Source organism: Peromyscus maniculatus, chromosome 1 (genome assembly GCF_049852395.1).
Source record: "Peromyscus maniculatus bairdii isolate BWxNUB_F1_BW_parent chromosome 1, HU_Pman_BW_mat_3.1, whole genome shotgun sequence".
Classification (NCBI taxonomy): Eukaryota; Metazoa; Chordata; class Mammalia; order Rodentia; family Cricetidae; genus Peromyscus; species Peromyscus maniculatus.
This window is the reverse complement of record NC_134852.1, coordinates 107,644,863-107,773,301: the sequence shown is the minus strand read 5'-3', so window position 1 is coordinate 107,773,301 and position 128,439 is coordinate 107,644,863. Positions and strand designations below refer to the sequence as shown.

At 40.5% G+C, this 128,439-nt stretch overlaps 1 protein-coding gene and 1 long non-coding RNA gene across 3 annotated transcripts; one reads left to right on the top strand and one right to left on the bottom strand.

Annotated features, from left to right (window-relative positions):
• Positions 1-7,459: 7,459 nt before the first annotated feature.
• LOC121830491 (uncharacterized) lies at positions 7,460-45,579 on the top strand. The gene is made up of 5 exons (XR_006073707.2): positions 7,460-7,609; positions 19,986-20,106; positions 23,338-23,423; positions 26,118-26,212; positions 45,467-45,579. It is a non-coding gene; the product is annotated as an uncharacterized LOC121830491 (long non-coding RNA).
• On the bottom strand, positions 15,101-106,162 carry Nars2 (asparaginyl-tRNA synthetase 2, mitochondrial). Of its 2 annotated transcripts, XM_006979897.4 has the most exons (14): positions 105,740-106,162; positions 101,809-101,918; positions 98,650-98,770; positions 96,471-96,611; positions 89,538-89,618; positions 69,783-69,877; positions 45,516-45,648; positions 38,919-39,017; positions 38,776-38,813; positions 35,166-35,232; positions 30,593-30,730; positions 21,950-22,047; positions 19,883-19,909; positions 15,101-16,047 (listed from the first exon to the last, which is right to left on the bottom strand). In XM_006979897.4, exons 1-14 carry the CDS (start codon positions 105,878-105,880, stop codon positions 15,903-15,905), a joined length of 1,434 nt encoding a protein of 477 aa, XP_006979959.2. In that variant the 5' UTR covers positions 105,881-106,162; the 3' UTR covers positions 15,101-15,902. The 2 variants fall into 2 exon arrangements, with proteins under 2 accessions (XP_006979959.2, XP_076403527.1); XM_076547412.1 differs by lacking the exon at positions 35,166-35,232 and having other exon boundaries at positions 38,776-38,808; positions 105,740-106,148.
• Positions 106,163-128,439: the final 22,277 nt, after the last annotated feature.

The window sequence follows — 128,439 nt, the reverse complement described above, 5'->3', positions numbered from 1 at the left end:
TGAGGAATTCCTCATCTAAATAATATCCTGATTAACATAAATTCTGGGGTAATACGTGAGTATGAACAACAACAACAACAACAAAACATCTAAATAGAAAAGAGAATCCTCGCCAGTCGGTGGTGGCGCACACCTTTAATCCCAGCACTTGGGAGGCAGAGGCAGGCGGATCTCTGTGAGTTCGAGGCCAGCCTGGTCTACAGAGAGAGTTCCAGGAAAGGTGCAAAGCTACACAGAGAAACTCTGTCTTGAACCCCCCCCCCCAAAAAAAAAGAAAAGAAAGAAAGAGAGAGAGAGAAAGAAAAGAGAATCCTCTAAGTCACGCAGTCTAGTGACCCAGAGCCTCATGCATGTTGGGCAAGCACTCTCCAACATTACATTCCCAGCCTAACCTCTCTTCCTTTAACAGTAAAAGCAGATACCCATCTTAAATTTACTTAAGCTCAAATGGGCGAATTTATCGATAAGAAATTGAATTATAATAAAAATATTTTTTTTTTAAATAAGAAGGGTTGGAGAGATGGCTCAACAGTTGAGTACTTTCTGCACTTTCGTTGGACCTAATATCCACATTGAGCAGCTCACAACTCCAGCTCCAGAGAATCTGATATCCTCTCTTGGCCTCCACAGATACCCACACACGTGTGGCCTACACTCAGATACACACATAAATAAAAACAAAAATAAATCTTTAAAAAACAAGAGCCTCCCATCTAAGTACTAACCAGGGAGAAAGCTGGAGGACTGTCCCCGCCCCTTGCTCATCTGTGCAGAGGGTCAACTAGCCAGGGCGATCCTGGAGAGCCCACCCTGGTCGTGAAGATGGGGAGAGCTGCTAGGCTGACCAACCCTGCAAGGACCCAGGCCCAACCCAGGGTTATGTGTTGGCCCACCCCAACATCTACCCCATCTGTGACCTGCTAGAGCACGGTGCGGGGTGTGTGTGTGTGTGTGTGTGTGTGTGTGTGTGTGTGTGTGTGTGTGTGTGTGTGTGTTTTGTGAGCACTGACATTTCTTTCTCTGACCCTTGAGGCACTTAAATGAGATAGGTCCATTCTGGGTAGGTGTGTCTAGCTATTCAGCAAAGGCTTCAACAATGTTTGCTAGGAACCCATTGGCTGACTGGAGAGGGTGAGATGGGGCAAAGGAAGTGTGTTTTGTTTGGCTTGGTGTTTAGAGACATAGTTTTGATGTTCCTCTCTTGCTGGGTTGTTACTACGTAGCCCAGGCTAGCCTTGAAATCATGGCGATCCTGTGCTTTACCATCCTTAGTGCTGAGATTACAAGGTGTCCAGTACCACAGCCAATTTAAAATGTTTTCTTTTTATTTCTTTTGCAATGCTGGAGATCCAACCCAGAACCTTGAGCATGCTAGGAGCTCTATTACAGAGCTATAATCCAGGCTGGAAGGATAGATTGTTACTAAGTAGATATTCTAAAGGAAAAAAGCAAACAAACAAACAAAAACAAAACTCCACTTTTTTTTTTAAGGGTTTCTTTAAAGACAGAGTCTCTTGTAACCAAGGATGATGGTAAACTACAGAGCTACAATCCAGGCTGGAAGGATAGATTGTTACTAAGTAATTCTAAAGGAAAACAAACAAAAACAAAACCAAAACTCCACACTTTTTTTTTTTTAAGGGTTTCTTTAAAGACAGAGTCTCTTGTAACCAAGTATGATGGTAAACTTCTGGTCTTCTTGTCTCTAACTCCTGAGTGCTTCTGGGATTATAGACATGTGCCACCATGTCTGGTTTTATGAGGTCCTGGGAACCAAAACAAGAATAAGTGCTCTACAACTGACCCACACCCCCAGTCCTGCTCTTTCCTTTCCCTGTACCCTCCAGAGTCTTGCTATATAGGCTCTCCTCAAATTTGTGGTTAATACTCCTGGCTCAGGGTTCTGAATATTGGGATTATAAGAATGTACCACCTCAGGCCTGAAAAATGTAATAGGTGTAAAAAGCAACTCAGTTTTTTTTTTCAGTATCTAGTTATTTATCATTTAAACCTCAAAAAAAAAACCACTTAGAAAAGCATGCACTTCTTTCAAATACAAAATATTATGCTTATATCCAAATATACATTACATAGGAATGGTTATATATGTGAATGGCATCAATTCTCATTAAGGATTTGCCGAGAAACTACCACCTCAAGTGCAGCAGAAGAACACCAAGATGAACAAAGACTAGTTTCTTGGAACTTCTAGATCCTTCTGAGGAAAGAGGTGGGCAGATCTCTGCCGCAGTATCAGAGCACTGCTCAACAAGAGGTGTGTTCAGATGAAATTAGAAGTTATTCACCACCACCATGGGGACAGAAGACATATCAACTTACATTTCAACTCATTTTTGAGTTATCAACATGGACAGGCAGAGCAGCCAATGGACATGTGTTGAATTAGATGATTTAAGTAGTAATGGCTTTAAACAGGAGGCAAGAAACTTGTCTAGAATTAGAGTGAGCTTGGAGAATCATAAGCTGAAAAGCCTCAGCAATTTCACCCCAATCCCTCTGAGTTTGCCTCTGAATTTCTTTTTGCTGGATGATACTAACTGAATACTGTATGCACAACACATTGTTACGCCCTGGGGATATAATGGTGAAGCAGTACAGATCCATTCTTGAGAAGTCACCTGCCAAGTCATTGTATTCAAGAAGCAATGCCAGGAGAGATGCCATAGAAATCACCTTTAGAAACACAGATCATAAAGACAGACTATTAGTTGAACCTCCAGATTTTTGTCCGTTTTGAGTGCTCTCAAAATGAAACCCAGGTTAACCTCACACTAGCTATTCTCTTGCCTCAGCCTCCTGAGTGCTGGGATTTCAGGCATCTACCACCAGATTTGGCCCATTACTTTTTAAAAACATTTTTTTTTTTTTTTTTTTAAATAAGAGAGCCTCATGTAGTCCAGGCAGGACTTGAACTCATTATGTAGCTGAAGATGACCTGGAACTTCTCATTCCTCTGCATCCACCTCTTAAATGATGTGATTAAAGGAATGTACTACTATACCTGGTTTATGCAGTGTTGGAGATCGAACCCAGAGTTTCAAGTATGCTAGGCAAGTACTCTACTAACTGAGCCACGCTCCTAGACCCCAATATTACTTTTGATTCCTGTGTTTGATCCTATGGTTTTTTGTTTTGTTTTGTTTTGTTTTGTTTTGGTGTGTGTATGGTCATTAACAAACAAACAGCCCATTCTGGCTTTTTAAAATACTAACTGGCACTCATTAGTACCTAGAAAAATGATAGAAGAAGTTGTTTTGAATAAAGATGACATGTCTAGGGGTGCTGGCGTGGAAAAAGGAAGGGGAAGCACCTGGACACTGATGCACTGCTAGTCTAAGAGGAACCAGAGTGTGAGAAAAACACAAACACAGAGAGGAGGAAATATGGGAGAAGCGTTGGAGGAAGAGCAATGTGGGGTGAGAGCTATGGCAAGCTGGATGCCAGGGTCCCCGGGGTATCATTCTGCAGGCTCGCTTTCCCATATTTCACATAGGTGCACAAAAACCAGCTTAAAAGTCCAGGGAACAAATACGCAAGGTTGCATATACCTCTAATTCAAGAAAGTGGGAGGCCGAGGCAGGTTGCCCCGAGTTTTGAAGCAGGCCTGGTCTGTATGTCCTGGCTGGCATGGGAAGAACAAGTCCCAAACAACAGCAATGACAGAGAATACAGAGGACAAACCCACTATTATGTTCTTTGAGTAGGACATTTGTATAGTTCAGTGTCCTTTAGTATACACACAAAGACTCAGAACGCCTGAACTTTTCTCAGTGCAGAGTTAAACTCTGGCTTACTAGTTACTTGAGATGACTGTTTAAGAAAATTACAATTATGGGCTGTTCTATCCCAGACATACTCAATCAGTATAAACAATAACCTCTGAGAAAGACTGTATGAACTGGGAGTCCCTAAGACGAGTGGGTGTGGTGATATTTTGCTTGTGCTCTCACAAAGCTTGCCTGGAGATCAGAGTGTGGAGCTAGCCACTAGTTAACCATAGAGACCAGGAAGTGGTGGCACATACCTTTAATCCTAGCACCTTGGAGGAGGAAGTAGGAAGACCAGGAGTTCCAGGCCACCCTGGGCTACATGAGATTGATCCAGTCTAAAAGAGAAACAGAGGCAGGCGGTGGAGGTTCATGCCTTTAATCCCAGCACTAGGGAGGTGGAGACAGGAAGTGATATGGCTGGGCAGAGAGAGGAATACAAGGCTGGAGGAGACAGGAGCTCACCCCTGTCAGGCTGAGGAGTTGGTGGAGCTGTGGCTTGCTCCTTTGTCTCTCTGATCTTTCAGAATTTACCCCTGTATCTGACTCTGGGATTTTATTATTAAGACCAATTAGAATTCATGCTACAAGTGTACATTCATAGTTATCTCTATCCAGAGAGTGCATTACTGGGTGTGGCCCAATGAGTGGTCAATAAAAGTTTATTGACCTGAACTGAGTACTCAGAAAGACTTTAAAGGAAAAGCCACAGAGCGCCACTGCCCTGAAATAACTGATTCTCCCTTTCATGTATACAGCATTTACCCATGAATCAAAACCTAACGTTCAAAATTTTCAACGTATTTCCTCATAACCTTACTAGGTATAAAACTTCATTTGACATGAATATATAATATGCAATACATAGATACATTAGTTAATATAGGTATGCCTTTACTTTTAATTTTGAAAGAGTTTCCATTAAGGGACCTCACATTTGGGTGGTGCTTTCAATTTATGAAACCATGCTATATAATCTCACTGTTCTCCCAACACTGTAGGAGCTTTACTCTTACTTTGTAGGTGGCTTGCAGACTTCAGATTAAATAACAAGCCGAGGGTAACACAGCCAGAAAAAAATAGACTTAAGCTAGGGTCTTCTACAACTAGGACCATTTCCTTGGCACAAATACTCAGAAAATGTTCTGGCGGGAAATTTAACCCATTTGTTTCCCAGTAATTCAGAATACAGCAGGTAGTAATTACATTTACAGAGATCACCGGCCAAACATATGCCAACTGTATGGAAACCAGGTCTTGCCTTTTATTTTTTGAGACAGGTTTTTCCTGTTTAACAGTCCTGGCTGTCCTGGAACTCATGTTTTAGACCAGGCTGGCCTTGAACTCACAGAGATCCACCTGCCTCTGCCTCCTGAGTGCTGGAATTAAAGGCGTGTGCCACCACCACCTGGCTCAGGTCTTATCTTTTAAGGTACTGCAAAGAAAATGTTATGTATTAGTGGTAATCTTCAGTGGAATAATGTGGTGTGCTTCAACTCTGTCTCATGCTGTGGGTAAATGACCTATGGCTGGCTGTATTGTTATTCAAAAGTGAAGGAGACTGGAATTGCTTCGGCTTCCTCTCAAAGTGTAGTTAAGAGTCTTTAGTAGTATTTACAGCAGACATAGCAGCCACCACAGGCTATAGGTAGACAGTGATGCACAGGTGACCTCAAAGTTCTCACATCAAGAACGTCATCATTAAGCCAGGCTTAATCCCAGCACTCGGGAGGCAGAGCCAGGTGGATCTCTGTGAGTTCGAGGCCAGCTGGTCTACAAAGCGAGATCCAGGACAGGCACCAAAACTACACAGAGAAACCCTGTCTCGAAAAACAAAAACAAAAACAAAAACAAAAAAAAGAATGTCATCACAGGACACACACTTACTTACACACTTTGGGAGGCCCTGAGTGAACAGTGGAGGGAAGCTTTCAGTTTCCAAAGAGCCACATTTGAAGGACACTTATGAGGAGTGACCTGAAGGGGGACACCACCTTGTCCATCTGAGCTCTGTATTGGAGAAGAGAAGGCTTGGGAGAAGCACGAGTATCACCGCATTTCCCATAGTAATGAACTACACACAAGTTTAGTTTCTAATAATTCTGAGGATAGAAAAAGTTCTCTTAAGGTGGTGAGTTCAGGCTAGTGCAGCAAGTGGGAGAATGTCTGGTGAGCATGTGTGAGGTCCTGGGTTCAATTGCCAGTACTGCAATCAACCAATCAAACAAACAAAACAGGAAGCAACCCATCCAACCTCCTTTTTAGGAGAGTAGAATCACGGTAGTGAGTTGTAATTAATTGAACTACTTACAAGGGCAGTTGGCAAATTACCAAGAATTGGGGAAATAAAGAGAAGGTAGTTTATATATGATAGCTGGGAAATGGGATATGATATATTTTTGTTTTGAAATTAGTATCCTAACAAAAACAGAAAACCAGCATTTCTTGTTGGGCCAGCATATGGACAGGTTGAGTCAGCCATAGTTGTAATAGCCCGAGTACTGCCAAATACAAATACACTAAGTGCTGTGTACTTATAGTTAAAAAAAAAGCCAAGCCAAATCAACAAACTGCTGTTTCTATTATCAGAGGAGTATTTTTCAAATAACAAATGTCCAACACTTTGGGAGAGTATCAGTAATTTTCAACCAAGTTCTTCCATTTTCTATGTACATTCTAAGATAATCCAAAGAAGGAAACAGGGAAAATATGATTATAAACTCATTTAAGAATTGAGGCTGGCTAGAGATGGACCTCAGTTGGTTGAGTGCTTGTCTAACCTGAAAGGAAGCCTGGATTTGATTCCCAGGACCACAAAAACCTGGCATGGTAGTGCAAACCTGTAATCCTAGCACTTGGGCGGAAGGTAGGAAGATTAGGAGTTCAAGGCCATCTTCAGCTACATATGAGTACCAGGCCAGCCTGGGCTACATAAGACCCTATCAGGAAGGAAGGAAATAAAGGTGAACCAAAGCCTAGTGGTACATGCCTGTAATCCCAGCACTTGGGAGGCTGAAGGAAGAGGACCATAGGTTTGAAGCTAGCCTAGGCTACACATTGTGACCCTGTATCCATCATCCATCCACCCTGAGGTTAATTGAGGTATAGTAAGCTAAAGAAAACTGCTTGATCTAGTGTCTGTCCTTTGCCCCATTTCCAGTTTCTTTTTATTAGAACGTATTTAAACTCAATTATGTTTCTTTGCGATTTTAATTCCCTTCTCCCTCTGTAGAACAGGGAAATTAAGAGGTCAAAGGTGTGTTTTACAACATGCTGGGGTTTAAGATGCAACAGTCTTTGGTTACTAGGAAGTTCTGGTTTTAGTTTCTTTGAAGGCTGAGAGCTTTATTGGTAGTTTCTTTCTCTTAACTAAGCTATCTTTTATTTAACCAAATAAATTTCAAGACCCCTCTGATACAACAGAACACAGTTTATATCATTTTATGAATTAAGAAAATAAGACACATGAAAACATTTTAGAAACTGTAAAGCAGTGTCCAAATGGTAGTCATAAAACTAACAACTACACAGACTTAAGGCTTTAGGAAAAAGTTACTGAAGAGTTTGCCTGAATGTCAGTTTAGGAAGCACCTGGCAGCCTTTCTCTAAAGGCTTCCAGAATCTACTCCACATGCTAATAAAAGCTGTAAAGTCACTAGACTCCAAATAGAACTCTAAATAACAGTTATTTGGAACCATAACTGATAGGGGATTCCAGGGTTCCTGGCTACCAGAGGATGTCCAGCTTCCAGAGGGCAGTGTGGACCATGACCTGAGAAAATGTTACTCACGGGAGTTCTGCTAACTCATGTTAACACAGGGTAATCGAGGATGCTTTTTGTTCATTTCTTAGTGCTTTTCCTAATTCTTAATTTGTCATGTAAAAGGGGAAGAAGTTACAATTGGATATTAATCTCACCTGTTTTCTTTGTAATTATACATAGCTTAGATTGCAGACTGAATACATATATTGATCAGAAGCCAAAATACCCCCACACATTTACCAATTAAATCAGTCTTTCAACTGTGTTTTTATGATACTTCATCCACGTATTAAAACAAATATATGAATAAATAGCAACGTAATCCAAATGAACATCTTTCATCTACAATTATCTGAAGCAAGAAGTTTAAAGATGGGTAGAGTTACTCCATGAATCTTCGATGCCTGTTCAGTCATGCTTGAATGTCTAGATTCAGTTTATACAGAAGATGAACGGAAGACACTGGAATTGTAAAGGGAAGCTTCTGTCAGAGCCTGGACACAGTCAAATAGCTCCTTGCTGACTTGTGACAGTTATGCAGTCTCTGGGACAGGTCAGACGGTGAGAGTAGAGATCTAGAATGGATTACTCACACAATTACGTTCTCCTCAGATCAAAAACCTGAACAACTGCTGCCAGCCAAGAGGATAATAAAAGGGAAATTCCAAACTTTGAAATGACAATGGGAACTATTGATAAAGAAAATATAAGCTAGGTGGTGGTGCTCACAACTTTAATCCTATCCCAGCACTCAGGAGGCAGAGGCAGGTGGATCTCTGTGAGTTTGAGGCCAGCCTGGTCTACAGAGTGTGTTTCAGGACAGCCAGGGCTACACAAGGAAACTCTGTCATGAAAAACAAACAAGAACAACAATCCACCAAACAAACAAAAACAAAAACCTCCAAACCCCCAAAACCTCTAAAGAATATACTCTTGAATTGCTGGGGTTATCATTTGGAGGCAATACTTAAAAATGCTGGAGAAATAGAATCTCATTTGTTTCTCATTGGAAATTAGTCTTTCAAGAAAAATCTAACCTAACTTAAATCAACCTTTTAATACATAAAACATTGTAAGAATACTCCTATGGGGCTAGAGAGATGCCTCAGCAGTTAGGAGTATTTGCCCAATCATGAGTACCAGAGGTTCCCCCCCCCACACACAAAAATCTCTGTAACTGCAGCTCCGAGAATCCAAAACTACCTTCCTTCATCAGAAAGATGGGGAGATATTATGTAGTGTAATTCTATGCTATTAAACTATACTTTTTTTTTCATTAAAAATTACTGGTGTAGTGCTAGGTGTTGCTTTATGATGAATCCCAGCACTCAGGAGTGCCAAGGGCCATGGGAGTATACAGCAGGTGACAACTAGTATTTAACAGGTCAACCCACCAGATGAATAACTGTTGGGGAGCTCCATTAGGCAAAGTCTGTGGGGTCATTGGCTGTGGAAAGGGGTTGTTCTCTGTCTAACTTTCTCATGTGCCACCACTTACCTTCCTAAAAAGAACAGTTATGGGGTTCTTTCCACAGCCCATTGGTAGTGTGTTTTACATCTTTGGGCACACATATAGCTGTGGATGGTCAGGAAGATGATTTCTGCTTAAGCTGTATAATTCTGATAATACTAGAATATTTTTCATAGCTGACACTGGAAAGCAACAGTATTCTCAGAGACAGCTAATTTTAGACTTCAGAACTGATTCAAAACAGACTAGCTGCCCCTGCAGAGAATACACAAACATTAAGTTCCAGGTGTTTATTGCTGAATCAAGGTCAGACTTGAAGCAACTTTGGTAGACAGAACCCCCTGCAGTAATCCTCTTTCTGCATGGACCCCAACCACTCAAGGTTCAGCCAACTGTTACTGTTAAGTCCTGAATTTCAGAGAGAATTTCATTCTCTCCCTGGGAATGCTAACCACTCAGGCTACATGGATGGCCAATTGTTACTCACAGGCCAGTCAATGTGACCTTCCTAGCCTGAAAGAAACCTGTGATTCCTTACATGTATCAGTTTGGCTCTGTCTCTGACTGTTTACTCAAGAAATGCTTTGTGACCCTGAAAAATGTAACTCATGCGTGTGCAGAGTTTGACTGTGGGAGGAGCCAGTGAGCGATGTGAAGGAACGGTGGAAAGAGCTGTGCAGTGAGTGAGTGAGTGTATGTGTGTGTGCGCGCGTGTGCGCGCTCACATACTAAAAGAGAGATGCAGCTGAGTGGGTAGGAAGACATAGAAAATGTAGTTGTATAGAGAAGAAATATGTATGTAGGAGATGTGAGGGATGTATGTGACGATATGGTGAAAGAGCTATGTAAATGATAGGTATAGCTGTAGCTGTGTGGAGATTTGTAACTGTGTGGAGACATGGAAAATGAAGCTGTATAGAAAATCGATGTGCTGGGCAGTAGTGGCGCACGCCTTTAATCTCAAGCACTCGGGAGGCTGAGCCAGGTGGATCTCTGTGAGTTTGAGGCCAGCCTGATCTACAGAGTGAGATCCAGGACAGGCACCAAAACTACTCAGAGAAACCCTGTCTCAAAACAACAACAACAACACCAAGAAGGGGAAAAAAAATCGATGTAACTGCAAAAGAGATATGTGGCTGTGTGGAGAATGTAACAATGTGGAGTGTAACTATGTGAAGACAGAGATATTCAGAGAGAAGATGCTTGATTATATATATATATATTCATTTTACATACCAACCACAGATCCACCCCTCATCCCTCCTCCTCCTGCCACCCTCTACCCCCTTCTCCCCCTTCCCCCTTTCTCCAACAGGGTAAGTTCTCCCATGGGGCGGCATGTTTTAAGACGAAGTAAAAGAGAAGGTTACCGTCAGAAAATATTTCCTTATTTACCTGTCAGATAGATAGAAACTTATTTCTAAATACCCTCAGATAAAAAGTCTAAAGCCCCACTACTCTGAGGTCCTCTGTTCATTACCCTGGAGCAGTTATGGGAGCTGGCTTCCTGGGCTGTGTTACAGGAGGCTAAAGGAGAGGATCTGTACTCTAAGGCCAGCCTTGGTAACATAGTGAGACTCTGTCTGAGCTATTTTTCTTTTGCTGTGAAGAGACACGTGACCAAGGCAACTATGTTTCTAAGAACAAGGCCAAATGTTTCTAAAAGGAAACATTTAACTGGGGGCTTGTTTACAGTTTCAGAGGGTGAGTCCATGACCTTGGCGGTTGGGAGTATGGCAGCAGGGCAGGCACTGGAGCAGCAGCTCAGAACTTACATCTTACCTGCAGGTTTGGAGGCAGAGACTGAGCCTGGAGTGGGCTTTTGAAGCCTTAAAGCTCACTTTCCATGACACACCTCCTCCAACAAGGCCATACCTCTTGATCCCTTCCAAAACAGTTCTACCAACTGAAATATGAGTCTATGGGGGCCATTTTCACTCAAACCACCACAGACCCTTTTTACACACATACTCAGGTTAATTGAGGCATAGTGAGCTTTTAAATTGCTGGGCTTCATCATGATGACATTTTCATACATGTATACAATTTATTTAGATCACATTTATATCCCTCTTTTTTCTGTTCCTTCCCACTAGTTCCCTTCCTCTTAAATAGGTTCCCCTTCTATTGTTTTTATACACACACACACACACAGAGACACACATCTATCTATCTATCTATCTATCTATCTATCTATCTATCTATCTATCTATCTATCTATCTATCTATCTAGAAGGGCATAATCCCAGAGCTGGTCTACAAATTGAGTTCTAGGGCAGCCAGGGTCACACAGTGAGACCCTGTTTCAAAACAAACAGAAATTTAGATTCTACAGGAAAGAAAAGGTGATATTTGCCTGAGTTAGGCTTGTTTTGCTTAACAGGATCTTTAATCCTCCCCATTTTCCTGCAAATGACCTAATTTCATCTGTTTAAGGTGGATGGAATACCCCGCTGTGCACATATACCACATTTTCCTTGTCCACAGACACCTAGGCTGGTCTGTATCTTGGCTACTGTGAATAGTGCAACAGTAAGGATGGGTGTGATGTATGTCTCTGGTGCGCTGCTTCTGATTCCTTTTGGTATATATCCAGGAGTGGTACAGCAGGACCATATGGTGGTTTTATTTTTAGTTGCCTTTTTAAAAAAGGAATCCCCAAATTGATTTTCATAGTGGCTGAACTTACATTCCTACCAGTAGTGTATAAAGGATTCTTTTCTCTACATCCTCACCAGCATTTGTTATTTTTCTTGATGACAGCCATTCTGACGGGTGAAATGGATTCTCAGTGCAGTTTTGATTTTCATCTCCTTTATAGCTAAGGATGTTGAGCAGTTTTTTGTATTTATTGGTCATTTGTCTTTCTTCTTTTTTAAAACTTGTATTTCTTTTGAGAATTGTCTTTTCAATGAATTTGCCCACCGACTGACTGGATTATTTGTTCTATTAATGCTAAAATCATGTTTTTATTTTCTATATGCAGACATATACAGTTATGCTGTGGGATGTTCTGTATGTCCTGTGGGAGCCCTTCTTGGGTTCTTTGTGGCGTTACCCAGCAGGTCCCTATAGAGGATGATTAGGACCATGGGCCTGAGTGCAGGTGTTTGAGATGGTCTGCACTTGGCTGTGCTGGGGGATGGTCTGTATGTCAAGTTGCTCTGATTGGTTAATAAATAAAACCTGATCGGCCGTGGCTAGGCAGGAAAGATAGGCGGGACTAACAGAGAGGAGAAATAAAAGGTCAGAAAGGCAGAAGGAGACGCTGCAGCCGCCGCCATGACCAGAGAGGCTGCAGCCGCCGCCATGACCAGCAGCATGTGAAGACGCCAGTAAGCCACCAGCCACATGGCAAGGTATAGATGTATGGAAATGGATCAATTCAAGATAAAAGCACAGTTAGCAAGATAAGGACAGTTAGCAGGAAGCCTGCCACGGCCATGCAGTTTGCAAGCAATATAAGTGTCTGTGTTTATTTGGTTGGGTCTGAGCGGCTGTGGGACTGACGGGTGACAGAGATTTGTCCTGACTGTGGGCAAGGCGAAAAAATCAAGCAACACAGTTATTTACATGTTAGCTGACAAGTGGATATTTTAAGTTGTTCCCTGTTATATTACCTGAAAGCCAGTTTTGTTTTGTTATTTTCATCACTTTTCACAAATAATATCATCACCTGACACCAGTATTTGTTTTTGTCCAACTATTGGAAAAACACAAGTACTGGGCCAAAGATGGAAATCACTAGGCACGTGACAAGTGTTTTTGGCTCCAACCAGACCCTCACTGTGTGAACAACAGTCAAGAAAAGAAGGATTAAGTATGAAGTCTTGGAAAGACACTGCTGAAGGTCTTGGCAAAAGGCACGAAACAATATACATTTGATGTTCTAAAATCTTTCAGCCCCACACCACACACTGAACATGCTGAAATCTACGTTCAACTGTCAATTCCCTGACTTCACCTTTAGAAACTCAGTGTGTACGAGGCACTGTGAATGATCTAGAGATCAAACAGTTCTTAGTGACTATGTCCAACACAGACTGAGGAACAGAAAGGTCCTGAGTTTATCTACTGCAAAGTGGATTTTGCTGATGAAATAACTGCAAACCACACAGATGACTTTGCTTGCCTGAGACTCCTCAGGTAAACTGATTGTAGAGACTGGAACAGGGAACTTTTAACCCAGTACTCTTTCCATCATGGCTATTGTGGGGTCAAGATTAGAGTTTCTTGAGAGGCATGACTCCTGGTGGCTTTGGAACTGCTAGGGCCTTAAGCTCCCTGGACTGTGGTGTGGGTAGCCCTCCTCCACCAAATTACCACCACCATGTCAATACCAGCCAGTGTTGCCCAGGTTTTCTATAGGACAGTGACTTGGCTCAGTAGGTAAAGGCTTTTCAAGCCTGATAACCTGAATTTGATCCCTGGGACCCACAAGGTGGAAGAAGAAACAGACTCTGGAAAGTTGTTTTCTGCCCCCAACACTTGCACTATGGCATGCACACCCTGTCCCCGCAAATAAATAACTGTAATAATTTAAAAATAAATCTTCTCTGCCTTTAGTCATCCAAGTGTAAAGTTAAGTATCACTGCTTTCCAAAGGTGACTTTTCTAGGAAGCTTATTATCCTTTACACAGCTTCCTATCTCACATCACTTTTGAAATAATACATTTACTTCTTATTATGTGTCTTTTCCAATAGATTATAAATTCCATGAAGTGTCACTTCTGCTTCATTCACAGCTGCTCAGCACCTAGCACAGTACTGGCATACAAAAGAAGCTCAAACAGTATTCTTTTAATACACAAATGGACTTCCCTTTCTAATCACAGCTACAGCAAGTCTTATCAAAGTCCTAATTATCCCTCTTAAACTTTCCTAAACTTAGTATGCAAACCCAGGGCTTAAAGTCCCAGGGAAGAAGACTGGAGCCGGGATTTTAGCTTAGCAAGCATTCTGATTAGAGAGATTCAGCCATGGAATGGGCATCTTTACAAGAAAAGAGCAGATGGCCCAGGTACAGAGGCGTTGTCTGAATTAGGTAGGTCAACCCTGTCAACCTCTTAGGTGTCTTTTAACAATGAGGGTCTGAGGTTCATTCTTTTCAGCTCTTGTTTTGAATTAGGTTAAAATAAGGAACATAAACAAACTGGTTATGAACTAGCCTAAGAGAGGGCCGGGTTTCATGGTGCATCTCTGCGGTCAAGGCCGGTTTGCTCTGCTTAGTAAGTTCCAGGACAGCCAGGGCTACACAGACAGACTGTTACTCCCTAACCCCTGAAAAGAGAATAAACCCAAGCGGGGCTGGAGAGATGGCTCAGCAGTTAGGAGCACTGGCTGCTTTTCCAGAGGACCAGGGTTCTAGTCTCAGCACCCACACAGCAGCTCATAATCTCCAAATTCCAGGGGATCTGATGTCCCGCTTTGGCCTCTGTCAGCACCAGGCATGCAACTGGTGCACATACATACACGTAGACAAAACAACCATATATCTATAATTAAATTAAAAACATAATTAACCTGAGAGAGCTATCTAATGAAACTTTAAAAATTAATTACTTTAGGAATGCATTTCCTCTTCTAGTTATTTGACACACATAAATTCTACTGAGTACACGACCAATAATAGGTCCATGTAAGTGAAACCCAGTGCAGGCGAAAGCACTGACTGACACAATCATCTGTAGAAGTGTGGGACACCCTGACCCCCTCTCAGCTCAGATCAAACCCAGAGCCCAAAGCATGCGAGCAAATGCTCTAACCCTGAGCCACATTTCCAGCCCAAGCATACTTTTAAACATACACACAAATGAAAGTATGCTCAATTACTGTAACAGCTCTGAAGAAAATGATGCTCCAGTTTACACAAATAAGTGGCTTTGTCCAAAGTAGGAACTGTCAGATCCTGAGCTCCCAAACCGGCACTTGTTTCATTTTACTAGGTCACACCAGGTTCCAGAATTTCCCATTGCGTAAGTTTGCCCACATTTGCATCCCCATCTTTTGGAAATTTCTTCCAAATTTCACTGGGAAAGGAATGAGAGGAATTTAAAAATAACTTCTTTCATAGGTATCAATGAAAAAAAAAACCACTTTTATTGACTATTACAGTATTTATAAATATATAATATAAATGAGCTAGAAGAGTGGACTGAAGAGTTTAAATGATTAATGATCTCTCCTTAACTTTTATCACTAAAGATCAACAGTTATGAAATGTGATTTTTTTCCACTACCTAACGAAGAATGTTACAATTCAGAACAGCAACTCCAGTAATCCATTCAGACCCCGAAAAGGAATATTTTCTTGAATAAAGTTGAGTAAAGCACTGGGAACAAGATTGGTATTTACTGCAGCTTAAATGGCAAGGGAGGAGAGAGGCAGCATCATCTTACTTTTGGCCACTGGTTGCTTTAAGGAAATACAAAGGGAAGTGAGCTTCTGATGAAAGACAGCAAGGTGAGACATTCCCACCGTCTTGGAGTCCGAGAGGAACTTGGAGGCCCTACACTTCAATGTCTTCCTCTTTTCTTTTTTGATATGCTACCCAGGCTCAAGATATTCCCCTGGGCCAGCTTCTCCTGCAGCTGGACAAGAGGCCCAGTTACTCTGTTTTATTCCCCCTTAATTGAGGTAACAGACTTGAAAGTCCAGTTGCTCTGAGTATTTCTTCTTGGGGGAGTTTATTTGTCCATGAAAAGCCTTTGACTTTTTAAGAAAATCAAGACCATTTCTATTTTTCGTATATTAAACCTCACAGCACAAGAACTGTGCACTGAAATCCACATGTCTAAAATGCAAGCACCAGTCTTCTACATGTATATTCATGTGCAGAGTCTTCTCCATATAGTTCTTTCCTTAAACAGTCTTTCAGCTACAAAAGACACGAATGAGTAAATCTTGGAAAAGGGATAACATCTTTGATATTGTCAACTCCTAGGATGCACTGTAAGTAGCGTTCGAATCCCATCCCAAAGCCTCCATGTGGCACAGATCCAAACTGACGAAGGTCCAGGTACCTGTTTTTAAAACCAGAGAATCATTACTTATAAACACTATATGAGGTCAAATGTTATGAGAGGAACTTGGTATCTTACAAGTATTTTACAGTCATTTGTTGTTTATGTCACTGTGGATGAGCACACCCATCTTCTCTTTCCACAGGGACCATGAAAACAGAGAAGTTAGAGAGCCCTAGCTATCCAAGGATACCCAAGCAAGCAGCAGTGGAGTCTGCTGTGGGCTTTGGTCATGTGACCTTTTCTCTTTTCAAGTTACTTATGTATCATTCATGTACAGAAAACTTGCCTCAAAACACTTTTTATACTAGGTTTTTTTTTTCTTTTCACTTCCTAACTCAATGATATATTTTCACTATCTTTCTTATTTATTATTTTTTTTTAATTTTATGGGAATTGGTGTTTCACTTGCATATATGTCTGTGAGAGGGTGTCAGATCCCCTGGAACTAGAGTTATAGGCCACTGTGAGCTGCCATGTGGGTGCTGGGAATTAAACCCAGGTTCTCTGGAATAACAGCCAGTGCTCCTAACCACTAAGCCATCTCTCTAGCCCTTACTTTCTTATATTATACTAGTGTTTGTTTTTTTTTCCTCCACCTCCTTGACAAGGTTTCTCTGTGTAGCCTTGCTCTGTAGACCAGGCTGGCCTTGAACTCACAGAGCTCTGCCTGCCTCTGCCTCCCAAGTACTAGAAAACATAACTCTCTTCTATTTTTTTGATATGTTAATGGCAGCATTTTCTTCCTCACTCAAATCATATTATTCACATATTATTCAATACACAGAGAGGAGTGAAGAATTTGTTGTTGATGTTGTTTGTGTGTATATCTATGTACATGTGCCTGTGTGGGTACATGTGGAGGCCACTGACCATGATTGTTCCACTCCTACTTAAAACTTCATGGTTAAAAAAGGTATAGCTATGATTGAAACTCAGATTCCAACAAACTAGCATAGAATAAAGTTATTTTAGGAGGAAAGGAAAAAGATGGCCCTGCCAATATTCTTATTACACCATTTGACTGGGAATTTCTTTTAACTTATTTTTTTTATTACATCTATTTGTGTGTGTGTGTGTGTGTGTGTGTGTGTGTGTGTGTGTGTGTGTGTGCACGCCATGACACTTGTGCAGAGGTCAGAGGACAACTTTTAGAAGTTCTATCTCTCCTTCTATCATAGCGATCACACTCAAGTTGTCAGACTTGGTGGCAGGTACTTTTACCCACTGAGCTACCTTACTGTTCCAGCCTGAAAATTCTCGAGTCATAGATATAAATTAGAGCAAATTCATAATTTCTCAAATGATTTGTGCAATCATCTCCACAGTAAGCCTTCAAAGCACCACAGCTAGTGTCTGGTTGGCTCTTCAAGCATAAAGACTGCTTAGCAACTGTTTCCTCTGTCCTAGTGCTAACACATTGACACTTTACAGTAAAGATTCTAACAAAAGATAAATAGCAACTGGATGAGCTGTGTCCAAGTGAGATCAACATGGTGATTAGTAAGAAATGATTAGTAAAAATTTAATGAATAAATGGAGTAAACACAGTCTTGGTAAGTGTAGTTTTGATGGTGGAATTCACTTTCAGTTTACAAGGCATGGAAACAAGGTACAGTTTTGACTCACTGACAATCTGAGATGAAGGCACCTCAAATCAGTTGTCATGAATACCTGCAGGACCAAAGTTGGCTTCAGAGGTTCAGTAATGGGTTTCATACATATAAATTTCTTTTTTTTTTTTTTTGGTTTTTCGAGACAGGGTTTCTCTGCGTAGCTTTGCTCCTTTCCTGGAACTCACTTGGTAGCCCAGGCTGGCCTCGAACTCACAGAGATCTGCCTGCCTCTGCCTCCTGAGTGCTGGGATTAAAGGCGTGCGCCACCATCGCCCGGCCCATACATATAAATTTCTTATGTACCAATGTCAAAACACTGGTATGAATGTTGTAAGCTGAATTAGCAGGGAGATTCAGCTTACTAGGTTTTGCCTGACTTTGCTTTGATATAGGAAAAAAAAAAATCTACTTTTTTTTAACAACAACAAAAAAGAGGGTATATTTGTGTGTGTGTGTGTGTGTGTGTGTATAGGTGGGTGGGTGGGGGGAGATAGGGTGTTACTATGTAATCCCAGTTGGCCTGGAACTCACTCTGTAGACCAGGCTGGCCTCAAACTCACAGAAATCCTCCTGCCTCTGCCTCCCAAGTGCTGGGATCACAGTTTACTACCATGTTATGCTTCAAATCTGTATTCTAGGGCAAGCAAGTGTAGTAAAGATGCCAGAAAGTATCTGGAACTGGCTACTGATTTGATTTGCATGTGGCAGCAGAAATAGGAAGTGAGTTCACTCTCAGACACCTGGATTCTCAAAGTGCAGAGGAACTTTCATAGAGATCCTGGGTGCAAAACTTTCTAAGCTTCTTTCATCTTTAACATGCTATGCCTACTCCTGAAGAGGATTCAAGTCATAAATATTTCTATTTGAAGATCCTATGTGCATTAAAGGTTTAGTTAGAAAACTAGTCTAGGAGCTGGAGAGATGACTCGGCTGGTACAGTTGCATGTAGTTAAGCCTGTTGTCCTGAGTTCTACCCTGGGACCTATGGTAGAGAGAGAGAGAGAACCAACTCCAAGGGCTGTCCTCTGACTTCCACATGCTTGCTGTGGCATGTGAGTCCTCTTTTTTCCTCCCAAAAAGAGAAGTTAAAATATTAAAAAAAGAAAATATAGACATGTTTTAATAAATATCATACTTACTTAAGCAATATATAAAATTTACTGTTATTTAAGCAAATGACTATTATGAATACTAGCTGATAGAATCAGAGGGGAATATAGTATAATTGGCTCAATAGATTTACCTACTAAATAGCAATACTTAGAAGAAAAGAAGAAAAAAGGTGTAGAAACTATCATTTACTGAACTGCTTCTACTCAATGCAAATACAATGTACTTTTTCATTTCATACAATAACTGTGAAATAGATATTATCATTTCATTTTATAATCATGAAAACCAAGAAACTAAGAGAGATCAAGATACTTAAGGATACTGCTGGGAACTACCAGGCAGTCAAAACCATCAGCTGAACTCTGAAACTCGGAAGCTATCTCCTTTGTTACCAAAGTAACAAAGGTAGAGTATAATCTGTCATGTTCTCCTAAGAACAAAATGGTTAATTACATTGCTGATATTATGAAATCAAGATCCTAAAGCAGCACTACCGTAGACATGTAAGTAATCTGTCTACATTGGCAAGTACTTGACCAGTCTGTGGAAAGAAAACCAGAACAATTTTGTGGAAGTGAATGTGAGTTCGGACAGGTGGTTGTTCTTAGGCAGCTGAGGGCTCCAGAGCTCTTGGATACCTAAGACATCACTTACCAAAGCTCCCACTGTCAAACAGGGAGACCGAAGCATGATGGGCTGAGAGCAATGCCTTATTTCAATAAGTAAACAAGAGCACAAAGACAGGTTTTGGTGTATGGAGGAGTTCTCAGCCCCATCCTAACTATGATCTTGGTTAAGTCAGTTCACATGTCTGGCCTCTTGTTTAGGGGGAGACAAAGGGATACCAGCAGCATCTACCTCTCTAAAGGTTGGGATGATTACAGGAAACAACAAACGCAAGAATGTGAACATTATTTTCTAATATAGAAGAAGTAGTAACTAAATGGTAAACATCAGTTTTACTGTTTTTCACAGACTGGGAGTAAACAATTTTCTGAGCCTCAAGTTCAGTTCTTAGCATTTGCTCACAGGGTCATGGGAATACAAGTAACAATCCTTTCCACATAACACCCAGAATGCACCCAGGACAGGGGCCACGTCCTTACCACTGGTAGGCTTTCGTAAGTCCAGATCTATAAAAAGGAAATAAGGAAAAAATCGAGACATCAATAAAACATTTATTAATCAACCACCAAACATTTACTCTAGGTTGTGAACACAGGGGCCTTTGTAAGGAAGCACACACATTGAAGCCTGTGTCCTCCCATCATGCAATGGAACTGAGGAGGTGACGTTTTCTTAAGAGAGGAGACTATCATCACCATTAACAGTAAGCAATGGGGTAAATAAAGTAAGAGGTGTCTAGAATGAAAAGAGGACTTGGAGGGATTGCTCTGACGTGAGCTTACTATCTGTGAAGGAAGGGCAGAGACACTGCTTAGTCAAGGTGCCTGGGAGGCACACACAGACAATGCACGCTTGGACACAACCTTCACTGCACAACATCTAAAATTACAGTGCAATTCTTTCATACTACTGCTGCAATTTGGTTCTTGTAGAGAGAAACGTGAGTAACATTTTAAGTGCTCAGTGGTTATTACCATTAACCTCAGCCCTTTAAAAAGGTATTTAGAACTGTATCTGGAATGACAAGAACCATCGAAGTTCTAATTTTCTAAAGTACAGAAAACATGCGCTACAGCCACAGACAGATCCACGAGTCAGTAAAAGGAACACGCACCTACTTCACTGGCAGAGACAAATTTGGATCGTGTCCGGTATTAGCTAAGGTCTCCTAGGGGAAGGAAACAACTCAAGAAAATGGATCGCCTCATCTTTCAACAGTTTCTTGCCATGTGTGATTTTTATTGTGCTTGAAAATTTTTTAGAGAAATGTCAAATTCTTTCATCTAAAGATTCTAACCTTCACCCCAATTTGACAACTTTCCCAGGACTGTCTAACAGTGAGTGGCGGCCGGGAGGAGGGAGGCCAGTCAGTAAGGGACTCGTCCACACCGTTCACTTCCTATCTTTTGGAGCCTAAGCCACTGGAGCCGCTAAGGAGAGTGGGGTTGCAACGCCAAGTCACTCGAGAGATTTACAGGCTGGGATCTGAGAAAAGTATCAACTTTCAAAGCATGTCTCCATTAGGAAAAGGTGGCCTTAAAAATAGCTAATTTAATAGAACATTTTAAAAATGTTTTTTCCAAGTATGACAAAACCTAGTATTATTGGAGAGAAGGATTAATACAGAGGAGAAAAAAATTAATGTTTGATATAGCAAAAACGGAAACCATAGAACACAGAGGCTTATAACCATGGTCAGTTTAGGAAGTCATTGTAGTTCTCTAGGGGATCATGCATACAGGCGTGATAGATAGTTCAATTAGAAATAGGATTCCTTACTTTCTATCTCCAAAATACTTTTTAAGTAATCTATGGATTCATTTTACAGATCTCAAAAAGTAAATTAAAACAAAGTTATTCAAATAGCTAAATGAGGGCTTGTGAATATCTATTATTCTCTATGAATTTAAGGAAAGGAAATCTTACAAATGCTAGCTTAGCATCTTTCTATCTTCGTTCTTTTCGTAGTTTAGCCTGTCTTTATGATCCAGTGGGATCATGACATTCATAAAACAGAGCACATAAAAAAGTACACAAGTAAGAGAAAAATGAAGAAGCTTTGAAGGGCTTGGAAATTTCTCTTGCTTTTTTTAAATTTTAAGACAGGGTCTTAAATTTTATGTAAGTGTGTCTTACTTGGAACACATATGGAGACCAGGATGTTCTAGAAACTTAAGAACGATGCTCCTGCTTCAGTCTCTGAGTGCCGGGCCTGTAAGCATGTGCCATCATGTTTTTTTGTTTGTCTTTTTTTTTTTTTTCTGTTTTTGAGAGGGTCTCCAGGCCAGCCTACAACTCATGAAATTCCATCTCTTGCCTTAGCCTCTCTCTGAGAGTATAAACATGCACTCCTATACCTTCCAATAGATCCAGTCTTCAAGAAAGATGCTTATAGATGTTAGAAACACTCCTCAGGATCCCACAGAGCCCGAGAGTGCCAGGCCTGTCAGGTGTGAGGAGCCCAAGTGCTGTGTTTTTGTTACTGTGCAGGGAGTGTCTTTGAGGATCCCCGCCCTCTGAGTGTTTCTTTTAGGTCTGACCAATACCTGGCCAGTCGCTGCTCTAGGATGTGGTACCGTTCCTCCCTGAGGCTTCCTCCAAAGAGCTCCCCGACTCCAGGAACCAGAAGATCAACAGCAGCAACCTAAAGAAGAAACCAATCAACCAACCATGAATAGCACCGTACTTCCCTGCGATTCCAACAACACTTGGATTTTCAAGCAAATGGAACATTTTCTTGAAACAATTTTAAAAGTGGCTGTTTGACTGCTTATTAGAATCTTATTTGGGGATATGTCTTCAACCAGCTACAGCAGTAGTTCTCAACCTGTGGGTTGTGACCCCTGTACCATATCAGATACTTACATTGACTCATAACAGTACTAAAATTACAGTTATGAAATAGCAACAAAATAATTTTATGATTGGGGAGTCACCACAACATGAGGAACTATATTAGGAACTGTATTAGGAAGGTTGAGAACCACTGAGCTAGAGCATATCACCAGAAGCTCCAAGTTTTGAAAATTCCCTTTGGAATATATCTGTATCTTTTAACTATGTGGCTAAAAAGCATACATATGTGTTCCTGTTTATGAGCTTCATCGTGACTACTCTGAACAACAAATGAATGGACAGGAACCCTCAGTGCTTCTCCATGATTGTCTTTTTCTTAGAAATGTATCAAATCACAGGCAAAAGTCAGCTCATGACCTTGACTTTTTGAACATTCTCTGTTTAACACTTGTTTCTACTTTAAAGAAAAAAAAAAAAAAAAGGTTCAAAGAGAACAGAATATAGGACCAGCATACATAGCACTGGTGTAGATCTGGTGGTTCTGGGAATAATCAGGTAACAGAAACTGGAACTAAACATCTCATTCAAGACTTGCCAGTTGCAGAGAAAGAAGTCGTAATCTAAAGATGACCAAGTTGGAGCCCTTTGAGCACGAATCTCCACTGTGTGTCTATGCAGCCCTGAACATTCAGGAGTGGAAGGATTTCAATTCTACCTTGTCATTCTCCTGCTAAGGGAATACCAGAGGCTACACGTACATTCTTTTGCACATTTCTCTAACTCTCCGAGCTTAAACAAAAATCGTTCCTCTCTGTACATCTTCCAGGTCTGGAATGCGCCCAGGCCCATTTTCCTCTACTGGGTATGAGTTTTGATTCTGCTTAAGTTCCACAGCTGCAGCAGCAAGCTGTCTAGAAATAGTTCATGTTGGTATTCAAGCCGAGCGAACCCTGGTTTCTATTTATGATGTTCCCTTCTGACTCTGACTCTTTGATTCCAATCAATGTACTCAAAATAAAACTTAGATTTTTCAATTAAAAAATAGGCTAAATGGGAAGAAAGCCTTTGATATATGACTTTTCTATGCTAAGATGTCCTTTCTTCTGCTACCTTTGTTACCCCTGACCTTCTGCCCCAGAAAGAAGACAGATTGGGGAAACAGCCTCTGAGGCCACAGTTGAGGGATGCAGCTGGGCCAATGGGCAGCAACGACCGAAATCACTTGTAAGTACTGAGTCAATCTCATTATGTGTGCTTGATAAACAGGCAAAGTTTTATAGCTTACGAAGACACTAATGGTTCCAAAGAATGGAATTCTCACCTTGTCTCAAAATATGTTTCCATTCCCTCAGGGCCAAGGTAATTACTGCCCTCCTCTTTTCTGCAGGGAATTCTAAATTCCAAGCTAGCCAGCAGAAATCAGCTGGGAGCTGCATAAACATACAAGTTATCTGAGTTCTTCCTTAGAGAAAGGAAAACATTCCTGTAAATACCAACTTTAGAATTACAAGTCCGACTTGTGGGAATCACCTGTGACTCATCCTTAGTCCTCTACTTTCCAGTCCAGTTCACAGACCATAGACCACCAACAGTTCTTTAGAATAGTACGTGTGTGTGTGTGTGTGTGTGTGCGCGCGCGCGCGCGCGCGCGCGCGTATGTGCGAGTGTGTGCGCACGCGTATGTGCGAGTGTGTAGGTCAGAGAATAACTAGCAGGAATCTGTTCTTCTTTCCACTCAGGCTGTCCAGCTTGGTGGAAGTAGCTTTAACCATTGAGCCATCTTGGTGGTAACTCTAATGTTTTTGCAGAGTTTAGTTTGCAGAGATAACTAAATAATTTTATAAATGTTGGTTCTGACTTTCGCAAACCATTTGCAGCGATGAAAGAACAGCATTCCCCTCTGAAGTGAACTTATTAAAATATAACATATGTATAAAAGTATACAAATAAACAGCTATCCATTGTATATACAATGTATAGCTCTATTAACTTTCATAAAATGAGCACACTATGTCACCAACCCAGATCAAGAAAGAGAACAAGATTAACACCCCCAAAAGTCCTTCTTGTGCCCTCTTTGGTTGTCACCCCTACAAAGAATTACATTTTTCTTGACTATGATCGGACAGGCTGAAGTTGCTATTTTTGAACTCCCTATAAACAGCACCACACAGCACAGAGTTCTGGGGGGTGGCCCCTTTCACTGATAGCTGTCTCTGTGGGACTCAACATGCTGACACTGCCTTCTTCACTCTATATGTTGGTCTGCTGCCCAAGTTATCATGATGGAGTTCATTAGTCTCAGCCAAAAAGATTCATTAACTACCTCTGGACTGAATTTTTATTCTCATTGTTATACCCCATCATAGAATGTCCAGTTGTGATTTGTGTCTCCCAAGGGCCTGGATGAAGGGTTAATCCACAGATGCTTCTGGAAGGAGATAAGACACCCAGTAGAGGGTCAATGGTCACAGAAACATAAGGCACTTCTCTGGTGACTGCTGTGATAGTTCTAAGAACGCCGAGAGGAGTGTGGGACAGTAGCAGGCCAGGTCCTGAGTTCTCGGGAACAAGGACTAGGGACTGGGCTAACAGGCACTTGTGCTAAATTCTGGCAAAGAATATGACTGCATTCTGCCTGTGTCCTAAGAACCTGAGTAGCTTAATTTCAAAATAACAGACTAATTTCTTTGGCGGAGGATGTTTCAAGACAGCATAGCATTCACGCTGTGGTACGGCTACTGCTCACTGGTCTTACTCAGATCTACAGTGAGGAAAAGCACAACGTGGACTGTGAACATGTGAAAAATGTGAAGTTTGGTGAGGAACGAGCAAGTCTAAAGCTGCGGACAGAGCCTCCGCAGTCTCTGGAACTGTTAGAGAAGCCTGTCTCTCTGCTGCCTTGCTCGGGGAGCAGTGTGTCCAGCCGCCTCTCCACTGCCACTACACCTGCCTCCCCACGACGCAATGTGCCCTCTCACACTATAACCCAAATGAACCCTTTCTTCTTTAAGTTGCTTTTCGTCAGGCATTGTCACAGCAGTGAGAAAGTAGGTCATATATCTTCTAAGCCTGTAAAATGGGTTGTTATGTAAATGAGATGATATAAGTAATTTCTTTACTCTGAACTACTTCTTTCTGTTGTTTTCCATAACAGCGCGGCTTTCTTTACAATCCTTTTTTACCTGAAGGCTTAGGAGGCATCTGTATTCTCTTTTATATCTATTGCTTCAACTAAACTAATTTTTTCTAAGGAAATGGAGAGAAATGAAACAGCAATAAAAGTTTAGAAATCTACCACATGTATGTTAAACTCATCTCTCTCTCTCTATTCCCCATCCCTACAATTTGAAGTACACATTTCATTATAAAGAACCTGAGAACAACCTGAGATAGGCTGCAGTGCATACTTTTATTTGATACAAATTGCCAGAACAATCATTATTCCTCACTAAGTAAAATTAGCAATCCCTTCACTATTTCTGTTGGTTCAAGGATCAAGGTCCTTTTGATGTAGGTCAGTTCACTAGGCCAGGGAAATTCACTAGATATTCTTTTGGTTGCCTGTCCAAGTCACTTCATTGTTTATACTTTATTGGATGTCCACTGATGCTTAACTTTTTCTGATGTAATACTTATACTAATATAAGTAATACTGACACATTTTTGAGAATCCTAACACTACCTGGTGGTCCTGATCTATCTCATTCAAAGTAGTTACTTTTTCCTAGTCAAATTTATAAGTTATAAATGAATATTCTGAGAAGCCAATCATATAGCTGAGTATTTTCTACTTGCATTTTGTAGACCTGGACCCAAGAGCACATGGTATTTCCATGTTTCCTTAGATTCATTATAATAGCTCTCAAATGACAAAAGTATGCTTTGTAAGTTGTATGTTATCCTTACATTTGCCAGGAAAGAAAAACAGGCGACATGAAATCGGAGACTCCTGGAGATGCACCACAGAGGTCACCTAACCTGACTCTCTGGCCTGCAAAGCCTCAAATAAGGTCATACAGATATGCTGTAAGAATGTTAGATTTCAAACCTACAGCTCTCAATCTAATGTACTTTTCACTATGGCAGGCTATATATCTTCATTTTCTTGGAGTGGGTGGCAGAAAAGAAAAGAAAATCATTACTATAGAAACATCATTTTTTAATTTATTGCTTCAGGCCAAAAGTTTTAAATACAGATTAAATATTTTTCTACCCTTATCTTTCATTTGCTTAGAGAAAATACCAGTGAAACACTCCTATTTTACTGGGGTTTTAGGAGGTGGGGTGGGGTAAGGGTGGGGATAGTGGGATAAATTTTCACTCTGTGGACTAGGCTGGTTTGTAACTCATTATGTGGTCCAGGCTAGCTTCCAACTCAGGGCAATCCTCCTGCCTTAGCCTTCCAACTACATGAGCGAGCCACCTCACATGTCTTTACATCTGTTTTACTTTTTAAAGTTTCACCGAATCTGTTCTAGTTTGCTTTCTGTTGTTGTGATAAATACCATGTTGAAAAACAACCTGGAGAGGAAAGGGTTTATTTTTTGTTTCCAGGTCATAGTCCATAATTGAGGGAAGTCAGGACAGGAACTCAAGCAGGAGCAGAGGCAGGGACCATGGCGGAAACTGCTTACTGGCTTGCTCTTTAGCCTCTGTTCAGCTGGCTTTCTTTTTCTTTGTTCTTCTTCTTCTTTTCTTTTCCCTTTGAGACAGGGCTTCACTATGTAGCCTCGTCTAGCTTAGAAGTTGCTAAGCAGACCAGGCTGGCCTTGAACTCACAGAGATTTGCTTCCCTCTGCCTCCTGTTTTAGCTTTCTTTTTAAAATTCTTATGAGTATGAGTGTTTTGCCTACATGTGTGTCTGTGTACCATGTGTGTACCTGGTACCTGTGGAGGCCAGAAAAGCGCACGAGATCCTCTAGGACTGGAGTTAGAAACAGTTGTAAGTTACCATAGGGGTGATGGGAATTGGACCCGGGTCCTCTAAAAGAACAGCTGGTGCTCTTAACTGCTGAGCCATCCCTCCAGCCCAGCTAGCTGTCTTAAATAGCCTAGGATCTCTTGCTCAGAGATGGTACTGTATAGTGGACTGGGCTTGCCTGTTTCAATCAGCAGTCAAAAAAGTTCCCACAGACATGCCTAAAGGCCAATTTGATGGAAGTAATCCCCTGATGGAGACTTCCCCAGATAACCACGGGCTGTCGAGTTGACATTTAATGCTAACTAGGAGAAATATCTTGCATAAACTTATGCAAACCTATCTCAAACCCGTAATTAGAGTCCCACAGGAAGAAAGTTTGTGCATTCACTACTGAAGATTTTTTTCTTTAGGAGTAGAAACAAGTGCTTTTTATAGGTTGGAAACACAAAACAAAACAAAAATCAACCTAGATTGCTAATATAAATGCTACTATCTATGGCTAATGTAAATACCTCTTTTTTTTTTTTTTGAGACAGGATTTCTCTGTGTAGCTCTGGCTGTCCTGTAACTCATTCTGTAGACCAGGCTGGCTTTGAACTCATAGAGATCTGCCTGCCTCTGCATCCCAAGTGCTGGGATTAAAGTTGTGAGCCACCACCGCCCGGCTAATGTAAATATCTTTGGGAAGACTGCTCAAGATAAAGCATGTACAGGGGCTTAAGCCTGGAGGCTATCCAAACTGAGACTAGGCAGAGAGTGGTACAGTCATACTTGGTCTGGTATGAGTAAAAGGAGGCCAATGACTGGTTTTAAGAAAGGAGCTAACATGACCAGAATTACATTTAAATTTTTTAAGACAGGGTCTCATTTAGCCCAGGTTAGCCCCAAACTACATAGACAAAGATAATCTTGAATTTCTGATCGTCCTAAGTGGTGGAATTACAGAATTGGGCTATCACACCCATTTAGATTTCCATTTTCTAAAAACTCATGCTGAAATGAGAACAGAGACTTGGAGGAAAAAGCATACACTGAAAGAGCAGTTAGGAGGCTACAGAAAAAATGCAGGCAAGACTCAGAGGAGATCTTACTTTAAAAGATAATGGAAATACCTTTTAAATACCACAGACATGGAAATAAGGAAATGGACCTAAGATATATTTAGTAGTGTAAAATGTCAGAATTTAGTAATGGCTTGGACACCACAGTGAGAGAAAGATTGCAGATACTGAGGTGCGGAGTCTCCACAATCACAAGGAGAGAAAAACATGAAATAAAGATCGTGGCCAGATATGGTGGCATACTCCTTTAATCCCAGCACTTGGGAGAGGCAGGTGGATCTCTCTGAGTTCTCTTTGAGCTTCAGGCCAGCCTAGTCTACACAGTGAGTTCCAGGCTAGCCAGGCTTACATATTGAGATCCTATTGAAAGGAAGGAAGGAAGATAGAAGAAGAATAGATCAAATATGATCGAGGAAAGGAAAAGAGAAGTCATGGACTCAGTTTTGGGTATTGCTTTTGAGAAGCCTTTAAGATTTTTAAATGGTAGTCAATGAGGCAGTAAGATGAGTCCCGGGCAGATGAGATAGTTCAGGGGATAAGGCTGATGGCCTGAGTTGGATCCTTGAGGTCCACATAGCAGAAGAGAACCTACTCCTGCAAGCTGTCCCCTAAACCCTCACATTAGAATGGCATGCACATGTGCCTTCCAATGAATAAATTAACATAATAATAATAATAATGATAATAATAATAGAAGTGAGTCCAGAGCTTTAAAAGATAACCTTGAGTAGACTTCTTTAAACTGAATTTCTGGGTTATTTGAGAATAACTGATAAGCTATTTGGGGCAAGAGCAAAGATGCAGGATTAGACTTAAGGAATTCCAACATCTGATAAACTGGGAGAAAAACAGTCTGTACAGAAGACTAATTAGAGGAACCAGTGAAAAGAGAGAGGAAGTGAGAAGCCATGATGCCACAGAGCCTGGGGTAAGAGGATTTTCAGAGAAGAAGCCAACAGTGCTGATCATGCAGACAGGTCAAATCAAAAAGACTTCTTCAGGTCCGTGGGCTTAACGGCATGGAGATGACCGCTGAACCCGACGGGAGCTGCTGCAGCAGATGACGGAAGGAACCATGGCAGAGGTGATGATCACGAAGCAGAAAATGCGGCTGATCTCAAAAATGAAAACAAGTAAGCAAAGTGCAATCCTGAGGAAGAGTTTAGACTGAGAAAGTTACATGGAGACTACAAAAAAAAGAAACACATTGCTGCAAAGCTTTCCCAGCTCTTCACATGCCATGCAGATCCTGAGTAAGGTGGCTCAATACGGCAGGGAAGCCCAAGTTACAGGGAAGGGGAGGCTCAGGCGGAGGGTTTACGGCAGTACAGGCTGGAGTACGGGGGTGGGGGGTGGGGGGTGGGGGGGTGTGGGGACACACCGAGGGACATGACATGGAAGAACACACAGTGCAACCGTGGGGTGGGGAGAGCAGAGCTAAGTTATCTTTGCATGATGGTCTTCACTTGTAAATAGGGAAAACAAGTTTCTTGGCAAAATTGCTCTCGGATTTCAGACAGGATGGCAGAATTTGACTAATACTGTCCTATAAGAGAAAACAGGAAACTTTCAAACAGATAGCTGTGTATTCCTAAAATGGGGGTGTTTTGTTTACTGCTGGGCTATAACCCTCATTTTCTTTCTTTCTTTCTTTTAACCCTCATTTTCTACCTGTGATAAGATACTGGATAGCAACATTTAGGTTTTTTGACCTATTTTGAGATAAATATACTTGTCTCACAGACTTATAACTAATGATATTGCATATACAGCGATTCAATAAGTATCATATAAGTCAAAAGTATATTCTTATATTACAGCTCATCTTGAAAGGAGAAAGAGAATAAAGAGAAAGTAAGTTGGGACAGTAAAATCAATTTGAAATAGAGTGGACAAAAGAATGGAGGGTGAAAGGGGCTGGAGAGATCAGAGAACCGGTCCAGGCAGATAGAGAAGACAGATGAGGCCTGTGACAGGCGATCTGCTGAGAACGCCTCAGCCCTCCATTGCCTTCCCTCACTGTTTCTATATATAGCCCAGACAAAAGAACTCTAAGCCGACTCTTCTTCTGCCTTATCACGCCAGTGGCATTATCTGTGGTCCAGCAAGTTTTCTCTCCCAGGAGTCTCCTAATCAATACTGAACCTGACATCAACCTGGTGTTGTTATTCAGTGTTCTAGGCCACTTCCTGAACTCAGTTATTCAAACAAAAGCAAAAGCAAAATGAAACTCACATTTGGTTCTGCTAAACTAAGAACCCCCTGTGAGAAGAATGAGAAGTATGTTTACAGAACACCAAGCTCAGTGGGAAGACTGATGGGTATAAAATAAGAGAATAGTCTTAAAGTTAATATAATAGAACAAGGTAGGGGCCCAGGTTTAGATGAATATTTAACACTCTTCTTACTGTGTGCTGAGGACCATCTTCATTATCCCGCATGTAGAAAGGCTTGAGAGCCAATGGATAGTTAATGACAAAGACTGGTATGTTGCCACAGTGTTTCACCAGGTACTTCTCATGTTCAGTCTGCAGATCAACACCCCACTGTAATGAGAAACGAGAAGACAAGGATAAAATATACACACAAAAACAACCTGTACCAGCTCCAAGGGCTCTCTCTCCTTGGGGCTCAGTGATGTGTGCGGCTGTCTGCCAAGGCTACACAGCTGACTAAACTCAAGGGAAATACTTGCTAATAAGAACGGCCAAAGGCCTGGAAAGATGAAAGCTGAAACCAGTAGATAAACACTATTGTTTCTGTGTCCTATCTCAGGGAATAGCACTCAGCAAGTACAGCACAAGCAGGAAAACAAAATACTTTCCAAAGGGATAAAACGGATGCAGAATTACAGTTTTTATTAATATTGCCTAGAGTTTCTCCCCTAGTTACTGTTCCTAATCTCAGGAAATTAAATGATGGGTGATGGTACTTCTAATACTAAGCCTATCTTTAGTGAGATAGCTTTTCTCAGTGAATTTCTATTTTACTAAAAGAGCCAATTCATATATGAGATGTTCTTTGATGACTATGTAATAATACTATTCTATTTATTTAGTAAATACTACTATGACTATTAATTCCAGGTGGCATATTAAGTGTTGGATATAGTAGTAAGAAAAAACAAAACAAAAGGGTATCATTCCTGACTTCATGAAGCTTGGTAGGAAATATCAAAAAAGAAATTACGCCGGGCGGTGGTGGCGCAGGCCTTTAATCCCAGCACTTGGGAGGCAGAGGCAGGTGAATCTCTATGAGTTCAAGGCCAGCCTGGTCTCCAAAGCGAGTTCCAGGAAAGGCGCAAAGCTACACAGAGAAACCCTGTCTCGAAAAAAAAACAAAACAAAACAAAGAAATTACACAATTAATTATTATAGAACCAATAAGTGCTGGCTGGTGGTGCACACCTATAATGCCGGCCATTGGGAGGTAGAGGCAAGATCAGCAGTTCAAGGTCATCCTCACTATGCAGGAAATTGGAGGGTAGCTGGACTGCAAGAGATCCTTCCTCGAGAACTAAAGCAACAGCAACAAAGAAGCTCAAGGTACTGTTAAAATTTGTAAGCACATCTAACAACTGGACATGGGACCAGTGGGAAGGGCTGTTCAAAGACAAGGGTAGCACATCATACTTCTTTACTATTCCCACGTTTGACAGTACCCTCTACCCCACAAACACTTTAAACAAGAAGTTTAAACAAGATGCTTAGTTAGGGAAAACTATTTTAGACTTATTTTCCAAAGAGGAATTTCCCCTACTTAAATAAGATTGGCCTACATGTAACAGTTATGCATAAACAAAAAATACAAAATTGCCCCTACTTTTATAATGATAGATGAAAATCATTACAATTCTCCATTCAAGGATATTTATTTGTATTGTTGGGGTTTTCTGCTGAAGTTAGGATGAGTTTGTTCTCAGTCTCTTAGATGTTTGGTCAGCCACAGAAAACACAGGGATCTCCTCAGCTACAGAATGACAAGCATAGGTCTGCACCAAATGGGCATACCAATGAGTTAACAGGAAGATAAAGCTGAATAAACAGGTCGCTAATGGAGAAAGGAAATATCATCATACAACCAGTATTTTCCCTACCCCGTCTCTCTTTGGTGTCAATCAAAAACATCTACTGGAAATTCAATTTTAAAAAAGCAACATACACCAGTTACATTATGTATAATAAAGGAATGTGGATGGTGAAAAATGAAAGAATAAGAAAACATTACTCAGTTGGGTGGTGGGAGGCAAAGGCAGGCAAATCTCTGAGTTCAAGGCCAGTCTGGTCTATGAAGTGAGTACCAGGATGACCAGGGCTACACAGAGAAACCCTGTCTCAGAAAACAAAACAAAAACGAACAAACAAAAACCAAACGAACATAAAAGGAAAACATTACTGGACTTCAGCCAGGGAAGCAGTTATGCTAGCTGAAGATCTTCACCTCTCCCAGCTCTGTAGCAAATTACCTGCGGCAGGCACCCCACCCCCATCTCCAGTGGATCACACAGATCTCCCATTCCCAACTCATTGATCTATCCAGCCTCAGCCCCACCCCCAGCCTATCTCCATTACTAAGTGTCAGCTCCCAACACCTAGGAACACATTTCATCTGAAACCCCCAGGGGCCACACCTATCAGGATTCCAGAAAAATTTCCTACCAGACAACACAGAGCCACCACACTCTTCTAAGAGCCATAGAAGGCAACAAAAACCAAGCGACAAAACACCCACACAACAAAGACAAGACCAGAGATCAGCACCTAGAATTACAATTTTCCCAAACTCAGATGCCTGCATGAAGACACAATCACTAACAGCCAGGACAATATGTCCCCCTAGAGCTCAGCAAACCCACAGCACAGCAGGCCTGGAGTATTGTAATGTAGCTGAGTCAGAAGACAAGGACCTTAAAACTGTCTTTATGAATATGATAGATGCCCTTAAAGAAGAAATGGATAAACCCCTTAAAAAAACCTATGAAAATACGAACAGCTCAAGGAAATAAAATAGTTCAAGACAAGAAAGTGGAAATAGAATCAATAAAGAAAACCCAAACTGAGGGAAATCTAGAAATGAAGAATTTAGAAATGCAAACAGGAACCTCAGAGGCAAGCCTTACCAACAGAGATGGAGGAGAGAATCTTAGACATTGAAGATACAATAGAGGAAATGGATATCTTGATCAAAGAAAATGTTAAATCTAAAAAAAGGCCTGGAACAAAATATCCAGGAAATCTGATGATGAAAACACCAAATATAAGAATAATAGGAATAAAGGAAGGAGAAGAAACCCAGGTCAAAGGCACAGATAACATTTTCAACAAATTCACAGAAGGAAATTTTCATATCCTAAAGAAAGAGATACCTACAAAGGAACAAGAAGCATACAGAACATCAAATAGATTGGACCAGGAAAAAAAAAAGTCCCCATAGCACATCATAATAACACAACATACAGAACAAGGAAAGTATTAAAATTAAAATATTAAAAGCTGCAAGAGAAAAAGACCAAGTACCATGTAAAAGCAGACCTATCAGAATAACACTGAACTTCTGAATGAGACTCTAAAAGTCAGAAGGGCCTGGACATATGTCGTGCAGATATATGAGACCACAGATGCCAGCCCAGACTACTATTCTCAGCAAAACTTTTAATCACAATAGATGAAGAAAATAAGACCATTCCACAAAACCAAAATTAAGTAATATCTATCTACAAATCCTGTAGAGAAGGTGCCAGAAGGAAAACTCCAACCTAAAGAAGGTAACCACACCTCAGAAAACACATGAAAGAAACAATCCCAGACCAGCAATCAAAATTGTCCTCCCCCCCCTCTCTCTCTCTCTCTCTCAATAAGTAAAATCACCAAAACCAAAACCAAATAAAACAGAATCAACAAATACCACTCATTGATATCTCTCAACATTAATAGTCTCAATTTCCCAATAAAAAGACAAAGATTAAGAGAATGGATATGAAAACAGGATCCATCCTTCTGCTGCATCTAAGGAACACACATTAACATCAAGGATAGATATCATATCAGGGTAAAAGGATAGAAAAAGATATTCCAAGCAAATTGACCTAAAAAGCAAGCTGGTGTAGCCATTTTTAACATCTGACAAAACAGACTTCACACCAAAAGTAATCAGAAGAGACAGGAAAGGACACTATATACTCGTCAAAGGAAAAATTTACCAAGAGGACATTAAAAGCTTTAACATTTATGCTCTAAAGACAAGGGTACCCAAGTCCATGAAAAAAGTACTATTACAGCTTAAATTACATACTGACCCTCACACACCGATACTGGAAGATTTCAGTACCCCACTCTTGCCAACAGACAAGTCCTGTAGACAAAAACTATACAGAGAAATGCCAGAGCTAACTGACATTATACACCAAATATACAATAGATGTCTACAGAACATTTCACCCAAACATAAGACTATACCTTCTTCTCTGCACTTCATGGAGCTTTCCAAAATTAATCACATACTCAGACACAAAGCAAGTCTCAACAGATAAAAGAAAACTGACATAACACTCTGTCAGACCACCGTGGATTAAAGATGGGTATCAACAACAACAGAAACAACAGAAAAGCAACTTCAAAATACTTATAACTTCTAGTGAAATAGAAGCAGTCATGAAAATTCTCCCAATCACAAAAATCCCAGGGCTAGATCGTTTTAGTGTAGAATCCTATCAGACTTTTAAAGAAGAGTTATGCTAATACTCCTCAAACTATTCCAAAAAATAGAAACAGAATTTTGTGAGTTCTAGGCCAGCTTGGTCTATATAAGGAGTTCCTGGTAAGCCAGGGCAACATAGTGAGACTGGATTCAAAATGACTAATAACCATGTCTAATAAAAACTCACAAATACTATGCACAGATCCACAAATACTTACATTACTAATGAAAGAAACAAAGTTATTTAATGAAGCTAAAGATAACAGGGACACACACATACAGTACCTTGGGGGTAAAGGTGAAATTCTGGGATGCTTGCTTTAAGATCTCAACCGCCTCTGTATAAGACATGCTGGGAGAAAACAAAGCAAAAGTAGAAAGGTTAACACAGTGGGACTGCCGTTTTAGACTAGAAATAAAGACGCCAATGGAATCTGTGAGGTCATAAATGAGTACTAAGTAATTGGAAATTTAGGCTGATCTAATCCTAGGAAAATGTGATCTGCATGAAGACAAGTGGCTGTTCAATAACTCCACTCTTGCAACATGCACAAAAGTCAAACTGGAAAGCAGTCTTCTCAATACCCATGCTACGCTAATTCTCTACTAAAAAGGTATGAAATACTGAGGCTCAAAGAACAAAAGACTTTTTTAAAAGTCGTCACTTATTATTTATTCATCGAGTAAACATATATGTCACAGCCACTAGATGCTAAGCATTATTCTAGGTACTAGAGACACTATAGACAAAAATAAAGCCTATTCCTTCCTTGAGCTAAGGTGTGTGTGTGTGTGTGTGTGTGTGTGTGAGAGAGAGAGAGAGAGAGAGAGAGAGAGAGAGAGCGAGCAAGTAAACAAGTAATAACAGTGCCAGGTAGCCATTACGAAGAAAAATACAGTAGGGAGGTGTCTGAGGTGTCTGGGTTACCATTTTAGGTAACACGTTCAGGAAAGGCCCACTTAGTTGGTGACATTTGAATGGAAACCTGCATCAGAAAATGAAGAAAATGAACCATAAAAATAACTGGGAGGAATAGACTAGACAAAAAGAATTCCAAGTACAGGGCCTTCAGTGAGGAACGGTTTGTCCCTCTGGAGGAACAAAAAGGTCAGTGTGACTGGAGCACACTGAGCAACGGGGAAAAATCCCAGGAAATGCAGCAAGACTGGTAGTCAGATCATGAGCACTTCTTCAGACCTCGGGAGAAGTCGTGCTAACGTACTCTAAGCATTCTAAGACTGCTGAGGAAAAGTCGCATTGGTTTTCTCAGTAAGGAACTCTCAAGCCTACCATGAGAAAATACCATCACATGTGTGTGCACACCTAGAGGCTGAGATGGGAGGACCGCTTGAGCCCAGGAGTTCAAGGTCAGTCTGAGCTACAAAGGGAGAGGAAGATGGTAAGAGAGGAGGAGGAAGGGAAAGAAGAAAAGAAGGAAGAAAGGGAGAGAAAGAAGGAGGGAGGAAAATAAAAGCTCATACATCTCCCACCTTGTTCCACAGTCGCTGACTTCCTTCTCTCATGTTTTTTTTTAAATGTTGTACTTGTGAGCACCTGTGTGCATGTATGCATGTATAGCACATGTGTGCCTGGTGCCCATTGAGGCCACAAGGTGTTGGATCCTCTGGAACTGGAGTTACAGAAGGTTGCTGTAACTCCATGTGCTGAGAATTGAATCTGAGTCCTTTGCGAGAATAGCAAGTGCTCTGAACTATTGTGAAATCTTCCCAGCACCTCCTCTCAAATACTGTATTCACTGTTACCACTTCCTTGTGTATCCTTTTAGAAGATTATAAGTAAATATGTGATTATTTATAACATCTATTTGAGTAAATATCAGAGCATATATCATATACACTTTTATTTTACTCAATATTATATGTTATAGATTTTTGTATTGTGATGAAGAACTTGTTTTACTAGACAAGGTCTCATGTAGCCCTGGCTAGCTTCAAATATGCTATGTAGCTGAGGGTGACCCTGAATTCCTGATCCCCCTGCCTCTGCTTCCTGAGCACTGGGATTACAAGCATCTGCCACCACATACAATTTTATGTGATGCTGAGAACTGAACATGATAGACAATCTCCATGCATGAGAGAGAAGCTCTCTATTAACTGAGCTAGTCACAGCCCAAGAACTTCATTGTCTGAATTAAAACAGAACATTCTAATTATATGTATGTATGTGTGTGTGTGTGTGTGTGTGTGTGTGTGTGTGTGTGTGTATTTACTTTAGTTACCCATTAATGGTATTTCAGATGTTTCTAATCTTTTGCTACTATAAATCATGACTGCACATCTAACGCAACTGAATAATTTTTACACACTAAGATAGGATTATTGGATCAAAACTTGGAATTTTTTATGTATTCTGAAGTATACTGATAAATTTACTGGCCTCCCTTCCAAAAGGTCATAAAAATGCACACATACCAGTAGCACATGAGCACACCAGTTTCCTTGAAAATTATAAGAAAAAATACTGCAACAGTACTTGGGATGATTAAAAAAAATCTACAAAGCTTTCTGAAGGACTCTGAGCTCAATCTACCAGTACAAACTTATGCTCTGAATTTTGTACCTATACAAACTAACAAGAAAATGTCTTTATGGTGCAAATACAGCCACATGTGCTTTGAGTGAGTGACAGATTTTGTTTTAAAATGAACATTCTCTTCAAATTTCACTCTGTGTAATTTCTAAGGAAATAGTGGTGGCATTAGGTTTTGGGAGTAATAATAATGTAAAAGTTGAGTATTCTGCAGCCGGGACTCTGAAGCTTAGGGAGAATGCTAGTGACTTGCCAGAGATCTCTCCTGTGAAGTAAGAAGCCGATCTGCTGCCTCAGCCCATGCTTCCAATTGCTAAGCTAGCATTCAGCACTTGCATTTTCATGTGCTCCATCAGAACAAAAGATAATGGCGGCTGAGTTCTGACTCTACTAGTTAGTAATGCTAATTGCTTCAACTTAATGAGAACACATGATTAATTTTTGTAATGTTATACATTCAAAATTTAAGTATTTGTACACATAAAATATTTTGTCTGAAGCTCTTTCCTTGGACGTTCTATGTTCTAGTTCATCAATTACTTCAAATGATCTACCAATTACACTGAGAAATATTAAGAAGCGGCAGTTTTTATACAGTTACTACGCTACTGTTTCATTATGAGGAAACAATAATTCTAATATTTCTTCTGGGGATAACGATCTCCTCCACTTTCCCCCCACCCCCACTCCCTCTTAATTTAAAGCATCGCTTTCAAGTTTAGATTACAGCTCTGATACTGGATATCCTTAATGGGCTTTTCAAAGTCTCTCTACTAAGTATGTTTCTTGATATGCATAAAGAATATTTCTTTGCCTTTCCAGAAACTGTTTCCCAAGTGCTTTGAGGAAAAAAAGGAAAGTCACTATAATTTACTTGAACTGTTTGGGGATCTAATCATACTATTTGTTATACTTAGTATAGTATTACGTATTAAATATTACAGGTACTCTGTGGTATGAAGGTGTGTATGGGTTATATGCAAAAAGTATGGCATTTTATATAGAGGGCCTTAACTATTCAGATTTTAGTATACACGGAGTTCAGAGAACCAACCTTCAGGGATACCAAGGGATTACTGTACAAGGTATGAATTTTAGTAATACAAATCATAATTACTATGTTCATTTATTTTGCTATAATTCATGTATTATTAATGGTACATGAGTTATTAACTATGAATTAAGTATAAGAGCAATAAAAAATAATTAGAATATGGGTCTTTCCTCAAATCTGGTTTCATAAACACAGATATATATATATATATAAACAAAAATTATAACTCCATGTGATATAATGGCCAAGTATGAGCAAAGTCCAGGAAAATTGTAATTTCTACTTACATTAGGAAGTTGTTTTTTAGCATATGTTCTAGTCTGTCCTTGATAAGACAAAAGAGAACAAAATTTAAATGTAATTATATCCATTATATATAATTAATATACTTAAAGTGCCATGAATTTGGCCTTATCCACAAATGTATTACCTTCTGGCCAGGAGCTATGAATTTGTGGCACAGTTCAACATCTTCAGGACAATTTGAGAGAACCATCTCAGTGGCAGCCTTGAAGAGTTCCTCCATGACCTAAGAGAAACGAGGCAGAACTGCCTGAACAGCAGTTTTACACAAAACCCAACCGAGCTTCAGGGCTTGAACGGCCACCCTCCAGCTTCCAGCACCTAAAGTCCATTAAGCTCCTTAACCCCTGAATGTACTAGAGCAAGTCAGATCAATACTGGTATTGAAAAGAGCTGCCAAATGAACAGCTATCATTGACTGGTGTCTCTTTACTTATTAATGGACTCACTTACAGAACTAAGACAATCACAGCACTTCGTTCACTGGATTGTTGTGAGAATTATATGAAATCATCTTGTGTATTAGGTTAGTTTCTGGTTCAGAGAAATATATATGTTATTAGATTTTGTCAAGAGAGAACTTTTTGCATAGTTGGGTCAGTCAATGGTAAATGAAAGGAAACTTGAAAGCTTGAGAAGCAACAACATGCATTGAAATGATAATTGTATACACTTTTGTATGTTAAAATATAAAAACATAAATTAGTATATAAGAACTAATTCTACCATGAATATCCCTGGAAGACTCATGGGAGATATGTTTTCCTTAGAAAGAAGCAGTAACTACAACAGAAAATACTTCTGAAATTATTTATTTATTGGTTTACTTACTAAATTTATTTCTTTTGAGACTACGTCTCACTGTGTAGCCCTGGCTGGTCTGGAACTTACTATGTAGACCAGGCTGGCCTCAAACTCACAGAAAGTGCTGGGATTATTAGTCTGCCACTACACCTAGCCAAGAGTTTGTGCTTCTAAGCCACCAATAGTGTAAACAGCAATGATGACTAATTTGGGGGTAGAAAAGCAAGTTAGAATCCCAGGATGAAATAGGAGTAAAGAAAAAGTCAGAGGGAATAGATAAAACCAAGCCAAACTTTCTGAGGGCTTTGCAGTCTCAGGAGAGGAGAGATATTTAAATATTGTAAAGATGTAAACCATTACTATAAACAGGGCTGGCTCTATGGCTTAGTGGGGAGTGCTGCCTAGCTCCCCAGCACTGCATCAACAGGAGGCGTGGCAGCGTGCCAGCAGCACAGCTGTAACTGTGGCTGATTTACTGTGCACCCCAATAGATGTATCTGGAGTCAGAGAACAGAACAGCCACTCTATTAAACATAGAGTCAGGCAGTGGTAGCACACGCCTTTAATCCTACCACTTGTGAGGCAGGGATCTGACTGGATCTCTGTGAGTTCAAGGCCACACTGGAAACAGAGCCAGGCACGGTGATACACACCTTTAATCCCAGCACTAACCATGGAGGTCTGTAGGTCTGTAAAGACAGACAGGAAGTGACAGAGCTGGGCAGGAAGAGGAAGTGATGTAGCTGGGCTGAGAGAGCAAATGAGAGAACAGACCAGAAAGGCATACAGGTGTGGGTAGACAGGAAGTAGCTTGCTTTGGAAGCTGCGGAGTTGGTGAGGTGAGGTTAGCTGTGGCTTTTCCTATTCCTCTGGTCTCTCTCAGGCTTTAACCCCAATTTCTGGCTCAGAGATTTTTTATCAGTAAGACCATTTAGTCATTCGTCTACATATAACCCTAGCCCGTGGGAAGTGGAGGCAGGATCAAGGGTTCAAGATCACTCTCTGATATATGAGATCCTGTTTCAAAAAACCAAATGCCTAAAACACCATACACCGAATGTTTAAATTCTAAAAGGAAAAGAAGGGCAGACCAATCCAAAGGAGAGAGGAGTCGTCAGAGGACTTGAAAAAGGAGGAGCAATCAGTGGCTAAAGGTCCTCCCTTCACTTCTAGCTGCTATTACCTTCCCACACAGCAGTGAGACAGCCAGACAGCCAGGTGACTGAATGGCTTACAAGGGTCCTATACCTCAGTTATTAACAAAGCCCACACGAAGTAGGAGGGCAAAGAACAGGCGGACGGGGTGGTCCTTCTGTACTGTGGAAGAACACAAGACTTGGACCACCTGGGTTGTTAAATTGCTGTCTTATGAGCAGGCAATTTGAAGATGGAAACCTCTGCTTCCTTCCTCAAGTCTGACTTTCAGACTAAGTTCTATAAATACTACATCTGATAAAACCAGAAACTATGGTGAAGGGTTGAGTATAAGATGTTTTTAAAATTTACTAAAGTAGTCTTTAGTAATTACTTATAATTCATGAAGGAAAAAAATTTTTTTTGTAACATTCCAAGTCAAAACTTAAATGCACCAAATAGAACAGAAGAAATGGTGTGTGCCACCATATCCTATGAACCGTGGGTACTTTTACATTTTTGAGATTTTTATTTTTATGGTAATTTTTGTTTTGTCTTTTTGAAGAAGCCTCATTTTGTAGTTTAGGCTAGCCTGGACCTTATAATCTTCTTGCCTCTCCCTTCTAAGTCAAGGATTGTAGCATGTGCGCTAGTTCTAAATTGGCAAATTAAAGATCACCAAAGATAAAACCTTTTTCTCTGTGTATGATATTGTTAGGAGAGGGAAAAGACAAGCCACCCACATCAGGAGAAATACTTGCAAATTATGTATCTGGAAAAGGAATTTACATTTGAAAATGAAAAAATTTCAAAGCTCAACAACAAAGGGACAGGTATGGTGGTGCACACCTTCCCAGCACTCAGGAAGTAGAAAGGGCCAGAGCTCTGAGCTCAAGGCCATCCAGGGCTACATAGTGATACCCTGTCTCAAAAACCCAAAACAATCAAAGCTCAAAAAGAAGAAAACAAACAACTTGACCAAAGACTAGAAATTGATGGCTAGTAGGCAAATGAAAAGATGTGTAACATAGAAAGCCTCAAGAGATACTGGGGAAATACAAAATGAAACCATAATATGATGCTGATGCATAGCTAACAGATTTACACATTGATTCATTCTCTGTGTGAACACACAGTGTGTGGTGTGTGTGTGTGTGTGTGTGTGTGTGTGTGTGTGTGTGTGTGTGCCTGCCTATCTGTCCGTGTCTTTCACCGACTCACGTACACAAACACCTCCCTGACTAAGTACTGGTGATGAGCAGACAAACTGGTGTTTGCATATTCCTTGTAGAAATGCAAAAGAGTAAAGTCACTTTGTAAATCAGACAGGTTCTTGAAAAAAAACTCACTCCTAGAGCCTCACCCAAGAGAGATGAAAACTATGTTCACCTGTGTGAACCTGCCCATGGAGGTTTATACCAACTTTTCTCATTGCTTTCAAAGACTCAACTATATCAAATGTTCTCCAATGCGAATGGTAAACAACTGAGCTGCATCTGCATCAGGGCACTACCCAGAAAACAGGAGAATGTGGTACACAGTATACGAAGTGGCAGGAGACAGTTAGGATACATGTACTTCACTGAAGCTCACTTGACATTCTACAAAGGGCAAATTACTTAAGAGAGACAGGGCAGACCAGCGGTTGGCCGTGGGAGGGGTTAGAATGGAAGGCAGCAGCAGTCGGGAGTTGTTTTGTAATACCAAAATTGTTCTGTATTTTGACTGCAGCCATAGTAACAGAGGTGGACACATGCCTTAAAACTTAAAGTTTAAATGAACACGATGCTAATAAAACAGACATAAATCAGCACTGTCATAGGAAGCCACTGAAAGCTTCTCAGAGCGTAAGCACGGCTGTCTCCACCCCCAGACCCACTTCATCTAAAGCAACTGGACACAGAACTGCTCATCTCTGGGGTCATCTGATCTGATTTATGGCTCCCAGACTTATTTTGAAATATATATGAAATAACACCAGTAAGAGTATCTTAGGTGGTAATGCTCTGGATAAAATGACTATACTGTTCTGGTTCACATTATTCTTGGACATTAGTACTTAAGAATCCCTCAGCAGTCTGGCTTGGTGGCTCATGCTTTTAATCTCCAAGCACTCTGGAGGCAGAGGTAGTGGATCTCTGTGGGTTCCAGGCCAACCTGGTCTACAAATCTAGTTCCAGGGCAGCCAAGGCTGTTACACAGAGAAACCCTGTCCCAAAAAACCAAAAACCAAAAACCAAAAACAAACAAACCTACACAAAACAAAACCAAAAAAAAAAAACAAAAAACCCATTAGCTAAAATATCTATAAACAACCACAATAATAGTGAATGAATGAATGAGAGAGAAAAACAGAATGGAATAATGATACATTTTAAATTTTGTTATTACAATCCTCCCAAGTGCTGGGATTAAAAGCGTGTACCACCACTCCCCGGCAATGTTATTACATTTTTAAAAATATTTATTTTTTATTTTAGATGTATAGGTGTTTTGTTTATATGTACAAGTGCACACCATTTACGTGCCTGATGCTTGTGGGGGCTAGAAGAAGGCATCAGATCCCCTGGAACTGGAGTTACAGATGGTTGTGCGCTGCCATGTGGATGCTGGGAATCAAACCCAGGTCCTTCGGAAGAGTAGCCACTGTTCTTAATCACAGAACCATCTCCAGGCCCCATTATCACATTTTTGATTAATTTTGTGATGTTATGGTATCTGTGTGAAGGTCAGCGGGAATCAGTTCTTGCCTTCCACCATGTGGGTCCCAGGGATCAAACTTTAGTTATTGGGCTTGGCAGCAAGTGCCTTTAACCACTTTATGAAAATCTGGAGCTGAATTCTGTTTACATTTCCTACAGTGGTATTTACATATCCATTTCTCAATGTTCTTATGAAAAAACCTTGAGGAAATAAAGGTATTTTGCAATCCTGTCATGTGTCAAACAATTTACATGTCATCTTCATAACCTTTCCCTCTGGCATGTTTGCTGAGGCAGTCTAAGTGCAGTGGAGGCAGATACAGAGCGGTCTGAGAGGAAGTGGTTCCTTTCCTTACGATGCTCTCAGTATCTAAGTGAAGAAAAGACACTGGGTGGTGAGCTCAAATACAACGGCTTAAGGAACACATACTGTCTTTTAAGGCTCAGTGCTTAACTCCCTATGGTCAGCATCAGGGTTATTCCAGAGGCACTATTAACATTTGAACTAGGTAATTCTTCTGGGGAGGAGAATTAATTCTGTGAGTGATAGGATGTTGAACAGCATCTCTGTCTTTAGCCATTACATACCAGCAGTAATTACTCTGCCCATCACCATCTGTAGGGATAAGCAGAAATGTCCCATGGGTGATGCTGATCTAAAACAGTCAGTGGAAGGTATTACAAATGCATGGCCCAATATGCTACCCGGCAATGTTCACTGCTGATGGACTCTTGAGGAACTGTCAGCCCAAAGGCACTGCCTTACTCAAGGTTATGTTCTTTGAGGCTAGTTAACCATGTCAAATAACTGGTTGATAGGAAAAAGCACAAACGCCCATGCCCCTGTTCTCCTGAGGGAAAGTTGTTTTTAGCTCCTAACTTCCTCATAGAAAAGGTAGAGGTCTCTCTAAACGCACCACAGTTCAACTTCCCCTCTACTCAACGCTTCTCCAATCCTTTCCTTACAGACCCTGTTCTCAAAAGCTCCTTAAAACCTCTAACAGCAGGGGCTGGAGAGATGGCTCAGCAGTGGAGAGCACTTGCCATTCTTACCTGGGTGACTCTTGGTACCCACATGGTAGCTCACAACTGTTTACAACACCAGGTTCAATAGCTCTGACACCCTATTCTGGCTTCTGCTGGCACCAGGCACATATGTGGTGCATATACATACACACAGGTAAAACACTCACACATATAAAATAAAACAAATAAATCTTAAAAACAAAAACCTGAGGTAGAGAGATGACTCAGTTGTTATTCACTGAAGATCCAAGTTCAGTGCCCAGCACCTATGATGGATGGCTTACAACTGCCTATAACTTGAGCTCCAACAGGGGGGTCCAACACCACTGGCCTATTTGAGCATTCATTCTCCCTCCCTCCCTCCCTCCCTCTCTCCCTCCCTCCCTCCCTCCCTCCCCCACATAGACGATTAAAAAAGAAAAGAACTCCACTGGCAATAAATCTGTCACAGAGTTTATTAGAAAAAGGGGCCGTATAAGGTCATGACTCTATCCTGCCTGTAGTGCCCATGCTTTAAAATGGTCATTTACAGCCGGGCGGTGGTGGTGCACACCTTTAATCCCAGCACTTGGGAGGCAGAGGCAGGTAGATCTCTGTGAGTTCAAGGCCAGCCTGGTCTACAGAATGAGTTCTAGGACAGCCAGGGCTGTTACACAGAGAAATACCTGTCTTGAAAAGCAAAAAATCTGGGTGAATAGGAGTATAAGATATACACTGAATAGAAAGTAAAGCTAACAAGAATTACTAAACTAAACATAGTTATAAATCCAAACTATGAGAGCGAATAACCAAATATCATTGACAGAGAATTTAAAATAGTAAGTTAATTATTTCTGCGTGATTACTAAGTATCACACACACACACACACACACACACACACACACACACACACACACACACTCCCTCTCCACCATCTGCCCAATTCCCAACTGTTCTGTGAAGTAGGAATTAAAGTATATTAATTAAATAGATGGTTTTTCCTCCACCCCATGAATCTCTATAATGCAGAAGGACTGTAATGTCAGAGATTCCTGAAAATGACAAACTGTATACCTACCTGCATGAGATCCTGAAGGCTTTCAACAAAAGAAATCTCTGCTTCAACCATATAAAATTCAGCCAAGTGTCTCCGGCTCTGAGAATTCTCAGCTCGGAATGTTGGGCCAAAGGTAAATACTTGGGTAAAAGCTCTGCAATTTAAGATTAAGAACATAAAAATAGAATACACATGATTAATTGTAAGTATTTAAAATACCCTTAGCTCTTAAGAAAATATGTTTGCATCTATGCTGTGCCCACAAACCCACATATATTAGCTGCTCTATTTCTCTAATGGGGGATAATAATAGTTTCATTAAAAATGTTACATTTATAGAAACATTTTATCCCAAAGGAATCTGCAACTGCTTTATAAACCCTATGGTTTTCTAAATATAGAAACAAACCACTTCTGGGTGCACTCTACGGAAGCTGCCTTAAACAGCAGGCAACTACATTTCACTGCAGTAAGAACAAAGTAAAGGAAAAGTATCCCAGCTCAAGAAACAGAATTGAGTTAGTAACGACGACGACGACGACGACGACGACGACGACGACGACAACTAGAATTTCATGTGGATAAGGTGTGCTCAACTTATTTTTTAAATACACAAAGAAAGGATGTCATAAACATGTAGCACCCCTTGGTAGACATAGGTTATTAAATGAAAATCTCAGTACCAGGCATGGGATGCCTCCCTTTGAGCTGGTGATGTAGGAGAGCCCAGAGGCCCCCAAAACAACACAGGTTATTGCCACTGCTCTTGGCTGTTCACCAAAATTAGTCTATAAGACCCTATTGTCAAAGACACAACTCATCTTAGCTGCAAGGGCACAGAGAAATCAAGCTGGAACTGAATTGAAAACTTTCTCCTTGCTAACTAGTTGTCAGAGTGCTAGATCGTGCAATGCAAGCCACTGAGGGAAAAACATCAATGGTCTTACCCAGTCCTGGACCCCGAATGTTACAATACTGACCTGCTAGGCAAGATCTGACCGACCACTGGCACAACAGTGGTATGACCACTATGGGGGTAACCAACTGCTTTCTGACTGGACCTCAGGCCTGTTCCACAGGAGTGAATTTATGCCTTGTACTATAAACCTGGCCCAAAGCCCACGGTTTGGAAGGTCATAGGCCCTAAGGGAGAACCTATTATTGTTTTGTTAAATGGACATGTTGTTAAATTACTTCATAAATATGTTTAGACCCACTGATTAGTATGCTGTTCTCAACTTTGTCCAGAGAAGCCTTTTTCTGCTGTGGGCCATAATACAGAGACCCATAACTAGTCAAAGTGCTCAGAATAATTAACGGTTGAGTGCTCATTCCTAAAGGGGACATCTGTATCAACTCCCTGCCACCAGGCTCAGGAAACATCAAAGATGTGGCAGTAGGAAGGTTAAGAGCCAGGTAACAGAAAGGCAAGGTGGACATGTGGTTTTCTGGACACGACATGATCACTGCACTTGTGAATTCACGGCAGCTGTGGTCAAGACCAGGAGGCAACACTAGCTGGACTCACTGGGTGACAGACAGACAGACAGACAGACAGACAGACAGGCGCGAGCGCATACACGCAGGGGTGGGGTGGGGTGGAGGTAAAAAGGAAGGGGTTATGTCGGGAGGTGTTCCTCAGAAGGGTTAAGTGAGAGTTGCGGTGGGTATAATCAAGACATACTGTATACATGTATGAAACTGTCAGAGAAAACATAAAAGATCATCTAAAAATCATAACAATTCACCTATTTAAAGCCTGCTTAAATCCTTTACAACCACCTGTATCTTTTGTTTGACATCAAATTTGGGGTTAGGAAAGATTTTGGAGAACTGTCTACTACCCTCTCAATTTCAGAAGCAACACAGCTCCATTATTTAAATGGGGGAGTGCCTGGGTTTTAACTTCCTCCTAGAGGTGATGCTGTGGCTTCATTCTTTGATATGTTAATATAGTTTCCCTCACATTCAACCAAGACTACAGCTGATATTAGATAAGCATATAAATTAAGAGTGAGTATTTATTAAGGATTCAATTTTAAATTTTGTTTTTGTACCAACAAAACGAAAGGTTTAAGGATCTGTGATCCTGAACTGACTTCATTTGTCACAGTCAGTACACACAGTATAGAAAATTCATGAATTAAAAAATAGATGCCATTTCCCCCCAAAGATATATTAAGAAATTAAAGGCTGAAATAACTATAATAGAAACCTATAATTTTTTTCTTTCAACGGCCTTTTCAGTTATCAGAAGCTTAGAGAACTGGGGTCAAAGGCATGCGCCACCACTGTCCAGCTTGTTAAGTTATCAGAAGCTTAGAAATTTATGTTTTGATTCTGCAATCACCTTCCTGAGACCAAAATCAGTAAACGTTTGAGAACCCTAGCATTTATTAGAAAAATAAACAGTAAAAAAAAAAAGAATCAAAATATTACTACAGTTACCTCTCTCTCCCAAGATTCAGATCCAGACCTGCCTACTGGAATGTTCCTAAGAAGGCGAAATCTACCATGTGTGGAATGAAACAATCCTCATTTTATTTTTAACATTTCCCCAGCTCTGCTAATCTACTTGCCACTAAGCTAGACCTCACTCCCCCGACTCCTTATTGCCAACAGGTCCAGCACCATTTTGATCACAAAATTCACTTGATATTTTACAAAAACACTCTCAAATCTAGTGACTCTTCTCTTATCTCACAGTGGTTGCCAGCATATACTTCTGTCTTCTGCTTGGAAAATAGTGTTTTTTTTTTTTTTTTTTTTTTTTTTTTTTTTGTTGTTGTTGTTGTTGTTTTGATGCTGTTGTTTGAGACAGGGTCGTTTATGCAGTCCAAGCTGCCACTGAACTCGCAGAAGTCTAGACACAGCCTCCCAGGGGGAGTTGAGACAGGCTTTCTCTGTGTAACAGCCCTGGCTGTCCTAGAACTCACTCTGTAGACCAGGCTAGCCTTGAACTCACAGAGATCTGCCTGTCTCTGCCTCCTGAATGCTGGGATTAAAGGCGTGCATCACTACCACCAGGTACAAATACATTTTTTGACTGGCCCTTGCTTCCTGTCTTCCTCTGATTCCAAACTACTATGAGTTCTCCAAGTCGAATCTGATTACGTCAGTCAAATTTAAAAATCTCCAATGACTGTCACCAAGAGGATAAAATTCAAACTCCTCTTCTCTCCTCATGCAGCGTTTTTCAGTAGCCCTCTGAAGACATTCTCCTTACCTAAGCATGTTCTGAGCCGTACGTTTCTGCATAGAATATCCTCTCGTCCACCCTTGCTCTTCTCTCTCTAAACACAAACTCCCACCCAACCTCCAAAATTTCCCTAAATATCATTTCATTTTTGAAATTCTATCACTCCTCCCCCAACTTATTATCCCTCCTGTACATCACTATAACATTTTATCCATATATTATTATATAAAGTGTCTTACTTTGACATATAATTAGGTTTTTAAATATCCCCCTCTCCCTCAGAAAACTATGAAATTTTCCAGAACAGGAATCATGTTTTATTCATGTTTGCATTTCCAGTGCCTAGTTAAAACAGGTGTTCACATTGAATGAGCACTAACGATGATGACAGGCTTCCTCAGCATCCACTGGGAAGACGAAGCATCCTCATACAGCAACATGACAAAGAGCAAAACACTCAGATACTTTTTCAGGCTGCTCCTTAGTACCGAAAATGGATGCTGAAATAGGTATTAAAATGGGTCAAATAATTCTGATCTGTTCCAAGCATAACTTCAAATGGTACAAGCTGAGTTTCCAGTTTAGAGCTATGCTCTCCGAGATGGGCTGCCAATAGCAGCTACTTCTTAAAAATGGTAATTCTGGTATGTCTCACAAGGATACATTGTATAAACAGAAATGCTAACAGTCAAGTGTATCTTATTGAAATTTTCAAATGAATAAACTATCAGCACAGCTAAAATTTACTTTGGAAGTTCTGAATATAAGGAAAGGTTTATTATTCAAAAGATGCATGCTGTTTGTGTTAAGGAATTAGGTACAGCCCCCCGCCCCCAAATTCAAGTCATAAGGGCAATTCTAGATAGGATGCTATGGGATAGGTAGCAATAGTTGTTTATTTATTTATTATGTAGTTGAGGATAACTCCTAACTTCTGGTCCTCCTGCCTCTACCATCCCAGTGCTGGGACAATGATAACAGGTACGCAGCACCAGGTCCAGTTTATGCAGTGCTAATGAATCAAACTCAGAGTTTTGTTCGTGGCAGACACCCATTCTACCAACTGAACTGCATCCCTGGCCTCAGAGGTTTTAGTTATAGTAAAAATCTGGCTCTGACGGAGATGATCAAGATTTAAGTAACACCCTAAGCCAGAAATGGTGACAATAGCTCTTACTTTGGACTAACAGAAAGATAAAATAAGCTAGAAGGTATATGAAAAAAAAATGCCTAATTCAGCATCCAACTTTTAGGCAGTTTAAGCCATGAAATAATGGTCACCCTACATGAGCACCCAGCATTTCCTTATAAAATAGTGACATTAATAGTAGTAATGGTGGGGGCCACTATTAGAGGGTGACCTTCATGGGTTAGGAATTAAAAGTAAAGAACCTTATAGTTATCTCCTCAGAGATGACTCATATGTATATGTATTACTGCTTGTTTGTTTATATACATATATTATTGCTTGTTTATATGTATATACATGTATATTATTGCTTGTTTATATGTGACTATATATACAGGTATATGTATTATTGCTTATTTATATGAATATGTACATGTATATGTATTATTGCTTATTTATATGTATATATGTACATGTATATGCATTATTGCTTGTTTATATGTATACATGTATTATTGCTTGTTTATATGTGACTATATATACATGTATATGTATTATTGCTTATTTATATGTATATATGTACATGTATATGTATTATTGCTTATTTATATGTATATATATATACATGTATACGCATTATTGCTTGTTTATTTGTGACTATATGTACATGTATATGTATTATTGCTTATTTATATGTATATATGTACATGTATATGTATTATTGCTTATTTATATGTATATATGTACATGTATATGTATTATTGCTTATTTATATGTATATATATGTACATTTATATGTATTACTGCTTGTTTTCCAGAACAAGAAATTGAAGTTCATAGTGGTTAAGAAGCTTTCCCACAAGTCTCAGAGTCAAGGCTAGACTCAAGTCCAGAAACACTGTTATACTACAGCCAACGATGACAATAAAACTGTGCTACTAAGTAAATATTTATAAGCTCAGAAAAATTAGAAAGAAAAATTTATAGTACATTCTCCCTTGTTAAAGATAATGAGGTAGTGGTGGTCGTACTGCCTTTATGAACAACATGTATGTTAGAACCAGAACTGATATGTTTGTCTTTCATGAAAACAACAAAAATAACATATTCTCATTACCAGTTTATAATTGTAGCAAGTGAGTCAGCCTTTCTGGTCTTCAAACTCTTACAGGTGGGGAGGCTTGGTATGGATCTGGAGTATATTTTGCAATAATTTTGTTTCTGGATCTGCATGTAAGCATTCATTTTAATTTATTCCATTTTTTTTTCTTTTTCAGTCTTCCACAGTCATGATGGCTTTTGCAACAAGGCTTAAAAACTGATTTTTGGCCTTTTGGTTAGATCAAGTGTAGTACAGCTTAAACCAACCACCATTTAAAATAAAACCAGAGAACAAGGCCATTTCTAAAATAAGACCCCAAACCAGGTAAGGTCGGGACTGCTGTGAAGAGCCCAGCAGAAAATAGTCAGCAATAAAAAACATTTTGTGTTGCCTTATGGAGAGATGAGAGCTATATAAGGAAAATCTTGAGCTTAGAGTAGGTGTTTAAGATAACAAAAGTACGTTCAATACACATCAATCAAGATAGCTACAAAAACTGGCTTTTTGGGAAAAAAAAGTGAAATTATAGAGAAGGCTCTACAGGGGTCACTTTTTCTCTCATGGAGTTTTCTGAAGCCCCAGGTTGTTAAGGAGGTTAACATAAAATGGTCACTGAATATGACCATTTATTCTTTCTGAAGAACTAAGCTTCATAGTTAGAATACAGGATTTTCTGTTCTTTAGCTAGAGAACTTAATCAGCATGACATCAGTCAGCACCCCTGGTAATCCCCCAGCCTCCTGTTACCCTCTACTGTACAGGCACTGTTAAGTGTTTTCTCTACCACTCAGAAAGCGCCTGATCTCACCCCATCTGGTTAGTGGTTGGATGGGAGAAAGGGACTGTCAGCTGCCTAACGCTTGCCTGTCACCCCAGCAAGTGTGGGAAGTTAAGGCAAGAAAGTACAAAATCAAGGCCTGCCTGAGCTACAGAGCAAGTTTAAGGGTAGCTGGGACAACTTACTGAGCCTAAAATAAAAAGTTTAAAAAGAATGCACAAGGACCCAAGTTCAATGTTCAGCAATGCAGAAAGACAGTCTATTTGCTATCTTCTGTCCAATGCATTATTAATACTGTAATGCATTTGTCATTCATTATTGACACATGTCCAAGAGTAGATTCCAGACACTTCTTTTTCAGCTTTCTCCCATTATTCTATCTTGCATTTGTAGAAAGTGTAAAATGTAGCCTTATCATTTTAATATGCCAGGTGCTTTAGGGAAAGACTGCTTTCTGGAAGCCAAAGTTCTTCTGTGCTATCACTGACATATATTCAAAGTTTTACAGGCAAGTGAGATGGTTTTGTGGGTGCAGGAACAAGCCTGACTTAAATTCCCAGGACCCACATGGCAGAAGAGAACCAACATAACCTATCCTCTAATTTTCACTCGTGCGTGTGTATACATACAGACACAAACACAATAAATAAATGTCAGGAAAAGATTCATTTTCTTTAACTCATTTTTAATGTTTTACTTGGAACAGAAATTGAGGCCCAAGCAAACTTTAATTTTAATCACATGATGAAATACAACAAACCCCTGGCAACTCCAGTCTCAAGGGCTTCAGTGCCCGATTAAAAAGGACATCCAGCAAAGGGAGCACGGGGCACTCGGGTTGTGCGACAGCAAAGAGCCTGACACGCACTAAAAGCAGGAGCAGGGTGGTGCAGGGTGACGGGGTAGGGGTGAGGTCAAGGAGGTGGCAAGCAGCCAGAACATGAAGAGCCTTCCCTGTACTCCATGATAAGGGATAAATGGGCTTCATTTGTTACTCCAGACATTCCGTCTGTTTGAAACACCTAGCACTGCATTCTCTTAGTTTTTTTCTCCTACCTACGTGGTCTCTGTCTCTTCTTTTTACATGCTACTTATTCTTCCTCTATATTAAATACTAACATTCACGGTATGTACTCCCTCACGAGTGGATATTAGCTGTAAAATAAAGGATAACCATACACAATTCACAGACCCAGAGAGACTAGGTAATAAGGAGGGTTCATGGGCAGATGCATGGATCTCCCTGGGAAGGGGAAATAGAAGAGATTTCCTGAGTGAACTGAGGGCAGGTGGGGATGGGAACATGAGCCATCAGGTTGGAGGGGTGGTGGTGGTGGAAGGGGAGAGTACTAAAAAAGACTACTAGAAAGGGGGGCATTTTGGAGACAGGTTAAAAACCTGGCACAAGGGAATCTCCCAGGAATCCACAAGGATGACCCCAGCTAAGGCTCCTAGCAATAGTGGATACATACCCCGAACTGGCCATCTCCTGTGACCAGATTGGTGCCTAACCTAATTGTCATCAGAGAGGCTTCATCCACCAACTGATGAATGATGCAGACCCACAGCCAAACAGTAGGCAGAGTTCGGGGAATCCTGCAGAAGATGGGGAGGAAGGAGTGTAGGAGCCTGAGGGGTCAAATACACCACAAGAAAACACAGAATCCACTAGCCTGGGCTCATAGGGGCTCGCAGAGACAGAACAGACAACCAGGGAGCCAGCATGGGACTGATCTAGGCACTCTGTATACATGTGACAGTTGTGTAGGTTGGTCCTCTTATGGGACTCCTAACAATAGGAACAGGGGCTGTCTTTTACATTCTTTTATAGGCTTTTGGGACCCTACTCCTGATACTGGGTCACCTTGCCCAGCCTTAAATCATGGGGAGGGGCTTAGTCTTACTGTAACTTGCTATGCCATGTTTTATTGATATCATGAGAGACCTGCCCTCTCCTAAATAGAAATGGAGGAGGAGTGCATTGGGGGTTTGGAACAGACAGGGGTTGGGGGAGGAACTGGGAGGAGAGGAGGGAGGGGAAACTGTGGCTGGGCTGTAAAATAAGTAAGTAAATACATACATGCATGCATGCATACATACATACATACATACATACATACACACACATACATACATACTAACATTCGCCAAAGCTTAGTCCTAAACCTTTGTCTTCTTTGCAGTACTGACACTAAAACTTAGCACTCCAGGCGTATTGGGTAAGTACTCACTGATGAACTTGATCCCCAGCCCTAGACTTCCTTCTTTTCTCACCCTGTCCCTACATGACCTTCCTCAGCCAACAATTCCAATGAACTATTTACAATTCACAACCCTACACTCTGTGTCTGGGTCTTTTCTCTGAGGTCCAGATGCATATATCCATCGATTTAACCAATTCTATCCCTTGTCAAAAACTGAACTCATTCCTCTCAAGACTGCAGTTTGTCTTCAATGTTCTCCAAACATCCCAGGTCAATCCTAATATGAGCTTTAGGAATACCATGAACTGCTGTTCACAGTGGCCTTTTAAAATATAAAATTTACATACAGTACAGTGATCATTTGATACTTCTATGAGATTTCAAATTTTGTGACAGATTGAATTTTTTTATTTTTAAAAATTCTATCTTACGTGCGTGGGTATTTTGCCTGAATATATATGCCTGTGTACCATGGATATGCCTGGTGCTGAGGAAATCAGAATAGAGCATTGGATTCCCTGAGACTGCCACTATGTAGGTGCTAGAAATTGAATGTGGGTCCTCTGGAAGAGCAGGCAAACGCTCTTAACCACTGAGCTATCTCCCCCTCCCACAATCTTCTGTTTTTATACTTAATAGATTTTTAAGCCTTAGTCCCTGGTTATTAGTCAAATAAACAAGATAACTTTTTATGAAATATGCTAATCTCCCTCAAGAGAATTCTGAAACAGCACTGAGATGGGATGACGGCAGGAGAGGAAGACGGTAAGCTGATTACTCAAAACTTCTTTCTGCTCCTTGCTGAAATAGCTGTTCTCAGAAGCAGGAAGGTAACAGAGTTAACGTTAAAAATCACCATCCACAGGTTGTTTCTGACTTGCCTTTTCTCCACCAGCACTTGTCTGTCATCTCCAGACAACCATTTCCTGCTCCTCACGTTTGCTCTTTTCCTTTCCCCAAACCCCTTCTTGTGGTCCTGACAGTTCATCAGGTCACCTTTGCCGTCCATTTTAAGGCACAAGAAAATGGCAGGACAAGGCTGGGGAGATGGCTCACTGTTGTGTCAGCATGAGGACCTGAGTGCTGATCTCCAGAACCCACGTAACAGCTGGCTTTGGTAGTGCACATCTGTCACCCATGGACTAAGTAAGGGGAAGGAAAAGGGACATGAAAACAGGTAGATAGCCTGGGCTGGCTGGCCACTCTAGACAATCAGCGAGTTAGGTTCAGTGAGACATCCTGTCTCAAAAGGTGGAAAGCACAGTGGAAGATGCCTGAAGTTGACTTCTGGTCTCTAGAAAAGTACACACAACCCCATACTCCCTACATACATTGGACATTGTAGTTTTCATCTATGGCCACTTTTGATTAGGCTCAGGGGTTAAGTAAAGAAGCTTCCCTTGAGACATGATTCTTTTCCTTCTTCTTTTTTTTCCCCTGCTACTTTTTAGGTTCAGGGCCATTCTAGAGCCTAAACATTTGAACCCCTCCCCCCCCAAAAAAAATCTTTATACAAGACACTAAGGATCTGAAACACTGGAAGTATAGCTGTTGTTAAACACACACACACACACACACACACACACACACACACACACACACACACACACACTGTACCTGTGTATATTTTAAAAGTTTAAATTAGTGATTATACAGTTTAAATACCCGGAAGGAGTGAGACTGAACACGTGACAAAATTACAATAAGAGTACCACCATCAGAGCCCAAAGGACCCGCCAGGCCACCACTGAGTTCCAGGAGCTTCCAACTGTCCCTTCTCCCTACTGTCAATTGAATTCAACAAATCAAGTACTTATATCCAAGGTGAGAGAAAGCTCTGAACAGAGTGTGACATCGGGGACATGTGGCGCCAAGCAGGTCTTCCTTGTTCCATATATAGCTAGCAGCCACATCGGGCTACTTCATTTAGTTACAATGAAATACAATGAACAAAAATTTAAGAGCAAATAACAGCCATGGCTAGTGGCTTCCATACTGGACAGCACAGGTCAGAACTGTCTGTCACCGCAGGATGTCTGTCTAGCATGGAAACAGACTGTAGAAATCTCAGCAATGTAAGAAGATGATCAACTCAGGAGGAAAAATATGTGTTCCGACACTTCTGACTCTGCTCCAGGGTCTAGTCAGAACTCTCTACTGTCTCCCACAGCCCCTGGTCTTCCACGCAGACCTCTGGCTTCTCCCCCTCTCCTATCTACTGCTTCACAGAACACAAACCCCACTCACTCCCTCGTGCTTGTAAGCACAGTTCTCCGACAGGATGGCTTCCTTTCCTTCAGAAAGGCACTGATGTAACCCAAGGATTACTTAGGAAAGCATGTTTGCAGCTTTTGTTAACTAAATACATGCATTTTAACATACATGTTAACTATGTACATGCATGGCTCATGTACAAACCATGAGCCACCTTGTTCATATTTCTGAAGACGACAGTGGACCCACTACTCTCCAAAGATCCCGGCTGTCTGATAAGGAACATTCAAGGGATACAGAGAAAACCTTTTGTATAATAGCCCTAAAGCAATGTCTACCAGAGTCCAGTTTTTTCCACTGCGCTTCCTGCTAATGTCCTGAAGTAGAACAAGGAGGAATGCCAAGAATAATTATTCAGCTGAAAAAGTTAAGTAAAACTAATAAATAAATGTTCCAGAAATGAGCCAGGTGGTGGTGGCACACACCTTTAATCCCAGCACTCAGGAGGCAAAGGCAAGCAGATCTCTATGAGGTGTGAGGCCAGCCTGGTCTACAGAGCTAGTTCCAGGATAGCCAAGGCTACACAAAGAAACTCTGTTTCCAAAAACAAACAAGCAAACAAAAAATGTTCCAGAAATAAAAACCAGTCTCAACAAAGGCATTTTCAAGAACAACAAAAACATTTCTATCATAATTCATGTGCTAAACCTGCCCTTTAAATGTGAAATAAGGCTCTCTGGGGTTTTGTGTACACTATAAATTGTAAAGATTTATGTAACTCTACACTTGCTTATCTATTCTATTCACCTGTTTCAAATGGCAAAACATTGTATTTTCTTCCTTTTGTTTTTTTCAGGATATAATATATCATGGGAGATATAGTAGGGGCAATTTCAAGAGAAATGAAAATAAAATTAACCAATATCTGGGCAAACTTATTTGTTATTAGTTTTTGCTCATGAGATAGAAGAAAAAAACAATGAACAAGTTTCTTTATTTTTATTTTATTTTATTTTTTTGAGGAGCAAAGATGAAGTCCCCCACTGCCCTGTTCTTAAAGATTTCTTATACCTGCATGTATGTGTACCACATTGAACCTGGTGCCCAGAGGTCAGAAGGCATTGGGATCCTCTGGAACTGGAGTTACAGAGCCACCATGTGGGTATTGGAAACAAACAGGAGTCCTCTACAAGAACAGCACATGTTCTTAGCCACTGAACCATCTCTCTAGCTCCAGTACCCTTTATTTTATATTAAAGAAAACTTACTAATACTTTCCACAGCATTTCTTCTACGGCTCATCAGGCTGTCTATGAAATAATTCCCTTAAAACAAATATAATACTAGTAAAAACAGATATTTAATGTATTCATAGTCATCTACTTTAGGATGACCATAAATCCTGGCTTGGCCAGAACCTGCTTCACATCACCTAACCTGGAATGATCACAGTGCTTCTTTTATTCCCACTCACCATTGCTAGTCACATAAAGGGGACTAGTTGCTTCAGAAAGCTGATTGGCAGTTTTTCTAAAGTTGTTTAGATACTCGATCCACCCCAATCCCTCCTTAAGTCTGTCAGGGTAGGTTTCAGCTAAATAAAAACACACAGAAACAATTTAATGAATTAAGTAATTCATGTACAGTGTACAGAAAAAATTAAGTTTTGATTAAAAAAAACACCAAAAGTTTTAAATTAACACAAATAGAAACTCATACTTATTATGTAAAAATGATAAAAATTCATTTTCATATATCAGGTATACTTAAAATATTTCAGTATATCAACAGAATAATGTTCCAAGCTTTTAAAAGATTTATTTTTCTTTCTTTTTTTTTTTTTTGTTTTCTTTCTTTCTTTTTTCTTTTTTCAAGACAGGGTCTCCTTGTGTAGCTTTTTCTGTCCTGGAACTCACTCAGTAGATCAGGCTGGTCTCAAATTCACAGAGATCTGCCTGCCTCTGCCTCCTGAGTACTTGGATTACAGGTGTGCACCACCAATGTCCAGCTATTTTTATTTTTTAATTATGTATATGTGTGTCCGTGTGTGGGTATGTGCACACGAGAGCTAGTATCTGCAGAGGCCAGCAGTATTGGATCCCCCTAGAGTTGGAGTCACAGGCAGCTCTATGAGGCACCTGACAGGGATGCTGGGAATCAAACCTGGGTCTTTTTTATGAGCAGTCCATGTTCTTAACTGCTAAGCCATCTCTCTGACCTCATATTCCAATGCCTTCCTTCCTTCCTTCCTTCCTTCCTTCCTTCCTTCCTTCCTTCCTTCCTTCCTTCCTTCCTTCCTTCCTTCCTTCCTTCCTTCCTTTTCAAGACTGGGTTTCTCTGTGTAGCCCTGGCTATCCCTGAACTCCCTCTGTAGACCAGGCTGTCCTTGAATTCTTAGAAATCCACTTGCCTCTGTCTCCTGAGTGCTGGGATCAGAGTTGTACGCCACCACTGCCTGGCCAAGTTTTTAAATATATTTTATGGTATAGATTTTCCAAGATTTTAGCTAATATTTTTCTTTCAACTAGAATACACTGATGAACTAAGCCAAGGGCACAGAAGCAATTCAAGCCTACAAATCACAGCAGCCTAGACATGGAGAGCACTGCCGAGGGCCTTGGTACCTAACAACCATCATTGTCTATGATGAAATCATATCAAGCTATTTCTTCACCCAACAAATATTTACCACAATACTCTTTACTATGAAACACACAAAAATAAATCATGCCTAGCCTTTACTATCAAAGGAGCTTATAGACAAGTAGGGCAGATCAAAGATCTAAAAAGCACAAGGTGGAATTATAAAGGTCTTTATAAAAGTTTCAGAGAAAAAAATCTTTGTAATAAAAAAATCTGCGTGTGCATGTTTGCGCGTGCGCGCGCGCACATGCACACATGCACACACACACACACACACACACACACACACACACACACACACACACACAAAGGCCATGGTGCACAGGTGGAGGTCAGTCCTTGTTTGAGACAGCTTGGATCTCTCTGTTGTTCACTGCTCGCACTGCGTACACCAGGCTAGCTGGGCCAAAGCTTCTAGAGTCTCTGGTTACCATTTCCTGTCTTCCTGGGATTACAGATGCCTGCACTACCATGCCTGTCTTTTTACAAACATGGATTTGAACTTAGGTTTATGCAGGAAGCACTTTATCTACTGAACCATCTCTCCAGTTCAATCTCTGTACTCTTTTGGATAGAATTCCAAGCACATGAATCACTCAAGAGAAAAATTGGTATGTAACAAGAAAACAAAAAACAGTCTTGGCCATCAAAATATACCACCTTAAAATTGTAAAGTAAAGGCAAACTGGGGAAAAGAGTATTCATAGCTGAGAAAGGGCTTACATACAGAGCATACAAAAACTCTCAAAACCCAAGAATAAAAAGACAAACTAACTGAAACAGGAAAAAGAACTGAAAAGATTGTTCACAAATTAAGGAATACAAATGGCCAAAAAAAAAAAAAAGAAAGAAAGAAAGAAAAAAGAAATAACATTAGTCACAGCAGATATTCAAGTTAAACTACAAGATGATATCACATTGACTTACTAGAACTGCTTAACTTTTAAATACTGCAAACATTTTTTCCCCCTAAGATGTAGAGATCTCAAGTGAAGCTCTCATTTATTGCTGCTGGGCATGCCCAAAGAATGTTCATGACTTCAGAAAATTGTCTGGAATCTTTCATAAAGTTAAGCATAAATTTATCATATTGTTCTGGGTACTTGTCAAAGAGATATAAAATTCTATTGTCATGATTTAGATAGTGTGGTGGTCTGAATGAGAAAGGCCCCCATAGGCTCATATATTGAATGCTTTGTCCTCAATTGGTGGAACTGTTTGGGAAGGATTAGGAGGTGTGGTCTTGTTGAAGGAGGTGTGTCACTGGGGGTGGGCTTGAGGTTTCAAAACCCCAGGCCAGTTCCAGGTAGCACTCTCTCTTTGCTTTGTGGTAGTCCTCTCATCGTGTAGGCTCCCAGCTACTGCTCCAGCACTATACCTGCCCACCTACTGCCATGTTCTTCTGAAACTGTAAAGAAGCCCCCATGAAGTTTTCTTTTTATAAGTTGCCTTAGTCATGGTGTCTCTTCCCAGGAATAGAAAAGTAACTAAGATAGATAGGATGTATAACACCCCAAAAGATCATGGGTTGAAGGGCTGACCCAATCACTGATGTGTGATTAGCTCTGAAGGACTATGATCTAATCATTGGATCAATCCCTTGACAGATTTATAATTTAATCTAATGATATTATTGGGAAGTAGTGGAAATTAAGGTAAGGTTGGGTTGGAAGGCACAGGGCTCAGAGCAGGGGTCCTCTACAAGTTTTTCTTGTCCTTGGCCCCTTCCTGTCTATCATGCTGGTTTCTGGCTGCCATGTGAACAAATCTGTGGGCTATTATGACACGGATCAACATATATATGTAGAATTTCCTGGGGGGTAGAGGAGACAGGCAGATAGGGGTGCCGGGGGTTGGCTCAGTCAACATAAGCCCTTGCACAGAAGCCTGGTGACCTGATTTGACCCCTGGGATGGTATAAAGGTAGGAGGAGAGAACTGACTCCACACAGCTGTCCTCTGACCACGTGTATACTGCTTTGTCTCCTACTGTTTTTTGATTAAAAAAGATGAGGGTAGAGAGAAACGGTGGTTGAAATTTCCTAAATAAGTTATGGCTGTAAACACCCAAGGAGTTAAAGAAACTCCAACTAAGATGAACTTAGACCCATGATCTAGTTGGAAGATGGTGGCTGGGGGCTGGAGTTGGCTCAGGGTTCAAGAGCACTGGCAACTTTTCCAGGGGACCTGGGTTTGGTTCCCAGCGCCTACATGGTGGCTGACAGCAATCTGTAACTCCAGTTCCAGGGGGTCCACCGCCCTCTTCTAACCTCCGAGGGTACTGCAAACATGTGGTACACTGACATAAAAGGCAGGCAAAACAAAAATAAAATCTTAAAGAGAGAGAAAGAGTTACTGGTAGAGCGAATTAGGAAACAGTGTAACTACAGATGTGTTTTGATTTACAATGAAGTTAACTTCCAACAAAACCATTATCCTTTAAAATATCTCAAAATGCAGTTAGGGCTGGGCGGTGGGGGCGCACGCCTTTAATCCCAGCACTCGGGAGGCAGAGCCAGGCAGATCTCTGTGAGTTCGAGGCCAGCCTGATCTACAGAGCGAGATCCAGGACAGGCACGAAAACTACAAGGAGAAACCCTGTCTCAACCCACCCCCCCCAAAAAAAAATGCAGTTAGGAATTGACACTGGTAAGGGCACTGGACACCAGGCTTCATGACCTGAGTATGACCTCAGGACCCACACAGTGGAAGGAGAGAACTGACTTCTCCAAGGGGTCTTATGAGCTCCCCACCACACACACCTGTTTAAAATGTTCAATGTGTGTATGTGTATGTGTTACCTCCTCAAACAAATGATACATTCAGTAAATGTTTTATATGTGGTGATAGATGTACAATATTGTAGATGTATTTGAGGTTACTGAACTGTACACCCAAAATGGTTAACATGATGAATTTTGTTATTGTTTACCATATATAAACTGCAAAAAAATCATTGCATCTGTTAACATCCTGACACAACCTGGATATGTCTGGAAAGAGGGAATCCTAATGGAGAAAATGCCTCCAGAAGACTGGCCTGCAGGCAAGTCTGTAAGGTATTTTCTTGGTTAATGATTGATGTGGAAGGGTCCCACCCACTGTGGGTGGCGCCACCTCTAGACAGGTAATCCTGGATGGTCTAAGAGAGCAGGCTGAGCAAGCTACGAGGTGGAGGCAGTATGCAGGGTTTCTCCATGGCCTCTGCTTAAGTTCAGGCTTTGAGGGTCCTGACTGAGTTCCTGCCCAGACTTCCTTAGGTGATCGGCTGTGATGTCAAAGTGGAAGATAAAATAAACCCTTTCCTTCCCAAGCTGTGTTTGGTCATGGTGTTTTCTCACTGCAATAGAAACCTTACGGAAGACAAGAAGTAACAATATATCCACTGGACAGATAATATTCAGCAAAAAAAGGAGAACTACTGGATAAATCTCAAATTATTATACAGAGTAAGAGAATATTGATTAAAAAGAGTAAAAACTATTATTTCATTTATATGAAATTCTGGAAAAAAGTCTGATCTATGGTGACTAAAAGCAGAGGCGGGGTGAGGGTGGGTGGGCGTGTGACTCTAGAGGGAAGGAAAGGACTTTTAGATAGAAAAAAAATTTGTATCTTGATTATGGTAGCAGCAGTTATAAAAGTTTATACATTTATAAAATTTATTAAGTTGTATTTTAAAATTAATTTTATTGTATAAGAAATATATTTCAATAAAACTGATCATACAAAAATGGCCTTATTAATAAATGGTTTATATTATAAAATATAAAATAAGTTCTAATTATTTACATTCTAATTGTGTTATATATTCAATTATAGAATAAACTATCAGGCAGACCTGGGAAGCCCCAGATGGGCACAGAAATGATCTTGTTTGAAGAAAAAAGAATCCAGAATACACAATACCATGGTCAACATTATTGACCACCGCCCTAGGACATTGTACTGCCTTATCTGCTCTCAATTTCCTATCTTAGTTCTGATGTGGTCTTCAGGCTTCAGAGGTATCTGAGTTCTATGCTTTAATCCAGTCCTTCATCCCAGGCACTGGTGTGGTTTCACCTGACCTGTCTTGTGAGCCCTGAATTCAGACAGACTCACTCTCTATCCCAATTTTCTTGCTTCTTGGGAGCTCCAGTCTATTCTGCTGTAAAACAACTTGAAAATCACCTGTCAGCTGTTTCTTCCTGGTCACACTACTTTAGCTAGTTCTTTGTGTCAACCTGTCCTCCAGAGAGGCCCTAACTGCCAATATTGCCACCAGCAGAGCACTTAACAAGTCAGTGCCCACACTGTGAGAAGTGCTGGGCTTTGCCTGGCATCCAACTAATTTTCACAACAGCTCTAAAAGGTAGTTGTTATAATTTGTTTTTATAGATTATAGAGGCCAGACATTAAGCTTATAACGTAAGTATGTGAAGAAGCCAGAATTCCAATTTAACTCTCTGATTGCATTTACTTCAGCTAACAGGACCAATTATTTGATTGACAGGACCAGTGCTTTTGACAGAGATAAATAACATTATCTTAGGAACCCACTCCATACTCAATCTCCTCCTTGATTCCAGCAGTTACCTACCACTTAGGTGAATATTAAAACCACTGTTGAATAAGTGGATAGCCATTGTTATTTTCAGAGGAAAACGAGTGAGGAAAAAAATTCAAAATGACAAAGACTCTTTGTTCCCAACCTAACTTAAATTCATCAAACACAACACACACAGATTTTCTTTCTCCTAAAAAAGTAATTAAAGCTGCCTGAGCAATTCAGACAAGATTACACAGTAATTGAAAGAAGTAACAATATTTGCTTTGCTTTTTATAGATCTAATCATTGTCCATACTGGCCTAATTACTAAGGATTAATTTGATGTCTGCCTAGTTAACTGATCCATCAGTAGCTGCTTCTAGACAGCACCAACAGGCATTGTAGTTCATGAACAGTAAGTTCTATGTCTACCATCCCTCAAAGGATGGACTGGAGGCTCTGTGTGTGTATATGTGTGTGTGTGTGTGTGTGTGTGCGTGCGCGCGCGCGCGCACGCGCGCAAGCATGCTAGAAGTCAACCTGTTGTCTTGAGATGACCTCTCTCTAGCCCAGAGCTCACCAGGGAGCTAGCAATGAGTCCCAAGGATCTACTTGTCTTTGCCAGCCTTGTTTTAGGATTACAAACATGCACCACTACCCCAGCTTTTACACACACAGGTTCTGTGAATTGAACCTGGGTTTTTGTGCTTGCATGGCAAATCCTTTATTGACTGAGCCATTTTCCTAGCCTACAGGGATAGGTTTCATGTGTTGAATTATGTCAATAAAGTTGTTCTTAAATATATATATATATATACATATATATAACATATATGTATATATTTAACATACATGTATATATGTGTATATGTGTGTGTGTGTGTATAGTTTACTTATCTGAACACAGTGCTCTTATAGAAGCCCATGAAGCAGATTTTAACACCTATAAAAGCACCCCTCCTCTGTCTTCCCTATTTAAATACACTTAGAATCTTCAACTACTCCTTTAGCCTACTCTAGCCTTCATTATCCTAGCAATTCTCCTAGAGACAGACAGGACACAAAGTCTTAACTCTTCTCATAGGAAGTTTTATAATTGATTCTCAGTATCTGGAAGCTGATAAAGAAATAGGACAGAGAAGCTAAGCAGTTTTCTAGCTTTTAATGATTTGGCTAAACATAATTCATTCAAAAATACATCTATTACAACAAAAGATATTCCAGAGCCAAATGGAGAAAATATGTACAGCAACCTAAAGATTATATACTATAAAAGCTCTGTAGTAATGGGGAGAAAACTAACTGAACTTCTGTGGTTTTAAGAATACAAAAGCAAAGCATTGTATCAAATATGAAAGTTATAACCATTAAATATGGACACCATTTTAAGATGTATCTTCATGTAAACACTGAGATAATATTACCTCTAAATTAAATTCAACCCAGGCAAGGTGAAATTCCCTTGACATCTGCTCTTGTGCTTAGGACTATCTCTTTAAACAATGGCTATCATACTTACAAACCCTTATTTAATGTACATGGTGCTCAAGACAGTTTATGGAGTAACAGATGTTTTGTTCATCTCTGTAGCCAGGGACCTAGATCTGTGCTTAACATACAGTTTTCAATAAACACTGAATTGACTAAACGTGTATAAATGAACGAAGTTTATAAAAGTATGAAATGGATGAAGACCAAGGAAGTCTTTTGAGCAGATGAGAAGACAGGTTCACACTCAGTTATGAGGGGAACCTTGGTTTAGTCCTGTTCCAATGCCATCAGTCTCATCACAGGAGGGCAAAGCATAGTTTAAGAGCTCAGGGTAAGACCTGCTGAAATGACCCGAGGATGATAGCTCATACCCATCACAAACAGATTCATCAAAGTTGAATGAAATCAGTGCAAGCCCAAGTTGATTTCCCCCTCAAAATGGAAACAGATTTTTCTCTGATTATAAAAATATTAAACACTATTTCTTAAAATCTTAAAAGACGGGTTGGGGATTTAGCTCAGTGGTAGAGTGCTTGCCTAGCAAGCACAAGGCCCTGGGTTTGGTCCTCAGCTCTGAAAAAAAAAAATCTTAAAAGAAGAAAGGCTAAAGGAAAGAGGTCAAGAATACCACCCGAAGGCTGGCAAGCTTGTTCAGCAGGTGAAGGGGCTTGCTGTTCAAGCCTCATTAACTGAGCTCGACCTCTAGAACCCACGCAAAGCTGGCAGGACAGAAATGACTCCACAAAGTGGCATTCTGACTTTACTCCTCTATCATGCACACACATAGACAATAATAAAAATGTAAAAGTTGCCATTCAAAATATGTATTTTAAGCATGTGAGTGAGGGAAATAAGCCTGGGAAAAGTGCCCAGTCTTGGAAACAGTAAAGAGATGTCCTGCAGTGGGTGAACAGATAAACACTACTATATATGAACAACAGAACATGGTTCAACATTAAAAAGAAGTGAGATACCAAGAAATGAAGAGACACAGAGGAGCCTTCAATGCATGTTATTAAGTGAAAGAAGCCACTTTGAAAAGGTTCCATATTGCATGACTCCAAGTACACTGAGTTATAGAAAAGGGAAAACTATGGAGACACAAAGCAGAATAATAGGAGAATTTTCACAGCAGGGCAGCTATTCTGTATACTATAGTGGTGGGTACATGTGTCAACACTAAGTGTTGTACAAACGTACAACACTAAGAATGAACTCTCGTGAACTACAGACTTCAGGTGATAATGATGTGTCAATGTAGATTTATCAAAGGGAGGGACAATGATAAAAATGGTAAACAAACCTAAAAACCAAAGGAAAAAATCTAGGACATCCTGTAGTATCAAATGATATGAAAGTACTTACAAGACCGGAAACACGTAAAAGGCACAGAAGACTCAACCTGTAACAGACTGAGTTTTCCATAATTAAAGTTGTTTATGTAATTATGGAGATAAAACAGAATCAGGTAAGTCAATAAGACAGATTTACCTGAGTTCATCCTGATGTAAATGATGGACTAAATAAAGTGAACAAACCTTCCATATAGGATTTCAGATATCCCCTCCCCAAAGGAGCTGTGGTTAATTCCATTTCCTACACCCCAAGTCCCCACCCAAGTGAGGGCAGACTTAGTGACTGCCTTATAAAGAACAGAGCGGCGAAAGGGGAACGCAGGCCAGTTTCAGTGCAGAGAGCTGACAACCACTATTCTATCTAACAGTGCAGTCAACAGCACCACACAGACGACACACACTCCCTCAGAGGATGTCACGAGAATAGCACTTCACCTTTGTGCTATTCTTTCCAAAAACCTGTATGACCCAGGTCTAATCTGGAGAAAAACATCGGACGAACTGAGGTCAGGTTACATTCTACAGGTCACACAAACAAAGACTGGGAAACAGCCAAGAAGAGACTTGGGAACAAGACAACCACATTTCAGATATCTTGAACTGAATCCTGGAAAAAGAAGATATTAATAGAGAAACTAGTAAAATCCAAATAAAGCCTGGACTCTGCTTAACAGTTATTCACTAACATTGTGTTCTTGGTTTTTGACAAATGCATCAGTCATGGAAGATTTGGGGGAATGGCAGGGGGTAGGCGGAAACTGCAGTGCATTTGTGACTTGTCTATACATCCAGAAAGTAATCCAAAACAGTATCTATTTAAAATGAAAAACCTTGAAAACAGAGTCATAAACCCATTAGACTCAAGGGGTTCTTTGGAAAATGTTAGCCTTCTAAATATAACTACATTTATGCCTTTTAACAGTCAGTCTTTTAAATAAAATTAAGCAAAATACAAAGCTAAGAGAAAAAATACTAAAAATTTCTGATTAGAGTAAATCATGAAACATGATGTACTGTATATTAATAGTTCTAGAACTGTGCATATTAAATTAGGAACATTTGCATGACTTTATTAGACACACATATTATAAATTTAAGATCTAATATTCCACCAATTAATCTTTCATCCTTTCATTGTACATTGTATTTTACAGAACACTGTACTGAGAAAGAGGCACTACATTAGTGGTCTTATAATACAGAAATTAATGTTTGGTAAACACATTCCATACACAATCCTTGAAGAGGAGATACCTTGTCTCTCCCAGTATAGGTTAAAACAATTAGTATCGTTTAGTTTGTTTTGAGGCCTCAAACTTGCTATATGGGTAAGACTGAACTACTGGTCCTTTCTCCACCTTCTAAATGCTGGGGTTATAGGCAGGTGCCTCGCCTGGAAGATTACTTATAAAGTTTATCTATTCATTGGATATAAGGTAAAAGGTAAACAGCCTTTAAAAAGAATGTCTTTTCAAAGCAATATGGGAATAAAGAGCAGTAGAAAGGTTATCACTGAAGAATGCCCTTGCTCTATTATTTCTTTACTGTGAAAGAAGTACCCTATATTACATGGAGTTACAAACCAACATGTACATTTTTGTCCTCTACAGCAACTTAATTTTTCAGTTATAAGAAATAATACCAAGCTGGGTGGTGGTGGCATATGCCTTTAATCCCAGCACTCAAGAGGCAGAGGCAGGAGGATCTCTGTGAGTTCGAGGCTAACCTGGTCTCCAAAGCGAGTTCCAGGAAAGGTGCAAAGCTATACAGAGAAACCCTGTCTCGAAATCCCCCCCCCCAAAATAACAATAATAATAATTATAATAATACCAGAAGTTAGGGTTTATTAGTCTGTAGGATAGGTTTTTTTTTGTTTTTGTTTTTTGGTTTTTTTTTTTTTTTTTTTTGAGACAGGGTTTCTCTGCGTAGCTTTGCACCTTTCCTGGAACTTGCTTTGGAGACCAGGCTGGTCTCGAACTCACAAGAGATCCTTCTGCCTCTGTCTCTTGAGTGCTGGGATTAAAGGTGTATGCCGCCCAGGCGCATGCTTTTAATCACAGCAGTTGGGAGGTATAGACAAGGGGATTTGTGACTTCAAGGCCAGCCTGTTCTACGGAGTGAGTTCCAGGACAGCCAGAGATACACAAAGAAACCTTGTCTCAAACAAAACAAAACAAAACAAAACAAAACAAAACAAAACAAAACAAAACAAAACAAAACAAAACAAAACAAAACAAAAGAAAGAAAGAAAGAAATTAGTTTCTTATTCACAGAACAAGAGACTAAGGAGGACTCTGGGCCCTAGGAATATTCAGACTTTCCAAAGGTGTGACAGTGTTAGAAATGTACTCAATTTAACTTAAAAGTTTTGCTAGTGGATTCACAGTGCCATATGTTAATTTTCTTTTTAAAAATCAACTGCCATTGGTTTGGAGAGAGAGCTGCTTTTACAGAGGACCTGAGTTCAGTTCCTAGGGTAAGAGTGCTTGCTATTCTTACAGAGGACCTGAGTTCAGTTCCCAGGGGCAGCTCACAACTGCCTGCAACTCCAGTTCTATGGGATCCAATGTCCTCTTCTGGACACAGACATGCAGGGGCGCGCGCGCGCGCGCGCACACGCACGCACACACACACACACACACACACACACACACACACACACACACACACACTAATTACTGAGCAAAAATGTTTCCTACTTTTTTGTTTTGGTTTTTGAGACAGGGTTTCTCTGTATAGCTTTGGATCCTATCCTGGAACTTGCTCTGAAGACCAGGCTGGCCTCAAACTCAGAGATCCTCCTGCCTCTGCCTCCTGAGTGCTAGGATTAAAGGCCACCACTGTCCAGCCTATTTTTCCCCCCCCAGTGAAATGAGGTAGTATTTGGTTAAGCATGAACTGTGAGCATCCATTACTTCCACGCATATGGTCATTTATATTGAAAATTTGATTACATGGTTAGGATTTAAGCAAGAATAATTAGTAATAAAAAAATTACAACTTTGAATTTTACTGTTACACTTTTTTACTAAAACCAGAAGTCTAGATGAATGTGATTTTACTTGGAAAACATTTGGATGTTTCCTTTTTTCTTTTCTTTTTAGATTTATTTATTTTATATGTAAGAGTGTTTTACCTGCTTGTGTGTATATGTACTATGTGCCTGCTTAGTACCCTCAGCGGTCAGAAGAGGATGTTTGATTCCCCTGGAACTGGACTTACACACAGTTGTGAGTCACATTGTCGGTGCTGGGAACCAAATCCAGGTCCTCTTCAAGAGCAACAAGTAGCCGGGTGGCAGCGGCGGCTCACGCCTTTGATCCCAGCACTCGGGAGGCAGAGTCAGGCGGATCTCTGTGAGTTCGAGGCCAACCTGGTCTACAGAGCGAGATCTGGGACAAACAACAAAACTACAACAGAGAAACCCTGTCTCGAAACAAAACAACAACAAAAGCAACAAGTACTCTTAACCACTGAGCCATCTCTCTAGCCCCTCACTTGGACATTTTTCAAATTGTCCATTAAATCTACTTTTGGTATACTAATGATAGGATAATTTCAGCTTTTAAGTTTGAGCACATTGTTTCCTTTGGCCCCAAATCACAATCAGCATACACAAGAAAAAAAAAGTAAAATTTTGTACCCTGACATCACTTCGAGGTGAAGTTGTCCTGAGACAGTTAAGAAAGCAGGAACATTGAAGAAGTTCTCCTCGGGCACCTTCATTTTGCTTGAAGGCTGTAAATAAAAAACACAAGCCACAAAAAGCTATTATGCATTTTGTTTGTTTATTATAACTACCATGACCCATAGCTAAAAACAACATTGCAGTTAAGCCTATCTAAGGACTATTCCTTCTCACTAAAATAAAAGGAATGCCTATATCTAAAATAGAGCATACCTATGTAGGCATTCTCACAGCACAGGAGCTTATCATGTAATTTCAAAACACAATAACCATAGAATACAGGACTTGTTCATGAATTTTCCCTAAAAAGTAATTCTGATTAAGGGTAAACAAAGGCAAGAGATGTTTTATGAATTAAAAACATTAAATATGGCAATTCACATGACCTCTTTAACTTTGACCTACAATTAAGACCTAATTTTTTCAAGGGAGTAGCCTCTGGAGCAGTGGTTCCCAACCTGTGGGTTGTGACCCCCTAGAAAGGTTGCCTAAGACCATAGGAAAACAGAACAGATACTTATGTTATGATTCATAACAATAGCAAAATTACAGTTATAAAGTAGCAACAAAAATAATTTTGTGGTTGGGAGTTACTACAACATGAGGAACTATATGGAAAATGAACTCATGTAATCATTTATAAGGTGCAGTGGCACACATCTGTTTCCAGCTACCCAAGGCTTGAGGCAAGAGGATGGCTTGTATCCATGAGTTTAGGAGACCTGGGAAATAAAGCAAAACTTGGTCTCAAGAGTGAGGAAAAAAAAAAAAAGTAATTCTGAATCTCACAAGTTCAAAAACTACAGCCCCAGGGTAATGAATTTAAGGCTTAGGATTGCAATCTTAAATTTGTAATTCTAAACAACTCTGTTACTAGTAACTAAAATACTGATAGATGAATCTGTGAACATCAAAGTTAAGGAATTTTATTCAATAAAGCAATGATAGACAAAGCTAACAGAGAAATGTTGGATTAAGAAATTTTTTTTTTGCAGCAATGCAAAATCAGTAAGTGCTAGTGGTGGAGAGATTGCTTAGTGGTTAGGACAGAAAGGATCCGCATTGGTTCCCAGACCCGGCAACAGACAGCTCAAAACCACCTGTAACTTCAACTTCCAGGGATCCAATGCCCTCTTCTGGTCTCTGTGGGCACCAGGTACACATATGGCATATATTCACACAGATTTACACACATACACATTAATGAAAAATAAAAATAAATCTTTAAAATTAGTAAGTGATTAATGGGCAGAATATATAAAGTATCTCCTGCCAAGAAAACAAGAAAGAAAATAATCTACTCCTTAAATAGTTAAGTAGATTTACAGAAAAGCATGGTTGAATGGCTAAGATATATGTGAAGAAGTTCTCAAACTGATCAAGAAATTAAAAAAAGCAAATTACAATAAGGCATGCTAACAATACATGACAAATACAAAATTGCTAAAAATAAGAAAGTTATATTTAAAAAAGTTATATCAAGTACAGGTGAAAATTCAGTGTGGCAGGCAGAACTCTAAGACATGTCCCCATGATTCCCAGATCCTGGCTCTTTTCAAGTATCAATCCAGTTACTGATGTAAACTGATTTTATAAATTCAATTAAAGTTCCATATCAAACATCTAAAAGATACATAGTTTATCTGAATATATCAAACCTAGTCACAAGAGCACTTTAAAAGTCTGAATGAAGCTTTCCCTGCTGGCTTCAGAGGTCAGATTTGTAAGACAAGGATATAAAAGGGCCATTTGCCCTCATCAGGGTCACGACCCCACAGGTTGAGAACCACGGCCACGGTAGGATTCAGGAACTGCTGCAGACCTGTGTAGGCCTTATGTATGCTGCCGCAGTCTCTTCAAGTTCATATGAGCTCTGCTTGTGCTGATTTAAAGGACCTTGCTTTCTTGGTGTCCTCCATCCCCTCCGGCTCTCATATACTCTTCTGCCTCCTCCTCTCCAGGGTTCCCTGAGCTGAGAGGGATTTGATGAAGACAACCCATTTAGGGCTGATTGTTCCAAGGTCATACACACTCTCTCTGTACTTTCTGGCTGTGGATCTCTGTATTTGTTCCCATATGCTGCAGGAGGAAGCGTCTCTGATGGTGATGGCTGAGCACTGGTCTATGAGTATAGCAGAATGTCATTAGGCGTCATTTTTATTGCTACCTTGTTTTTTTTTTTTTAGACCAGTAGTTTTTGGTTTTACACTAGGTCCTGGTCTATCTAATTTGCCTGCATGTATATATGTGTGTATATATGTGTGTGTGCGTGCACCTGGTGCCCTTGGAGGCCAAATAAGGGGTTGAGTCTCTTGGAACTGGAGTTATGGATGATGGTGAGCCTTTATGTGGTGCTGGGAACTGAATCTAGGTCCTCTGCAAGAGTCATCTCCTAATCCCCTCCACACTACTGTTATTTAGGAATTTTATACTTTGTTTTAATGTTTAGTTACGCAAGCATTGTTAATCACTGTATTCCTCATGGAGATTTTCTTTCATGTTCTTGCCACTGAAAACTAGACTTGTGTACCACCTCAAGTATAGGTACTTTTGCATAGTACCAGGTCCCACTTCAATTCATGTTTCTCCTGAATGAACATTTTTTACAGGCTGTGCTAGGTACTAGACTAAATGCTGGATACAGTGGTGAGAAAGGAACAAGGTCCCCAAGGAACCCATTTTTTTTTTTTTTTTTAATTTTATGGGTTAACTCAATCAACCGAAACGTACTTAATACAGAATTTTCAATTTAGGGCTGGGGGTGGGGTGCAGTGAGATGCTCCGCATATAAAAGCACTCGGTGCCAAGTGTGACAGCCTGAGCTCAATCCCTGGAACCCACATGGTGAGAGAAATGACTCCTGCCAGCACGGGCACACACGTAAGAAATAAATGTTAAAAAAACCAAACCAAACCAAGACCCTTAAGTAGAATTGCTTGAAAGCGAGCATGTCTGGATATTGGTGAAGTCCTTATTGAGTCACCCAGTGTTATGTTGTCTCAAAAGAATTTAAACCCCTTCCCCTAGCTCTTGCTTCTTCAAGTATACTAAGGAATTCTGGGCCACAGACTGCTGAAAATACTGTTGTCCATTTTAATAGCTCGGGGTGGGAGTGGATGAACCACTCTGTGATCTTTCTGTGATGCACAGAAAATGACTCACAGCAGGATGCTGGCCAAGCACCCTGAAAAGCCCATCAAGATCATCACATACCTAGTACAAAGGTCAAAATCCAGAACACTGACAACACTGAATGCTGGAGAAGATGGGAAACAGCAGACTCTCATTTACTATTAATGAGAAGGCAAAACGGCACAGCTACTTTGTAACACACTTAGTTTCTTACAAAACAAACATATTCACCATGAATCAGTGATCGCGTCCCTTTGTATTTACCCAAAAGAGCTGAAAACTTGACGTCCATATTAAAAAGAAAATTGTAGAGGAATGCTTACAGCAGCATTATTCATAGCTGCAAAAATCGGGAAGCAACTAAGACATCTTTCAGAAGGTACATACACTGCGGTACACTCAGCGGATGGAATACTATTCAGTGCTCAAAAGAAATGAACTGTCAATCCCAGGAGAGACTGGGACGAACCTCAAACTACTTCTACAATTAAAAGAAGGCAATCTGAAAAGGCTTCATATTGGCTGTTTCAACTAAGCCCCGTACCTAACAACCACGTTTTAGTTGACAAAGGACTGCATGTTCAATGGTAGTCCTCTGAGACTGTAGCAGGCTGGGTATGGTAGCTCACGTCTACAACCCCAGCTAAGGAAGCTAAGAAATAGGAGTGTAAGGCCAATTTTGGCTACAGAGTGAGTGTTGAGATAGCCTGAACTACAAGAGACTTGTCTTACTTCCTTTTCTACTGCTGTGCTAAGATACCATGACCAGGGAAACGCACAAAAGAAGGCATTTAACTTGGGCTCACTGTTTCAGTGGGCTAGAGTCCATAACCATCATGGTAGAAGGATTAGCACAGGAAAGGTAGCTGAGTGCTTACATCTGAGCCACAGGAAGTGGGGGAGGGGAGACACATGCAAACATGCCAATGAACAAGCTAACTAGAAGTGCAGGGGCTTTCGAAAGCTCAAAGCCCACCCCCAGTGACACACGCACCTGAAAACACGGATCCCAACAATGAAAGGCCTTCATTAGTGGGGAGTAGTAGTCATGATCTATTTACATGGAACTGTGATAAAAACAAAAACCCAAACAACAAGACACCAAAGATACCAGGCAAGTCACAAGTGTATTTCAGGAAGGACAGGCTCAAGAAGAGCCTCAGGCAGGTCCTTCAGGAGGGACCAGAAGTGGGCACTGTCATAGGAGGTGCCTCAAGACCTTCCTACTGGACTATGATAATATTTCCTAGAAAAAAAAAATTATCAATCTGTCGGAAGTTAGCCCTTTATCAAGTTCAAAGTATTCTATAAGGGAGACTTTCTCCACCATCTTCCAGGTTACTAATGTCATTCACTCATATGAATGATCAACCGTGAGATTCAGACAGAAGTTAATTAATACCTACTACTTTTTAATCAATTTTATAGATTGAGTCTCAGTGTAAGATTTTATTTGGACAAGACCTTTGGGCAAAAATATAAGAAATTGACACAACAAAGGATTTTTAAAAGTCCTTGCCATGCCACTCAGTGACCCAACCAACTTGGTCATATAAAAGTTATTAGAGTAATACAGCTTAACTTAACCTTTATTACATACAACAGGGGGAAAAACAACTTTGAGAGGTTATTCTGACACTAGAAGCTAAAAAATAATGTATAAAGAGACAGAAAACCAAAAATCACCAAACATTTTAAAGTAAGTAGAACTAGTGTTTTGTTTTCCCTTTTTTTTTTTTTTTAAATCAAGGTGTAAAACCCTCTGCTTCTTTAAGGATTTCTAAGAAAATATTAAACAAATATTTTGAATTGCCTCCCAGTTATCTGTTCTCACAGCAGAACAAATATAGCTGAGTAGCTTTAGTCTCAAGGGAATGAACTAGAGAAACCCACACAATCAGCTGTCTACATGTAAACTGCGCAGCAAGGAGACAAGCAGCAGCGAGCTGGCCCTGGAAAAGAACAGTCGGTGGTGGAGAGTTTACTTAACCTCCCCAGCCTCCCCAGCGCTCACATGCCATCTCATTTCCTCTGCGTTCCCAGTCCGTCCTCTCCTCTACTCCACCTCACCCTCACTTCTGTTTACTCAGAATCCCAGGATGGAAAAGTTGAGGGAATAAAAGGGGTAAATAAGGAGCATGCTGCAGAAACCTGGAAGGCAATGGGAAAACACTACCCGTCTGCACGCTCCACACTCGTGTGTGTGTGTGTGTGTGTGTGTGTGTGTGTGTGTGTGTGTGTGTGTGAATTTCAACTGAGGGCTTCTGAGAAGGCGAAATCTTCATGATACAGAAATAATAAAGAATCAAAAGACCTGAGCTAGCTATGACTTAGCCACCACTGCTTAAAAATGGGAACATTAAGTGTTGAGGTCAAATGTCACACACAACCAGTTTTGGGAGTGGGAGGAGGGAAGGGAAGGAGAACTGTGGTTGGTATGGAAAATGAAATAAAATAATATATACGTAAAAGAAATTGTCCTGACAAGTCCTTAGAGTGCATTGTAGAAATAAAAAAGAGACCCAGGGAAACAGGAGCAGCAAAGCAATGAACTGCATTTCACTTTGTTGGGCACGTTATTAACAAGACCTCTCACTCACTACCTGACCACTCCCAGGATGTCCAGTGTCTTTCTATGTTTTTCAGTTGCTACAAATGTGTATCCTGGTACACACTGAACTTCTACAGTAAAAATAATCTTCCTCAAAATGAGGGTCTATTTGCCTTCCAGCATGCCTTGCCATGCTCAGCCCTGTGAAAGGTTCCATCCTGGCAACAACTTGTTGTACAGGAAAGGAAGTTGTGAGTTCCGACTGTTTGTAAACTGTCTGCTTTCCCGCTGAGCATCTGAGAAAGAACAAGAAAAATAAAAGAAACAAGGGCCTGTAACCCTTAAGATCAGATGGTGAGGCTGGACCAAAAAAAAAAAAAAGTGAACTAAAAAAAGTTTTTTCCTTTTATTCCTTTTTTTTTTAAATAAAAAAATTGTATTTACTTAGAAACATTCAGAATGTCAACAAAACAGCTGCATTTTTTTTTTTTTGCAATTACAGAGTGGTATTCAGTTAACAGAACAACAATTATCTTCGTAATAAGCTGCAAAGAGCAAGAAAAAGAAGGAAGAAGAAGATGAGGAGGAGAATGAAGATGAGGAAGGAGGAAGAAGAGGAAGATGAAGATGATGATGATGATGATGAATAAGTTGGTTCTAGCGCAGTTTTTTTTCTTGTCTATAAAGCATTTAACCCCCCATGTACACAACTCACTCCTTTTTTCCTTTTTTTTTTTTTTTTAAAGGGGAAAAGCAATGTGAATGAAAAAAACAAATGTAAGGAAAGGACATGACTGCTCCTAGGTATGGTGGAGGAGAAAGTTTATTGTAGATAAAAGGGAGAGCATAGCCAGAGGCAGGGACATCTGGGAGAGTCCAGAGTGGATATGACCCTGAGCCATGTGGGGGTGGTGGGGGCCAGAGATGGGAGAGCCAGACCAAGAGGCAAGGAGGGTAAAGGGTAGACCAAAAAGACCAGGTAAGCAAAATGGTTGGATTATATAGGGAAGGGCAGCCCATCCCCCCGGCTGGAGAAGTCTAGGGTAGGGGTGGGGCATGCTAGGTACCCTGTAACAGGCAGGGACTGAGGGGTGCAGGGAGGACCTGGTGGCCAGTGCCTGGCACCTCAGCCATTTGTCCCAGGTTTGAAACCTAACACAATGTTAAACAACAAAACACAGGCTGTGGATCGTCACACCGAATATTACACTAACCAGAGCAGTACTGAATGTACTTTTCAATCTGATACTTCTTTTTTTAAAAAACAGTTTTTTTTAAGTTCTTTAAAATTAAACTAAAAACATATCAAATTAAATTTTTAAAAAAGTTAAAATTTGGTTCCATACTCTTAACAGCTGATTTGTTAAAACCCAAGCCAACAACAACTCACCCACAGATTATCTTCACGTCACTAGCAGAAATAAATAACAGTGAACTGTCAATCACAATACAAGATCCAAGTCTTTTCCACATGTAATTACTATAAGTGCAGTGATCTGAATAGGAGCAGTCCTTCATCGGCTTGTTTGAATACTTCATCCCCAGTTTGTGGTGCTGTTTGGGAAAGTTATGGAACCTTAGGAGATGTAGCCTGGCTGGAGGCAGTAGTACATCACGGGAGGGTGAGCTTTGAGGGCTCACAACCTCACCCCACCTTAGCCCTTCCCCGCTTCCTGTGTGCGGATGAAAATATGAACATCCAGCTTCCTGCGCCTGCCACCATGCCACACCTTCCCCACGATGATGGCCGCTATCCCACTGGAAATGGAAGTTAAAGCTAAGCCTTTCTTCTTTAAGTGGCTTTTTGTCAGGATATTTTCTAACAGCCACACAAAGGTAACTAATACAGTGCTATACCTATAGTCCCTTGTACAAAATAATTAGAATATGGTACTGTTCACTGAAACTTTACTGGTAACAGTAAAAGAGTGGAAACAATCAAAATTCCATCAGTAAATCATAACTCATGTGCTAAAGGGCATGTGATAATACTCTGGAAGAGGAAGCAGCCTTAAAGGAATAAGGTAGAGTCTTAGAAAGAGCAGTAAGAACTACTGATAAATGCCGGGCGTTGGTGGCGCACGCCTTTAATCCCAGCACTCGGGAGGCAGAGCCAGGCGGATCTCTGTGAGTTCGAGGCCAGCCTGGTCTACCAAGTGAGTTCCAGGAAAGGCGCAAAGCTACACAGAGAAACCCTGTCTCGGAAAATCCAAAAAAAAAAAAAAAAAAAAAAAAAAAAAAAAAAAAAAAAAAAAAAAAAAAAAAAAGAACTACTGATAAATGAAGGAAACAGATATAGTGCACTGAAAACAGTATTCTTTGGGTAGTAAACAGAAACATAAAAAAACCATACCTATCCTTGTATGAGTACAGAATCCCTCTGACTTAGCACAAGAGAAATACTTAGAATCAGCATCATTATCTTTTTCCATTGTGTGGTTCTCAAGTATGAGCTCTGTAGATGATGTCATTTCCCAGCGTCAAAATGCTAGACCCCTTTGAGGGAAGGAGAATCAGGGATCTGGGAGGTAGGTATATTTTAGGAGATGGTACAAATTTTAGAAAATGGAGTCACTGGGAGGGGTTACGTCTTTGAAGCTTATACCTGGTTCCTTCCTCCCTATTATGAGGTGAGTAGCCCCTGCCACATGCTCCCACCCCCAGGATGTTCTGCTCCTCCAAGGGCTCAGGACCAGTGGGGCCGAGAACGATGAAGTGAAGTCTCTGAAACTATGGGCTAAAATAAATTCTTCCTTTTCTTAAAATTGGCTTCTGGACCAGGCCTAGTGGCAAATACCCGTAACCCTAGCACTTGGGATGTGGAGGCAGGAGATCAAGAGTTTAGGGTCATCCTCAGCTACAGTTTAAGTCCAGCCCAGGATACATGAAACTGTGTCTTAAAACATTACACATTAAAAAAAATGTTTTCTTATGTGCTCTGGTCAGAATGAGAGTAAAGTAAATACACATATGTATAGGATCAAATTTCAAATACAGGAGAGTAAGGTTTATGTCTGAGTAACTTTATTGTGAGTCTATCTTCCTAGATCTGTCCTAGGGTCAAGTTTTGTCCCCCACACAAAAACAGGAACTCCTTGGGTGAAGCAATGGGTTAGTGATTTAGAGCACTTCCTGCTCCTGCAGAGGACTCATGTTCAGTCCCCAGCACACACCCAGGGTGGCTCACCACCACCTCTAACTCTCGTTCCAGCAGATCTAGTGTGCTCTTCTGGACTCCAAGGGCACCAGCATGCACAGAGTGGTGTGCACACACACCTGGGGAAAAAGACCTCCATAACAGAAACAGTCATCCTTTACACCAAAGTTCTAAAAGCTGAAGTCACCATTAGAAAATATGTATCAACAAAAGTATTTCAATGTTCCAGGTCCAGGATGCTGTTCTTTCTTATGGATTACTAGAGGGAGAACAAAACTGTCCAATACATTTTTCAAGAAGTGAATGTTAAAGTAAGACAAAGCAATTGAATACAACAAGTCAGGGAAGGGAAGTCTAATGCTAGGTTTTCTTCCAGAAGAAGGCTGACCTGGTTTAGCTCACTTGCCATCTATAAATTTAAAAGAAAATAGGCTAAGAGTAATTAAAAAGTAAAAGCACCAAACAGTCCTACAGAGATGGCCCAGAGGCCACAGGTTCAATTCTCAGAACCCACATGGCAGCTCACAACCATCTGTAACTCCATTTCAGGGAATCTGATGTGCTCTTCTTGACATCCTTGGGCACCAGGCATGCAAATGCTGCATAGACATACATGCAGGCCAACTACCCATATCCATAAATTAAAAAAAAAATCAACCCAAATAAGATAGGGCATAAAAATATAATCATGACACTTTATAACCACCAAAATTTCGAATGATCAATGACATCTTTTTATTCTGGAAAGTGCAGCACTTGGGAAAGCAGAATGCTACTGTCAGCCTGCTTATGCTACTTTTTGATTAAGTTTTCCTATGTGCCATTTAGTTAGTTCTTATAGCTCTAAATATGACACTATTCACCTTCTATAAACGAGAAAACTGAGATCAATATAGGGGGAAAGTGGGTAACTCTTTCCTTTCCCTTAGTTCTTGAATGACTGTGGGATGCTCTTTTGACCCATTCCTCAGTGAAACTGGTAAAAATTATTTTAAAAAAGAAAGGGAGAAAGAAAGAAAGAAAGAAAGAAAGAAAGAAAGAAAGAAAGAAAGAAAGAAAGAAAGAAAGAAGAAAGAAAGGAAAGAAGCATTAAGGTCTCTCTAGAAACAGTCCCAAGAATGTGTAGCAAACAAAGAAAGATCTATTTTAGCCGGGCGGGGGTGGCGCACACCTTTAATCCCAGCACTCGGGAGGCAGAGGCAGGCGGATCTCTGTGAGTTCGAGGCCAGCCTGGTCTCCAAAGTGAGTTCCAGGAAAGGCGCAAAGCTACACAGAGAAACCTTGTCTTGAAAAACAAAAACAAAAACAAAAAAAAAGAAAGAAAGATCTATTTAAAACAATCTACCATAAATTAGTATGAACAGAGGAGCCTATAGTGTTTGCATTGGAAATCACTCCTGTTCACCCCTCCTCACACCTTAGAATGGCAGAAACTAGTCTAGCTAGACCAGAGGTTCCCAACCTTCCTAATGCTGAGACCCTTTAATACAGTTCCTCATGGTGTGGTGACCCCCAACCATAAAATTATTTCATTGCTACTTTTTAATTGTAATTTTGCTACCATTATAAATCATAATCTAAATCTCTGATATGCGATTCCATGATCCACAGGTTGAGAACCACTGACCTAGACTGATACATCCAAAACCATATGCCTCTTTGCCCCGTAGGTCCCTCCCAGGTGGAATGTGGACTCCAGGCCAGGTGAGGCAACCCAGGACACCTGGAGCCGCTGTTCCCCTCAGAACTCAGTTGCTAAATGAGGAAGTTACTCAGAGTCATCTTTGTCTCTGCCTCTAGCACTAGAACCCTGGCTCCAAGATCTTGTCTCTGCAGAGAAGCAGGCCATAAAGCACCAGTCCAGATCTGTCCCCAAAGGCAGTGATGTGCAATAGTCTATGGCAAAGTTCACGCAGAAGAGTGCTCTCCAAAAGGGCGGCGATTGCAGTAATAGGCAACAGGAGACTGGCAGATTCACTGAGCATAAGACTAAACTGCAAATCTGTTACTGTGCTGGAAAGACACTGGGGAAGCTGGCTGGGAACAGGCCTTCTGAGGTCAGAACAAATTTACATGCTGACCGTGAGAATGATCCCCATATAGGAGCCTGAATTTGATTGAATCATTTTGTGATGCAATTTATGGCCCATGACTTGGCTGAAAATAATAAAGCACTGAGCCTGTGGTCAGGAGAAGAGGCCACCAAAAAAAATCCTGCCCAAGTCAGCAAGGGCCAAGTCTGTGTAATGTGGGCATATTCAAGGCTGTGCCCCTGAGGGTACAGTAGGTCTTCACACTGCTGGGGCAGGAGGAAGGGAGCGGGGTAGACAATCTCACATCTCTAGAATATGTAAAAGAACTCCTACAAGCCAACTGACTACAAAATGACAAATACAATTTCAAAAGGTCAAAGGGTTTATATACACAAATATTCAATACGTGCGGGAAAAGCCTCTCACCACCCTTAGTAATGGGGACGATGCAAATTAAAGCCACTATGAGCTAGCTGTGTGTCTCTCACACAGCAGGAGAACTATAACTAAAGAGACTTGAAAACAGCACGTGTCGGTAAGGACGTAGTGAAACCCGAGCCCTCTTACCAGCGCTGGGTGGCGACAGAACTGTACAGCCACCTTGGAAAACACTGTGACGGGCTTGGAAATGTTGAACAGAAAGTGACCAAATCCAAAAGATATGAAATGTTCATCCACACAAAAAATTTGCACTCATCTTCTCTTTAGTATTATTCATACTACACACAATGTAGAAAATGCCAGAAGTGTTCATCAAATGATAGACGGATAAACATAATGTAGGGACACCCACACACTCGAGTATGTACTGGATATAAAAACTGAAGTACTGATACATGCTACAACATGTATCATCATTAAGGATGAACCTCAAATACTACAACAAATAAAGAGACACTACATTTTATGAGTCCATGGACATGAAATATTGTGGGAGAAGCAAATCTATACAAAGTAGATTAGTGGGAGCTACAAGCGGGAATGGTAAAAGGCTCATGAATTCTGGATTTGTTTTTAGGGTGATAAAAATGCCCTCATACTAAAACACAGTAATTGACTGAAAAACTCAGCTAAGACACTAAAAACAATGAAAACATTTTTAAGTGAGTAAATTTAATGGTATGTGAAACATGTCTAAAGAATGCTCCAACTGTGCTTTAGAGACAGGGTCTCACGTACCTCAGTCTGTCCTCAAACTTGCTATACAGTGAGGATGACTTTAAACTGATCCTTCTGCCTCCATATGGACTGAGCCCAGGATTTCATGTTTGCTAAACAAGAACTCTCCAACTGAGCTATCTTCCTAGTCACAATGAAACCTTTTAAAAGGTACACACACACACACACACACACACACACACACACACACACACACACACACTCTGCTCCATTTCCTCATTCCTAAAGCTATCCATCTTTATCCTCTGATATTCATCAATAGGCACCTTCTCACGTGTTTACTTGGAGTCTAATAAAAGCCCCCACTCAATTCAAAAAATTCTCTAAGTCTTCTCACACTGTTCCTTTTCCCTGGAACACCTTCCTGAGGCATAGTCAAGTCACATATTCATTTGAGAACTTCCTTTAAGATTTATTTTTCTTTTATGTGTGTGTGAAGTGTACGTATACTATCTGAATGCAGAAAACCACAAGGCCAGAAAAGGGAGCTGGAGTTACAGGCAGCTGTGAGCTACCATGAAGATACTGGAACTAAACCTGGGTCTTCTGCGAGATGACTAAGGACTCTTAACTGCTAGACCATCTTTTTAGACCCTGAAGCTTTTTCTATCTTCTCAATCATCACTGATCCAATTTTGCCAGAGATTCCCTATTACCTATAATCAGTAACACTGTGACCTCAACTGTATATATAAAACAGTTGCACCTCATTTTCCGACCAACTTTGAGTATGTCATAGCCTCTAATTCATGCCTTAATCTCTGTTATCTTTTCAGAGACAAACCATAGATGCTTCTAGCCTTACAGTGGGATTGCATCCTGATAAATCCCTCATCAATTGAAAATATTAAATATTGAAAAATGCATTTAGCCAGGCAGTGGTGGCTCAGGTCTTTAATCCCAGCACTTGGGAGGCAGAGCCAGACGGATCTCTGTGAGTTCGAGGCTAACTTGGTCTACAGAGCAAGACCCAGGACAGGCACCAAAACTACACAGAGAAACCCTGTCTCAAAAAACAAAAAATAAACAAACAAAATGCATTTAATATATCTAACCCACTGAACATTATGACTTAGCAACACACCACACTGAAGTGTTGGTGTATCAAGGAGCATGGGGCTGACTGTGGCTTGCTTGCTACCACCCAACAGCATGAGAAAACATTCCTGCCACACATTATTAGCCCAGAAAAAGGTTAAATCTCAGAATATGGTTTCCAGGCTGAGGGTTCGGTGGTAGAGTGTTTCCGTTTAGTATGTTCAGGCTTTAGGTTTAATTCCTAGCAAGGCAAAAACCAAAGTTATATTTCTGTTGAATGCTTATCACTTTTTGCAGCTGAAAAATCCCAGACTGATCCATCCTAAACTGGGGACCATCCCCGGATGCTCTAGAATTGTGAAGATCAAATACAATTTTGAATTCAGCTGGGACACTGTGACCAAACAGGAAAAAGATACAAACAAATAGTGTAAAATAAATATCAAGGATGAATAAAAAGCATGCTCCTTCATCACTTCCTGCCAACTAACCAGTTTACAGGCCAGCACCCCAACTGTATCATCATATCCTTTGCAGTATTTAACACAGCATCTTGAACACAGATGGTATCAAATGTGTGCTGAATAACAAATGAGTGCCTTGAATACAACTTCTTACATATGTATGTAATAGTCCCTAAATCTTAACAAATATCCAAAGTCTTAAAACTTTCATATAGAAAATAGAGATGACAGAAAGAAAACTAAACTAAAACAACAGAGCATGTACTCATTTCTCAATAAGTACTGGAAGTGCATATTCTTACTTTGATTTTTCAAGGTGACTCAATGCTGCCCTCAAACCCGTGTGTACTATCTATTATTTTTAAATGCTTAGAGATATTTCAATACTGTCAAGGGCAGCAGGGGCAGGGGCAGGGCACTTATTTTTTTAAAAAAGCAAGAATTTAAATACCAAAGTCTACTCCCTTTAAAAAGTAGATGCCAAGATTTGCACCATAAGCTTGAACAAGCAGCTAGGAGGAGATTAACAACGAATCCTGGAAGGACAGGGTGATGTAAGGTGAGTCTGGGGAGTTCTTCCAAACAATAGAGGGTTTGCAGGTTACATCTTAGTAGCTGAACTTCTGCAAGTAATGGAGACAGCAAGTCATATCTAGCACATGACTACGGACTGATGAAATCTGGCCTACTGGACGGAGGGTATATAACATCAGTGAACTCAAGAGCATGCCTTTAGAGTACTCTATAGTCAAGTCTAATTCCACTATGTAAAATTCCTGTGTCTGGTCCTGAAATAACATATATGAGCACAGAACACTTCTCATTTGTTTAGCTTTAGGAATGTATTTTTCTCTTCTTAGTCATACTCATCTGGTAACTTACCTTCCTGAGTTATTTACAGGTCAGAAGACACATGATGTCATCTACCAGATCTGCTTAAGGATTTTCATGGTAGCAAGTCAGTTATCTCCAAATGTAACATTAAAGTTCAAGAAAGACAGTTTTTAATTTGTCTGAGTTCCTTTAAAAATTCCCTTTTTATCTGTAACAATTCTTTTAATCCTCACCCTTGTAAACTATTAAGTGGGTTTAGATTGAGGGACTATGATGTGTATTTAAGGTGGATAATTTTTCTTCAGTTCACATTCAGAATACTAAGAAGGAAAGGAAAAGAACAACCAGAAGACTATTTTTAAGAATACCATTATTTTTTTGAGGGGGTTGGGGATTTAGCTCAGTGGTAGAGTGCTTGCCTAGCAAGCGCAAGGCCCTAGGCTTGATCCTTAGCTCCAGAAAAAAAAAAAAAAAGAATACCATTAATTTTTTTTTATTTACTGCTTTCGCTGAATTGATACATACAGATGCTAACACTTCCATTTCCACTTCAAATGTTCAACAAGTTTTTGGGTTTTTTTTCTTTCTGTTTTTATTTTTATTTTTTAAAGTACTGGCATTATAGGAACACTATACCTCCCTTGGCTCTCAAGTCATTTTTATTTTGCTTTTTCCAAAAAGCTAATTATAGCTGCGTGGTGGTGCCACATGCCCTTAACCCCAGCACTCAGGAGGCAGAGGCAGGTGGTGAGTCTGAGGGAGTTCCAGGACAGCCAGAACTACACAGAGAAACCCTGTCTTGAAAAACAAACAACAACAACAACAACAAAACCCAAAAATCGAATTATCATCAAGATTTCTTCAACTTGAAGATGGACACTTGAATGAAGGACACTTGATTCCTATTCTTAGTAATGACGTCAACAGGTTGAAGAAACTTCTTATAGTGACTACTTTGTTTCCTAACATTAAGAGAAAGCTCTGCTAGCAGAGTCACAAAGTACCGAAGGGGAGAAAGGAAATCTTGTCAGTTTATAGAATCAAACAAATGTATAAAAAAGCATCTGTTAGGAATAAAAAAGTCAGTCAATAAACAACAGAAACACAAATGTATGATTCAACAAAATACAGTTCTCTGTGTGCATTAATCTATGACTAAATAATGATTTGAAACAGATAAGCTGGTAACGGAATGGCTTTCAACTGCTTGCAAGTGAGAAAAGTTGGTGGAGTATTTTACTTCGTTTTACTTTGTGGCAGGGTCTTGCTATGCCTTAAAATGCACACTGTTCCTGCTTTAGTCATCTGAGTGCTGGAATTACATGAATGTAATTGTAAGCATGGCCTGTTCTGACAGATTATTATTATTACCTGCAATATGGGCAGGCTTACAGTGTTTGGTACATACTAGGACTCAGAAGATAACTAATAAGGAAATAATTAAACGGGGCTGGAGAGAGAGAGCTCAGTGGTAAGAGTGCTCACCGCTCTTGCAAAGAAAGTAGATTTAGTTAACAGCACCTACAGAAGCTTACATGGATCTGTAAGTCCAGCTCTAGGGTATGTGGAGCTCTTGTTTGGCTTCCACAGGTATCAGGCATGCAGGAGGTACACATACATACATGAAGGCAACATTCAAACACATAAGATAAAAATAAGTCTTTCAAAAATAAATAAGGGTCTTCACATTTTAAATAGAACAGTAAGACACGAGAAAAAAAAAAAGCAAAAGAGGATATAACTAGGAAGAGGTCAAGGTCTCCTTACTCACAGATGGTAAAATTCTATACATTAGAACTGTGTGAGTTACTTTTCAGTTGCTGTGGTCAAACGACACAACAACACGAAATGATTCATGGGAGAAAGAGTTTATGTTGGCTTTTTTGATTCCGGAGGTCTGAGAATCCATTATGACGTGAAAAGCATGGCAGCATGGCAGCAGGAGCAGGAAGCTGAGAGACCACATCTTTTACCACAAGCACAGAGAAAAGGAGCAGGAAGCTGGGCAAGGGTATACTCTCAAAGCCCGCCCCCAGTGACATACTTCCTCCAGCAAGGCCACACCTCCCATACTCTACAGATAGCGCCACCAACGGGGGATGGGGGGGTGGGTAAGGGGATGAGGGGGTGGCAGGAACCAAGTGTTCAAATGCCTGAGCCTATGGGGTACATTTCTCATTTTAATCACCACAAAGATCCTAACGACTAATAGAAGACTCAGATATGATAAACACTTTCAGCAAAGTGCCAGGCTACAAAACTAACATACAAAACCCCAAAGCCTTCCTGTATATCAATGACAAATAATGAAAACTAAATCAGGGTTTGTGAATACAATCCTATTCACAATTGCCTTTAAAAAAAAATAAAAACAAACAAAAGCCCTTGGACTAAACCTAAGGAAATTAAAGACGACAATGAAAACTTACATACTGAAAAAAAAAATTAAAGACACCAGAAGGTAGAAAGACTTCCCACATTCATTGATTACAAAAAGTAATATTGTGAAAATGGCTATTCTACCAAAATCAATCTATAGGGTCAATGAAATCCTCATAAAAATCCCAATGCCATTCTTTACTGAAATAGATAAAACACCCTTGAGACTCCTACGGAAGCACAAAAGACGCCAGATAGCCAACCAACCCTGAGCAGAGAGGATGCTGGGGAACAGAGAAAATGGCTCAGTTACTAATGTGTCTATGTGCAAGTATGAGGACTGAGTTTGGATATCTAGAGCCTACACAAAGCTAGGGACAGTGTGCACATCTGTAACCTCAGCTCTGGAAGCGAGTGATAGGCAGGTGGATTCCTGAAACTCACTGGCCAGCTGGCAGCCTAGTCAAATCGATGAGCTCCAGGCTTAGTGAGAGACCTTGTCTGAAAAAATTAGATGGAAAGAGATGGAGCAAGACACTTGACGATGACCTCTGGCCTCCACATGGGCACACGGGAACCTAAATGCTCATGTGAATACACCCACACAAATATGTACACACAATACACCTCCACACACACATGAATGCTGTTAAAACCATCACTTTATTTGATTTCAAGTTATGGTTTAGAGTCATAGTTATTAACTAATAAAAATCAGCATAGAACTGGCAAAACAAAACAAAACAAAACAAAACAGGTATACAGGTCAATGGAATAAAATAGAGGGCTCAGATATAAACCTGCATAACTACTACCATTTGCTTTTTAACAAAGATGACAAACAGAATTATACACTGGAGAAAATGCAGCCTCTTTGATATATGGCACTAGGAACACTGGATATCCACATGCAGGAGAATGAACCTAAATCTCCACCAAACACCCTGTACAAAAATCTACTTCAAATGGATAGGAGACCTTAATATAAGACTGACAGTCTAAAACCATTAAAAACACTTCAAGATACAGGCATGGGTGAGGACTTTCTAGTAGCTCAGGAAATGATGCCAACAACTGACAAGTGAGAGCCATGAAATTAGAAAGCTTCTGAACAGCAAAAGAAGCAACTATGTGAAGATACTGCCTTGGGATGGGAGGAAGATCTTGCTATCTGCATCCAACAGAACATTAAAACCTAGAATACACAAAGAACTTTTAAAAAAAGTAAAAAGAATCAACCCAATGTCTTAGTCAATGTTCTATTGCTGTGAAGAGACACCATGACCGTGGCAAACCTTATAAAAGGAAACATTGAATTGGGGCTTGCTTTTAGTTTCAGAGGTTCAGTCCATTATCTTCATGGTGGTGAGCATGAAGGCATGCAGGCAGACGTGGTGCTGGAGAAGTAGTTGAGAGTTCTACATCTGGTCCACAGGTAGCAGAAGAGAGACAATGGGCCTGGCTTGGACCCTGGAAATCTCAAAGCCCACTTCCTCTAACAAGGCCACACCTCTTAATCCTTCTCAAGTAGTGTCATTCCCTCCGAACCAAGTATTCAAATCTATGAGCCTCTGGAGGCCATTTTCATTCAAACCACCACACTAATAGATAAATGGTCTAATGAGATGAACAGACAGTTCTGAAAAGGTGAAGCAAAAATGACCAATAAGCATGTGGAAAAAAAAGTTCATCCTCACTATCATAGCAATACAAATTAAAACTACATTGAGATTCCATCTCCTAGTCAGAATGGCAGTCACTAAGAAAAGAAGCAACAATAAATGCTGCCCAGGATTTGTTGGGGACAAAAGAGAACCTTCACACACTGCTGTTGACAATGTGAACTAGTGTGGCCACTATGGAAATCTCTACAAAGGTTCCTCAAAAACACCAAAACCAAATCTACTACATGACCCAGATATATCATTCCTAGATATTGACCTGAAAGACTTCAAGTCAACACTGAAGAAATATTTGCACACTAGTGTTTATTGCAACACCATTCTCAATAGCTAAGCAATAAAACTAAGTTTTCATCATCAAACATATAGTATATATGCACAACAGAAGCTTTTTAGACAAATTTTATATAACCCAGGCTAGTTTTGAACTTGTTATATGGCTGAAGATCACTTTTTACTACTTCCATGTCCTGAGTGCTGGAATTACAAATATTCACCACCACACCCTGTTTATGAGATGCTGGGAACTGAACCTAAGGCCTGGCAAGCATTCTACCAAAGGAGCTAATTTCCCAGACACAATGGAATTTTTTAAACCATAAAGAACAAAGATGCCATTTGCAGAAAAATGGATGCAAGTAGAGCTATTACGTTAAGTCTACCTAAAAAGAAAAGTATCACATTTTCTCTCATTATTGGTTTCTAGATTTGATATAAATACATAAAATCACGTATGTACATATGACACGAAAGCAGAAGCAAAACTGAGTAGGGGAACAAAGGGGACAACTGGGAGGACAGAGAAAGGAGAAGGCAGGGGAGTGTGCTGGGGAAATACGATCAAAAGTAAAACAAAGATCAACAGAGAAAAAAAGCAGTGCAGGAAGTGTCATCATTTCTTAGGAAAAAAACCTACTCCTTTACAAATTTGGAAAGTCAGTTTTTTACATGCACACTTTTCTATTTTGTTTAACTCTTAATTTTTTGATTAGCACACAAAGGGGTTTGACTGTGATATATATATATATACACCCCAAGGAAAAGTAAATAGAATGCTAAATTAAAAATTCATACATTCTAGTTATAGTTGAATAACAGCACTGGAAATATAAGCGATCAGAGCAATGTAAATGTCTTTCAAGGATTACTATTGACAACTTCAGGTGCTAGCCAAGCTCTTGAGTCCACAAAACCATTATTAAGTTTAAAGCAAATCCTTAAAGAAAAATATTAAGCAGCATAAGGGGGAGATACAACTTACCTCCACTTGGAAAAGCTCTCCCGCCCCCTCACAGTCATTAGATGTGATTACTGGGGTATGAATGTGCACAAAGCCATTGTCCTAGAAGAGAAAGGAAAACTCTTCACTACGTTTGTATGTGAAGCAATTCCAAGAAGATATGCTGCGTTTTACTATTAAAATGGCACCAACATAATACCATTCCACACATCCCTTGATTACTCTCCAAATATGTTCAAAGATCAGTTAAGTGGTTTTTTGTTTGTGGGTGTTTGGGAGGAGTTTGCTATGTACTATAGGCCAGCCTTGAATTCTCCATTCTCCTGTTTCAGCCTCTTGTGCTGAAATTACAGACATACATTATTACATCTGGCCAGCTGAATGTTTTATTATGCATACAAGCATATAAAAATTTTTAAATGCGAAACAGACTTAATGCATCTTGTTTAACTACTTCATTTCAAAAATAAGCAAACCCTGTCCTGGACAGACTTCATGAATTTCCAGGATAGATAACTGGTTAGCTAAGCTAGGGATGGAGCACAAGCCCTTACTCCATCTCTCTAATGCTATCTCTTCTGCCCACGTTTGAATGTACTGGCGATGGTCTAAGGAACACACAAGAATACACTTTCACCTAGGGCTAACGTGGAATGATATTGCCCACACTGCTAATGAAATGCAAAGTGAACAATATGAAGTTCAGTTGTCTTGAAATGAAACCTCAGCAGTAATGAACCATCAAAAAGGAGAAAATAAAGGCTGATAAGTAGGACTAAAGAAATAAATAGGAAGAGGGAGAAATGACTTCAAATAAGTCTCTGTCATTCAATTGATGGCACAGGCAGTGAGTGTACTTCCTTCGCCTGAATAACAATCTGAGCAGCAGCAAACCCATCCATCACTGAGGCGCCCAACTGCAGTCCTTCCGATCAAAAGTCTGCGACCGTTTCCATTAGTGAACCACAAAAGCTGTTGCTAGCAGGATTGAAATAACCCATCAGCTTCAAGGTTATGTTTCTTTCATTTTAACTATCCATGTAGGCAAAAGGTTACATTCAGAATAGATGTGGCAGGATGGGAGCGCAGGTAGCTAAAAGAATTTACAGCACACAGGCAGAATGAGATATACACTTAATGCAGAATTTCAGCCTTGAAATCAATACAGTAAATTCGTACATCTGCATCCCTGCCAGGTTCTGCCTATCACTAGTAGAATATGAAAACATCTTGAAGCATAATCAGAGGGAGACTTTCCAAGTATGACCCTCTCTGAATTCAAGAGTTCTGACCTCAAAAGAAATTATTTAATCAACAACTTACCTAGATATAGACTGGTTAAACATTCAAGCTCTAAATTAAGCCTCCCAGAAATTATTCATTCAAGCTATAAATTAAGACTCCCAGAAATTATTCAAATATGCACTTAACCTGAAAGCAGCACATATTATAAAGGACCAATGGAATTCAATCAATAAAATTATTGCATAAAACTTTTATTTCTTATGAGCCAAGAATTATGGACATGAATCATTTATTCCACGTGAATGGAGGCGACTAAGCAGGAGCACAGTAAACAAAGGAAGGAAGGAAAAATCCAAAGGAAGTGAGGGTGGAGAGGAGAAGTGTACTGGCTAGCTGTAATTGCCAGAGTCAGAGCCGGGGAAATGCCGTGTGAAACAGCACGCAGATGGGAGGTAGATAACACGAGACTGAGAACCAAAATCTAATGAAACGTGGCGATTATTTTAATAACTAATGCCAAACTCTTCCAAGAGCCTTCTCGAGCTTTAACGCTGCCAGCAAAGCTTCTCAAAGTCCACAACCCCACCGAAAGCTACAAAGGAGAAGCTCAAAGCAGGGACGATAAAGGCAGCCCCAGAAAGTCTGGAGAAAACACGGTGGAGAGGAAGCCACAGATCAGATGGAAAGTCAAAGCCAAGCAGAGGGGAAATGTGCCAGTGCCTGTCTCACTGAGCGATGACCGGCGCCATCCCATAACAAAAGGATCCCTAGCAGGAGATGTGACAGCCAGAGAGGGGCCTGAAACCAGAAGCAGACATTTCACTCGTTTTAAAAATCTCACCTACCACCTCCAAGTATCGACGCACATTTCAGAACCAGGTATTTTACAAGGTTCTTAGTACCCCAAACCTAACATTAGAAGACTAACAGGACTATATATATTCTTATCACACAAAACTAACGTAGCTTTGTCATTATTTAATCACCATCAAGGAAAACAGAAACAAGAGAGGAATTCTAATTACCAGCACACCACTGGCAACAAAAGAGTGACCGGAAGAGGAACAAGCAAGCCTGTAACACACTGCTTTTTACACTACTAAAATGCTGCAGACCGGGCCCAGACTCCGGGGCTCCATTGCAGGCTTCGGAGACACTGACAGCGGAGGACACTCCTGACATTCACGGGAAGAGCCTCCATTCACAAGGACAGTCTTCTCTACTGCCACACTCAAGGAGGACAAGGAAATCAGTATTCCATTTTAGAGGAACCCAGAAGAAACCTTCAGTTATGTGAGGAACTCGGCTCTTCTAAATGATTTAGCCTTGAGGATTCTTGTAGTTGAGTTTTATAACATAGCAAGAGTAATCTATGAGTAAATCAAGTTATACACACTGTGTATATGTGACTGTGTGTTTTTAATTGTCATTTTTAGAGTCCCATGTAACCCAGGCTTGTCTCAAACTTGCTAATGTGGTCGAAGATGACTTGAACCCCTGATTTTTCTACCTCTAGGTCATGAATGCTAGGATTACAAGCATACACCTGACCATGCCCTGTTTTCTGTGGTGCTGGGGATAAAGCCCTGGGCTTTGTGGAAACTAGGTGAGTGCTCTACCAATAGAGCTATAGCTCATCCCACACACGAAATAATTTTTGATATTCAAGCCAAAAGATAACTCTACACTGTTATAATATCCTAGCTTAAAATACTATTCAAATCCGAAGTCTTTACTACATTAATAAATGTTTGATACTTTTGGAATTTATGCAAATTTTAATACCTTTTAAGGAGCCTACAGTAATAAATCTAGGAAACAATATCAAATACTAGGTAATATGTAACCGTATTTATAAGTACAACAATAAACTTTCTGTCGAGTCTTGAGACACAGTCTTACTATGTAGCCCTGGTTGAGGTGATATCACTAACTATAACTTCTGGCAGTCTTCCTGTCTCAGTGTCCTGAGTACTGGGATTATAGCCATGAACCACCACACTCTGGTTCTAGTGACTTCTTGAAAAACACAATCCTAATTGTCATGAACATAGTCAGACACCACAGAATGAAACATCAGCGTTATATTTTTTAAATATGATTAAAAGTTTAAAAGGCTAGAGAGGTGGTTCAGCATTAAGAGCATGCTTGTTTCTCTAGAGGACCTGGGTTTGAGTCACAGCACCCACATGGTGGCTCACAATCATCTATTAATTCCAGTTCCCGGGGATCTGAAGCCCTCTCTGGTATACATGAGCCTCAGAATGCATGCGTGGCACAGACATACCTCTATGCAGAACACCCATACACATAAAATATGTTTTTTAAAAAACTAAAAAGTAAATTTACACTGAAAAGTATCTTGAGTTTTTAACCACTATATTAACACCAAAATTATTTTCAACCATGTGTTTTTTATTTTTATTTCATTTTAATTATTTTCTTACTTCAGATCTTATACTTTGCTCTATATTTTAAATTGTTTTCGTATTTGTAAAAGCTCAAAATAATAAATAGATAAAAGGAGGTAAAGTTCACTTGTCAATGAATTGCCAATACCACCATCTAGTGGCCAAAAAGGAATAAAACTGTTTCAGAATTAAAGCAGGTCCACTTTCTTAGTTGTTGCAAGTCATGAGGGAAACAAAACAAAATAAAACAAAACCCTTTATTTTGATCTCTAAAGAGGTTCTGCATCTGTGTGAGTCAAGTACTACTAAAAATTCATATGGAAGGTGCATAAAGAAATTTGTGAGATCCTGTGTAAATAGACCCTTTCAAACCATAATGGGATAAAATTGCAAACTCTAATGTATTTTCCTTGGTTTAATCAAAACTACATGCCTTAAAGCTATGATGCTCTTGGGTAGTCTTTCAGAAATGACCTCTAGCAGACCTTTCCAAAAGCATAAAGTCTCCTGGTGAAGTAGAACAGACTGAAGCACTGAGATGCACCCAAGGGGAAGACCACAGTGTTGTACTGCCTCTGCACACTCGCAGTCGGAAGAGGTGACGCAGGAAAACAGCGCGGGCTTTATCTGCTGGATCACCACTGGCCTTTGGGGGCTTCCCACTGATATGACCAAAATTCAGAGACAGAAACTGGACTTACCCTCTTATCTGGACAAGCACAAAACAAATACAACAAAAACAGGAAGCAAACCATATGAAACAATGATTTTCAAGATAGTAGACATCAAACAGAGGCAGTGAGTGATCTGTAGGTTATGAGAAACAAACCTGGCGAAGAACTGATCAGTACATGAATGAAAGAAACTATCCAAGGTTGAGGAAAGAATAATCCAAAGAGATTAGTGGAGACAGGGTCTGGTATTTGCATGCCGGTTGGATGTTCCCGCATCCAGACCGGGAAATCTTATAATTCACAAGCTACTAGGTAGAATATTCAGGAAGGCTTTGACTAGACTATTAGAAATAACCCATACTACACTGAATACTATTCCAGACATAAGCAAAAATTGTTGTGGAATAATCTTTTTGTACATTGTGATGATTTGTCACTCTGATTGGTTTAATAAAAAGCTGAACAGCCAATAGCTAGGCAGGCCTTTAGGGGTAGAGAGAATGCTGGGAAAAAGGCAGAGTCACCAGCCAGAGGCAGAGGAAGCAAGACATGCAGGATGAGAAGTAAAAGCCATGAGCCACATGGCATCATGTAGATAAATAGAAATGGGTCAGAAACAAGCCTAAGCTATCAGCCAATCTTTTATAATTAATAATAAGCTGGCTGGCGGAACAGTCAGACAAAGACTTGCTATAAAAAACAGAAGACCAAAAGTACTGAAACGTTTTCAACTTAATGGTATACCAGGACAGAGCTTGAGAATCTTTCTAAATATCCTGTACTCACAAGGTAAAAATTCATAACATCTGGCATCAACTGAAAATCAGAAGGTGTACAAAGAGGCAGGAAAACATAACCCAAAACAAAACAAATTAATCAAAACTTATTAAGTGACAAGCAGACTAGGCATTAGACATACATAAAATATATAGTTTTAAAACTAGGCCTGTATTTGAAAAGTTAGGTAGGAATGAAAGACATGAAAAACAAGTCCCAGCTGGGTGAGGTGGTGCCCACCTGTAATTCCAGCTACTTAGGAGGCTGAGGTAGGAGCATCACAAGTTCAAGGCCAGCCTGGGCAACTTAGTGAGATTCTGTCTCAAACAAACAAGGGTTAGGAATGGCTCTTTTGCCCACAAGTACACTTTCCAAGCATGCTTGTGGCCCTGGGTTCAATGGGCTATGTGGTATCATTAAGTGTTCTAATATGAACATAATCTCAGAGACAACAAAAAATATTTAAAGAAAAGATGGCTAAAAAAACTTCAGAAACAACCAACCAACCAACCAACCTTCAGGAGCAGGGCACAGTGACACATGGCTAACTAGTAAGGGGACTAAAATCAGGAGCATTACAAATGCCAGGGAAGCCTCGGCAAAACAGCAAATAAAAAGCAAAACCAAAGCTCAAGTTGATAAAAATGACAAACTCATGTGTAAGGATTATGTCCTTAATTGTGCCACCAGCCTGCGATGGCGTCCCAGCCTAAAAAAGCGGGCGTGCCCTCTGTGCGTTCTCTTTCCACACTCTCTCCTTCTGTACTCCCCACTCCGTGCAGTCTTCTCTCTCTCTCTCTCTCTCTCTCTCTCTCTCTCTCTCTCTCTCTCTCTCTCTCTCTCTCTCCCAATAAAGCTCTAGAAAGGTAACTATGGCTTGTTACTCTCCTCCAGCATTTTCCTCCGTCGGCATGGCCAGCCATGAGCACTGCCGCTTAATCAACATCATGTATCTAAGAAACTTAACTCTAAAAGAGAAACAAAAGAAAACTATGACAAACTGAATTTATAAAAACCAGAGATAAAGAGAAGCCAAAGAAAAGGTCTTATTCAGAGGAACCAAGAAAAAGACAACATCAATTCTCACTGGAAACACTGAGAAGACACAGTGGCAACAGAGAATCTGGACTCATGTCTGTAACCCAAGTACTTGGGGAGTTGGGGCAAGAAGAATTTGAGTTTGAGGCTATCCGGGCTACATGTAACTTCAAGAGAAGCCTTGCTTATTTAACAAGACCTCGTGGCTCAGTGGTTAAGAGCACTGCTTGCTCTTCGAGAGGACCCAGGTTCAATTCCCAGCACCCACATGTGCCTCACAGATGTCTGTAACTCCAGTTCCAGGGTAATCTGACACCCTCTTCTGGCTTCCACAGGCACCAGGCATGCACATAGTACACTTACATGCATACATGCATGCATGCATGTAAAACACCAATACACAAAGAAATAAAAGTAAAAGTCTATCAAACTGTAATTCTATATCCATAGAAAGTATTTTCAAAAATGAAGGTGAAATAAGAGCTATTACAAACACTTTTGGGATCACGGATGTATTTCCTACCTTCCTTGTGGTAATGCTTTCGGGGAGGGGTACAGTCATGTCGAAACTCATCAGACCATACACTTTCAATATGCACAGTATTGTATGCAAGCTACTCCTCAATAATGTTATTAAACCACACACAAGAAAAGGAGAAAAGGGAGAAGACAGATATGTATGTCTGTGACATCTAGTTCTTTATAAGATAAAGGGTGTTTAGAACAAATAAGATCTTTCAGGCAAGTGCTCCAGGCTTACAATGATTCAAACTGCATTAAAAAGCACACTCAGAAGCAGGGCACCTTACCTTAAAGTAGGAATGAATAGCAGCTGTGGCTTCACTGCGAACCCGCAATATTGAACCCAGAGTGTTAGTCCTACACCTCAGGTGAGGATACTGTCTCAGGTACTCCAGGGGATGCCTCTCCTTATATTTTATAGGGAACGCCTGCCAAAAATATGGGGGAAATTCAGAAGGGGAAAACAAACAATCAATCAAACAAACAAACAAACAAACAAACCAAAAGAGCTACCAAACAAACACCAAAACCCATTTTACAAACCAGTTTCCAGAGTATTTCTTAAAACAGCAGAGCTCTGAGACAAAACTAAGGTGCTTTCCTATGGTGATATTTTATTTGTGCTGAAATGTGATTTTATTTTATTGTTAATAAATAAAAGTGCCTGGGGGTCAGAGCTAATAGCAAGCCATAGCAGAAGTCTGGCAATGGTAGCACACGCCCTTAATCCCAATCACATGACAGGCAGATCTCTGTGTGTTCAAGGATACAGCCAGCATGGAGACACAAGCCTTTAACCTCAATACCAACCATAGAGACCTGGAGGTCTGTATAGACAGGCAGTGACGAGGAGGTCATGTGGTTGGGTTTACAACCAATGAGAAGGCAGAACAGAAAGTCAATAAAAAGACAGACACACAGGAAGTAGGTCTCTTTCTCAGGGGAAGGACGGCAGCGGCAGTGAGGGGTAAGAAGGTGGTCTTGGTCTCAGCTCTTAACTACTGCTCTCTGACCTCTGGGGCTTTTAACTCTGCATTTCTTATTTAGTAAAACTGTTTAGAATTACATCTACACTTTCCTTATTATTAAAAAAAAAATCACAGGTATTTTCGTGTGTATACATCTGCACACATCCACCACATGTTCAGAGATCAGAGAACAGCTTGGAGTTGGTTCTCTCTCCTACCATGCAGGTCTCAGGACTCAAACTTCAGGTCATCAAGCTCAGAGATAAGCACCTTTATCTGCTGAGCCATCTTCTTTATTTCTTAATAGGATGGATTGTAGCCCAATTACTCCTACCAGGTAAACAGAATGGCTGGGTGGAGTGAGGGAGATGCTGGGTCAAAGCCAGCTTTACTACTTAGTAGTCAAGTTAATGTCACTGAGGCTCGTCTGTTATTTACCAAGTCTCTATCCATTAGCTGTCAGTTTCTTACAACTAGAGATGTTAGCACGTAACTATTCAAAATCATTCACTTTGGCACATTACAGAAATAAAAGGCTATTCCTAACACCATACACACACATTTAGAAGATATTTAACTTCTCCCCAATGTCTTAAAGCCTCAAGCACAATCGATTAGGGTTGCTTATTATTTATCAGTTTTTGCTGGTATCTAATAGCATGAGGGAGACACCACAGTTTTCTTTCATTTAGTACAATACTGAAGATTTGGAAAAAAATTAAAGGAAATTATGGCTCTAACTTGAGACATCTCCAACCTGGCCACACTCATGCTACAAAACTAAGAAGACATCCATCTTTTCAAACAAAACCTGAAGTTTCCATTGAAAAGATAACAGCGAAGTTTACAAAGAACAGCACTGGCAGACTGCTTCTAGTCTCCTCTGTTCTTTAGTTCTTAGGCAAATATTTCTTTTTGTGTTGTATAGAAACAAACATCATACTTACTAAAGGTAAACTGTGGCCCCATTAGTAGAGATTCAGAATGCTCACATGTCTGAAAACGTTAAGTAACACTCAGTCGGGGCTAGGGATGAACCGCTTACCCAAAGCAGGGTTTGGGGTTTGATTCTCAGCACCACTAGGGTACAGGGAGGGGGATACCATCCATTTACATGCTGGAAGTCTTAGATTTGGGATTAGGAACAATAAGAGTTTAAGATAAGTAACACTAAACCAAAAGGATAAAAACAACAGAAGCCAAGGGACAATCATTTTGCTCATTAGATATTTAAAATTATAGCAAGAGCAAGAAGCCACATGGCTAGAAGATAAACTTCAGATGTGATAGGTCCACAGAGATGCACAGACTAATTCTGGGCTCTCAGGAGATGAAGCAGTCATTGTAATACTACTTCTCACTAGGCTCGGTGGTCTGACTCAGTCATCAGGGAAGTCACAAATGAAACTATTCTAAGTGCCATCTTCTCAAGACTTCAATAGACCACTGATGGTTTAGATTAAACCTAAACAGTCCCCCACATTATCAGCAAACATACCTTGGCTTCACAATTTCCAATCACCTCAATTTTTTCTGCCTTCAGTTCCACATTTTGCCTCTTGGATAGACTTTTGACCAGCTGCCCTTGGACTTGCACGGAACTCCCAAAAGCCAATTCTCTATAGTAACAAAAAAACTAGTATCAGAAAAGAGACTATATATAGCCTTCATTTCAATTAAGATCTTGGTGAAGTTTATAATGTCAAAAGTATTCAGATGCTCTCTTGTATCAGGACTCTAAAAATGAATTACGTGTTCAAATGGGAACAAAAGGAGTTAACAATTTGCTTAAGTATTTAGAACTAAGAAATTATGTAACTATTATTATTTTTGGAGGATGTGGGAGGAGAGATATGTAGAACTCACTATATAGACCAGGCTGGCATAGAATTCACCTGCCTCTGAGATTCACCTGCCTCTGCCTCCCAAGTGCTGGGATTAAAGGTGTATGCCATCAGGCTTATTGTGTCTTCTTACCAAACATACTGGCCCAGTTACTTTAAGATGGCAGGCTGTGTGTAAAGTCTCGGGCTAGGGCCTGTAGCCTGGCTGAAGGCACTGCGCCAATGCCACCCCGTTTTGTGACACCCAGAGGTATCAGAAGATGCAAACAGTGGGGAAGGGAGGGACGTGAGGAGTCTTGGTACTACTTCCTACATGTAGGCTTTTTTGTTGTTGTTGTTGTTGTTGTTGTTGTTTTTAAGAGGAGGTCCCATACACAGCCCAAGCTGGAACTCACTCTGTAGCCCAGGCTGGCCTCAAACTCAAAACTTTCCTCCTCAGCTGCCCAAGGGCTGGGATTATACATATGTGCCAATATGCCTGGCTTGAATTGTAATTATTTTTTAATTAGTTGGTTGATGGCATGAGTATAGAGACAGTACCTTCTGGTTAATGAACTTATGTTCTAGTTCAAGTTTACCCACAAATTAATTTGCCACAGAAAGAAACATGCACCCAATTGTTTTAAGAATCACTTATTAAGAAGGAAGCTAGGGTAAATGATTGCATATCTTTGCTAATTCTAATATTTTATAATATATATATATATATATATATATATATATATATATATATATATATGAATACTGAGTGAGTGGTAGTGGTGGCACACACCTTTAATCCCAGCACTCAGGAGGCAAAGGCAGGCAGATCCTGAGTTTGAGGCCAGCCTGGTCTACAGAGTGAGTTCTAGGACAGTCAGGGCAAAACCCTGTCTTGAATAAAAAGGGGGTGGGGGCACTGGAGAGATGTCTGAGTGGGTAAAATCACACAAGGCTGATAACCTGAGTTATCATATAACCCAGAATCCACATAAAAGCCACACACAACAGTGCAAGGATCTATAGTCTCAGTACACCCCTAAGGGGAGATGGAATGTAGAGAAGGACCCAGAAGCTCTTGAGCCAGCCTGTCTGCCTAAGGCAGGAACAGTAACACTCTGTCTCCACTAAGGTGTAGAGAAATACAGGACTGAGACCTGAAGGTTGTCTTCTCACCTCTACATGCACCTGTGTGCTCATGAGCAGAAACACATACAAATTTTAAAAATTCCCTTAACAACAATTAGTAAATACCTTCCTTAATAATGTGTATTTAAAAGTTATATTAATAGAGTAATATATTAAATAAATGTGTCAGGAGATTCCCCCATCCAGTTTTATTTGCCTGCTACATTTAATATATGGTATTTCCTTTTGACGTTTAGTCATATGTAAATGTATACATGTAAAACTGTTCACTACTATGCAGTAGAGAAAAGAAACTGGTATACTCTGGCTCTGGCTGGTGACTATAGGCTATTTTGAGATGGTCTTGAGTTTTCCTGTAAGGGCTCTTGCAAATATCTCAAAGAGGCAGGTAGTCATCTCCAGAACTCAGGTGAAACAAGCCCCCTGCGATTGCTATCCTCACGGGTATCATCAGAGCAACACAAACTTCTTTACAAGGTTGACGGTAGAAGCGTGTGAAGGTTGAAGAACGGCCCCCAGAGCCTCCTATGTTTGAATGCTTGGTCCTCAGCTGGTGGAACTGTGAGGATTCGGAGGTGTGGCATTGTCAGAGGAGGTGTGTCACTGGGACCAGCTTGGCTTGAGCAAAAGCCCAGGTCATTCCCAGTTAGCGCTCTCTCTCTCTCTCTCTCTCTCTCTCTCTCTCTCTCTCTCTCTCTCTCTCTCTCTCTCTCTCTCTCTCCCCCCCCCCCTTCATGCTTGTGAAGCAACATGAAGCTCTCAGTTACTGCTCCAGCACCATGCCTGCCTGCCTCCTGCCATGGTGGTCATGGACTCTAACCTGAAACTGTCAGCCCGTAACAAACTTTTTCTTCGAAAGTTGCTTTGGTCAAGGTGGCTTAACACAGCAACAGAAATGTAAGTAAGACAAACAGACTTTGTTTTTTTGCCTAGGTGAGACCCATCAGTCTTTGCAATATGTAGACAGCATTATTCTGAACAGTCCTTAGAAGAGCAAAGTGCTTTTACTCTAGCAGAGTAATGTTCTGCTCCAGAGAGGTTATACCTTAACACAAAATGGTATTAGTTTTAACATCTGATGAACAAGACCATAAAAGTTCCTTCCACGTATTCAATAGTAATTGGTTATGTTCCAGCACTACGACAAAAGCTAGGGACAGAAAATTGAATACATCATTCCTAACTTCAAAGAACTAAGAGTCAAAGGAGTATAATAAGAATAAAGTTAATTCCCAAACAGCAGCATCCATTCCACGACAGATGGGCACATGGAACTATGGGAGCAGGGAAGCACTTGTCATCATTATGGGACACAGACATCAGATGATGTTTAAACTGGAACTGGATACGAGACAGACTCTCACTTGGCAGTGGGACCCACATGTGAGAGGTCCAGAAGACAACAGGTTAGGGGAGGTGTAAGTAGTTTCAAAAAGACTGGAGCAAACCATGGGCAGAAGACAACAGCATGTAAAGATATCAGAGCTTGAAGGCTCTGGATTCCAAGCTTATTTGGCTTTTTCTTCAATGCTATTTTTCACAGATTCACTTAGAAAGATCATTCAGGTGGTAAAGAAAACACTCCATTAGAGAAGTGGAGAACACTAGAAAAGGAAAAAAAAATTGAAAAACTCTTTGAAAAAAAAAACAGAAAAAAACAAAAACAAACAAACAAAAAAACTCGCCTACTGTCAAAGTTCGAATCAGCAACAACCTGAAGGCTTTCCAAAGAGGATCCATCATTGACATGCAGGAACAGAACTTCCTTCTGGGATCTGACTGAACGGATCCATCCCTGGAAAGAAGCATTTTTAAATGTGAGCTTAAAAATCGAACACTTTTACACTTTCATTACACATTCGAAAAAGATTAAATGAAAGAAAAAATGTTCACAATATTGCCTCAACATGTCAAATGCATAAAATGAACTGCCTTAGGCTTATCTGGATGTGTATACAGTTTCAAATGGCTCTTATCACAGTTAGATGCATATTTAGTGGTCCACCTTTGTTTTAGCTCATTTTAAATGGATGCCAAGCATTTCATTAAGTTGATGAGCCTAATTAGCATAAACAATGTCCTTAATATTGGCTTCTCAAAGCTATTCCTTGCTCCTCAATCACAAAAAAAGAAAGAAAGAAAAAGATTACAAGTTGGTGCCTTTCTCCTTGTGTCCAATTCCCAGAGAGATCATTAGACTAGAAACATCATATGAGATTTTGTTCTATTTACAAAGTATTATACAAAAAAAAAGTTACCTTAAAAAAAAAAGCCTCATAAAGCTAAACATGTATATACCTGTGATCCCAGCACTTGGGAAGCTAAGACAGGAGGATCCCAAGTTTGAGGCCAACTTCAATTACTTAGCTAGTCTGTGTCAAAAAAAAAAAAAAGTGTAATGAATAAATACATGAAAATGTCACCAAGAAATCTATTTCTCTTTTTGAATTTTTGTGGGGTTTTATTAGGCTAAAATGATGTGTGTGTGTGTCTGAATATGCCATGTGTATAGGGATGCCAGGAGAAGGGGTTGGATCTCCTAGAACTGGAGTTACACACAGGTAGGAGCAGCCTGATGTGGCTCCCAGGAATCGAACTCTTGTCCCCTTGAAAAGCAGTAAGTACTCTTAACCACCGAGCCGTCTCTCCAGCCCCAGAAACCCATTTCTTTGTATGTTAACCAATAAATAAAAATTTTGGAAATAGTAATATAAAAAACAGCCTCTTAAGCATTTTTCAAATGTGATTTTTTTTTTTCTGCAGCAAAGACTGGGTATTATCTGCTCTACAGCAGGAACAGAAACTAACACTGAACAAGTAAAAACACGTGATAAAAAGAAAAGTCATGAACATATAGCCACACAAAAGTTTTAAAGACAGTCTTTACCTAAAGGACAGGTACATGCAAGTACAAATGAGAAGTCTTCAAGTAGACCTCCTAACATTAATAACAGCTACATACGCAACTTGAATATAACCAGCATAGGTGTTACCAGAGAACACCGTTTTCAAAGGCACTCAAAGATACATTCGATCTCTGAGTTGCATTCCCTGGAGCTGGACTTACAGGTGGATGTGAGCCTCCTGATTCAGGTTCTGCCAATGAACTCGGCTGCTGTGGGGAAAAAAACCTCTGGTTCTTTAGAAGGGTGGCAAGTGCTCATAAGTGCTGAGCCATCTCTCCAATGTACATGTTTTAAGTGAAAGGATATCCACTACCTATTGAACATGTATTATGTTTTAAAAAAAGTTTACCTCTTTCATATACTGCGTCATTTCTTATCATACCTCCTTTACACACAAGTAAATGGCGGCTCCGGGATGTTATATAACTTACTGAAAGTCACACTGCTGATGAACTAGTATCCAAATCTGAACCCAAGACTATGTAACTAGAAAGTCTTTGGCCAAAACTATACAGCATGGAGTGTAAACCACTTCAGCTCCATGTACAAGGCAATTCATCTCACCGTATGTCCAAAGACATCCACATTTGTTTATTCCTGGTTAATAGTAATTTCCAAAGCTCCACTCTCTTATTTTTACTTACTGGAGAGTTAACAGCAAGCACTTTTAATGTGCTTCTGTCCTAAATTCTTTGTAAGTATTATGCTATTGACTCCTTACAGGAGCTAAATAAAGTCATTATTATCACTTGTGAAGTGAACATACACTTAGGAAAAAATTTAAAAGGTAATCCAGGCCATAATTATCAGGTAGTACACTTGGAATTCAAATATGGTTATTATTCTGAAGTTCACATACTTATCAACAAGCTTTTCTGGAGTGCTATTTTCTCCTCATCTTCTGCCTGGGAACATATCCTGCTGCTATTTCTACCCCATCAGTTATTGGACCTGGGGATGCCATCCTCCAAGACAGCCAATATGCAGGTGACATCTTGACCTCCACGCAGTTCAGGAACTCCCTCGCTGTTTTCTGACAGCTCTTTATCTCCACCACTAATAATCAGTGCACTGCTGTAAACTAGGGCTAACAAAAATATAATGTGAATTACCTAATTAAAAAAAATTAGGATCAGAGAGATGGCTCCAAGGTTAAGAACACTTCCTGCTCTTGCAGAGGACTCAAATTTGGTTCCTAGTACCATCTGGGGAAGCTCACAGCTGCTTGTAACTCCAGCTCTGGGGGATTCTGACACCTGTATGGCTCTCCACAGGTACTCCTATGTACATGGCATAAACTCATGCAGACATATGTACATAAATACAAAATAAACCTTTAAAAAGATTTGTTCTACATTAAAAGCAAATTTAGGTAATGAGTAACATGTTATTCAACCAATTATGCTCCAAATACTATTCACATGTAATGAACATAAAAGCATGTTCAGATTTTGATGTTTCTTTACTCTTCAAAGTTGCTGTGTATTTTACATGTACTGCAGTCTCCGTGCACTTGGACCCTATTTTCAGGTGCTCGGCGGCCAGCAGGTTCACTGCTAAGCACGGAAGTGAAAGAAAAGCCTGTTATTTGGGTAGTAGGTTCAATTCGTTTTTGAATCTTCTTTTGATCATCACACAAAAGACATCATTAATGCATGCCACATTAATCGATGAGTACAGTAAACAGCTTTGATAACTTTGATTCAGATCATGGAACAAGTGTGAAGCTGAAATAAGTGCAAGGAAGAGCAGCTTGATCATACTGCTAAACATCAAGAATATAGGAGAGACCACTCAGTGTGTTTCAGCAGTTCAAGAAGAATGAGCCGACCACCAGGCTTATTCTGTCCCTTTAAGGAGCTAGTCAAAGCTGCTGTGAATGCTATTAGGAGAAATAACAGCAGCTAACACTGACCGGGAGGTCTCTGTTCTAAATCGCCGGTACCCATTATCACGTTTAATTTTCAGAGCTCTCGGAAATAGAAGCTACTATTATCTCCATTTCCCCATAACTAACAAGATACTTAGGGCAGGCGACTTAAGTCAAGGCAACTGCAGCCCTTGTAGTTTGTCAAACTACAATATTCCACTCTTTCTCCTAGTTTATTAATTACATAGAAGCCTCAGATTAAGAGTCAAGGTAGCTAAAAGCCGAAAAGGCATGGGTTCCCATGTGCTCAAGGACCACATGAGCTGTAACTCAGGATGGGTATGAGTGCAGCCCAAGACAAAACGGTAAACTTTGAGACCTTTTTAATTGGGGGTGGGTGGTGTCGATGGGTCAACTATGAACTTGGTAGGTGACAACATCGTGATGCAATGTCAGATGGTTGACACACCTGGAACTACTATTTCCTGCCAGCCAGGTGAACAGGAAAACGGGAAGACAGGATTTCTGCTCTCAAAGAACTAGGGCAAGACATTCCACGCTATTAAGAGATAAAGGTAGAGCAAGGGGGCGTGTTCGCTTAAACTTTCCTGCATGACTGACAAGTTTACAGGTAACGGCTCGGTGTCATGGAAAACTCTGCTGCCGCACTCCTAATCGACAGAACGATTTGCAAAAAGTAACAGTACGGTGGCCGCGAAGCGTGGACACTCGCGACGCCTTCATTTCCAACTTTGCCCACGCTTGGTCCGAGAGGCCCGCGCGGAGGAAAGCTAGTCGTGGCCGGGCCAAGCAAGCTCCAGCAGCTTTGCACACACCCACCTGCACCGTTACACACTCCCCACTCGCGTCCTGGACCCCGAGGGCGTCCCGCACGCGCAGTTTGGCGGATGCGCGGGGCCTGGGGCAGGAAACGGAGGAGCAGAGACGCAGCGCGCCCAGCATGCGCCGGGCCCCGAGCATGGTGTGGCCGGCCGGGTCGTGGCTCGCAGTCTGCTGGGGCAGCCCTCTTCACTCGCGCAGTCCTGCCGTCAGGTGCTCGTGTCGCTCTTCCTTCTGAGCCCCGGGCCGTCCCTTCAGGACCTCTGCTCAGCGTCCTGCTCCCGAAAGCCCGGAAGGTTCAACGCTCAAGAAACACAGTACAGATCTATGCGCTACGGTGCAGGTGGTACCTGAGCGAACCCCTGGAGTTACAGCACGCTGCAACTGGGCTACGTCACCGCATGCGCGCTCCTACGTCGTCACGCTAGGTGGGGTCTGAGGCTGAGCATGCGTGATTGTGTTTTGGAGCTTGCACGCCCGCCGAGGGGCAGGGTTTGGGTGGTGGCAGGAACCAACGTGGGCGGGGCTAAGGCACAAGACTTTCGGAGGTGTCTCAGAAATAGCTAGGAAGCTCCCTCGTTGGGGTCATCTAAGCGTTCCTTTTTATAAAGCTGCGGGGGATGGGGGGTGACTGAGGAACACTGAGGGGCTGGATTGACAGATGCAGAAGGCAAGTGTCCAGAGTCTGGGGTGTGGAGAGGAGTTCTGAGCAGGGGAAGTCAGACTCAAGACCTAGTACCTGCTGAAGTCACCATTGTGTGATATCAGATATCAAAACACACCATTGCTTAAAAAGAAGAGACTGAAGCGTTACCTACCAGAATCTAAGTCTTTCTCTTCTTTTACTTGAATTTGTTTGACCTGAAAACAATGACCTTTTCATATATCCAGCTGTATTTTAAGTTTACACAAAATTAAATTTTTCATAACTCAGCGAAAAGTATGATAATGCTTTTATTTAGTTAAACAATAAGAGGTCAAGATAAGGACGAATTAAAGTTGCCACTGCTGTTATGCCCATTTTACAGATAACAGGAACAGGATGACTAGTTTAATACAAGTGTCAGATTTAAACCCAGAAACTCTGGCTCTATGCACTAAACTATTGGACTATACAGTGTCTTGCGATGGAAAAGAAAACCTAGTACTGTCCTTCAAGGAGGTCATGATCTAAGGATGATGAATCACACACACACACAGAGAGAGAGAGAGAGAGAGAGAGAGAGAGAGAGAGAGAGAGAGAGAGAGAGAGAGAGAGAGAGGTCATTACAGTATAAACCAGCAAGCACACACATAGACATGTTTGTGTCAAGCGGAGTGGCAGCCCCAAGAAAGAGATGATAAGGCTGAGTTTTGCGGAAAGTTAGAAATGACATTCTCATTTGTCAGATGAGAATGCCAGAAGCTGCTGGGAGGACAAATGGCCTGAAAGAATTGTAAAATTCTTCTCTAGATAAACTTGAAAATATCTCCAGTAAAAATACTTTTGGGCACTTCTAGAACCTTGAGAAAGGAAAAATAGAAATGTGTAGCCTTCCACATTATGTAGAATCAGCTTTTATCTTTTTTTGTTTGTTTTTCAAGACAGGGTTTCTCTGTGTAGCTTTGGAACCTGTCCTGGATCTCGCTCTGTAGCTCAGGCTGGCCTCAAACTCACAGAGATCTGCCTGGCTCTGCCTCCTGAGTGCTGGGATTAAAGGCATGCGCCACCGCCGCCGCCGCCCAGCTTAGCTTTTATCCTAAAGCATAAATGTATATTGGATATCCCTCCCCCCCCTTCGCTCCAAAATAAAAAAAGCAAAACCAGCAACCAGCTGTTGTGGGATATGTGTACTGAAGACATATTGCTGTGATTGGTTTAATAAAGAGCTGAATGGCCAAGAGCTAGGCAGGAGGTATAGGTGGGACTTCTGGGTAGAGAGAGGAAGTAGGAGGAGATAATCAAGGTACAGAGGAGATGGCAACAGACATACAGAATGAAGGAAAGGTAGAAAGCCACATGGTAAAAATTAGATTAAGAAAAAAGGGTTAATTTAAGTTCTAAGATTCTAAGGGCTAGTGGAACAAGCTAAGGACGAGCTGTCATAATTAATAAAGAGTCTCTGTGATTTTTTGGGAGCTGGCTGGAGGAACAGAGTAAGACTCCTTACAACCAGCCAGCTCATTTTCTCTTCAGGTCATTTTTCTGTCTTACCTTCTTCCTTCCTCCTCTTTATTCTGCTGGATTTTAAGACCTCTAGTCTGTGTCTCAGAGAGACTGTTTTCCTCTATTTAAGCCAGAGTAATTCAAAATTCACTTAGTTATGAAATTGTAAGCAGAGGACCATTGCTCAGTATCCCAAGGAAAAGGAAACCCAGTGGGTGAAATGGAAAATTAGCAATGGTTAATCAACTGTACAGTGAAAGTTGATCCTACCTGCATGCCTCGTGCTGAGATCAAACCACTCCCTGTATCTTTTACTGTATCAAATCATATCGTCTTCTAGTCTGATTTGTCTTCAGTGTTTGGATTCACACTCTGTCTTAGGTTCATCGCCTTCCAGATAGTAATAAAAATGACACGTCTAACGTGACTATCGTACCATGTCATCATAACGATGGGTAGAGTGTTATAGAATGACTCTCATATGCCAAGAACACTTCTTGTATTAACTCCAGCATCACAATAGCCCCTGCCCTCCCCAAGATAAGAAGGAACTAAAGCTTAGAGAGCTTTTGTAATATACACCAAGTTACTTACCAATCTTGTTCCAGCCCATGCTCTTACTCATTTTGTTACTCTAGTGAGTAAACAGCCATGAATTGGTCCCTACAACATATGAAGACTTGTCATCTCTATCATGTCTACTAGACCTTCTCTGACCCACAAAGTTTGCTGAGGTGGCCTAGAGTGAGAAACCGAAATGAAGCAACGGTGTTGCTAATCTCTGATACTTTGGATCTGTGCAGTGAATGGTGTCAGTGTTATTCCCCAGCTCTAGGGACTTATTTTTTTTAAGTAAAAAAAATATTTTCCATGTATGAGTGTTTTGCCTGCATGTATATCTGTGTGCCACATGTATGCCTAGTGTCCACAGAGGCCAGAATAGGGTATTGTATCATCTGGAACTGAAGTTATAGACAGTTATGAGCTGTCATTTGAGAGCTGGGAATGGAATCCAGGTCCTCCAGAAGAGCAGCTAGTACTCTTCACCACCACGCCCTCTCTCCAGCCCCTCTGGGAAGGTTTTAACAAGGTTCTACACAACACATTTTAGCTAACTTAAGTCAGAAACTTCTTACAATTCTTTCTTTTGCTAAAAGCTGGCATTTGTAATGTATTCTTTTTCTTCTTTCCTTTTTTCCGAGACAAGGTTTCTCTGTGTAGTTTTGGTGCTTGTCCTGGATCTCGCTCTGTAGCCCAGGCTGGCCTCGAACTCACAGAGATCTGCCTTGCTCTGCCTCCTGAGTGCTGGGGCTAAAGGCGTGCACCACCCCTGCCCGGCTATGTATTCTTTTTCTCAAAGAGAATACTCCAAATTAAGAAAGCTCAGGTCTCATGAAACTAGATATGACTTTGATTTAAAAAGATACTTCAATAAATATACTGGACACTTTGAAATGATCATCTCTATGTTATAGCCTAAAGCATATTCATGTTGAACTTCACAAGGCCCAGGCAAATTGTTTTCTGAGTTGATGATCTAGTTTACATGCTCTCAGACATACTATGGAAGTTCCCAAAGTTACCTTCAGTGACAATGACTATAATTAGATTTCCTAATTTTTACCAGGAGGGAAGAGTGTATTGGTGTTTCAGAAGTTTGGTTCTCTTCTTCCTGTTCATCAAAATTCCATTTCAATGTAATCCCCCCCCCTTTTTTCCAGTATCATAGAGAACAAAACCATGAGCCTGGCAATCAGAAGTCCTTGCTTAAGTCTTATCTGTATGACCCGTGATGGAACTTTCAGGAAGTCACTGGAACTCTCAGTTTGGAGAGTTGGAGATTAAAGAGGGAGGTGTTAGTGAGTGTGTGTGTGGTGGCGGGGTAGTCTCACCTACTCACTGAGCTAGATTTGGGTGGACTGTTTGCTTTGTTCACGGTGCCCTATCTGAGGTGAACATCACCATAGAAAACGTAACATACTTATAGTCAGTTTGAATGCATTAATTATAAACTCAGAGTCACCAATAATGCGTGCGTACCACGTTAAGGAAAGGACGTTACCGAGGCACTGCCGTGGTATAATTTAACGGAGATTTGAATTGCCTGCTTCCCTGTGTCTTCCCTCGGTCCTGTCTGTCTGAATCTGTGCCTATTGAAGACTGTCTTATGACTCTGTCCACCTGTGTGTGTGTGTCCCTAACAAAGAGCTTTGCTCCATATTTGCTGAAAAGCACAGGAAGTGTCACATGGAGAAGAAATGAGGGATACTTGACAAATTTTTTTCAACTCAGTTTTACAAGAGATTAAATCACTGACTCTAACTGACCCGACTGACCCAGACAACAAACAATATTACAAACATCATTATTTATAAAGCACTGTCTTTACGTTGGGTCCAATATTTATAGTGAATTTTATAAGGTCAATTTCATCCTATTGGCTGTTTTCAGCAAATGATTATTCTGACATTACTCATGTATGGGTCAGGGCCATGGAAGAGCACATGACTGAGGATTACGGCTGTGCATTAGCTTGGGTTGTAAAGCTGATTACATGGGAATAATAAGGTAAGTAGGGTTGGTTGTTATATTGTTCTCTTAAAAGCATGTTAAGTAAGCAGGCTGAGTACACAGTAGGATAGCAGTCTTAAGTGACCTTAAGGTTTATTATTAACTATGGCTGTGAGGTTCAGCAAAAGCTTAGAATGTAAGGAATAAATTTATCTTTTTTTCTGAGTAGCCCTGGCTGTCCTGGAACTCACTCTGTAGTATTCTGGCTGGCCTCAAACTCAGAGATCCACCTTCCTCTGCTTCCCAAGTACTGGGACTAAAGGTGTGTACCACCACACCCGGTGAGATATATTTATCTTAATGCATTGCCACACATAATATTTCAGATAAGGAAACCCTGAATGCTCAAGATTTTTTATAAAAAAAAATACACTCTTTAAATTTAGGAGTGATTGAACATAACTGGAACAGACAGATTGCTGCCAATTCTGATTTTGTTCAGTTAATTCTAGACACTTATTAATTAATTAGCTGATTCATTGGCAGACACTTGCATTTCCTGAAATGAAGTTGAACGTGATTCATAATGTCTACTGCAAATAGGTCAGTGTGTGAAGCATACACATTTTAAGCTGAGGTCGAAAGGAGTTTTAAAAAACGCTTTTGTTATTCCATGAATAAAAAGAAAATGCATAAAGCATAAATGTACAGTTAAGGAGTATTTACAAAAGGGAAACTTGTGTCAACACTATGTGGGTCAAGGTAAAGAGCATTGCCAAGCAGTATTCTAGCTACTTCACCTTTCCAGTTACAGCTTTCCTACTCACAGGGCTGATAATTATATAACCTTTTTGGGTTACAATTTTCTTTATAGTTTAACAATCTAAGTATGTAGCCTAAACATCATGATTTTATTTTCTCTATATTTGAACTCATGCAAATAGAATCTTGCAGAATGTACTACTTGGTGTGTGACTTGTTTGCCCAACATTATTTTCATGAGGCCCAGCTATATCATCGCCTCTAGCTATACACTAGTTTTCTCCATTCATCTTCCATTTCATTCTCTATAATTTTAGGTCGACCTGTGGTCAGCCACAATCCAAAAACGTTAAACAGAAAATTGCAGAAACAATTCAAAGGTTTTAAATAGGATATTGTTCTGAGGAACATCACGAACTCTCACAGAGTCTGCTCCCTCTCACATGGGGTATCTCTTTGTTCTGTGTATCCATCCTGGTATATACACCATTTGTCTGTTAGTCACTTGGTAGCCATTTTGTTTACCAAGTTAAAAAGCACATTATAAGGCTGGGAAGATCACTCAGCAGGAACAGTGCTAGCCCTGCGAGCATGAGGACCCAAGTTTGGGGCCACAGAACCCATGTAAAATCTGTGTGAGTGTGGCAGCCAGCCTATCATCCCAATGCACAGGGAGGCAAAGATGAGGAATCTCCAGAGTAAGCTGGCTAACCAGACTAAAAGCAGAAAGCTCTTGGTTCAAGTGAGAGACTCTGCCTCAATATATAAGATGGGAAGTGACTGAGGAAGACACTCTTTGTCAGTCTGGACCTCCATATGTGAACATACATACACACATGCATGCACATAACATACACATATGCAAAAAGAATCCATGGTATATATGGGGTTTGGGGTGCTATTTGGCTTCAGTCATTCACTAAAAGATATCCGAAGGAAAGGGGGCAGTACTAAAAGTGTGTTCATTTTTCATAACACGTATTATCTCATCTAGTCAATGTAACTGCATTAGTCCATTTTTGGTTATTTTAACTAACAAACAAAAGAATAATGTCTACTGAGTCCTGAGTAATAGCCTGAGTAATGTCTACTGAAAAGAGGTTCATTCATCTCACAGTCATGGAGGCTGGAACTCCAAGGTTGAGCAGCTCCATCTGTTTTAACTGGTGAGATCCTCTTTGATTATGTCACAACATGGTGGGTGGCACCACTGTGGGAATGTGTGAGGACGAGAGATGGCATGGTGTGTTAGGAAGTCAGAGAGGCATTCTTGGGGCCCACGGATGTTTTTGCCATTGGTGCCACATAGTCAATATGACAAGCCGGTCTATATGACGAGCTTCAAGAAAGAAACTTAAAGCTTGAAATTTCTCTATTCATTGTTCAAGGCAGGTTCTGGCTATTCATAAATACTTCTGAGCATGCTTAACCTCAAGCTTCAAACCAGAAGAGAATATGATGCTTTAAAGAATGAACTCACTCCATTAAACCAGAGTTGACCCCTTCTCAAAGTAGTGCCCTTAGCCACCTAACCACTTCCCACTAGGATCCACTTCTTTATGCTTCACCATCCTTTAATGCAGCTTCAATACTGGCAATCAAGCCTCCAGCACATGAACCCTTGAGGGACAACCCACCCCTAGGCCATAGCAGTGACTACATTTTTGTATTCATTTTTGTTAATGAACATTTAGTTTGTTTCTACATCAGAGCTCTTAAGAGTAACATTGCTGCACATGTTTTGGTGTATATTACTCGTTATAAATGTGCATCAGTTAGCTTGAGAATAACATCTAAGAGTGATATTATTATATTATAGGATTTCAAATCTTTGCCTGTGATTAAAAACAGCTTTTCCGAAGTGTCACCTTCCAGACTTTGTGTTACTCCACATCCTCTTGACTTACCAGTGTGTGTGTGTGTGTGTGTGTGTGTGTGTGTGTTAAAACTTAGGGCTCTGTATATGTTAGGTAAATGCTCTACTACTGAGATACATTCCCAACCCCATTCTCAGACTTAAAAATAAATTATGTGTATGTGTGTATGTGTGTGTGCCTGCTTGTTTATATACACATATTGTGTGTGCAATGTCCATAGAGGCCTGATGATGATGTCAGTTCCCCTGGAATTGGAGTTACAGGTGGCTGTGAGCCAGCCAGATGATATGGGTGTTAGGGTGTTAGGGATCAAACTCTGGCCCCCTGAAAGAGCAGCAGGTGCTCCTAACTGCCAAGCTACCTCTCTAGCCTCTGTCAGACTTTTTGATGCATCTCTATTAGTAAAGCCCATCTCATACTTATTTCTTCCCAGCAGTTTAAGTTTGCATTTCGAAGGTCTTTATTCTTGCTGAGCACCCATGCCAGTGTTTATTTTTATTGAACATTCTTGGATGAATTGACTAAGTATTTTGCCCATTTTCTATTGTGTGATCTGATTTAGTCTTACTGATTTTCTTATTAAACCAGTACAAAGTCGAAGGTGTGTCTTTGGACATATGAGCTCTCCTCAGCTAAATGCACGGCAAGCATCTTCAACAATGCTGTGGGTTGCCTTTACAATGGCATGCTGTGCAAAAAGGACTGAGGGATAGCAAGCCTTGATATGCGTCTTAGCCTTTGCTTTAGAAAGAATATTCAGTTCTTAAGGAATATTATTAAGATACTTTATACTTTTTTATGATAATGTAAGACCAACATCTTTTGTTGTTTCACCTGTCATTCTTTGAAAGTGGATTTTTTTTTAAATTGAAATACCTGTTTCTTTATGTTCTTGTTTTCCTTGTTTTATGGCTAATGCTTGTCTATATGATGATCTTCCTGGAACAATCTATAAAGCTTGGGATGTTGCTGTGCATGGTTCAAAGCTAGTTCTGGCTCTTTGCAAATATTTTTGTGCATGATTAACTTCTAAAACTTCAAACCAGAAAATAATATAATTCAGAAAAGTAAAATTGTATATAGCAGATAGCAAAATCTGAGCCGATCCTCTTGTGTTCATATTTTCTTTTGAATTGTGCAGAACTTCAAAGGTTGTGAATAGCTTTTGAAAATGTGTCTTACTACATACACAGCTTTATAATGAGCACCCCATCGTGTCTTGGAAGTCTTTTTATTATATACCTCCATTTTTCAGCTTTTTCCATTGATAGGATGAAATTGAAAAGAAAGGACAATTTTTCCCCCAAAGTTGCCCAAACTATGAACAAAAAGGATATGCTTCAGAAAGAGTACATTCTACAAATGTTCATTCTGTTATAGAGATTAATGCTTTATTAGTGATCTAGTTTTAGTTCATAACTGTAAAGACTGACCTTTTGGCCAGTTTATTTTGGTTTTTAAATGCCTCATCCCAGAGGGAAGTTCCCTAATTATCCTGAGGATTGCTGCTCCCATGGTATGCTCAACTCTAGCTACATAATGTGAATAATGAAGTATGTCTCTGGCTCTGCTTTAAAAAAAAAAAAGGTCTGCAAATTTAGAATTTGAGAAAGTGTCACGCTTATGACCGAGAGTTTGGAAGCATGGTCTTCCTAGAATCCAGGCTGTCAGCACTCACCATCGGTATACATTGAGCTGATAATTGTGCGGGCACTTAAAACACCCAAAGGAGACAATGTTAGTCCTTATTTTTATAAGAAGAAAAACTCCACTGAATATTTTGTATAATTGGTTGAGTGTCCTGCAGAGGAGGCTTGTGGAAACGTACACTGGAACAGAATAGAGAGCTGATTCTCTATATGACTAGTCATGCCCAGGAATTCAGAGAACAGAATGCTTCCTTATAGATTTATTCCTTCAGCAGAGTTTACTTGAGTTCTACTAACCCATACAAACAGTAGCAAGGAAGACTGCTGGGCAATGTGGCCTCCTCTGAACAATACTTCACCCTCTTCTCCAGGTTTTTGCTTTCAGAATCATGTGTGTTGATAGATCTGGAAAGTAAACTTTCATTTTCCATATACAAAATTAAGCAGTTTTAACTTCATTTAAGCATGCATGCCACAAGAATATGGTTTTTGTACTTTTTTTTGGTAAATTACATCAAGAGGCACTGATATGATGCACATTTTGGTAATACTTTACTATTTATTAATTTGGAGTTCTGGTGAGGCTGAGGCAGAAAGATCCCAAGTTCAAGGCTAGCCTGAGCTACATAATGGATTTAAAACTACTCTGTGCTATATAATGAGTTCAAAGCCAACACGGGCTATGTAGTGAGAACTTCTCTCTCTCTCTCTCTCTCTCTCTCTCTCTCTATATATATATATATATATATATATATATATATATATATATATATAATTTTTACTTTTTCTAGTGACTTATCATGGTAGTGATGATATTTGCCTTCTGGTATTTACATCCCTGTGTATTTTTTTTTATTATATTAACCACACCAGATTAGTTCATGTCACCAAAAGAATACAAATATAAATGTGTTTTATATTTATGTGTGAGATGTCTAAGGACATGTGTATATGTGTGGTGCGCGCGCGCGCGCACACACACACACACACACACACACATATATGCATGTGTATAGGCATATGTATGTGTGCAGACATTCATGCACAAGTGTGTGTGTGTGTGTGTGTGTGTGTGTGTGTGTGTGTGTAGGCCAGAGGTCAGTATCCAGTGTCTTTTTTGATTGCTCTTCACCTTATATATATAGTCAGAATATCTTTTTCACTTTTAATACTTTATTGTGGTAAAATACTCATATTGTAAAACTGACCTTTTAAGCCACTTTAAGGTATTTGATTCAGCAGTATAAAATACGTTTACAATGATGTGCAACCACCAGAAATATCTAGTTCCAGGCATTTTTATCATCCCACAGGGAAAGCCAGTAAGCGGTCACTTCCCATTCCTCCTTGCTCCCAGTGCTGACGGCCGTTCATCTGCTGCCTGCCTTGTGAATTGGCCTGTTTGAGCCATGGAATTCGATCCATATAACATGTGGCCTTTTGTGGCTGTCTTCTTTCTTTCAGCCGTTTTCAGGCAGATCCACATTGCAGATGCATTCATAAGCGTTGCTTCTCCAGTCTGCGGGTACATTACAACTTGCCTATTACTCATTGGAGCGTGGGTTGTTCTTTTCTTCTCTGTTTTTTTTTTTAAACATAATTTCTTTATTGATTCTTTGGGAATTTCACATTATGCACCCTACTTCTGCTCACTTCCTAGTCCCCCCATATCCTCTCCTCACCCCTGCAGTGCCCCCCAAAAGAAAATTTAAAAAAATCAAACCAAAACAAAACAAAGCAAGCAAGCAAACTAAACAAAAACTAGAACAAAACAAACAAAAACAATCTTCGATTCTCCTTCTTTCCTACCTCTCCAACACCTCTTCCTTTGTCCTGGTGGCATTGGGAGTGGTGTATCACATAGTATATCCTTTTGTTCAATCAGCTTTACTAGCAAATGCTCATTGCGATGAGTCACTGGTCTGGTTCAAGGCCTCCGGTTTCTGGTACATCATTATCCATGGATCCTCGCTGGAACGCCTCTGAGATATCCTGTGGCCACCTCAGATAGGGAGATCCTGTGGGTATTGTACTACAATACCAGTCCTTTCATGAGCTCTAGCAAGTCCTAGATTGGGTGGGCCAACCCAAGGCCCAGCTATGGGCCTAGGTAATAGCTGAGCTGGTCAGTCCAGGCCCCTGTGGCCACCCACCTCAGGTGAGGGAGTGGAGCCAGCTCCCCTACAGCCATGCCATCAGGGTCGATTCTCCCTAGCCTGTGGCAAGGGGATTAGGTCATTTCTCCCCAGTACAAGGGGCCAGCTCTTCCATGATGGTCAGGGCCAGCTCCCTTGCTGTAGTGTCCAGTGAGAGGCAGGGCCAGCTTTCTCAGGGCCAACAAAGGACAGGGCTGGCTCAGCATAGCCCTCTGATTTCATCACATATGGTTCCTATGGTCCCCTAAGGTGACACAGACCACAGACATCAACACAGACCCCAGGTACAGCTGGACCACAGACCCAGACATGGCCCTCATCAGCAGCTTTGGCCCAGACGATACCCTGGATCCTGGTGGAAGCCCTGGCCACTCAGATCAGGATGGCTCCTGCAGCAGCATGGCCCTCAAACACCAAGACTACAGGTTGTAGCCTCAACCCAGGTCTTTGATGCGACCTTTGGTGACAACACGGGCACCAGACTTCAACACAGATTCCAGCTTCGGTAGGCCCGTGGACCCAGACATGGTTCTCAGCAGCAGCCGAGTCTGGATGTCACCATTGCCCCAAGTAGCAGTGTAGGCCACTCAGATCAGCATGGCTCTAATGGCAGCGTGGCTCTCGAACACCATCATGGACCCAGACCTCAGGCGTCTGCATGGCCTTCGGTGGTAACATGAGCCTCAGACGTCAACACAGACCCTGGCTGCAGCAGGGGCACAGACCCAGACAGGGCCCTCAGTTGCAGCTCTGGGCCAGATGTTATTAGGGCATTGGGTAGCAGTGCAGGCCACTCAGATCTATGTGGCCCCGGCTGCAACATGGCCCCCAGACAGGTGGCAGCCCAGGTCCCAGGAATCAGCATGGTCCTCAATGGCAACAAGAACCATGGACATCAATATAGACCCTGGCTGCAGTAGGGTCACAGACTCAGACATGGCCCCCAGCTGCAGCTGTGGCCTGACCTCACCATGGCACAAGGTAGTAGTATGTGCCACTCAGATCTGTGTGGCACCAGCTGCAGCATGGCCGCAGGACACCAACATGGCCACAGATGGCAGCCCAGGCACTGGGTATCCCTGAGGCCTTTTGTGGCAACATAGACCATGGATGTCCATACAGACCCTAGCTGTGGCAGGACCATGGACCCAGACATGGCTCTTGGCAGCAATCCTGGCCCAGACGTCACCATGGCCTATAGGAAATGAACTTATCTGAGAAAAAATACCTTTATGCCCTTTAAAAGAAGGAGGAGGAGGAAGAGGAGGAGGAGGAGAAGAAGAAGAAGAAACAGCATGTTACATGTTATGAAGGAAGCCTCTAGAAACTATTGAACACTATGCTGCTACCTGCTCATTGCTTCTTCCCACCCATTGGTGTGAGCTTTCCATTTGGGGAAATATATAGAATGCATTATTTATTTTGTAAGGACTCTGAGTATCTTAATTACTATGCCCTCAAGATAACCATCCATACTTTATTATCCATTATCAGATTATCAGTACATTGCCATAGATAGTTTGAAACTGGGTTTCTCAGAATTATTTCTGCATGGAGTTCCAGATAGAGTTTTCCAACTTGGGGAACTCATGCCATCTAAGAGCAGATGTTCTTAGGGGATGCTCCTAGTCAGCTATTGACACTTTATCATTTGGTAACTTTGCAGGCTTGTCTGACTTGTTGGTCCACTTGGCAGACATATGGCTGAAACATACAAGCTGAAAAAATTTGATATGCTTGAAGATGCAGAAGGCAACAGACACACTCAGTGATATTTGACAAGATCACAGCCAAGAGTTCTCTAAAACCAATGAAAAGACAGCGAACTACAGGTTCAAGAATCTCTACAAACCTTGGGAAGGGTAAATACAAAGGGGAGCACATCTAGCATACAGCAAAGCTACTGACCACCAAATAAAATGAGAAAATATTTACAATTGTTCATTATTTTAAAGAAACTAAAAGACTGACAAGGGGCTGACTTTTCATCAAAAACAACAGAATCAAATGAAAATCCTCCTGTCTTAAAAACTCTGAAAGGCACTGTCTGTCAGCCTAGACTTGTATATCTTAGCAATAGCCTTTAATAGTAAGAACAAGAGTTTTCAGACATGAAAAACAGCAAATCCATTGCTATCAGACCCACACTAAAGTGTGAAAAGTCATGAAAGAATGAAGACCAATAGAAACATTGGCAATATATGTTAAACTTCCATTGAAAATTACTTAAAATGTTGGCTAGCTAGTCAGCAGAGTGACCAAACAGTGGCCTATATAGTCAGCACACTTATTTCAACTGCACGAATAATTAACAGCTGAAATATTGTATACTTATTTTTGTGGTTGTTGGTTAAAATCCTGGTATTGAGGCTTTGGAGATGGCTCAGTGGTTAAAATGTTTGCTGCACAAGTATGAGGATTTGAGTTCAAATCAGCACAGCCCATGTAAAGACAGGTTTAGAGGTACATGTCTGTAATCCTAGTGTTCCTATGGAGAGATGGGAGGCAGAGACAGGAGGATCTGCAAAAGCTCAGAGGCAGCTCGCCTGATATGTACAATGGCAAACAGCAAGAGACTGTGTCTCAAACAAGGTGGAAGGCGAGAGCTGACACATGAGGTTTTCCTCTGACCTACACACACACACACACACACACACACACACACACACACACACACACACGACATGCAACCCCCCACAACACACATACATCATACACATGAAAGTTAGAAAATATTGAAAATTAAAACCTAGTATTTATTGGCCTCTTCTGGAGATTGTCAGGATAGTTTATTAATGTGAAAATTAGTAAATTAAAAACAAAAAACAAAAAACGGGCAGCAGAAAAGGCTTAGCAGTTAAGAGCACCTGCTGCTCTTACAGAGGATCCCGGTTCAGTTTCCAGTAGCCTCATTGGATGTTTCACAGTTGCCCATAACTCCAGCTCTAAGGGATCCAATGCCCTCTCTGGCCTCCACTGGCACCTGTATACACACACAGACACACACAGACACACACAGACACACACACACACACACACACACACACACACACACATAAAATAAATACCTTCTTAAAAAGAAAGAAACAAAGAGTGTTTCAGAGAAATCAAATAGTCAACAAAGAAGGTAAGTGTTTTTCTTCATTGAAAAATTCCAGTTAATGAAGGCAAGGCAAAGGGAATGGTGGAAGTAGGAAAATCACCATCTTGCCATCTTTAATGACATTTTGAGGCCAACAATCATCAATGGGCACGAAAACCATTAGAAGAAACACTGATAGGGAGATTTGTAAGGAATGGATCAGGCTGATACCTCGGAAAGTCAGACCAGGAGACACTGTCTGTCTCCTAATGTGGCACAACAGGAAATGACAAGTATATGATGTGAAGCATTCTTGAAAAATAAACACAAACCAATAAAACCTACAGTGGGTTGAGGTCTGAGGTCGGGCTGGACACGATGGTTCTGTAAAGGGAGGAGGTAGGAACACTTCAGGCCTCACAGGCACGTGGGGCCCTTTCCACGTGTTCTTTTTTGCTTTTCTTCTATTTTACATTTGTTTATACACCTCTTAAAAACTGTAAATGCCCAAACACAGAAGAAAGCTCAGAAATACATCACCTGTGTGTGGCCAATTGATCTCTAGTGACTGTGTTAAGAACAAAGGGGAGGAGTCTCTTTTGATAAACGGTTCTGGGAAAACTGGGTAACTACATACATACAAATGAAACTACACACTTATCTTACTTCAAATACAAAACAAACTCAAGATGGAGTAAATATTTAAAGTTGTTTTTTTTTTTTTGGTTTCTCTGTGTAGCTTTGCGCCTTTCCTGGGACTCACTTGGTAGCCAAGGCTGGCCTCAAACTCAGAGAGATCTGCCTGGCTCTGCCTCCCGAGTGCTGGGATTAAAGGCGTGCACCACCACCATCCGGCTTGGAGTAAATATTTAAATATAAGATTGAAACTATAAATTGAAAGTATTATTTAGCTGGGCTGTGGTGGCACACGCCTTTAATCCCAGCACTAGGGAGGCAGAGGAGGTGGATCTCTGTGAGTTCTGGTCTACAGAGAGAGTTCCAGGACAGCTAAGGCTGTTACACAGAGAAACCCTGTCTACAAACAAACAAACAAACAAACAAACAAACAAAATATTATTTACATGTATGTGTTGTATATATGAGCATGTGTATGCCAATGCCCATGGAGGCCAGAGGAGGGCATTGGATGCCCTGGAGCTGGAGCCACCTGATATGGATGTTGGGAACACCTGATGTGGGTAACGGGAACTGAACTCCAGCCCTTGTGAGAGCAACAGCACTATTGATCATGGAACTGTGTCTTTAGCTCCCGAAACTGTAAAAATGTTCTACTAAAATCTAGAAAAATGCTCCATTACAACATTCTGGACAATGGTTTTTGTTTCTGCTTTAGTTTCAACATTAAGATAGAAAACACAGGCAACAAAGGCAAATACAGACAAATCAAGTTCTCTCAAGTTAAAAGCTTCTGCATAGCAAATGATCAAACCACAGAATAGACCATTTGAAACCCTTATACTTAATAAGCTTAAATACATAAGATACTCAGTTCAATATTCAGAAAACAACCTGATTTGCATGTGCGGAAAAACTGGAATAGAAATTTTCCTGAAGAAGACATAGAAATGGTTGAGTATGTTAAAATAAACAAACCAACCAATAAAAATATACAAAACTCAGCACCACTAAACATCAGGGGCATGAATGTGAATAAAAACTCAGTGAGCAGTCAGTCACTTTATATCTGCTAAAATGGCTCTTATTAGAAAGACAAAGAGTAGCAAGATTAAGGATATAGAAAAAAGGGCACTCTGGCATATTGATGATGAGATTATAAATTATTATAGCTGTTTTAGAAGGCAGTCCCTACTAAAAAATTAAAAATAGAATTACCAAATGTTTCAAGCATTTTGCTATTGATATAAATTCAAAAGAGCACTGGCTGCTCTTCCAGAGGACCTGGGTTGGATTCTCAGCATCTACCTTGTGGCTCACAACCATCTGGAACTCTAGTTCTTCTGATTTCCACAAGACCTGGCACACACATGGTATACAGACATACAGTCTGGCAAAACATATATACTCCTAAGGTAAAATTCTTTAAAAAAGTAATAATGTACTACTATATTCTTAGAAATTGCCGACATTTTCATCTCAAAAGAAAAATTGCTGCTCCCCATCATCCTACAATAGCTCAGTCGGTAGAGCATGAGACTCTTAATCCCAGGGTCGTGGGTTTGAGCCCCACGTTGGGCACCAGATGTAGATGTAACCAATCGTCTTATTAAAATAAGAAACACAGAGCCAATGTAAAAGAGAAAGCCGAGAGGTCAGAGCTCAGAGATAAAATCTTACCTCCTGCAGTGCTCCTAACTTCCCCGAGAGAGAGCTACTTCCTGTTTGTCTGTGTTTAAATAGTCTTTCTGTTCTGCCTTCTCATTGGTTGTAAACCCAACCACATGACTGCCTCATCACTGCCTGTAAGTACCGCCCTCCAGGTCTTTAAGGCGTATGTCTCCAATACTGGCTGTATCCCTGAACACACAGAAATCTACCTAGCTCTTCTAACCACCACGCTCTTGCTATGGCTCTAATAGCTCTGACCCCAGGGCAACTTTATTTATTAACATAAAATTAAAATCACATTTCAGTACAAATAAAATATCACCATAAAAAATATATGAGGTGATATATTAATTGTCTTGAGTTAATCATTCTACAACATAAATATTCATCAATCATTATGTTAGTAATATATGCAGTTGCTAATTTAAAATATAATTAAAATAAATTCAGAGAGAAAAATTTGAATATATAGTGAGTATTCTTAACTTTCAAGAGCCATTGAGACAGCCTATGGGCTAGGGTTACCCTATTGGCCCAGGGAAGGGAACTAAGATTCCTTGTATGGGTTTCTTATGTACCTATTATGTTCATGAGTATAAGCTTGCATTCAAATTTTTTATGTGCTCATCCAGGCATTGCTCTAGGCTTTGAGAGAGACAATAATGAGCTATTCTGGAATCTCCCATTAGATTCTGTCTTTTTTCCCAGCGAATAGGTATCTCTCTCGGGCTTGGGAATCATGTGGAAACAGTGAAAATAAGGAAGAGTCATTTTGACCAATGCTGTATTCCAATCATGGAATGATCCCTGTCCTAGTATTAATCAAGTTTCCAAGTTTGTTCATCTTGAGAGCTTGATGACTCTTTTTTATAAATTATCCCTTTTTTCTTTTTAAATCTTTTGAAAATTTACATTGTTTAAAAGTAAAGCTGGGAGGCGATGGTGCACGCCTTTAATCCCAGCACTCGGGATGCAGAGCCAGGCAGATATCTGTGAGTTCGAGGCCAGCCTGGTCTACAGAGCGAGATCCAGGAAAGGCACAAAGCTACACAGAGAAACTATGTCTCAAAAAACCAGAAAAAAAAAGTAATATAGAGTTATAAGATCAGTTGAAAGGGTCCCCATACCCTTTAGTTTTGTGTTTTATTGAATTTGTCTTCATATGTGTATAAATACATATTAGAATATTTATTAGAATATATGTATAGGATATATATGTGGAGATGGATAGTTTTTCCTAATCTATTTGAAAGATTCAGACATTATGCTCCTTTGTTTCCAGATTCTATACTGTTTATTTTTTTAGAGTTGGGACTCATCTTAAGAGCTTGGTTGGAGGTTCTAGCAGGAGAGAACAACTTGTATACTGTGTTGATTTGAATGAAAATGTCCCCATAGACTCAGATATTTGAATACTTGGTCTTGAGTTGGTGGTACTCTTTGGGCAGGTTTTCCCTGTGTGGCCTTGCTGGGGGTAAGAGGTTTCAAAGCCAAAAGATATTCTCAGCTCACTCTCTCAGTTTCCTGATTATTATTATTATTTTTTTTAAAGATGTGAGCTTTCAGCTTTCAGGCCCAGCCACTCTGCCTCCATTCCTCATTACGGACTCACATCCCTGAGAGACCACAAACCCAAATAAACTCTATCTTCTATAAGTTGCTTTGGCCATCATGTTTTATCTCAGCAGTAGAAAAGTAACCACTACGTATACTCTTGACCCCTAGCTTCCTCTATTGGAGACAAGCATGAAGTAGCAGGAGAGAGAGATTCTGCTGAATCAACTCTGGGGATGAATGGGTAATAGGCATTGCAGCCAGATCACCCTTGTATCCTTAGGACTTCCTTTCATATAACCCCAATTCAATGATAAAGTTTAGAAAATTTAAGATTAATACTATTTTATAATACACATTCTATTTTTCAAATTGTACCAATTATTCCAATAATATCCTTTACATAAAGTTTCTCCATGACCTAAGATCTAAACCCACATTATCTATTTAATTTTTATGTCTGTTTTTCCTCATTAGCTAGAACTTATTTCTGTTGTTTATGATTGAAGGATTTTAATGGTATAGAGTCTGTTGTTTATGACCAAAGATCCAACACAATTTATCATCCGTTCCTAACCAAAACTTCCATCTAGGCACAAAAGTCTGTCCCTTAGAAATCAGTACTGTAAGCCTCATTTTTATATTTATTTATTTATTTATTTATTTATTTATTTATTTATTTATTTATATTTTTATATATGTATAGATGTATAGCATATACACATATATGTAACATATATATGAATATATATTAAGAAATTTATGACTGAGTTAAAGTTGTAAGACAGAGAAATTTGTTAACTATATATAGCACCATATATGCTAATTCAAATGGTTCTGTTAAGAGTTTGCTTTGAGTTGTAAGATTGAGAGAATTGTGACTATGTATAGCAATATTTATGTTAACCTGTTAATGGTAATGATGAAGCTAAGGGATTCTTTTAGTTTGTAGTCGCCTTAAGAGTTTTTGGTTTAGAAAGGGCTTGTGGTAGCTAAGACTACTGTGGTCACCTTGGACCTAATTCAAAAGAGAAATGCCATTTATATCATCCTCTACTCCCATACTGGGAGGTGTAACAGCTATGGAGATTGCTGTAAGCCATTAATAGTTTTTTTTTTTTTTTTTTTTTTTTTTTTGGTTTTTTGAGACAGGGTTTCTCTGTGTAGCTTTGCGCCTTTCCTGGAACTCACTTGGTAGCCCAGGCTGGCCTCGAACTCACAAAGATCCGCCTGCCTCTGCCTCCCGAGTGCTGGGATTAAAGGCGTGCGCCACCACCGCCCGGCTAATAGTTATTTTTTTATATATTAAGAAGGGGGGACCTATGGGAGCCCGTTCTCGGGTTCCTCGTGGCTTTACCCAGCAGGTCCGAATAGAAGATGATCAGGACAACGGGCCTAAGTGCAGGTGTCTGAGATGGTCTGCACTTGGCTGTGCTGGGGGAGGAGGTCTTTTGCTCCACCCCTTGGGGTCTCTATAAATACCCTGGGCCAGAGACAGTCGGGGGCCCGTTGGAATAGGTTCCAGGCCCTCTCTAGGCTATCCTTTATTTTCTATCTGTTTATCTCCGCAAGATTCTCCGTGATAAATCCTTCTATCTAATATTTCCTGCTGATTGCACTCAAGAAAACTCTGGGGAACTGTGGGGGTGGTGGGTAAACACCCCACACAGTCCTATCATGGTTTCTGTTCCTGGCACCATACACTGCCAATGGGTATAATTTCCAAATACCCAAGAACCATGCATCATTTCATAGCAGGGATGAGTTTCCCAGGGTCCTCTCTCTTTCTAGTTGGATTTAGCTACAGTAGAAAGGCATAACCTTTTTAATTTAAAGTTTTATAAATAATTTAGCTGAGATGCTCTGTAGAACTCTTCACATCTCTTAAAGGAGGAGATGATAATCTAGTGTTCAGTAGCTATTCACTGAGCCATGTTGTGTATGCCTGTTAGCATCTGTCAGCTTGACACAAACTAGAGACACTTGGAAGAAAAACTTCAACTGAAAATTTTCTTCCATCAAATTGTCTTGGTATTATGTCTGTGGGGTATTTTCTTGATTAATGGCTGAGGTAAAAGGAGCCAGATCTCTGTGGACAGTGCAACCCTTGAACAGGTAGTCCCGGGTTGTATTAGAAACCAAACTGAGCAAGCCATGGAAAGGAAGCCAGTAGGAATTGTCTGTGTTTCAGTTCTTGTCTCCTTGTTCATGCTTTGAGCTCCTATCTTGGCCTTCTGCAATGACGGACTAGGCTTAGAAACTGTAAATCAAATAAACCTTTCCTCCCCATGTTGTTTTTGTCATGTTTATCACAGCAATAAAAAGCAAACTGGAAAAAAAAAAAAAGAAATTTATTCAGAATGACACTGTACATTCTCAGTCTGTGATTTAAATCCAAGCCTATTTTATCCCAACCCCCTTGCTTATTTCATTGGAGGCTTGGAGATATTAGCAAATTGTAATCCCTCAGGAATCTTCCATGCTGGTTTGGAAAAAAAGAAAGACAGTTAATTAGAATAGATGGCAGCAAATTTTAAACAGAGAAGTATGTACAAGGTGGAGATGAAACTTGATCAATAAATTTATATCAAGAAACATGGTCAGGGCTTCAATAGCAATGGAAGAAGATAAAATCAGTTTTCTTCCTTGGTGAAACCGAGTGTTTATAGATTGTCTGTCTACTGTCCAAAGTATGATTAATATCAATGCTGACCAGCTAACCTCCACCATCTGCGCTGACAGTTATGCGTTTAGTTAGCTAACACTCTTAACTTGGACATCTGCTAATGTGACATTACCTCGGGAATGTTAGGGACTCAAGCAGTTCCTATATGATTTCAGTTCTTAGCTGACTGTTCTGATTAATGTTGACATTATCCAGTTCTGACATTTAGCTGTAACATATTGCGAAGATCCTAATCTGTAAATGTGCATAAAAATCTGCCTCGTTTAGTTTGATAGTTTTAAAATATTGGCATTATAGAAGGAGCTCTGAAGGCAAAGTGGTCTGATCCCTTCAAGAAATCTAGAGTTCTCTCTCTCTCTCTCTCTCTCTCTCTCTCTCTCTCTCTCTCTCTCTCTCTCTCTCTCTCTCTCTCTCAAGAGTCAAATGAAAAGTAAGCATCAGGCAGGAGGAAAACCAGAGCTTCAAAACTAGAGCAAATAGCATCTGCTGTTTTGCGGTTTTAGTTCTGAATCTGGTGGCAAAGAGAAAATATGTAAAGGTGAGGAGCTTAGTTGACTGGGCATCTAGGGAGTTGTTGGAAAAACTATGAATAGTCCAAGGGAAGCAAGAAGATGCTGACAAAGCAATGGCCCCCTGCTCAGCCAGAAGCCTGAGACTTTGCTGAGGATCTCTGCATAGATGTGGGCCATCAGTGAAATACAGGAAACATTGAGTAAATTAAATGTATATTGGTATCTTATTGCTCCCAATAATGTACATTTAGCAGATAGGTTATCTTTTAATGCTCAACTCTATGTTGTTTATAAGTAACTTGCCTGGTAACGGTATGCACTCAAGCAATATTGTATTATATTATACTGAAAGATTTATCTTGGCTTGGCAGGGGCCAAGAGGTAGTAGCACTTAAACACCAAAGGGAGTATAAGCACGTTTACCATAGTGGACATTGGACAGCCACCAGAGAAGCCTGGCTCATGTAGATTGCATTGGCCAGAGGATTGTAGACTTTTTTTTTTTTTTAACTAAACTCCTTGATTTTTCATAAACCAGAAGATTCTAGGTCAAGGGAAGACAACTTTAATCTGAATCATAAAAAGAGGCTCATGGCCCTACCAATCAGTTCTCAGACTCGAGACTCTTACAGAACACCCTGTAAGGGGAGACTGGGTACCCTTAAGGAAAGATACTACTAAAAAATTCATGTGATTAATATTTTGTCAGGATTTTCCTCAAAGGACACACAGCCTTTTATCTGAGTGACTGGACTGAGGAGAGAAAATCAGAACCTTTGGATACTACAACACAATGCCTCTGAACTGACCCTAGTTCTTAGAGATCTAAAACACCACTGTGGTCCACAGAGAAGAGGCTATGGAGGCCAGGCAATTATGGAGTTTTATCCCAGGTTCCTCTGGCAGTGGGTCTAACGAGTCCTTGGACATGCCCTGTGCTCATTCCCCCGGTTACTGACGCATAACTCTAGGAGGTACACTGAGCCACTGACAGCCTCCACACTGCCTTTCTAACCTGTAGAGGGCTGATCACCACCTTGGCGAGACATAGTACTCATTGGCTGAGTGGAGTTGCCCCTTCCTAGGAAAATGACAGACCCCCAAACAGTGCTTTGTTCCAGGAAGGGTGGCAGAGCTCAGCGTCAGCATCAAGGATCTGAAAGATTCGAGGGTGGTGTCCGATTCCCTTCCATTCCAATTATTTAACCTGCTTGTTCAGGACACAGCACCCAGAGAACAAGAGGAAATCGTCACAAGTTTAAACAGGTGATATTTCTAACCGCAGGTGCTATACCAGGTGTGGTTTCATCAAATAAATTAGCACAGCAATTGAATCCAGCAAATCCGATTTCCTGTCGTCGTCCCCCCCCCTCGCTAATAAGACTTCAAGAAGCAGGTTTCTTTCAGCTGGTACAGCTAGCCACACCCTTTACAGCCCTTCCCTAAGCAAGTGTCACC

Coding starts and splice junctions, on each gene's coding strand:
- Nars2 (XM_006979897.4), bottom strand. CDS start 105,880: ATGCTCGGGGCCCGGCGCATGCTGGGCGCGCTGCGTCTCTGCTCCTCC. Junction 30,731..35,165: donor ATTTCACCTTTACCCCCAAG/GTACTGTATGTG, acceptor TTCTCATTACAG/TGGGGTGTTGATCTGCAGAC. Junction 22,048..30,592: donor AAGATGGTCCTCAGCACACA/GTAAGAAGAGTG, acceptor TTTCTTCTTTAG/GTTGCTGCTGTTGATCTTCT.